Source organism: Lissotriton helveticus, chromosome 12 (assembly GCF_964261635.1).
Source record: "Lissotriton helveticus chromosome 12, aLisHel1.1, whole genome shotgun sequence".
NCBI lineage: Eukaryota > Metazoa > Chordata > Amphibia > Caudata > Salamandridae > Lissotriton > Lissotriton helveticus.
The window spans coordinates 366,596,440-366,740,618 of NC_136073.1; positions in this window are offsets into that span (position 1 = coordinate 366,596,440).

The window sequence follows — 144,179 nt, forward strand, 5'->3', positions numbered from 1 at the left end:
GAGCAACAACCCTGTTGTGGGCAACTGTGTTCTTCATGTGATCCAAGATGGGAATGAAGGCAGATTCTGTGCCTCTACCTGGACAGAATCCCGTTTGAAAGTCTGAAAGTATGGCATTATCTTCAATGAAATGTGATATTTGAGTGAATGCTGCTCTTTCTATGAGTTTACCCATGAAAGGTCCTTTGTAATGGGTCTTTAATTGTCAGGGTTCAGCGGGTCCAAGTTTGTTTTCTCCAGTAATGGGCGTATGTATGACTTTGTGAGTTCTTCTAGAAATATTCTCGTAGTTAAGGAATTGTTGAAGATTATTCTTACTTGTGTGGTATTAGAGGTTGTTAGATGAATTGTCTTGAAGGCTTGCGGTGGGCATAGTTCAGAAGGGCTGCCAGCAGGCCTGCTTGCTTTGACCAGGTCCATAAATTCATTGGGTGAAATATGTTGGAAGGAACAAAGAGGCGGGATTAGAGTATTCTTGGATTGTTGTTTTGGAAAATGGTTGATGCTTTGTCTTTGTATTTGTTTTAAATTTGAATTCAAAATGTCTGCTTTGGCCATGTAATGATTTGCCAGTTTGTCTGTGAAATCTTGAGTAACGGGATGAGCTCTTTCTAGGCAATTTGGGTTACGAAATTCATTGATAATTCTTTAGAATTATTTTTTTGCACATTTAGTATTTTGAATTCTGTCGGAATAGTACCTTTTCTTAGCTTTTTTGATAGCTGACTTGTATAATCTGTTGCATTTCTGTAGGCGAAGTTTCTCTTGATTGGTGTTTGTTTTCAGCCAGCCACGTTGTAGCTTTCTAATTTGTTGTTTTATCTCTTTTATCTCTGTATTTTTCCAAGGTGCCTGTTTTCTTTTGTCTGTTGTGTCGTTTTAGTGGTATTAGGATATGAACAGAAATTATTGTGTCTAGATCTGTACTGTTAGTTGTGTTTCTAATCGTTCCAAATGTAGTTTGTTTCAAGGTCGATAGGTGGATGCATGTAAGGTGGTTTTAGGTTTGTCGCTTTGTGTTGTTTTATGTTGGAAAGCAAGCAAATGGTGGTGTGACCTTGTGACTGGGGTCATTGTTTGAAAGGTAACTAGTTCTGTATTAGCAAAAATGACATCTAGGATTTGTCCAGCGATGTGTGTGGGAGTGTGGTCGATCTGATGCAGGTTCAGTGCTTCTAGGCCAGCGATGATTGTTTTGGGATTTGGCATATTGGGTTTGTCAAACCAAATGTTGAGGGCACCCAGAACGCATAGGTTGGAGTGTAGTGTTATCAGGTCTGAAACCATGTCTACATGTGTGTCTGGGAATGTTGCATTGCTGGTGGATGTCTTTAAAGGAGCAGGAAGATGGTGTAGGGTTGCATCTGGTGAAAAGGGCCTCAATCTTTTATGGAGACGTCATTAGCTTTAGTGTTATGTAATGTTTGTCTTAACACAACAGCTAGGCCACCTCCTCTTTTGCATAAACAATTTTGAGTGATAGTTTGGTAGCCTAGAGGAATGGCTTCCTGCAGGACTGGAACCATATTGTCTACCAACCATGACTTAGTTATAACTAGTATTTCAGGTTTTGTGTCAGTGAGAAGGTCGTAGATGTGATGTTTGTGTTTAGAAAGCGATCAAGCATTTATTAGTAGACAGTTTAGAGAATGCGCTTTGGTGATAGTGTGACTTTGTTTTGGAGGAGAGTGAGCAGTATTTTGTAGGCTTACAGCAGGTGTGTCCTTAGTGTTGGTATTAGCTATATGGGGTGGCAATGGTGTAACAGTTCTTTATTGTGTTCCTCATCCAGCAGGCTAGGAAGACATTTTGATGGGTCTGCAGGTGTAGGTGGTGGGCACGGTGGTTGAGAGTGAGTTGGTGCGCTGTGTTGTTTTTGTAGTGTAACTTTGTTGTGTGGTAGTCCCGAAGAAGTGAAGTTGTGAGGTGTGGCATGTTGCTTATTTTGTTTGCATCTGTTGAGCAGTAGCAGCCAGCTAAGCAGTTACAGGGATACCTCTGGAGCTTGTGTTCCTGTAGGTCATAACAGACAACTGACCATTGTAGTCACTCAGGTTAGCCTAGTGTGAAGGGAGCAGGCCCAATCTTCATTCTTAGAGAGTAGGTCAGGCCTCAAGTGGCAGGGCAGTCCTCTAAAGAACAAGGCAAGCAGCAGGGCCATCCTCTGGGTAACAAGGCAGGCATCAAGCAGCAGGGCCATCCTCTGAAGAACAAGGCAGGCCTCAACCAGCAAGGCAGTATTCTGTGGGAACAAGCCAGGGCTCAAACACCATGGCAATACTCTGGGGAACAAGGCAGTCCTTCTTCTATAATGTTCACAGGTTCTAGAATGTACTGAAGAGTGGCTCAGGAGCTCCAATATTTATACCTGGCACCATCCTTTGAAGTGGGGAAATGTCTAGTCCAACCCCACATCTGGTTCTGAAAAAGTTCCTTCCTTACCCTTTCTTCCCTTGCCTAAACTCCATGTGGTCTAAGGTGACAATAGGGTGGTGTCAAGTTCCTTTGTGAGTGTGCTGGAGCCAGCCCTTTTAAATCTATACCTTTTATATGCACACCTGTCTGCTAGTAATCTCTCATACTGTTCAATTTAATTTTAATGCAGTGGATACACTGTTCTAAATTTACATTTGTCTATTGATCTTGTTTTCTTTTTCATTCTTTTGGATTTCTAACCACCACATTACTTGCTAAGGCCAGACATCAGTTTTCAAATGCTTGTTCACTACTGCATGCACCTTATATTACATTAACAGATCAAGCATTGAGGCACAAGCATTGAGAACGCTTTCAGGCCACTGCACAATATTTTGGTATTTCTTCACACTTGTGCAAAACATTTGGAGGTCCCTGATGTAATCGGAGCAAATGCTAAAAGTAGGAAGGCACTAAAGAGGAAGAGAATCGAAGGAACAGTGAAGAAATAGTAGGAGAGAGGTTGAAGGTGATGTTAACATCTTTTAAAGAATGTGTGCAAAATAAATATGGTACAAGTGAAGGAAGTGTAAAGAAAGAATGAGGAAGAATGGGAATCAGGTGTCAAGGTGAATAGAAGAATGATTAATGTACCAGAGAATGTTGTAGAAGGTGTAGTTCAAAGGTGTAAACTAATCTTCAGAAGATCTGGTAATGTGTTAAGAAAAACTGAAGAAAGTGAAAATAATTCCTGGAGAATGTGAACAGTTTGTTTAATACATAAGAAAGCTGTATAGTAGAAAGTGAAGAAGGTATAGAAAATGTATTAAAATGTTGTAAGAAGGTTTTTAATAAAGGGGTGAAGAACGAATAAGGAAGACCTAGCCCGCTGAAGGAAGTATGCAGAACTATGAAGTACACAAAATGGAAATAAGGGAGAGCATGTGTGCAAATGATGAGCACCTCAGAAAGGAAAAAAGTTGAAATAAAGAGTGCAAGATGAATAAGCAAGAAAAAGAACTGAGGTTGAAAGGTAATGCATTACTGGAAGCCTGTATATCCATTACTATCAAGGTACAGAATCCAACTTTTTAGCACAGTCATGCATTTGTTTCCCCATGCAACATGTCCAAAGTAGGATCCCCTGTAGGAGGAAAGGGAACACACAGTTTGGGTCTTTGTAGTGCTTGTAGATGAGTTAACCCCCATTATGATGCCATTTGTGGTGCTCATCCGCAGCGCATCTTGCTACAAATAAAACATGCACGTCCAGCATCAAACATACCTAGATGATTTAAAAAAATTATTCTATGACATCTGTGGACCCAGGAAGCCAATCAGCATGGCAAAGGCAGCATGGGTGGTTGTCTGGACTTCACTCTGGCTTAGTTGAAAGCTTTGAAGGCAATAAACCCTGCAACTCTTGAGTGTCTTTCTGGAGTGGATATCTGATAGAGACCTTTGGCAGGGATTCCCTACATTAGAATAGTCCACAGGCATCAGATTGAATCCTGAGAATCTTGAGCAGTACCTTTGTGTGCTGGTAGGTGGTGCCGATCTGCCCACCGTCTGCCACGCCTGATGTCGTGCTTACATAGGCACCACCCAGCACGCTGACATCAGTTCTTTTCTTTCCACGCCATCAGCGCAGATCCAGAAGGCCTACATCAGTCATTTTTATACTGCTTTTCCCACTTTTTGTTGATATGTTTTGAGCAATCTTGCTCTCAATGTGCCTTAGGGACGTTTTCTAGGAAACCTACGGGTTTTAAGGTCTGTGGAGCCTATCACCGGCAAATGTCTCTAAGAGACCCTTACTTGGTTTGCTTAAAGTGCCTGGAGCTGGACCACAACTCCAAGGATTGCCCTGACTGCCGTGTGATGAACCCCAAAGTGGTCCGACAGGGTCCATTTAAGCTCTTAATTGCTTGGCACAGAATGACTTCGTTGTGCTCCAATTCACGGTTACGTAGAAGACCCCAGGCCCATTCTCGGAGTTGTTTCCATTGCTTGTCAATGAGGTCAAAATTTTCGTTGGCTAAGTCCCACAAGCAACTCAAAGTGTCCTTCAACTTCGCCACGCCTGTTCAAGTCATCAGACGAGCCGATGGAACGAGGCCAAAAATCTGGGCTCTGCTTTCACACAGAGCCCTGTCCCTCCCAGAATTTCCCATGGATGAAGCGTCCCCTGCCCAACTGAAAGAATTCTATGAGGCTATGCATCTCATTTTTGGGTGAGCCAACCCTTCTGGAGCCCCTTCAGGCCCTATACGTTTAGAAGCTGCTCTGACTGGATTCCTGCTGGTGTGTTCTCTGTTGGCACCAGTCGAACCCTTTGGATATGCTCCCTGATCAGGACCAACTCTGGTCACAAATCGATGACCTTCATTGGTCCAGTGATACCACTCCTGGTGCTGCCGACTTCCCTTGGAGGTGACAACTCCACTGCGATTTCCTACTCTGATGCAGAGCCAGACTAGTGTCACCAGACGTGGAGTTTGGTGCCTACCGAACCACAAACTTCTGTGTCGAAGACAATGCCTCAATTTTTTGACCGGCCCTATGAGGATCTGAGGATCTATATGGCTTTGCAGAATATAATTGGTATGAGGAACAGATTGATGCCAGTGATCTGAACTCCTCACCAGAGACTGGCCTGGTCTCTTCCTAGTGTGGCTATGGAGGAAGGGGCTTCTTTTGCCATGGTGGTGAGGAGGGCGACTGAGGTCTTAGACCTTACACTACTCTCAGTGGCAGTCAAGACCAATGTCTTGACAGAGGTGCTTCAACCTGGGTATCCTCAACATAACCTCTCCTCCCCTTCAGTGAAGCACTCACTGATATCCTGCTCGGGGCCTGGGCCAAGCACTGCTCAAGCACTCTTGTGCACAGGCACGTCACCTGCTGCAACTGCCCTGCTCCTGGGGATCTAGCGGACCTCACCCCTGAGAGCCTGGTTGTGCAGCCTCAATGCACAAGATTAACCCTGGTGTGGTTCTTACCACCCCACTGGATAAGGAATCGAAGAGGCTAGATAGCTTTGGTAAGATTTTCTCTTCCACCAGCTTTGCATTGCAGCCTGTGAACAATACATGCCTCTTAAGCTGATACACCCACGTAGTGTATGTAAGAAATTGGGTTGTTGGTTGACTGAGGTGTGAGGCCTGGTCAAGCAGCAACCACAGTCTTTGTCAGGGTGAAGCACAAGCCAACCCTAAAGTAACCTGCGCTCAACCCTCGTCAGGCTTAACTTAGACGAAATGTGTAAACTCTTTCTCCAACTCTTCAAGCAGCAATAAAGTGAAAAACACCAAATAAAAGGTTCCCAACCTACGTTAGAAACATAGAGTAATATTTAATAAATAAAACAAGACCAAAACGGCAAATGTCCAATTAGTCGATCTGAAGTTATGAATTTTGAAAGATTTTAGTGTAAAATGGCGCCAGAATGCGCCAACCACTGCTATCTGCTATTTCAGGCTGACCACGATAGAGCGAGGGTCGGCTACAGTCACCAGATTAAGCCAGCTGAATTTTACTGTCTCAAATCCGTGCCAAGAGTCCTGTACATGCTGTAGGGGCTGTAAGGACCAGGGAGAGTGGTCGATGCTGGAGCATGGAGAGGTGGCTGTTGGACCTTCTTACTGAATTGCAGTGCGAGCAACAAGGTCTTGGTGGGACCAGGCCTGTTAGTGAAGAGCCTTAAATATACAGCTCTCTGAGCTACTCCAAGGATCCAGAACCTGAGAGGCACCACTTGGGGGCCAGGAATTCACTTCAGTTGGTTCCAAGGGCTGGGGCAAGATGTTGGGGAGTCTTTTATGTCCCAGGGGTTTAGAGCAGGAGGCCAGCAGGCTAGGCCTTGCAGTCACTCTGGTGTCCCGGGTTCAAGGGGGAAGTTGCAGGTCCAGTTCTCTTCTCACCTAGGCACGAGGGCAGCAGGTAAGCACAGCAGAGCAGCAATTCCGTCAGAGCAGCGGTCCTTCTTCCTGCCACAGTATCCACAAGTCCGGAAGGGTACTATAGAGTTGTTGTCTGAGTCCGGTATTTATACCCAATTGTGCCTTTGAAGAGTGAAAAGCTTCTAGGGGCATGCCCTTGAAGTGTACAGGTGCCCTACTTTGGTGGTCATAGCTCCAACATACGACAGTGGGTATGCAGCCCTTTATGTAGCGACAGGACACAGCCTATTCAAGTGTAAATGGGGCTGGCCCCAGCTCCTCTCTCCCATCCTTCTCGTAATGGTCCCGTCATGCACATCTAAGCTCCCCATTGGGTGTGGCTGTCTAGGAAGAATACATAATGCTCAACTGTCATCTAAACCCACTTATATGACCCAGAGACAGTCTGTAGGCACCAAATGGCAAAGACAAGAAAATGCCAACTTTCATGGCATTTTCAAAATCGTTGTTTAAAATCCGACTACACCATAAGTTAGGATTTGAAATTACAATTTCAGAGACACCAAACTGAACTGGGTAGCTACAAAGTTATCCTATGGGAGAGGTATGCCTCTCAGTAGTGAAAAACAAATGTAATCGTTTTTCAGAACAAGGACATGTAAAACTTAAGCGGATATGTCCATTTATTTAAATACATGACATCCTGCCCTCTGGCTGTCCAGGTCCTACCCTAGGGGTGACATATATATTAGAAAGGGAGGTTTGGGCCTGGAAAAATGTTTATTTTGCCAGGTTGAAATGGCAGTTTAGAAAAACTGCACTTACAGGCTCAATTGCAGCCCTGAGAGGTGTTTAAAGTGCTACTTAAGTGAGTGGCACAATCAGTGCTGCAGGCTCACTAGTAGCATTTAATTTACAGGCCTTAGGCACAGGTAGTGCCACTTGACTAAAAACTTACAAGTAAATTAAATATGCCAGTTGTGTATAAGCCAATCTAACATGTTTTAAACAGAGAGCACAAGCACTTTAGCACTGGTCAGCAAAAACAGGAGGTCTGAAAGCGAAAAATTAGGATGTAAACTAAGCCACGGATACCTTGTCTAACAGTGTGGAACTTGACCAAGCAAGTGCTGCCCATGGTCTCAGAGGAGGCCAAAGCCATCCTGACCCAGGCTACTGCAGATGGCAAGGACGTTGAAAAAGTGCACAATATGCTGCAGACTGGACACAACTGATTAACTGGGTAGAGCAATTACTTCATTGGTGGGGCTCTGTCACCATGCCTGGCTGAGATCAACTGACTTCATGGGCAATGTCCAGGCATCCCTTATGGACATGCTCTTCAAAGACAATTGCCTGTCCAACTTATCGTTTGAACACTTCAAGGACAGTAGAGCCGCAGGAACTTTTTGTGGCCTCATGGCAGCCTCATTTTGCCTTTCGCACCCTCCAGGGCTATGGTAGGGGCTACCAGTCAAGTCCATTTCTACCCAGCCACCAAGGCCAACAGACTCCCCACTTGTTTCGTGGCTGTGGCTATGGCTCCCACAACCCTTGTTGGACCCATAGCCATAGATCTTGCCGGTCTACCACCCTCCTTGGTAGCTGCAGCCTCCAACCCTTTTTAACATGCCTTTGCAATATCACAAGCAATCAGTTGGCAGCCTGACCTGCTGAAAGTCTATAACTTCGGACAAATGAGTGCTCCAAATTGTGCAGCAGGGTTACGCTCTTTCATTCACAGAAGCCCAGCTGACCATGCCATCGTCCTCTGATCGGCTGACAAAGGATCACCTCTCCCTGTTGCACCAGGATGTACAGGCTGCTTTGGCCAAAGGGACCCTCTAGAGGGTACCAGCATCAGAAGTAGGTTGTGGTTGTTATTCCAGCTACTTTCTTGTGCCAAAGAAGGAGGGAGGCCACCGCGCAAATCTAGTTCTGCATCCTCCCGAAGAAAGAGAAATTCAAGATGCTCATGTTAGCTCAGGTCCTGTCTGTTCTTTATAAAGGAGACTGGATGGTAGTACTGAACTTGCAGGACGCATATTTCCATTTTGTTTTTAAACATATTTTATTGGGGTTCCAAGAAACACGTGCGATACATTTCGTTACACTGCTGTAAAAATATGGCTGTTGTAGTTCGGACTGGACTGTTCCCATGGGGCAACAGGGTCAGAGCTGATTTGCATAAAGCCATTATCTGACCCAGGGTGGTGTGGAGTGCAAAAAAACGATGGATTTGGGCCCAGATCTTTTGACTGGGGGAGTGTGTGACATTGATCCACATTCAGTCCATCACTTGTTGTTTTTTGCAATTGCCGCCCTAAGTGCGCTGGGGATGCCCAGACGTGGGTCCCAGGCACTCCACACCACTTGGAGTCAAGCTAGCCGGGCTGAAGAGAGGTGTTACCTCGAAACCGGTCCGGTCCTCGGATGCTTGATTCCGGTCTGGGAAAGATATGGCTGTTGTAGTTCGGACTGGACTGTTCCCATGGGGCAACAGGGTCAGAGCTGATTTGCATAAAGCCATTATCTGACCCAGGGTGGTGTGGAGTGCAAAAAAACGATGGATTTGGGCCCAGATCTTTTGACTGGGGGAGTGTGTGACATTGATCCACATTCAGTCCATCACTTGTTGTTTTTTGCAATTGCCGCCCTAAGTGCGCTGGGGATGCCCAGACGTGGGTCCCAGGCACTCCACACCACTTGGAGTCAAGCTAGCCGGGCTGAAGAGAGGTGTTACCTCGAAACCGGTCCGGTCCTCGGATGCTTGATTCCGGTCTGGGAAAGATATGGCTGTTGTAGTTCGGACTGGACTGTTCCCATGGGGCAACAGGGTCAGAGCTGATTTGCATAAAGCCATTATCTGACCCAGGGTGGTGTGGAGTGCAAAAAAACGATGGATTTGGGCCCAGATCTTTTGACTGGGGGAGTGTGTGACATTGATCCACATTCAGTCCATCACTTGTTGTTTTTTGCAATTGCCGCCCTAAGTGCGCTGGGGATGCCCAGACGTGGGTCCCAGGCACTCCACACCACTTGGAGTCAAGCTAGCCGGGCTGAAGAGAGGTGTTACCTCGAAACCGGTCCGGTCCTCGGATGCTTGATTCCGGTCTGGGAAAGATATGGCTGTTGTAGTTCGGACTGGACTGTTCCCATGGGGCAACAGGGTCAGAGCTGATTTGCATAAAGCCATTATCTGACCCAAGGTGGTGTGGAGTGCAAAAAAACGATGGATTTGGGCCCAGATCTTTTGACTGGGGGAGTGTGTGACATTGATCCACATTCAGTCCATCACTTGTTGTTTTTTGCAATTGCCGCCCTAAGTGCGCTGGGGATGCCCAGACGTGGGTCCCAGGCACTCCACACCACTTGGAGTCAAGCTAGCCGGGCTGAAGAGAGGTGTTACCTCGAAACCGGTCCGGTCCTCGGATGCTTGATTCCGGTCTGGGAAAGATATGGCTGTTGTAGTTCGGACTGGACTGTTCCCATGGGGCAACAGGGTCAGAGCTGATTTGCATAAAGCCATTATCTGACCCAGGGTGGTGTGGAGTGCAAAAAAACGATGGATTTGGGCCCAGATCTTTTGACTGGGGGAGTGTGTGACATTGATCCACATTCAGTCCATCACTTGTTGTTTTTTGCAATTGCCGCCCTAAGTGCGCTGGGGATGCCCAGACGTGGGTCCCAGGCACTCCACACTACTTGGAGTCAAGCTAGCCGGGCTGAAGAGAGGTGTTACCTCGAAACCGGTCCGGTCCTCGGATGCTTGATTCCGGTCTGGGAAAGATATGGCTGTTGTAGTTCGGACTGGACTGTTCCCATGGGGCAACAGGGTCAGAGCTGATTTGCATAAAGCCATTATCTGACCCAGGGTGGTGTGGAGTGCAAAAAAACGATGGATTTGGGCCCAGATCTTTTGACTGGGGGAGTGTGTGACATTGATCCACATTCAGTCCATCACTTGTTGTTTTTTGCAATTGCCGCCCTAAGTGCGCTGGGGATGCCCAGACGTGGGTCCCAGGCACTCCACACCACTTGGAGTCAAGCTAGCCGGGCTGAAGAGAGGTGTTACCTCGAAACCGGTCCGGTCCTCGGATGCTTGATTCCGGTCTGGGAAAGATATGGCTGTTGTAGTTCGGACTGGACTGTTCCCATGGGGCAACAGGGTCAGAGCTGATTTGCATAAAGCCATTATCTGACCCAGGGTGGTGTGGAGTGCAAAAAAACGATGGATTTGGGCCCAGATCTTTTGACTGGGGGAGTGTGTGACATTGATCCACATTCAGTCCATCACTTGTTGTTTTTTGCAATTGCCGCCCTAAGTGCGCTGGGGATGCCCAGACGTGGGTCCCAGGCACTCCACACCACTTGGAGTCAAGCTAGCCGGGCTGAAGAGAGGTGTTACCTCGAAACCGGTCCGGTCCTCGGATGCTTGATTCCGGTCTGGGAAAGATATGGCTGTTGTAGTTCGGACTGGACTGTTCCCATGGGGCAACAGGGTCAGAGCTGATTTGCATAAAGCCATTATCTGACCCAGGGTGGTGTGGAGTGCAAAAAAACGATGGATTTGGGCCCAGATCTTTTGACTGGGGGAGTGTGTGACATTGATCCACATTCAGTCCATCACTTGTTGTTTTTTGCAATTGCCGCCCTAAGTGCGCTGGGGATGCCCAGACGTGGGTCCCAGGCACTCCACACCACTTGGAGTCAAGCTAGCCGGGCTGAAGAGAGGTGTTACCTCGAAACCGGTCCGGTCCTCGGATGCTTGATTCCGGTCTGGGAAAGATATGGCTGTTGTAGTTCGGACTGGACTGTTCCCATGGGGCAACAGGGTCAGAGCTGATTTGCATAAAGCCATTATCTGACCCAGGGTGGTGTGGAGTGCAAAAAAACGATGGATTTGGGCCCAGATCTTTTGACTGGGGGAGTGTGTGACATTGATCCACATTCAGTCCATCACTTGTTGTTTTTTGCAATTGCCGCCCTAAGTGCGCTGGGGATGCCCAGACGTGGGTCCCAGGCACTCCACACCACTTGGAGTCAAGCTAGCCGGGCTGAAGAGAGGTGTTACCTCGCAACCGGTCCGGTCCTCGGATGCTTGATTCCGGTCTGGGAAAGATATGGCTGTTGTAGTTCGGACTGGACTGTTCCCATGGGGCAACAGGGTCAGAGCTGATTTGCATAAAGCCATTATCTGACCCAGGGTGGTGTGGAGTGCAAAAAAACGATGGATTTGGGCCCAGATCTTTTGACTGGGGGAGTGTGTGACATTGATCCACATTCAGTCCATCACTTGTTGTTTTTTGCAATTGCCGCCCTAAGTGCGCTGGGGATGCCCAGACGTGGGTCCCAGGCACTCCACACCACTTGGAGTCAAGCTAGCCGGGCTGAAGAGAGGTGTTACCTCGAAACCGGTCCGGTCCTCGGATGCTTGATTCCGGTCTGGGAAAGATATGGCTGTTGTAGTTCGGACTGGACTGTTCCCATGGGGCAACAGGGTCAGAGCTGATTTGCATAAAGCCATTATCTGACCAAGGGTGGTGTGGAGTGCAAAAAAACGATGGATTTGGGCCCAGATCTTTTGACTGGGGGAGTGTGTGACATTGATCCACATTCAGTCCATCACTTGTTGTTTTTTGCAATTGCCGCCCTAAGTGCGCTGGGGATGCCCAGACGTGGGTCCCAATTGCAAAAAACAACAAGTGATGGACTGAATGTGGATCAATGTCCACATTCAGTCCATCACTTGTTGTTTTTTGCAATTGCCGCCCTAAGTGCGCTGGGGATGCCCAGACGTGGGTCCCAGGCACTCCACACCACTTGGAGTCAAGCTAGCCGGGCTGAAGAGAGGTGTTACCTCGAAACCGGTCCGGTCCTCGGATGCTTGATTCCGGTCTGGGAAAGATATGGCTGTTGTAGTTCGGACTGGACTGTTCCCATGGGGCAACAGGGTCAGAGCTGATTTGCATAAAGCCATTATCTGACCCAGGGTGGTGTGGAGTGCAAAAAAACGATGGATTTGGGCCCAGATCTTTTGACTGGGGGAGTGTGTGACATTGATCCACATTCAGTCCATCACTTGTTGTTTTTTGCAATTGCCGCCCTAAGTGCGCTGGGGATGCCCAGACGTGGGTCCCAGGCACTCCACACCACTTGGAGTCAAGCTAGCCGGGCTGAAGAGAGGTGTTACCTCGAAACCGGTCCGGTCCTCGGATGCTTGATTCCGGTCTGGGAAAGATATGGCTGTTGTAGTTCGGACTGGACTGTTCCCATGGGGCAACAGGGTCAGAGCTGATTTGCATAAAGCCATTATCTGACCCAGGGTGGTGTGGAGTGCAAAAAAACGATGGATTTGGGCCCAGATCTTTTGACTGGGGGAGTGTGTGACATTGATCCACATTCAGTCCATCACTTGTTGTTTTTTGCAGACGTGGGTCCCAGGCACTCCACACCACTTGGAGTCAAGCTAGCCGGGCTGAAGAGAGGTGTTACCTCGAAACCGGTCCGGTCCTCGGATGCTTGATTCCGGTCTGGGAAAGATATGGCTGTTGTAGTTCGGACTGGACTGTTCCCATGGGGCAACAGGGTCAGAGCTGATTTGCATAAAGCCATTATCTGACCCAGGGTGGTGTGGAGTGCAAAAAAACGATGGATTTGGGCCCAGATCTTTTGACTGGGGGAGTGTGTGACATTGATCCACATTCAGTCCATCACTTGTTGTTTTTTGCAATTGCCGCCCTAAGTGCGCTGGGGATGCCCAGACGTGGGTCCCAGGCACTCCACACCACTTGGAGTCAAGCTAGCCGGGCTGAAGAGAGGTGTTACCTCGAAACCGGTCCGGTCCTCGGATGCTTGATTCCGGTCTGGGAAAGATATGGCTGTTGTAGTTCGGACTGGACTGTTCCCATGGGGCAACAGGGTCAGAGCTGATTTGCATAAAGCCATTATCTGACCCAGGGTGGTGTGGAGTGCAAAAAAACGATGGATTTGGGCCCAGATCTTTTGACTGTGGGAGTGTGTGACATTGATCCACATTCAGTCCATCACTTGTTGTTTTTTGCAATTGCCGCCCTAAGTGCGATGGGGATGCCCAGACGTGGGTCCCAGGCACTCCACACCACTTGGAGTCAAGCTAGCCGGGCTGAAGAGAGGTGTTACCTCGAAACCGGTCCGGTCCTCGGATGCTTGATTCCGGTCTGGGAAAGATATGGCTGTTGTAGTTCGGACTGGACTGTTCCCATGGGGCAACAGGGTCAGAGCTGATTTGCATAAAGCCATTATCTGACCCAGGGTGGTGTGGAGTGCAAAAAAACGATGGATTTGGGCCCAGATCTTTTGACTGGGGGAGTGTGTGACATTGATCCACATTCAGTCCATCACTTGTTGTTTTTTGCAATTGCCGCCCTAAGTGCGCTGGGGATGCACAGACGTGGGTCCCAGGCACTCCACACCACTTGGAGTCAAGCTAGCCGGGCTGAAGAGAGGTGTTACCTCGAAACCGGTCCGGTCCTCGGATGCTTGATTCCGGTCTGGGAAAGATATGGCTGTTGTAGTTCGGACTGGACTGTTCCCATGGGGCAACAGGGTCAGAGCTGATTTGCATAAAGCCATTATCTGACCCAGGGTGGTGTGGAGTGCAAAAAAACGATGGATTTGGGCCCAGATCTTTTGACTGGGTGAGTGTGTGACATTGATCCACATTCAGTCCATCACTTGTTGTTTTTTGCAATTGCCGCCCTAAGTGCGCTGGGGATGCCCAGACGTGGGTCCCAGGCACTCCACACCACTTGGAGTCAAGCTAGCCGGGCTGAAGAGAGGTGTTACCTCGAAACCGGTCCGGTCCTCGGATGCTTGATTCCGGTCTGGGAAAGATATGGCTGTTGTAGTTCGGACTGGACTGTTCCCATGGGGCAACAGGGTCAGAGCTGATTTGCATAAAGCCATTATCTGACCCAGGGTGGTGTGGAGTGCAAAAAAAACGATGGATTTGGGCCCAGATCTTTTGACTGGGGGAGTGTGTGACATTGATCCACATTCAGTCCATCACTTGTTGTTTTTTGCAATTGCCGCCCTAAGTGCGCTGGGGATGCCCAGACGTGGGTCCCAGGCACTCCACACCACTTGGAGTCAAGCTAGCCGGGCTGAAGAGAGGTGTTACCTCGAAACCGGTCTGGTCCTCGGATGCTTGATTCCGGTCTGGGAAAGATATGGCTGTTGTAGTTCGGACTGGACTGTTCCCATGGGGCAACAGGGTCAGAGCTGATTTGCATAAAGCCATTATCTGACCCAGGGTGGTGTGGAGTGCAAAAAAACGATGGATTTGGGCCCAGATCTTTTGACTGGGGGAGTGTGTGACATTGATCCACATTCAGTCCATCACTTGTTGTTTTTTGCAATTGCCGCCCTAAGTGCGCTGGGGATGCCCAGACGTGGGTCCCAGGCACTCCACACCACTTGGAGTCAAGCTAGCCGGGCTGAAGAGAGGTGTTACCTCGAAACCGGTCCGGTCCTCGGATGCTTGATTCCGGTCTGGGAAAGATATGGCTGTTGTAGTTCGGACTGGACTGTTCCCATGGGGCAACAGGGTCAGAGCTGATTTGCATAAAGCCATTATCTGACCCAGGGTGGTGTGGAGTGCAAAAAAACGATGGATTTGGGCCCAGATCTTTTGACTGGGGGAGTGTGTGACATTGATCCACATTCAGTCCATCATTTGTTGTTTTTTGCAATTGCCGCCCTAAGTGCGCTGGGGATGCCCAGACGTGGGTCCCAGGCACTCCACACCACTTGGAGTCAAGCTAGCCGGGCTGAAGAGAGGTGTTACCTCGAAACCGGTCCGGTCCTCGGATGCTTGATTCCGGTCTGGGAAAGATATGGCTGTTGTAGTTCGGACTGGACTGTTCCCATGGGGCAACAGGGTCAGAGCTGATTTGCATAAAGCCATTATCTGACCCAGGGTGGTGTGGAGTGCAAAAAAACGATGGATTTGGGCCCAGATCTTTTGACTGGGGGAGTGTGTGACATTGATCCACATTCAGTCCATTACTTGTTGTTTTTTGTAAAAAAATCAGTAGCAAATGTCAGTGTGCAGATCATCTTCATGCTTATTCTACTTTCGTAACTATTACATGTCTCTATAGTTAATACACATCCCCTTATTCACTCCAACTTCCAACTCCCTCTCTCCCCTCCCCCCTAGCAGATTCCAAAAGTCATTCCATATTTGTAGTAGTAGCAGATTGTACATAAATTTAAGCGTTACGGCCTATCTCCCCGCCTCCCCCCCCTTCCTCAACAGATCACTTCTCCGCCATCCTCCAGTGTAGGGATATCTTAAAGGTCCTTTTCTAAAGTCCTGTGTCTCCCCCTCACCCCCACTTGTGGCTCCGTTGTGCCTCGTGGGTCTCCCCCGTCTCAGGACGCATAGTTCCATATAACCATCCTGTGCTTCACAGTCGGCCATAAGCATTTTCAGTATGACGTGCTACTCTTTGACCTTACCAGCACCTGTCTGGTGTTCACAAAAGTGATGCCCATGGTTGCAGACCATCTGAAGGGGTCAGTGGTTTCAGTCTTTCCCTACCTTGATGACTGGCTGTTGAGGGCGGGCTTGCCCTAGGCAGTCTGCACCCACCTACGGACAACGGCAGACCTCTTAAATTCACTGGGGTTCACTATCAATGTTGAATTCACACCTGACTGCCTTTCAGACACTCCCTTTCATCAAAGTCATTCCAGACACAGTGCAATTCTGTGCCTATCCTCCAGAGAGGTGAGTCCAGGATATCCAGACTATGATACAGATGTTTCAACCTTTACCCTAGATTTAATGAGACTAACTATGAGGCTGATGGGTTTCTTGGCCTCCTACATCCTGATGGTAAAGCATGCTTGCTGGCATATGTGGGGTCTGCAGTGGGTTCTGAAGTCCCAATGGGCACTGCGTTAGGGGAATCTCTCTGACCTAGCCCAGGTATCGGAAGGAACTGCAAAAGACCAGCACTGGTAGCTAACGAACCTCAATTGTGTCAACAGCAGACCCTCTCACTTTCCCTCCCAGATGTCCCAGTAGTGAAAGATGCACTGCTTCTGAATTGCAGCAGCCATCTGGGAGAGTCAGAGATCAAAGGACTCTGGTCTCCGGCTGAGTCTCAGGTCCACATCAACTTGTTGGAGTTAAGAGGGATTCACATGGCATTGAAAGCCTTCCTTCCCTCCATCAAGGGAAGAATGGTTCATGTGTTCACGGACAGCACCTCCGGCATTTATTACTGCAACAAACAGTACTGGATGGTGTTGTGGACCCAGTGCCAGGAGGCTCTGTGTCTCTGTATATGGGTGAAACGTCAGGACATTTTTGTGGTCGTGTAATGCTTGGCAGGGTCTTTGAATGCCAGGGGGAATTAACTTAACCATCGATGCCTGATGGATCACGAATGGCGTCTACATACCGAGGTGGTGCAAGACTGGGGAGATCCTTGGTTAGATCTATTTGCCACAACCAAAAAGGTGCAATGTCAGCACTTCTGCGCATTGAAGTGTCCAAGGCAGCCCTCGCTGTGAAATGTGTTCTGCCTTGAGGGGCACAGGAATCCCATACACTTTCCTGCCAATACCACTCTTGCCCCAAGTTCTGAAGAAGATCAGGATGGATCAATACAAGTCATCCTTGTGGCTTCGGATTGGGCATGGTGAGTATGCTATCCTGAACTCTTGAGCATGAGCATTGGTCCTTCGATCAGGCTGTCGCACCAACAGGGCAGGGTTCTGCAACTGAACCTGTGCATGCTCCTCCTTCACGAATGGAGATTGAGTAGCAGCATTTGAGAGTCTTCAATCTCCCTCCTGAAGTGTGTGAGGTCATCTTGGCAGCAGGCGCCTCTTCACAAGGACGGTATATATTTTCCTTTTCAATAAGTGTGTGGCTTGGTGCACTGCAAAACATGTTGACCGCCTTTCTGCACCCTTGTCCAGAGTGTTGCTTTTTGTGTTGTCATTAGCACAGCAAGGCCTTGCTATGAGTATGGTCAAGGGGTATCTGTTGGACACCTCAGCTGTTTTACTGCTGCCAGATTAACCCTCCCTGTTCAAGTCATCTGTTGTACCTTTTTGAAAGGTCTTCCGCTCCTGTTTCCCTCAAACCTTTTGTTATGGCCCAATGGGACCTTCAAATTGGTTTTAACTTTTTTAATATGTTTACCCTTTGAACCCATGCATAGTTGCCACTTCAGATTTTTCATGATCAAGCCAATCTTCTTGGTGGCTATCACATCAGCTAGGAGAGCCAGCGAGCTGCAGGTGCTCTCTGTTAACCCTTCATATACCAACGTCTTCCCAGTCAAACTTGTTCTCTGCATCTGTGCCTTTTATTTGCTGTAAGGTGGTGATACCTTTCCACATCAGGCAAAGCACCATGCTGCCTACAATCTTGCTCTGCTTCACTCCTTTACAGAGGAGGAGAGGCTCCACCGCTTGGAACCAAAAGCAGTGCTGTTGTTCTACATTGATCACCCCAAAGAACAGCAGGTGGACGCTCAGCCCTTTCTTGGGTTTACCGGAGCAAAAAAGGGGAAGCAGGGCAGAAACAGATCATCTCCAGACGAATTGTACTCTGCATTTACCAAAAAGCAACCTCCTGAAGGTTTGCAGGCTCATACCACCAGAGCCAAAGCTGTGACCACTGCGCTAGCTTGCAGAGTCCTTGTCCTGCACATGTTTATCAAACTCTACTACCTTGACAATCAGGAACATCATGAAGAGCACTTTGACCGCTAAGTCCTCCAGGACTTTTTGGTCTGAACTAGTTAATGGACCCACCTCTGGGGAGGTATTGCTTTGGTATCCATTCTTAGGAAGGAGTCTACAGTCAAAGAGCCTCAATCAGATGAACAAGTTTCTTACATTCTCTAACGCCTTATCTCGTAGAGACTCTACTTAGCCTCAGATTCTTTACCGACCCTCCTACTCTCCCTGTTCTGGGAGCCAGTCTTGCTACCTAAAAGGTTCCTGTAGGCCCGTATATTCTACACACTGGTCAATCAATTTTCTGATGTTGCTCCGTGCTTCAGGCATGGCAGGAGTCATGTAAAGCAATTGAGGTTAGTGCACTTATCTGGCGCCTATGTAGTCACTGCGCACATCACATCCGGTGCGAACCACACTCGAGTCGATTGGTGTCACATACTGGTGTGCAATGGTACTGCTCAAGATTTTCCAGATCCAGTCTGACGCCTGGGAACATTCTAAGGTAAGGAATCTACGGCTAGATAGAATCTCTACCAGATAAGGCATTACCAAAGGTAAGTAACTTGTTTATTAGTTGTGGAATTTTTGATAATGGGCGCTCAGATGTGTAATGTAGATTCTAACCCTTATTGTGACCTTTACACTTCTCTAACAATGACCCTGGATTATTCATTGACACTTTTTGTCTTTTTCAGACAATTGAATAGCAAATGTTGAAGAAGAAATTCCTGAAGGTGAAAAAAGAAGCACTGGCGGGCAAGTGTGAAGCATGCAGTGCAGTTCCTAATTTGTTTAAAAAAAAGTGGTGGAACCCGAAGTTTTTCTTGGAAGCTTGCCACTGGCTCTTGTGAATGATATTGTGTCTGAATATCACTCCCGCCTAATTTTGATTGCACCTCATGCCTCTTTCATCCACGGCACCACACTTCCTGTCTCTTTTTTGCACTCTTGCGGTATCTTTTCCATCCCTGCATTTTGCCTTTGTACAGTTTTGTTTATCTTTCTCTTTCTTTCTCCGTTTGTGAGTGTGTGCCCTCTAAAATAACTGCAGTTGGTAGTGTAGGGTGGGTCCACTCCCCCCTCTGGGGCCGGTACATAAGTTGCACCATCGATCGCTACGCCCCTGCTTTGGACTTACCTCTTTGTCCTCCACTCTTATATTGCTATTAAGTCCCAAGACTACAATGTATGCAGCTCTCTTTTCCCCCATATGTCTGAGCAATTGAAATGTTAAATCTGTTTACTGCATCAAGCTGCTTTCTGCTTTACTGTAACGTACTCTAACATGGATCACATCCACGCTGTGGGAAATCTAAATAAAAAACAAAAAATAATATAATCAACACAGATGCAAATAGGCAAATAGGGCATTGACAATGTAACCAAAGCCATGGACAAGTGAGTGAATAGCGACCTAGCTATAAAAGTGTGAGTTGACAAACATACTTTATCTTGTGCATGATTTGTGTTGAAAGCAAATGAAAACGTGTGCAACCATTGGTTGGCTTTATTGAAGAGAAACATACAGTGCCACATGATTTGCCTTCACAAATACAGCACAAGCTTGAATCCATAGATGATCCAATCAACTCTGTAGAAAGATCAGTCTTGATTGACTCTGCACTGTTCTCATCCAATGAGGAAGATGCAGCTTCTTACTTGCTTGATCCTCCGGTTAGTCGTAATGCAAGAAGAGATGGCGTAGCACATCCCCAAAATAGAATTATTTAAAGCTTTCACTGCTAGGGTATCTATACATTCCAATGTATTTATGTATTTTATGGTATATTTCTACATCTCAAGGGCTTGATAGGTTTATGTAATGTTAATTGCTATAAATAATGTGGTTTGTTTTACTTTGATGCTGGATAGTGACCTGTTCAGCATCTATAGTTAGAAACATTGCCTTTGAATAAGACTGTAATATCTTAAGTAATGTCAGTAAAGCCTTTAGAAATAACAGTTAAAAACATTTTAAAATTATTGCATTTTTCTACGTAAAAAAATGAACTTGTGAATCATTGGATTTGTCAGTTTTAGTATAACCTTTTATTTGATAAAATGTGTTCTGCTTGCGTTTGAAACAATTTACTTACTGGTTTGGGGTTGGTCTATGTAATAAAAACAAACAAAACATGGATTAAACACAATGTATACACGTTCGGATTCCTTTTCTCAAAAGGGTATTTTTACCTCACTATTAAGAAAAAGTGGTTAGGGTTTTTAGGTTTAAATCTTTTTATTTGCATATCAACAACAAAGGTCTGCAATGCGATACGTGTACGTTCTCTAAATCAAGCCCAATTTACCATCAATGGTATGCTAATGTGAGAGAAAGTCAACCATATTACACAAGCAATCGACCAAAGGTAAAAGTAAACTTACTCTATCCCCCCAATCCCCCCCCCAAACCATACCTCGTCCACTGACCACATTGCAGTACTAAACAGGCCTACTCCTCCTCTGCCAACTGAGTTCCCTGGGATTCACCGGATTCTCCTCCAGGGAGAAGATGTGCACAAGATATTCATTTATAAAAAATCAACAAAGAATGGCTCCCGGGAAAATGCACTATTCATCATTGATAAACTCAGGGTCGGATTGGGATTGAAAATCAGCCCGGGCACACAAAAAATAATCGTCCCCCATTTGCATAATGTCTTCCCTCAATTCACTGCTTCAGCGTAATTGCATTTTAAAGAAGGAGGGGGGGGGGGGAGCTTAAAAAAATGCACGCATTAGTTTACATTAGTGAAACACCTGTAAACAAGTGAGGCCACTTCTGCTGAGGCCCCCTGCCCCGCTCAGTATATGCACACATTAATGGGCCGGCCAGCGAGACAAATGGAGTGATACCTCTGCCTGTTGCTAAACCGGGGCTGGGGGACCGGCGGTGTTGGTGGTGGGGGGAAGGGAACCCCGTTGCTTTTCGGCAGTCTGACCGCTTGCTTCCTTGGCAGTCCGACCACCTGATTATGAAGTGAGTGGGAACACTGCCTCCACACCGCTACCTTCTACGATATCAGAGCTCCCATGGCGGGAGAGGCAGAGGCGGCCCATGGAGGCGGTGCAGGCATTTTTCCTGCTTTGCGAATTATGACCTGCCTTTCTCTGACCTTCTTCTGGTGGGGACACCGCCCTGCCAGGACGGTAATGATGGCAAAAACTGCCTCTAGGGTGAATGTGCCCTCATGAAATGTAACTGGTGCTCACGGTTTCCCCTCCAATGCCTTCAGGTCAGTGCGTGCACTGTTTCTCATGCACAACGTAATGCAAGTAAGCAATGTGCCCGACTAGCTAGAGGCAGTGTACTATGACTGGCAATGGTTTCAGGCTCATTAACATAGCCGAACCATACAGCCGCCATGACTTTGCTGCCCACACACTGCTAGCCCTGCGGTAAAGTCATGGTATGGCAGCCGGGATGCCGCCGGCTTGGCGGCGTTTTCTGAACCGCCAAAGTCGTAATCGGTCCCTTAATCTCTAACAAAAAATACAAGTTCAAGGAATGGACAAGCAACTATTCATCCATGTGGTATTTTACCATTACAACACAGTCATTACATTCTGCTACTGTTACTACAATGTTATTATAATGTGAAGACTGTTGAAATGTTGTACTTTATAAAGCTAGTCGTTCAGTGCATTGGTAAGTATTGGTTGAGAATAAAGGTTTAGGAATCTTTTTTAGTGTTTAGGGATGGGTAGGGTTAAAGAAGTAGTAAGAGGGATTGGGGGTTTATCCCAAAAGGAATATATTTGGTATAGGCATAGGTAGTGCTAAAGGGGTAGTCTGAGGGATTGGGGGGGTATACCTGCAAAATCAAATAGATTTGTTTTAGGGATGGGCAAGGTTAAAGAGGTATAAGGGGGTTGGGACGGTTTACTCCCAAAAGAAATATTTGCTATAGAGCTGGGTAGGGTTAAACGTTTTTTAATTTGCTTTAAATATTATGCACTTTGAGTTTTAGGAGTGGGATGTCAGAGACCTAGGATGAGGAGAAATGTATTGTTCAGTAATTCTTTTGGAATGTAGATATTTATTCGATTTTTGGGTAGCTGAACATAGGGGTTTAGGAGAGAGAACTATCTTTATTTTCAGGTGCTGGTATTTTTTATTTTTTTATTTTAAATATTATGCATGTTGAGTTTTAGGAGTGGGTTGCCAAGGTTATATGGGCCAGATTGAATGTATTTAGTTATTGGGTATGTTATACTTTTTTAAACTTCAATTGATTAACCTGTGAAAATGAAGAAATATTTTGATTTCTATATATATTTAATACACATGCCAAACTCATAAAGTATATTCTTTATTATTTTTAACAGTTTTAAATCATTTTTGAAAAAATAAAGCAAATTTAACAAACAGGAGTACAAGTGACCATCATCTGTAAACACCCGCACAAATTAAACAGAGGCAATGTTTTCTGGAGACAATGATCAAATGTTGATAGTAAATCAATATGCATTGACAAGTTACCAGAGCTGAAAAAAGATCCATAAGCAGCTGTGGCAAAATTTTTCAAACCAACCTCTCTCCCTTCCTCACCTGTTTCTCTTTCTATCCATCTATTCTTTGTCCCTCTCACAAAAATATATATATATTTTTACATTATTTTTTAATTATCATTGCAAAGAGAAAAGCATAAACATTTCTTAGTTACAGCCATATTGTTAAATATATCTTTATACATGATTTGATACAGAGGAATCAATTGTATCACAATTTTCAATAAAGAAGCGTATATAATAGTTATGAATTGTGGCAGTCTTAACAGCGTTTTTAAAATAGTCACTCAAATGACTGCAATCGTCGTTTTTCATCTGTATTAAGTATCTATAACTTTCACTGATAAGTGATTTAGTCCTATCAGAGTAAAGACAATCTAAAGATCAGAGTGAGAAACTTTGTTGATCTTCATTTTCCGTACTAAATAGTCCTGAATTTGCATATATTTAAAATACATGCCATCATTCAGTTTATATAGAGATTTTAAAGAAGCAAAATCGAGTATTTCTTCGGGACCATAAAGATCACCTAAGGTGTTGACGCTAAAGTTGGACCATAAAGCCCGAGCTCTATCCGAGAAGATTCCAGGAAGTCCAGGATTACCCCAAATTTGTAATTTTGCATGATAGTTAGAAATCCTACCATAAATCTTAATCAGAGTCCAAATTTTTATAATATCCCTTGCTGTCTTGAACTTAACTCGCTTGTAGTAGTCCGGGTCGTGAGCTCTAGATAAGAATTGTTTGCAGTCAAGACCTAACAAAAATTCATGAAAAAATAACGAGTTTTCTTTTTTGAGCAAACTTTGAATACGACCAAAAAATGTTGCATAAAAGTACAATCTAAAATCAGGAAAGGTCAGGCCTCCTTTTGCAATTGGGAGTTTCAACAGCTGTATCGATCTGCGGGCTTTTTTGTACCCCCATAAGAAGCTACTGCATATCCCATCAAGCTTCTTAAAAAAAAGATTATTAAGACGTAAAGGGATTGATCTAAATAAATACAAAAATTTAGGGACAATTTTCATTTTGATTAAGTTAATCCGTCCTACAAGGCTAAGCAGTATTTTATGCCATTTTTTTAACAGGGTTGTTACTTCTTTTAATAATGTATTGTAATTAAGTGTGATTTTCTCATCTATATTTGCAGAAATGTTCACTCTCAAATATACAGCATTTATACACATACCTTGAACAAAGGCTGATGGTTTAAAATTAGTGATAATCTGTGTTTTACTTAAATTTAATTTGTAGCCAGAAATGTCCCCAAACTTTTTGGCTTCCTGAGTTATCGCTGGGATGGCTTTCACTACGTCAGTATTAAAAATCGCGATATCGTCCGCGTACGCAGTTATTTTTACAGTGCTCATACCATGTTGAAAAGGGGCGATGTCAGTTTGAGACAGAAGAGCATTTAAAAACGGTTCCAGAGAGAGCGCAAACAGCAAGGGTGACAAAGGGCACCCTTGCCGAGTACCCCTTTCTATTGGAAATCCTGAGGAGCTCATACCTGCATAGCTTATTTTAGCAGTCGGGTGATCATACAGTGATTGAATCCAGCCAAGGTATTTATCCTGAAAGCCAAAAGATTTGAGTACTGCCCATAAGTAGTCCCATCCCACTCGATCAAATGCTTTCTCAGCATCTAGCATGACCATTCCGAGTGGGATGGATTCAGTTATTGCCACATCAAAAGCAGTAATAGCCATGTTGACATGGGCGGTAGTATCTCTCCCCATAACGAAACCATGTTGTTGTATGTTAATCAGCTCCGGCATGAGGAGAGTTAATCGGGTAGCCAAGATTTTCGCGAAAACCTTAGCGTCCTCATTTATTAGCGAAATCGGCCTGTATGACCCGCATTCATCTGTTCAGGTTGATTATAAATCACCATGTTGTTGTCCCTAATAGCCTTAATAGAAGTTTTAGCCTGCTTATCAGCTACCTTGTAAGCTAAAACCTTCCCAATTCTGTCGCCACTTTCATACTGCGACAAATGATATTTATGAAGTTCAGTGGCGGCTGGCAAGTTTTGGAGGGAGGGGGGCGGACGTGACACACACACATGCTCACATACACATAACACTCACAACCAGGCGCGCACACACAAACACATTCATTCACAACACTCTCAGGGCTGGGCCTGTTCTAATTCCCAGAGATCATGATGTTAACCTCCACTCCACATTACTACTACAGTGCAGGCCCACGAGTGTGAAAAAGCGCCAGGGCATATTCACTACAAATGATAGTGCAAGCACAATGGGCACTCGACTCTCAACAGTGAGCTGCAAGAGGAGAAAAGATTCTCATGACCACTCTTACACTATCCCCGTCTCTGAAGACTTCTTCAGATGCTTGGTCACACCCAGGCTGTCCCTGAATCACAGTGCCTTAGGCTTAGCCCTCACCGCATCTGGTGGGCGAGCCGAGCCAGAGCCGAGCCAAGCCCGAGCCGAGCCGAAGGCCTGGATTGGCTCCTGCGAGCTAAGCAAAACACATGTTTGGCAAATAAATATAAAAAACTTACCTTGGCTTCCCGCGCTGACTCCCGACTCGAGTCCCGAGACTGCAGACTCCCGCCGTCCTGGATTTTGAATGCCGCCGCTGCGTCTGACGTGGTGTGGGCTCTCGTCACTGAAGGCTGCAGGCAGCCTCCCTCCCCTCCATGCCAGCCGGCGCTGATTGGTTCGGCCGGCTGCCCTAACCGCGTCATTTCTCCTAGTCTGCACCCTGCAGAACGGAGAGTGGGAGGTGGCTTGGGGGAGCCGGCTTGCCCACTGTTGCTAATACTGTCTGTTTGGACAGCCTCTCAGGCTTTCCAAACAGTCAGTATTAACAACAGTGGGCAAGCCACTCCCCCAAGCCACTCCCCCCTGTCCTGAGGCTCGAGTAACCAGGAAGTTCTGCTGACTGCTTTCTCGCTGTGCGAGAAGGGCAGGCAGAAACAAATGGTAGTTATAAATAAATAACTACCATTTGTTTCTGCCTTCTTCTCGCACGGCGAGAAAGCAAGGGGGGCGGCACCCAAACGCCCCCATGGAAGAATCGCCACTGATGAAGTTTCGCGCTGTGTGTCTCCCTTAATTTCTTTTTAGTAGCTGACTGAAAGTTCGCCAATTCCATTCTTAAATCAGCAAGATTAGAATCTCCTTGCGAAAGAGCCGCTGCTAGCCGGGTTTCGAGAGATAGCATATTAGAAGTTACAGATTTGATCTCTTTGTGAAATTCTGCGTTCTTTCTAAAAACATATTGTTGGGCAAAGCCCCTTATACTAGCTTTGCATGCATCCCAAACAGATATTATAGACGCAGTATTCAAATTGATTGCAATAAATTCAGTAATATGCCCCTTCAGTTCAGAGTTGAAAACAGAATCCGACAAAAGGGATCTAGGAAACGTAAATTGCTGAATTCCCTTTTTCCTAGTAGAGATGTTAAATTCTAACAAGATAGGGTTGTGATCTGATGTGACTCTTGGGCATAATTCTATCCTGCAATTATCCAAAATGTTATCTGTAGCCCAAACCATATCTATTCGAGAGCATAATTTGTGAGGCGCAGAATAATATGTGTACCCCGCTGTATTTGGATGTATTGTGCACCAAACATCTTTTAAATTATGCAACCGGCTTAGTTCCCATATGGCAGCCCTAACTTTGCGCATGCGCCAGAAAGCTCCACATCTAGTAGTATCTATATCATAATTCATGACACAATTAAAATCACCCATAATCAACAACTCTCCCTCCCAATCCAACAGTTCAATATTCAGTCGATCATACATGGTTGGTTCATCTATATTAGGACCGTAAACAACACAGAATACATATTTTCAGTGTTCAAATTGTACTTGAATAATTACCCATCTCCCTTTTGAATCCTGAGCAGTGCGTGTAATTTCGATAGTGAGCTGTTTCTGTTTCAATATAGCGACCCCCCTGATAGAGGCACCCAGAGTTGTGCAAATAATAAGCTCGTATCCTAGTTGTCCCAAAAGTTTTCTATCCTGATATCCTACATGAGTTTCCGAGAGCATAGTAAAATGAGGTTTATACATATTAAGCTCCTCCTGAACCAGTCTCCTTTTATTTTTATTGTTAAGACCAGCCACATTCCAGACTATACTTCTAAGAAAAAACATCTCTGGCAAACATATCAATCATCTTCCTCTGCATTATAAGAAACAAAAATGTGAATGTCATATTTAAGTTCAATTTGACAATTCTATCTCTTGCAATGAATTTTTCACCCCTTTTTACCCACCCACCCAGCAACCCATTCTCGACCCCCCCTCCCTTAGGTCCCTTTAAGGAGAACACCCCGCTATACCCTACTGCCGTTGAAGAGGCAGCTCTACTGAGTGGTAGCCGGGAGGTTCTATACAGCGGTCCCCCACCAAAAAATCCATTGACAAACCGTGAATAAAGAAAAAAAAGAGAAAAAAAAGGAAAAAAGAGAAAGAAGAAAAGGGACATAGTTGTTTATTTATTTGTTTAGTCCCGCTAGCTATATTATTTAATCAGCCCGTTTTAATTTCAATATGAGTATTTCAATATGAATAAACCTAGACCATCTTATTTCTTGCACTATGTCTGTGAATAATCTGGCGCAGTTTCCATCGCCTATCCATAGTGCTTTTGCTCAGATCAGAGCGGACAAAGAAAGTAACATTTTCTACTGTAACAGGAGTATTAGGTCTGGCTTTTAATGAGACAGCCTGTCTCAGTAGATAGTTACCAAAGTAGATCAGGAGGGGACGCGGGAACTTGCTTTCCTTATTCTTTTGGAAAAGAGGTAGTCTGTGCACTCTTTGCAATTGTGTGTCCCAGTCCCAATCCAAGAGATCAATACAAAAACGCAAAGGTGCACCACATATTTCCAAAATTACAAAACCAATAATCACAGACGTAGATTTTCTTAGTTGTGATTTTCTTTATTCCAATAGGGTGTACAATCAAAACACGGGTGTTCGCAGCCGACGCGTTTCGTCCTCAAGGGACTTCTTCAGGGCTGCCATAAAAACATATAAACATACAATTAAAATCTGAATTTAAAAAAGCTTTATCAACCAGATAGTCAGGCTTTATTACAGTTAATAACCTATAAGTTATATTATTGTAATTGACCACTATAGTTAGATTCTTTGCGGGCATATGCAACCAATTTTTGCGTTTTTAATGCAAGCTCTTTTGCATTTGGGATGGAGGACCAACAACATATAATATATTCATCATCCTATAGTTTTTTCAGTTGATTGATATCTTGAACCAATGTCCATAAAGGTGACTTTGGTAAAAGACAGGAATTTAGAGGAGAGTAGATCGATCTGAGGAGAGAATCAATGGGATAAGGTGAAGTGAGAGACAAGAATTTGAAGGAAAATAGATAAGTCTGAAGAAAGAGTGAATGGGATGAGATGAAAAAGGGAAGAGAGAGTCCCACATACCGAATTATTTTAGTATGAATGGTCGTCGTAATGGGTAGATAATTTCTTTGTAACTGAACGTCTCAAAGGATCTTTTGAGTAATGGTACTGGGATGCCTAGAAAAGCATACAACAGATTCTCAGAAACATTATATCAGGAAGAAAAAATATATAAGCGCATATGAGACCGTAATACCGCTGGGCTTGTCTGAGAAAAGATCAGGACAACTCCTTGTCTGAATTTTCTTTCAAAGAAACAACAACATCTGTGTTTAGGTTATATTGGGTAGCCACAGGTCCAAACAATGTATACATAACTAAGTCATGATGTCTTGACGCTGAGGCACTATATCTGTATATTAAGACATCCGTGAGGGAGATAAAGTTACCGTGCCACACCCACATATGTATTTAATAAATCTTGGGAATCCACATGTCTGAGAGGTATCTATATAACTCTAACCTGATGTCTTAGTGCCGAAGCTCCATGTTTTTATATATTGAGAGACATCCATAGGGAAGATTACAAACTTATTATAAAATAAGAGCCATGTCTAGAATGAAGTCACATATGTTCTCAAATCAATATATTTTAATTCAGACTTGTAACTCACCACAAAAATATTTATATGCGCAAACAGATAATAAGAAAGCGAGTCGTCTTCAAAGATTTGATGAGACGTCTTGTGTGTCTCGTGGTCTAAAATATAAATATGATAGACACATCTTCTATCACCCAAAAATAAATTTGGTTTATTTTCAATAAGAAATAAATGATCGCTTATTGCACATATCAAATTAAATAGATATGAATCACCAACATTAGACCTATAGACATATTGTGTGGCCTCTCTATCTTTCAGAGTCATCCCTTATGGAAGAATCGTTTTTTCTGTCCATCATCCTTCGCATGATAGTCTACATAAAAATTAAAAAGGTAAGGTTATGCACCCACCGTTAGCTGTCAATATATTATTAGACATTATTCATATTGGCCCATTACGACCATATTAATTTACCATTTTCTCAGGACTGTACACAAGACGTCTCATCAAATCTTTGAAGACGACTCGCTTTCTTATTATCTGTTTGCGCATATAAATATTTTTGTGGTGAGTTACAAGTCTGAATTAAAATATATTGATTTGAGAACATATGTGACTTCATTCTAGACATGGCTCTTATTTTATAATAGGTTTGTAATCTTCCCTATGGCTGTCTCTCAATATATAAAAACATGGAGCTTCGGCACTAAGACATCAGGTTAGAGTCATATAGATACCTCTCAGATTTATTAAATACATATGTGGGTGTGGCACGGTAACTTTATCTCCCTCACGGATGTCTTAATATACAGATATAGTGCCTCAGCGTCAAGACATCATAACTTAGTTATGTATACATTGTTTGGACCTGTGGCTACCCAACATAACCTAAACACAGATGTTGTTGTTTCTTTGAAAGAAAATTCAGACAAGGAGTTGTCCTGATCTTTTCTCAGACAAGCCCAACGGTATTACGGTCTCATATGCGCTTATATATTTTTTCTTCCTGATATAATGTTTCTGAGAATCTGTTCTATGCTTTTCTAGGCATCCCAGTACCATTACTCAAAAGATCCTTTGAGACGTTCAGTTACAAGGAAGAAATTATCTACCCATTACGACGACCATTCATACTAAAATAATTCGGTATGTGGGACTCTCTCTTCCCTTTTTCATGTCATCCCATTCACTCCTTCTTCAGACTTATCTATTTTCCTTCAAATTCTTGTCTCTCACTTCACCTTATCCCATTGATTCTCTCCTCAGATCGATCTACTCTCCTCTAAATTCCTATCTTTTACCAAAGTCACCTTTATGGACATTGGTTCAAGATATCAATCAACTGAAAAAACTATAGGATGATGAATATATTATATGTTGTTGGTCCTCCATCCCAAATGCAAAAGAGCTTGAATTAAAAACGCAAAAATTGGTTGCATATGCCCGCAAAGAATCTAACCATAGTGGTCAATTACAATAATATAACTTATAGGTTATTAACTGTAATAAAGCCTGACTATCTGGTTGATCAAGCTTTATTAAATTCAGATTTTAATTGTATGTTTATATGTTTTTATGGCAGCCCTGAAGAAGTCCCTTGAGGACGAAACACGTCGGCTGTGAACACCCGTGTTTTGATTGTACACCCTATTGGAATAAAGAAAATCACAACTAAGAAAATCTACGTCTGTGATTATTGGTTTTGTAATTTTGGAATTATGTGGTGCACCTTTGCGTTTTTGTATTGATTACTTGAGTTCTTGGATGAACCATCACTGTGACAGTGGGTGTTAACCAGTTTGCACACACCTCGCCCATACAAACTATCGGGGGCGACTACAAATTTGGGGGGGATTTGGGTTAGGTGCTACAATTAGGAAGTTTCCACTGTCTCTCTTTTCTTCCCAATCCGAGAGATCTAGAAAGGCTTTTTGGAATAGTTTGACGACTTAGGCTCTTGGGTCTGATCCTTCAGTGCCTTCAGGGACCCCAAAAAGTCAGAGATTCTGCCGTCTTGCGCGATTTTCCATATCCTCCAGTTTATTTTCCAGATCAGTCAAACGCTCCGTATGTTGTTTAGATAAAGATTCTGTTTGTACCGCTCCCTCCTCTACATCAGCAAACCTTTGCTTAAGTTCTTCAATTTCCTGGGAGACCCCCCTAATTTATTAGTCAGCTCTAGTAGAGAGCTCTGTAGTTTGTTATTATCCTCCCTTAATTGAAGGAAATGTTGCTGTCCTTCAAGCCGATGATCAGTGAGAGTCTTCAATATTAAATCCAGAGAAGTGGGGTGGTCTGTGTCCGGCATTTCCTCAGAGGCCGGCAGCCCGTCAGAACATATTGGGGCCATTGTTGGAGATGGGGTTACAGCATCTGAGATAGTAGATAGAGTATCTATAGTATCCGATCTATTGACAGCTGTAGTCCGGCTTAGAGTGTCAGCAGCCATTCTACCATGTGCCTGTGCCTGATCATTGCAAACCTGTTCAGTACCAGCCTGAGGAGAAATAAGGGTGGGAGATGGCAAATCTTCCGGTACATCTTCCGGCATGGGAGAGGGGCTCTCGGCTTCTCTTGCATTTGTGTCTTCCAAAGAGCTAGTACCCGGCAATCGTAGAGCCATATTCTTGACCCCACACTTTGCTCTAATCCATTTTCTTATAGGGCTTTCATCTTTAATAGATTTTACACCAAGTTTAGCTGGAAAAATGCCAAGATTAGATGAATTACAATTGCCTTTCTTAAGTCTGATTTTCATTTTTATTTTTCCTTTTTTTCGTCCAAAAGACTTACCGATGTCTGCCCCTACATCGGATCTAGGAGTCTCCTCCTCTTCGTCGGGGATTTCCTCATACTCCGCACTAAGACTCTCCTCTAGCTCTTCTATAATTAAGCCACCTGTCTCAGAAGCGTTGATTACTTCATTCACTTGTTCATCTCTGCCAGCGTCAGCCTGTACAAAGAGTTTGTCTAGTATGCTAATACCTGTAGTTGATTTACCCGTATATATGGTTGCATCATCCTCCCTTGCTACCCCGGGAGCCATGCCTGTTTCATCTTCTGTATCTGCCCCACCATTATCCCTGTTTTCGGCGGGGTTAATCTTCTCCTTGATACCTAGAGACGTCTCAGTATGATAAGTCGTTGTTTTGTTACTGTCAGAGATATTATTGGTTACTATTGTCCCTCCTATTAAGCCAATGTCTACAATGTCTGCACAGCCTGTCACAATTATGGTAGCGCTTTTTCCGGAATTTCCCTTAATGGGTGCGTTGTTACCGTTATTGCCACTCGAATTGCTGCTGCCATTCAAATCAGGGGTAACAAATAGCGGAGCACGGATGATTTGCTTACCCGCTGCAGCTGGTGTTTTGCCTGTGGTAGAGGGATCAATAATTTCAGCAGGCGTTGATTTTAAACGTATTGCTTCTCTATTCGTGTTTCTCCCCGTTCTAGCAGCTCTTGTGCTAACTTTCGGGGCCATCCTTTTCTCCTCCAGCGCGGGGACAGTATTGCAACCTCCCAATTGAGTAACTACGATGAAATTTCAAGAAGTACAGAAGCTAGGGCAGATACGTTTGCATTTAAAACAGATGAAGCAGACCAGATATATGCTCTAATTAGGGAGGAACTTTCGCAAGAATTTACAAATCGGTCTAAGGAACAGAATATAAGACAACTTATATATCTCACAAAAAGACAAATCAACCAGAAACTTCATGCCAGCACTCTAATTAGATATCACCGAAATCAACGCATACCAAGAGGCCTTCGGATTGCCCTAAAACCCTCTCTTTGTAAAAATTCCAAAAGTTTCCAAGACAAATGATTTGCGATTCTCAACAAATGTTCGTTGGATCTCATTCTCCTAATAATAGAAGAACTATCAGTCATACTTGAGGAACTGACTAAGGAGATCTCAGAAGTATCCACAGAATTAGCAAACATGATGACAGAAGATGAACTCAAAAAAACATTGGATGACATAAAAGAACAAATGGAGAAGCATACACGTGACATTAATGAGAGAAAGGTTCGCAAATTTAGGAGAGACACTTTCGATTATAAACTTGGGGAGGTGTATACATGGGCCGAGATATATGCCCAAAAAAGAAGGAACCGACCATATACATTGAATACGGAAAAATCATCATCCGGTAGTGATACTTCTCCTAAGACACAAAGACCACCACAAAGTCGGAGGATTCCAGATACGTCACAATTAGAGCAACCGACCGTAAGCACGGTAACTGAACCAAATTCTTTTTTAGATCAGGGCCAAGCCTAAAAAGGAGACCCAGGAAAGGACAAAACAAAAGAAAAGGAAAAGGACCATCCCAACACGAGAAGTACGGCAGGACAAGTCAAAGACAAGAAAGCGAAGAAAACGCCAGCTCAGAACAACTAGTTATAAACATCAGTGACTATGTATTGCGCGCACATGAAATTGCACTATTACAACGAGGAACATCATTCATACCAACTACGGATACAGACCCTTTGGAGCTAGAAGTCCGTTTTTTTAAACTGATGCGAAAATTACGGCTACGCCATTTCTTTGATAATGTACTCCCGAAGCAAGACACAAGGGAAACAGATCAACTACAAGGATTGAGACCACCCAGCTCCTTTCAGGCGCCGGTTAGTCACAAGACACAAGACATATTTGAAAAAATGGTTAAACAGGATTTAACCCGAATAAAATACAACATCCATACCAAAAAAAACATTACTCGGAAGAACTTGGATACCTTGAACAAACTGGCTTCACAAACGAACATCATCTGTACCAAAGCTGATAAGGGGGCGCAATAGTTATAATGAACACTACCATGTATGAAGAGAAAGTTATGGAACACATAATGGACATGAACACATATATGAAGCTGGAAGACAATCCCACCATGGAATACATGAAACTTCTAAAAAATATCGTAGAGAAAGTTTATGAGATGGGAACTATTAATGACAAAACTAAAAATTTTCTAACCAAAGCCAACCCAAAAAGTCCAGTTCTACATAAGAATCTAAAAAAAAACCTTTACGACCAATTGTTTCAACCTGTGGTAGCTTACACGAACCGGTTGGCCAATTATTGGATAAATATTTACAAACAACAGTTAAAAACATGAGAACGTACGTGAAGGACACCACTGACTTCCTACTCAAATTGGATGGAATAACCATTGACCCAGAAGAGAACTTGATATTATCTACCGCATATGTTCGCTCTCTGTATACTTCAATACCCCACTCTCTAGGTATAGAAGCAGTGGAAAAGGCTTTACTCAACACCGACATGGAAGTTCCATTCCAAACGTTCCTAATGGAACTAATGGTATTCATTCTATACCAGAGCTATTTTCGTTACAAAGACACTTGGTATCAGCAACTGGTAGTAACAGCGATGGGCAATTCGGCAGCACCGGTAAAGGCTAACATTTTCATGCAGGACTATGAGGAAACCCACATTTTCGCAAAAGCAGAATGGCAGAACAATTTAAAACTCCTAATAAGATATATAGATGATATATTCATTATATGGAGAAGCTCTAAAGAGGAACTACAATCGGCTCTCACAGTATTCAACAATGTAGACGACTGCATTCAATTAACATGGGATATTTCGGAAACAACTGTCACCTTTTTGGATGTAAAAGTATATGTAAATTGTACATAGGCAAGACTGAGAGACGTATTAAGATCAGACTCACGGAGCACAAATCAAACATACGTATGAAGAATACGAAATCCTCAATTACTGTCCATTTTATGAAAGAAAAACACAACATATCGCAACTTAAATTTACAATATTAGAAACTGTCGACAAAGTGGAAGGAAGAGATAACACTAAATACCTTCTACAAAGGGAGAATTATTGGATACAGAAATTGTCTTCACATAAACCGCACGGTCTCAATGACCGAATTGAACTATCATGTTATTTATGAAATTCTACGAATGTTCCTTAACCAAAAATGTAGCTATTGCGATGTGTTTAAACTTTGAGTTTTTATTAACATGATTATTGTTATCCTTATATGTAATATTATTTTCATCTTTTGATGATTTATTCTTGAATGTTTCTATATGAACAGTGTAACACAACACATGATACTCTGCTCGTAGCTCCATCACTAAGACACACGGGAATTCCATCTTTTGAGCATGGTGGGTTCTAGTCCCACCCAGAGCTTTTTTTATAATAGCCTTTTCTGAGCTTAGAGTCTCTCGAGTTATGAGAAACATTGACCATTAGACGAGCGGTTTCACACGCCAGAGAACATTATCTCTGGGCGCATGATAAAAAATAATTGTTTTGAAGGTAACTACGGCATCATAATAGTGGAATAGGGAACGTAGTCCCTTGTTTAGATTGATTAAGTCACGTGAACGGAATAGGTTGAATTTAATGGCGGACAACAGGAAATGTTTGGTAGACGCTATCGTCGTTTGGAAAGGCGGATTCACGCCGGAGTTTTAGAGAAGGTTTCACGACGCATACAGATAAGGTTAGTTTGGCAACATAAAGATTGGTGGCCGCAGAAGTATGAGTGATTTATCGTAGCATAAGAACACGGCGATAACAAATCGTTGTTTACGTTTTCTCTTTTAGCTTGTGTACCTTGAGACAGATGACAAAGTGGTAGGAACCGACATGTAAGTGAGGCGCGAGGCGCCAATCTTTATAATCCACGGGCAATAAGGTTTAATAGGTGGTGTTCGGTACACCCATACCACACATTTTTTTACTTATGTTTATATTTGTTTCTTTATCGTTTTAGTGTTATTCGCTGATGAAGGGCTGAGATAAATGCCCAAAATGCATTGGATTCGATTCTAACAATGTTGCATGTCGAAAATATAAAAATCAAGAGATACTGATGAAATGAAAAATAATTACTAAAAGTGTAAAGAATAAAAACACTGAAGAATTGAACTATCAAATGTGTGTTGGAACCCTCATTGTGAGCTGAGGGAAAATGGTGTGCCCACAGGGATGGGTCTAGTGGTTCACTAGAAACACGAGTATTCTTCAACCTCCCAATTGAGACAGAGCCTTCAGCGGTGTATCCCGTAGCGAGAGACTTGGCGGGGCCGTAAGCAGGGTGAGACACGCCCAACGGCCCGGCGATCCACAGGACGGTCGAATGCTCGTCACTCTCGATCCGAGCAGGAAGTGCCGGCTCCAGCTCCAGCCCCAAACAAGGCGCAGCATCTAGCGTTCTCTCGGTAAGCGTGGGAGTTTGAGTGATATTATAGCAGAGCGGGGACGGCAGAAGCGCCCTCTTAAATAATTACGTTGAACGTGACACAATCTCTTTCTGGTAGTCTCCTGATGGTGGGGCACTGGGAACCTCTGTGACTGCTACCGCTCTGATGCGGCGTCAATCCGCCATCTTGGTTCTCCCCCGATGTCTTGTGTCCGTCCCTCTGACAAAATATATACTTTTTATTTTTGCATTTTATTTTCATTTTTTAAACGGACAAAAAAATCTCAGAAACATTTATTTACTTTATCATCTGCCTTTTTCCCCAGGTTACCATTCTTTTCTAAGGATAGACTAGTCCTATTTATTTTTACCAGCACCTTTTTGATTTACATGTTACTGGGTTTGGTGTTTGTTTCTTCAGTGAATGGTGTGCCGTGGTCAAGAATGAAGGGATACTGCAGCACTGGTTTTTGTAGGAAACTTATTTATAACATTAATTACTTATTAGTTAAAGGCAATAATAGTAAGGTGTTACATATGTTAGTAATGTGTTTTCAGTGATTAGTAGTGCAGTATATAAGCATTGTTTTCCAGGTAGCCTGCTCCCCCAAACATGCCAAATAGCTGAACCGGAAATGGTAGAAGGAAATGGTAGAATTAGGATCTCTATTAGTTATCTTCCTGCTCAGAAGGAAAAGGTAATGCAGACAGTTTTTTAAATTTCAATTTGCAGCTGTCAGTCATGTAGTCTCTAGCCTGGGATGTTTTCTGTATATTTCACCAGATTGGCTGGATAAAATGGAAAAAGTGAATCCCTGAATTTGGATTTCAGGGTATATCTTTTTAATATAATTATATTTTTTCTTGTATTATTGTTTAAAAATTGGTAAAGGTTAAAAACTGTTTGGAAGTAAGCCATAGATTTGAGACTTGTTAGTTTTGTTTAATTTTCTAATGTATTATATCATTTTGGGTGGTGAATAGATGTAGTGTTGATTTAAATGTACCATACATCATCAAAATGTCAATATTTGCTAGGGTTACAGTTTTATGAGGAGTGTCACAAATTAGTATCCTTTATTGAGAGAAGTCCTTCTCATAGAGTAGAACTTGTTCATGGTTGAATGTTTGTGTTAGTTCCTAAGTATTTCCATGTCATGGAAAGTTTGAGGTTGGTGAGAAAGAACAGTTCTTGCCAGTCTTTTTTGTTGTTGCTAATAATCTTCTTTACATTTGGAATGGTAGTCATTTGTCCAGCAATGTGTATAGGAGTGTTCTTAGAGATATCATTTAACACTGTTGCAAAGGACTCATTGGAAGTGCTTGCAAATGTTTTATTTGTGGAACCTTTTCTCAAATGTCTCTTTTAATAATAGATGGAGAGTAGTTATGGTCTGTGGTTCTTGCAGTAACGTCCCACATGGTGACCTCTTTGCTCCTGCCTCAGGTAGATAAATAGTACACACATTTCTAAAAATCTTTTTGACTGCACATAATAAACAAAAAGGTACAGAAAAGAAGAAAAATGCTTTAGAATGTAAAATAGTTTGCATCTTTAATGTTGAAATGTTTTAACATTGTAAAGTTCCTTCAGCTTACCTTGCTTTGAAGATTTTTAGAACTGGTTCCTTTTTTCACATTTTCTTGTTTTCTGTTGATATCTGTTCGATTGCAATGACCATACGTCTGTTTTTAATTTAAAATAATTAATTCTAGTAATTGAGGTCTTTATTCAACTTTTACTTGGCTGTAAAAGAAGGTATGCTATACTTTACTCTATGAATGATACAAACGTGGGTTTCCATTAAGTCTGCTTTACTGTTTCTTATATAGACACTTTTAATTTTACTTATAAAAAAACAAACCTTATTTTTCAGCGTAAACGCCTTAGACTAGTTTTCTGAAAAGTCTGCAGAAAGTTATTCTACTTTGATGAGGTTATTTTCTTCACCAAACTCCTCCCTCTTGAGGAGAAATTCACTGGGAAGTAAAAAGTTTAGTGGATTGCTATGTAGAGAAATATTTATAGAATGTTAAAGGTTGCACTTAACTTAGGAATTAAGATAATGACACCGTCACCTTTTTTATAGATCATTTTTATTGTTTTTTTCAACAGCTTATAATGGTACAAGTGATACATCATCAATGTGTAGCATAGGGTACAGTGACCTCACACAGTCTGACAGTAGTAACAATTTGAAGGTCAGCCCATCAATAGTTACACATACTTGTATCACATGGCAATACAAATAATGAGATGCAATGAAATAAGCATATAAACAAACAAAAATTTAACAAAATGATCACATTCCCCCTTCTATTCTCTTATTCAGTACCATTGATCGCAGAACAGCATCCGCGTGCTGCAGTGTCAGGGCTGTCAAGAAGAGATTCCTCCACCCCATTAACAGTGTCCCTAGCCCATGTCAGAGCTCATATAGCTCGGTCACTGTGTTTGTGCGCCATCAGTACCAGGAGGTTCATCCTTTGCCATTTCTCCTGCAGTTAGGGAGTCATCAGTGGTCAAGCCACGGACCATGACCCCCCATGCAATTAAATAATCTGACAGTCTATTGTCATGTCTCACCTGTTTCATATGGGTTTCTTCCACCCCAGCCCATTCTGTTCGATCTCGCAGTCATACAGCCGACAGGTGTGGGGGGTCTAGGGCTCAGCCATCTAATGTGTATGCGTTGCTTAGCAAGTGCCATCTCAAGTACTACAAAGCATCTGTTACATTTACATTTATTCTGTTTCAGAACTAGTCCCAGTAGACAGTGTTTCAGTTCCCTCGGGATCGACCAGCCCATGGCCCTGTGTAACTGTTTCAAGACCGCCTCCCCGAAAGGTGTCATTTGAGGACAACCCCACAAGACGTGGAAAAAGTCAGCTGGCTTATGCACATCCATGGTTTCTGTCCGGGATTATAGTGTGAGAGCATAAAATTTGGTGCCAGTGGACAATTAGTTTAGCCCAAATCATTTGCAGCAGAGACCTCAACAATTCTGCTACTCTCCATTTCCAGGCCAATGAATCTTTGCAGTCGATTTAGAATAGAGCTGCAATCAAATGCATTTCAAATATAATCATTGACTTCCAGTACTTAAATGTTCAGTCAATGTTGAGAGGACTTAGAATCATTTTTAAAGCTTTATTCGGTTTAAGAGATTAGTTATTGTTTTTATCGTTTTCGTTCAGATTAATCAAAAACAGAAGTATCAAGAAAATATGATTGGAGACAGCATGAAAATAGACAGCATGTTCCATAAGCATAAATTCCCTGTCTTAATCTAAATGGACCTACCCTAACCTATTGAGAACCCATGAAAAGTCTCTTTGGAAAAGAGCAAGATCTGTTGGAGCATCTAATAAATCAAAAGAAACGAACTCCCCATAAAGAGAAGTCCTGAAAACTCAGCTGACTTCCCCAACAGTAACAACCGTCAAAAAATCAAAAGAAAATAATCACTGCAATAGCTGTGATCAACATAAGGAGAAAGACTCACCATATAAAAAGTTTAGGTCAAGGGAAATCGACCATAGCAGTAGCTCACTGCAATTCGGGCAAGAAAAAGCAATGCATGAAGCATCGGGGGTAGGACATCGTAAAAGCTTTAAGAGGCACATAGGCATAATAGGCATAATATTAATCAATTTCTCTTAAACTAAGATTACGTATATATGAAAACCTAATTCACGTTTTAATAATCCAGGAAGTTTGGTCAACCGCATCCAAAGGGAAATGCTCTCCTGATGGTCTGTCCTCTCTCCACCCGATTCCCACAGTAAAAATTAATGACCGTGAGCAGTTATCCAAATGTTTTGAAATATTATATACTAGATACATAAGGGAAGGTTCTCATGTGAACCCTCGCAGGCCTACTCTGTTAACTGCAGTCAGTGTCCCATTGTGTGGACAAAGGGCTAATCTAAAGCAATGAAACATCTATTGATAAATTCCTGAAGTAAGGTTAACATTATTAATACTTTATTCATTATAAAAAAATTAAGCGAAACACATTGTTTTAGTGTTTTAGAAGAAATGAAATCATATGTGGTGAGGAAGTAAAGAAATACATTTCTTTTAGAGCAGCATATTTTTAAATGATGTACGATTTTGCAGTCAGATGGTACCTTAAAAAGATCAACAAGTGCCAATGCCCTAGCCCCCTCCGCCCCCCGCTTTCCTGCCCCTCTTCTTTCTTCTTTCTCTCTCAACCAAGGGAATTTAGGGGCATACGCAACGCCGGCCACACTGATGTACAACCATCACCAAATGTAACGAGATACAACAAGGCCCTGTGATCATATGTATATGCCCCCGCAACACTACTGTACTGTATTGTATTATACCTGTAAAATCTTCTCTTTGCAATAAAAAAAAATTGAAATTAAAAAAAAAGGCATTTTAGTTAAAGGCAAACATAGGTAGATTAAAACATTTAAGGCCTAGTCGTAAAAGCACTTTAAGAACGGGAGCTTACTGTATTTAATAACTACACATTTTATTCTACACTTTTGAAGAAAGCACCTTTTCCTATGTTTCATGCCACATGTTTTGCTTTGCACACTCAAAGAAGTACATTTCCTAAGTGTAATCATTTTATGCAATCTTTCTATGGTAAGAATAAAACACATTTTCAAATGTCAAAGTACATTTTAGCAATGTTAATCAAGTTTTTAAAAGTACAGTTTTAAATTTTTTTGAAATAGCAAGCAGGGTTTTGGGAGAGAGGTACGAAATGTGAATTATGTTGAATTGGATTAGCTTAAATCTAGAATTTACTGATACTTCCCACACCCCTCCTTGTATTTTAGACCATTCCGCGGATGTGATGAGAAATTCACACATCTGACACCATGTATCCTCGATCTTTAAAAGGTGTTGCAGCCTGTCTGTGTGGAGGGCTCACTATATTTGAGTGATGAGTCTCTGACCCCTCATAATTTTGACAATAGATTGACAAGTGTTTGAGAAGGTTCCAGGGTCTCAGGGAATCCTGGCCAAATGTCTTGTTCTGAGGCAGAGATCTTGGTGTTTTGAAGGAATTGTCCTCGACCCAAATTAAACATGTCACTCATGTTGTGCAATGTAATGAAGCAATCCGCTGGGTATAATCATCCAGGGTGACACAGCGTCTCACCATCATTCTATGGCCATCAACCGTGCTATCTGTGCGAACGGCCAGATTTTCCGTATTCCCAGGTTTGGTGCATATGGCGCTCTGTGAAGTACCCCCACACTGCTCGCTGCCAGAGTCCGCATATCAGTCTGATATATGAGACATAGTCTTGAGGCGTCCAATTACCACACAACGATATGCTCCTAGGTCAGTGTCATCTTATGTACCCGGCAGTAGGGATGATTCCCAGTTTGGTTCATCATCAAACCAGTGAACCGAGTGTTGGAGGTGTGATGCCAAATAGTACATTTCAAGGTCTGACACCTCCATGCCACCATATCCCATTCTAGTTTAAATGTGGCTAAACTTAACCTTTGTCTATTGCCAGCCCAGGCAGGTCAAGCACGAGGCGATCTAGTTCCCGGAAAACACTGCTGGGGATCTCATACTTAGTGCCCTCCAGTACATATATACAGTGAGGGAGTACTTTCATTTTAATGAAAACTATATTGCTCATCAAGGAGAATTCTAAGGGATTCCAAAATTAAATGGATGGGCTTAGGTTGGCGAGTATGTGATCCATATTAAGTGTGTGGCACTGGTGTACTCTGTGAGCTATGTGCATACACAGATATTAAACGCCATCTGTCTTCCATGGGTGGTCCGCCACAGGGAGCCACTCAGGCTCCCCCCCCTCAGCTGTCCCACCAGCAACAACACATATTTTTAGCACTTCGCACGTAATCCTGAGAGCTCTCCAAACTCTCTCATCACAGTTAACATAATTGGGACCAAAATGTCTGGTTGGCGCAAATATATCATAGCGTCATCTGCATATAATGACATTACATGCATTGTTAGACCCACTTGGATCCCCCAGCCATGTAACACCTGTCGTAGTCTACACACCACCAGCTCCATTGCCAGAGCGAATAGCAGGGGGACAAGGGGCATCCCTGTTGGCAACACCACTGTAGGTGAATCCCCTCTGACACAATGCGTCACGTTGTGACCCTCACCATCAGCTCTGTCCACTGTAACTTGACCCAGCTGTGTATTTGGGGGCCACCCACGTTCTAGCGAGTACCCACCACATATAGCACCAGCAGACAGAATCAAATGCCTTTTCCATATCTAAAGTGGCTAGAGCATATTCATTCTGATCTAAACAGGGCGCGTGAAGCAAGTGTGACAATTGCCGCAGGTTGCAGTCGGTGTTTCTGCAAGGATAAACCCTGACAAATCAGGGTGGAATCAGTTTCGGAAGATACTGATATGGGTGCTCTATTTTTGGTCTATATTCAGAAGCTACAGGGGGTGATGGGGGTAGCGTCCTTTGGGTCCTTTCCAGGTTTGGGTATTAGGCACTCTGTCACTGATATTCATAGCTATGAGTCACTCGTGCTGTCACCTCACTTGTCCAGACAAGTGACAACAAAATGATGGACAGTGTCTTTTATATGTTTTTATAGGTTAAAGGTTTTTTCATAAGAAAATCTGTTAGGATTCAGATTTTTAATGCTGCAATTTCATGAAAGAAACCTATTTTAAAAACTGTGTTCAATTATTCTAGTCTGACCTCATGTGTGTTTCTGTTGGTGCCAAATGTGGTGGGGATATTGAATTGTAGTAGTATTACTATTATCATAAGTATTTTGACATTTAATGCACAACATATTTACTAAAAAGTCGTTATTAAACATTAAAACGCAGATTATTATGCAACAGACAAAAACAATCTGTTGTAAATACTTGTATAGTAGTGGTAGACTACATAGAGATATATTACAGTGAATTGTAAAGTTATGCGTAGTGAAAAAAAAAGCATTGCGCAGTAACCACATGGAATAAACCACATTGTAATGACTGACATTCGTCCACATCAATATAGGTTTTAACAGCGAACTATCAAAGGGAGTAACACCTGACAGAGGACCAGAATATGATGTTGGAAGGACCGCCACCGACAGGCCATCGGTGGCGGTCCGTCCAACATCAACAGCCACAGTTTGACTGCCGAATTATGATGCCGGTAGTCGGATCGCTGTATTCGGGGGTAAAGACCGGCACCTCCAACAGGATCGGAGATCCCGTCAGAGCGGTGGTTGGACTAGTAATCCCTGAATTACAGTGGTGCCTGCGCAGGCACCGCCGTCAGTATTATGATGTCCCTTTCAGACAGCCTTTCTATGGCAGCCTGACTGCCATTGAAAGGGTGTCAGAAAGGGACTTTGGGTCCCCTACCAGGGCCCCAGTCCCCCTGGGCCTCCACTATGAGGCATGGGGGGCACCTGTGGTGCCCCCTAAACATCTATGCTCCATGTGCCAGGTACCATGTGGTGCCTGGCACACAGTGCAGGGATGTTCATAAACATGTCTTTAGCCATTAGAGCGAAAAAGGGCCTCAGCACAAGTCTCAATTGCAAACGACATGTTTCCGACTGCCTACACAGCAATCGGAGCATAATGTGGCAGACGGGACTGCAGACTACCTGTTGGCAGGTCCTGATCCTACTACGATTTCGGTCGGATACTTGTCCGACTGGCATCGTAACGAGGGCCAGAGTGGTCAAACGGGGCAGTATTTTAGCACTAATAGTCTACAACCCATATCTTCGATGGAGTGAAGTCCACCTTGGAGGACATTCCAGAAATCAGCAACTTTAGGGTAACCATCCTCCTGTAGGCAGATGACTCTATACCAATTGCCAAAACTCACGGCACTTCAGATCTGAAAATAAAAAAATGGATGACCATGGCTTGGAGAACCAATGGCAATCACTAGGCACACTGCTTCTGTCTGGAAAACAGCAAATTGTGAAACGTGAATCCCTTTCTGTTATTTAGGAGTCACTGTGGTGGAAAAACAAGCCTGGGAAGCCCATGTACACCTTGCATGCACAAAGGCAGAGATGGCGGATAGAGGCATAACACCATTCATCTGCTCTATGAATTATCACCTGCATTCAAATTTGAACATGGTAATGCAGAGTTGGTTAGAAGCATTCCGGTAAACAGCAGTGCTCTCTGAAGAGTATGACCTGATTTTGAGTTTGGGGATGGATTACTCATTCACAATAAGACCAATATCCCGTCCACCTTATTTCAAGTGCATTGTGTCCTATGGCACTTGTAATACAGTCGATGGAACATCTGTTACATTGTAATAGAGTAACCCATTTGGCAAACTTTGTCTGAAATGCAGAAACATCAACTACAACACAATTCCATTTATGTTTAAGTTGTCAGATTATTAATGAACAGAATGCTAATCAACGAATAGTTTGGGCAGTGTGGGCCGGAATTCTATATTAATGTCTGCGCATGCTCCTTCTGACAGAGCACAGAGACAGACACTGTAGATGGACAGTGCATTGTGGTACAAGTATATTTGTTTATGTTGAGGAGAAGGGTGCAGCACAGGTGATCAGTTGACATTAAGACTAAGTTTAAAGAACTTGGGTCAGCATAGCTATGTCCGCACTTTAAAATTAAAAAGCAGGAGGGGCTAGGAAAAATGTTGAGGGGCAGGTGCAATCATAACACCTAAAGCTAATGCATTAGGGGCATCTGCCATTCATGCATCTCTGAGGGCGTCATAAGGTGTAGAGAGAGAGCTGATTGAGTAGAAACCCACTGCATAAACTTAGTGGGTCCTGAAATGAAATTTCAACAAATTGAGTGAATGCATTTGCTGGATGTGAACAAGCCAGTCAACAATTTAAAATATCGCCATTTTAAGCTATGCATTACAACTCAGAGAAGTTGCCACTTGGCATTCCAAACACCTTGCGACACAAAGTCTTCCTTGCCACCTACCAGTGCCCCAATCTCAAGGTGTTTATTTTGCAGCTGAAGCCAACAAGTAACTCAAGGCTGCGAATGCCACCTCATCCGGCCTTTTGTATACAGAATGATCTGAGCCGGACACCTGCAGGCAGTTCTGACTGGAGCAAAATGTAAAACAGCAAGAAAAGAGTATAGTGTGTCTGAAGTTTGAAACATACAGGCATGCAAACTGGATTTGGGTTGGCACACTGAGACATTTATAAAGCCAAAGGTTTTATCATTGAGAAAGCAGTAGAATAATCTAGTAAACAAAAGACGGATTTTGAGCATTTTATGAGGACAAAAGAATCCCTTCACCTAAACCTCTTTGAAACTTAAACTCTATAAATGTTTTGAAAGAAAGAGGCTATCTTCCTTGTCCTTTTCATCCCTTTATATAATTTTATTTCAAACTCTATGTTATGTTGAATAAGGAAATGCTTTTCATACATATATTCTATTGTGTATGGTGATTCCCTGTTATTATGATGGAACCCTCTTCGCTCTCCGCCTCTTTTCTTTCCATAGCTCACTCACTCGCTTTATTTCCAAATTCCCTCCCTAAACGACCATGTATTAAATGATTTCACTTAAAAATCCAGCTACAAGCAGTTGTGCACCATTTTATTGACTAACATTACATTATAGCTTCTTTGTTTCAAAGTAGAAGCTCTAAAAATCATCATGCTATAAAGATAGTAGAAAGTTTAAACCGTGTTTGCAGATGCTCAGGGCAAGACCTCCTCTTTCACTCCATCTTACGATGGTTATTGTCACCATTGTTTTGCTTTTCATACCATCAACATGTTTTGCTATTGGTCAAGAGAGGTCTGGACAAGCCAGGAGCTGGATGAAACCAATGCTATGGTAGAATATTAGTGCTTTAGTTCAGGGGGCGGGCAGTGTGCAGGGGCATGTTGTCCCACAGTGCAGGGATACACTGCAGGTGATGCTACTGCAGGTCCCAGTGTGTTGGAAAAAAACCTTTAAAATAAGTCCATAAGAGGTGCCTCCTGCAAGACCGTCATCTACTTTGTCCCGTAGAATATTTTGTTACGCAGTTTTTGTATAATGAGCATTTAACATTTCCATGGCCCCTTGTTTCTCACTCACTCAACTGAGTAGCTGTGCGCTCTATAAATATGTCAAAATAAATAAATACATTTCTCTCTATTCTAGTCTCTAAATTGCTTTCTGTTTTCTCCTGGGCATCGGCTTTCAAGATGTAGGGGTTCTGTGAAGTGCTCTGGTCTGGTAACCAAATCACTATGCATGTGATCAACAACTCTTGTGTTCCTCTGTTTCGATTGACTCTTGGTGCTGTGGTGTTTCTTGGAATGCAGACTGCTGCCAGTTATTTGTGGTTTATTCCAATGAAGGGGCTCTGTATGCTGTTAGGTCTGGTACCTTTCTGCCAAATCCTTCTCATTGTGATTAGTGGTTTGCATCTACAACTAGTGATGTGCTTTTCACTCTATCCCTGTTACACTATCTCTCAACTCTTTTCTCTGCATCACCACCACTGTGGTTTCTATCTTATGGTTGGTGCCCTCCCTGTGTAAGACGTCTGTGTTTCTAATCCCATTGTCAGTGTCTTCCATCTGTGAATCAGTTGTATTTTCTGTCCCTGTGTGTTTCCTGTACTGTTATTTATGGACCAGTATTTAACTCTACTCATCTTTTGTTGGTGTTTGATGATTTACTGTGTAGACTGTTGAATGTGGGTCTCACCAAGTCTATTGCTTTTCACTGTAAAAGTTTCCTATCACCAAAATGGCGAGTGCTGTGATGTGTGTAGTGTGCAGAACCAGATGTGTGTTTTAAAGGTTGACAAGGGTGGATATAAAGGTGGGTGACATATCAAGAGATTGGCCTATTGTAATTGTTCCCTGACGCGTTATTTGTGCTCCCCATTTTGAGCGTACAGTGCACAAGTGTAGCAATCTTCAATTGCCAGAGCAAGGATTCTTTCTATTTCAATCGTAGAGTATAATCATTAAATAACCCTGCCATGGGTCGATTGGACCTTTGTTAGTCACAAGGAGAGATGATAAGGAGCAATCATTTACATCAAACACCATGAACAGTGAAGTCCAGTTGGGGCTTCACAAGAATCAATAAAGAGATTTGGTGCGAGTTTAAAGGGTTTTATTAACTAATTAATTCATAATTTTTTAAATTTAGTAAGTATTACTTATTATTATGCCCATCATTTTTATAAATTCAAATAATACATTAGTAATATTTCAAGACAAGACAAAATACTACATTATTAAGAATTACAACTAAAATTGAGAAATGCAACAAGTATGTTCCATAAAGGAAAATCTAAGTTAAGGGGATTTTTAAGCATAAAAGGCAATTTTCTCCATAAGCCAAGGTAAGGTGTCAGTTTCAGAAACCAAAATGAAGGGCTCTGATGATGAAGCCTTAGCACTCAAGCAATAGAAATTAGCAAAACCTGGAAAGTATTCTCATCTGAAAGTCAGCAGGCATCCCTAAATTCTACTTCCTAAATTCTGCAGCAAGCTCTCCATACGTAGTCTCTGCATGAGAAAGGAAAGCTCTGTGAGAGATGGAGGCTTTCTAATCTAAGGATCACACACTAATATAATTCAATCAAACGTCAATAGAAAATAAATCATACATTCTTTGTTCTTACCAACCATTCAGTCTGCAGCCAACTCTGGGAGTAGGTAAACTCCCTAGTTTCTCACGTCTTCACAATGAGCTATGGAATCATGTCCTTGGTTTGTTATTTTGATCAAATCTTATGGTTTAAACAGTTCTTCTCATGAGTCATGTTTCCTGCCATCTCCTCTCCTGCTGTGAGAAGCCCACTATTAGTTGTCTAATACATAACAAATGCCTATTCACTAGCTAACAGAAGGCTACTAGAGAATTACAGTCTCTGCAGCGGAAACAGAAAGACATCTCGTGCAAACACTGGGAAAGGGCAGAAATGTGCTGTATTTAAGGCGATATAGCACATTCCTCTCTTTTCCCTTGCGCTGGCTCCATTTTGGCAGCCCTGCGCCAACGCAGGCACCCTTGCACCATAGTGCAAGGGTGCCTGTGTTGCATGCAATATTGTTTTTGTGCAGGAAGAGGCACCTTCCTGCACAAAATCAATCCTGGTAGGCATATTCCTCTTTCTATGCGTGTGGCAAAATGCAGCACACATAGAAAGAGGAAGAAACGAGGAGAAATAGAGAGATTTCTCCTCGTTACTCAACCCTTTGAAGGTGTACGTTTTTGGCACATCCCCAGGTTTAAAAGTTCTGGTGTATCTGGGGATGGTCTACAAACTGCTTGCTTTGTAGTTTTGTGTTAAATATTGCAGTTTTTGTCATTGAATATAGTTGGACATTGCTGATTTTTCTGGTAGCCTTAGTTCTCTATTTAGTTTATATGTTCTAGGGTTAGAGGCTTGGGGAACCATTAATTTTCAGTGTGCACCTTGTGGTAGGTGAGGTGGGAAATGTTACTGTCACTATGAAGATTGATTATTCCAAAAGGTAGTTTGGTTGCATGACCAACAGCTTGGATAGTAAACATCAAGATTTTAAGTCTCTAATTCTTAGTGGATGAACTGTTCAGAAATTTGAGGTATTTAGCTTGAACGTTAATCGTTTTTCCTTCTTTTGGGTGGAATTAAAGTGCTAAACAGAAATAAGTTTGGGTAAATTATCACTCTGTGCGCATTTCTGTTTTGAAATCTTTTATGCTATGAAACGGACTTAAACTTGTTAATGAGTAATCCAACAATGTTATGGAGGTAAAAGTGACAAGGGTTGAATCTGCAGGCCGATCTGCTTTTAAACAACCATTAAGAACTCTTAGCCTGACTGAATGAAGAAGTGAGAGAAAGATATTATCCAACTTTTAGCTCTTCAAAACACTCTTTTCTAAGCAGAGTATATCCCATAGATGATATTAGAGGTGTACAAACTCTATCCCCTCTGCGTCGTTCATTAAGTTCATGTTGAAATCAAAGGTTATGATCCACTGAGCTTCTGTGTAAATTATTTTAAAGTCACAGATACTTTCTTAAAGCTTTCCTCAGTAATTTGTGGAGCTATGTAAAGGTTTAGCAAGAGGAATGAGTTGCTTGCCTGTGCCGGCAACCAAGTTTGCATTAGGATCCCCATTATCAATGCCACATCTTTTTTCAGCTGCTGCAGGTACATCAAGGCCTACTTTGCAAAAAGTGTAAAGATTTCAACACCGTTATGATATATTTTTTCCTCGGAACAGCATACAAATCACAAAAGAAAAATAAATGAATTGTGGATTGCTCTGATAAATTGTCACATGGGCTAAGCAAAAATTGCCTATTTAAATAATTTTTCATCAATATAAGCAAATAAATAATGGCCGATATTTAAACGGAATCTAGGGCCAGATGTACGACCAGTTTTTGTTGCCGCAAATGGGAAAGCGCCCCGTTTGCGACCGCAAAAAAGGGTCCTGGCATGTATAAACGCTATTTTGGCAGAGACAGTTATGAATTGCATAGCGACGCAATTTGCGAGTTGCAAATTGTAAGGGTCGGACATCGGGCCCCATGTGAATAAAAATCTATGTTTCACATTCTGTACGATATTAAGATAAGGCAACACACCAAGGGTTATTATCAGAAGACCCTGTGCTGCCACAGACACTTTGCTTAATTCTCTAGCTTTGCTCTCTTCTGTTCTAACGTTAATAATCCTACAGTTCAGTTCCCTTTTACTTATACCCTTCATACATTATGTGTCCTCAAAACAGCTAGGCATCCCCATGTTCTCCCGTGATTTCTTTATAAAATTTAGCTATGTTATTTGGAGAGCATCCTCCAGGGCCATACAATCACAAATAATCTTATGTTCAAAGAGTCGGCCTCTTTTATCCACACCGCTCTCCACAATAGAAGAGAGGCTGCATTCATTCTATTCTCAATAAATGAAACACCTAATTCAGCATGATAAAAAATATTGTGCCTGCAAGTATCTTTTTCAGGGACCTATAATCTGCTTGCTGAATCACATCCACATTTGAATAGCCCCAAATGCCTGCCCCATAAGTTGCCCTAGCCAAACACTTGCTTTTATAAATATTAATACTCTCCTTAAGTGGCTTAGTGCTCAACCTGGAGGCATATCTAAACACATCTGAAATGGTTTTGTCAAAATACCACTTCTATTATCCAATGGGGATTTCCAATTAGTTTGAGAACTAAAAAGCAGACCTAGGTATGAAAACGTATCTGTAGATGAGATCTTGCTTCCATTGAGGAAATGGGCACCAGCCCTTGTCTTTCCCGAACCACTGATCATAGTAAACGATTTTCCACTGTTCGCTTTCAAGCCCAAATTATACATAAAATGAGTAAAAGAATCAAGGAACCACTGTAGGTCATTTCCAGTCTGTGGCATCAAGACTGTGTCAACTGCATAAAGCTGAATGGGGAGTTGTGGCACTGTTCAACAAAAATTCTTCTATGTTTTTAATATAAAGTGTAAACAAAAAAGGCGCTAAAATAAACCCTGCTTTACTCCTCTGCTAACTGCAAGAAATTCTGCATATTCTTCCTGTCTGCCATATCACACCCTGGCCTTGGTATCCACATACAGGTGTCAGAGAAAATTAATAAGTGGCTTATTCACAACAAATTCCCTAATAAGGTGGACACTGGAAAGGTTTTGTGGATTCTCTACTGTAACTTATTGGTTTGGGTTTGTCTATGTAATTAAAAACAAACAAAACCTGGATTAAACACAATGATTACATGTTCGGATTCCTTTTCTCAAAAGGGTATTTATGTAACATCACAATTAAAAAAGTGGTTAGGGTTTTTAAAGATGTGCACAAGATACTCAATTATAAAAATCCACAAAGAATGGATCCAGGAACAATCTTTCCACTTTTAAGCGGAGATAAACGTGCTACATATATAATGCTCCAAGACTAACAAACCAATTTTAGCCCCTTTGTAAGGTATTTTGCTTGGTTAAAAGAATAAGGACTTCAGTGGTAAGGGAACCGTCGTTGCTTTTCGGCAGCCTGACCGCCTGCTTCCTTGGAAGTCCGACTGGCTTATTATGAAGTGAGTGGTAACACTGCCTCCACACCACCGTCTCTGCCGATATCAAAGCTCTGGCGGCGGGAAAGGCAGAGGCGACCCATTGAGGCGGTGCAGGCATTTTTCATGCCTTGCGAATTATGACCTGCCTTTCTGCTGAACTTTTACTGGTGGGAACACACCATGTTAGAGTCGGAGGGAAGGCAGGTAATGAGGGGGAAAACTGCCCCCAAGGTGAATGTGAATGTCATGAAATGTAACTAGTGCTCATGTTTTCACCTCCAATGCCTTCTGGTTAGATGTGTGCACTGTTTCTCATGCACAACATAATGCAAGTAAGCAGAGTGTCCGACTAACTAGTGGCAGTGTACCATGACCGGCAATGGCTTCAGGTTCATTAACAGAGCTGAAGCATACTGCCGCCATGACTTTTCCACCCACACACCGCCAGCCCTGCGGTAAAGTCATGGTACAGCGGACGGGATGCCACTGGCTTGGCGGTGTTTTCTGAACCGCCACAGGGATGGACTGGCAGTAAAACCGCCAAAGTCGTAATTGGCCCCTTAGTCTCTAACAAGAAATAGAAGCTCAAGGAATGGACAAGCAACTCCTGGAAACTATTAATTCACGTGGTATTTTACCATTACATGGTACTGTTACTACAATGTTACTACAATGTGAACACTGCTGAAATGGTTTACTTTATAAAGCTAGTCATAACAGTGCATTAGGAAGTATTGGTTAAGAATAAAGGTTTAGGAATGTTTTCTAGGGTTTAGGGATGGGTAGGGTTAAAGAGGTAGAGGGATTGGGGAGTTACTCCAAAAGGAATATATGCTGTATATGGATAGGTGGGGTTAAAGGGGTAGTTCGAGGGATTGGTGTGTATACCCGCAAAAACAAAATGATTTGGTGGAGGGATCGACAGGGTTAAAGAGGAATAAGGGGGTTTGGATGGTTTACCCCCAAAATATGTATCTGATATAGGGATGGGTAGGGTTAAAAAAAATTTAATTTGTTTACAATATTATGCACTTTGATTTTTAGGAGTGGGATGCCAGAGTCCAAGGTGAGGAGAAATGTATCCAGTAATTAATTTAGGATGTAGATATCTATTAGTGTTTTGGGCAGCTGTACGTGGGGGTTCAGGAGTGAGAATTATCTTTATTTTCAGCTGCTGGTAATTTTAATTTTTTTATTTCCTTTTAAATATTCTGCATGTTGATTTTTAGGAGTAGGTTGTCAAGGTTTTATGGGTGCAGGGTGGCTGTATTTAATTTTTGGGTATTTATGTTATAGTTTTTAAACATTCATTGATTACACTATAAAATGTAGAAACATTTTCTATTATTGATAGAATGTTTTTCTTTATTTAATATACATACCAAACTCATAAGGTATATTATATATTAGTTTTAACAGTTTTCATTTTTTTTAAAACATAGTTTTTGAAAAAAGAAATCACATTTAAAATATAGGAGTACCAGTGCCCATCATCTGTATACACCCGCACAAATTAAACAGAGGCAGTGTTTTCTGGAGACAACACTCAGGATAATGATCACATCTGGATAGAAAATCAATATGCATTGACAAGTTGCCAAGGCTGAAAAAAGATCCATAACCAGCTCTGGCAAAAATGTTCAAACCAGCCTCCCTCCCTTCCTCTCCTCTTTCTCTCTCCCTTCCTATCCATCTATTCTCTGTCCCTCTCACAAAAGATATACTTTGTATGTTTGCATTTTATTTTAATTTTTAATCAGACAAAAAATCTGATGGAAACATGCATTTACATTATCTTCTGCCTTTTTCCACATGTTACAATTTTTTTCTAAGAATAGACTAGTCCTTAATATTTTTACCAGCACCATTTTGATTTACATGTCACTGGTTTCGGTGTTTGTTTCCTCAGTTGATGGAGTGTCGCGGTCAAGAATGGAGGGATACTGCTGCACTGGTTATTTAGGAACCTTATTAATAACATTAATTAATTAATAAATAGTTAAAGGCAAGACAAGAGAGAACGGAAGAATAATAAGGTGTTATCCATGTTAGTAATGTGGTTTCAGTGATTAGTAGCTCAGTATATTTGCATTGTTTTCCAGGTAGCCTGTTCTCCCAAACATGCCAGATATTTGAACCTTCGAAAGGAGTCTCTCATTCATTTGAAAGATTGTGCCTTATGCATTTCTTGGAAACTTTGCTCCATTTTAAAAGTAAATGGTAGAATTTGGGTCTCTAGTAGTCATCTTCCTGCTGAGGAGGAAAAGGTAATATAGAAAGTGTTTTAATTTCTAATTGCAGCGGTCAGTCATGTAACCTCCAGCCAGGGAAGTTTTCTGTATATTTCACCAGGTTGACTGGGTAAAATGGAGAAAATAAATCCCTAGATTTGTATTTCAGGGTATATATTTTTAATATAATTCTTTGTCAATTATTATTTTTCTATTTCTTCTTTTGCTGTTTTTTCTTTTATTATTGTTTAAAAATTGTTAAAGGTGAGGGACTGTTTTGAAGTAATTCATAGATTTGAGACATGTTAGTATTGTAAAATGTTTAATGTATTATATCATTTTTGGTGGTGAATAGATGAAGTGTTGATTTGAATGTACTATACATCATCAAAATGGCAGTATTTGCTTGGGTTACAGCATTATGAGGAGTTCCAAAAATTAGTTCCCTTTATTGAAGGAAGTTCTTTTCATAGAGTAGAACTTGTTCATGATTGAACATTTGTGTTAGTTCCTCAGGAATTTCTATGTCATGGAAGGTTTGAGGTTGGTGAGGAAGAGCAGTACTCACCTTTTTATGTTGCTAATAATCTTCCTTAAATTTGGAGTGGTAGGCATTTGTCTAGAAATATGTATAGGTGTGTTCTTAGAGACATAATTTAACACTGTTGCAGAGGACTCATTGGACGTGCTTGCAAGTGTTTTATTTGTGGAACCTTTTATTCAACCTCTACTTTAATAGCAGATGAAGAGTATGTATGCTCTGAGGTTCTTTCAGTAAAGTTCTGTGTGGGAACCGCTTTCTTGCTGCAGCGCCAGTGAAGTAGTACACACACCTCTAAAAATCACTGGGTTGAATTTGTCTGCCCTTACAATAAAGGAAAACCAAAGGTGGTGATGGACGGAGCGTTGACAATACAAACACTCACCCCCAGTGAACTGATCTGGGTTTAATCCATCACCGTTCTTTAGCTCACTCCGCCCCCCCACTTCAGACATGGCCATATGCAAATCAGTCTGACCCTGTGCCTCATGGGAACAGTCCAGCCCGAACTGCCAAGCCATGTCTTCCCTGGAACGGAATCAAGCTTCCCAGGACCGGTTTCTGGCATTACAGCCGTCTTCAGCCGGGCTTGCTTGACTCCAGGGGCAAAGTGAGCAAGGGACTCACGTCTGAGCATACCCTGCCAATTTAGGGCGAACAAAGAAAAACCAAAGGTGGTGATGGACGGAGCGTTGACAATACAAACACTCACCCCCAGTCAACTGATCTGGGTTTAATCCATCACCGTTCTTTAGCTCACTCCGCCACCCCAGTTCAGACATGGCCATATGCAAATCAGTCTGACCCTGTGCCTCATGGGAACAGTCCAGCCTGAACTGCCAAGCCATGTCTTCCCTGGACCGGAATCAAGCTTCCCAGGACCGGTTTCTGGCATTATAGCCATCTTCAGCCGGGCTTGCTTGACTCCAGTGGCAAAATGAGCAAGGGACTCACGTCTGAGCATACCCTGCCAACTTAGGGCGAACAAAGAAAAACCAAAGGTGGTGAAACCGGTCTTTGGAAGCTTGTTTCGGGTCCAGGGGCTGGGGCTGGACTGTTCCCATGAGGCACAGGGTCAGACTGATTTGCATATAGCTATGTCTGAACTGGGGTGGCAGAGTGGGCTAAAGAACGGTGATGGATCAAACCCAGATCTTTTGACTGGGTGTGAGTGTTTGATTGGTTCGGATGCTCCGTCCATCACCACCCGCTTTTGTACCGCTTACAATAAAGGTATAGTTGGTGTTTTAAAAGTTGTTTCCCTCTTTTTGACTGTACACAAGAAGCCTGGGTCATATTTTCTATTTTTACTGCCCTTAAAATAAATGCAAAAGTACAGAAAAGAAAACAAATGCTTTAGAGTTTAAACTACATCGCAGGATTATTGCCTATATGGATTTAACCGAGGACTACTGAGGATCGGTTTTGAAAATGTTGGATGTTCATTTTTGAAATGCATTGAAATGTTTATCGTTGCGACTTGAGCGTAAGATTATTGAATCTGTTTAGCCTTGAGAAAGCCCTGGCTCTACCTGCCAAATAGGGCGAAACACGTGTCGGCTGTCTTTTCTCTTCTCAATCAAAACTTATAATCAAATCAAGAGTGAAATGGATTAATTAAGTGGTGAATGAACACAAAATGGAATAACGGTTTTTGTCAGCAAAACATTCAGACAATAAGGATTGCTGATTAACTATCTGTTTGACAGACACAAGCTCTCATATATATTACACCACAGTTGGTGTTTTAAAAGTTGTTTCCCTTTTTTTGACTGTACAGAAGAGGCCTGGGTCATATTTTCTATTTTTACTGCCCTTAAAATAAATGCAAAAGTACAGAAAAGAAAACAAAAAGCAGTAGTATGACCAACACAAAACCTCTAGAGGGAGAGGCGGTCAGCAACCACAATCTGCAGTAGGGAAGACTCCTACAAAACAAGAATCACCTCTGGATATTTGCAAGTTGTTTTTCTTCAAAGAAGTCTTTCCTAGTCACGAGGTAAGGTGACTCCTCCTTTCGGTGATAGTGTGCATGGGCATCCGTCATTGGGTTCAGATGTATATTGCTGTGCTCCGGTTCGAAGCCGTTCTTCGGGTTCCATTGACGCGCAATCCTCTCTACCTGGACAGTACTGTTTCCGTGCACGTTCCCACTTCTCTGCGTGTTGTTTTGACATCTGAATCAACGTATCTGAAAGCTTCGTGGATAGCCCTCGATTCCTCATCGCGCTCAGCTAGCTCTCTATCAATGGATCGGACTCAGTTTAAAATATGTCCTAGGTGCCACGCGAATTATCCGCGCACCGATTCCCACGATGTGTGCAACTTGTGCTTGTCTCCCGAGCACAAAGAAGAAAATTGTGATGCTTGTAGATCGTTTAGATCAAAAAAGACTCTGCGAGCGTCTGGCTCGACGGCGAGAGATGCAGCGTCACTTGAGATGATGTTCCAGACACTTCATGAATAGGATAAAGTAGTTTAATTCCCTTTGATGCACTTTTTTTAGTGCATGTTGTCTGGAATCATACCTATTTGGTGCCTAGTATATGTTATGCCTAGAGTGTGATGATGGTGGCCATGTTCTGTCCTGTAGGAGCTTAGATTGAGTATTTCAGTTGCAAGCTAGCAACTTTGGTGTTTCTCAAAGATACAGCAACTCCACTTTAATGCTGTAGAACATCTCTTTACACCCCAAAGGAAATGACCACTCAACTACACCATGTTTAGTGTTGGGAATAGAAGCTTATCATTGTCCCAGAGTGCTCCACTTTCAGTAAGTTTGCACCAGACACATTCTTTAACTGGGACACTAACATCAGTGATGAGATGTCAATCTTTGGACTTGAAAGACATCACATCTATTGATAAATTGGGGACTCCTGTCCTTAAAGGTTGCCAGGCCCATTTGATTTGCAGCCACATTAAGGTAAGGAGGCACTGTATATTTGGTCTTGAAGTTCTAATCTTTAACTGGGCACACTCCCCCCTGTGTAGCTGAGGGGGGTTTGTACTTACTCTATATAATGTTGTTTGGGAGCATGTATTTTAGCACGCAATTGTGTGGTGGTTCCTTGCTCTTCATTTGGGCACTGTTATGAGTTGGAGGTGCTACATCTTAGCTCTATCACGTACAGAGTTGAGATGTATGTGACGAAGATGCTGAATGCAGTATCATAGGCTTTTTTTACCACAGTCATAAAATCTGAATGTGCAGAGTTACGCTTCCAGCGGTGGTGATAGACCATACCTAAATCAAAATTGTGCTTGTTTGAAGACTATTGGAGATTATAACCTGCAGCGAGTTCTTCATTTTTTCGAAGTGGTGTTGAATTTTCAGGCTAATATAAGGGTGATATTATGTCTTTATCAACATCGGAAAGTTTTATTATATTCTGACTTGATAAACCCATATTGTGTCCCTGACAATATAGGGTAGTTTTATTAAATTTGGAGTTGACCTATTGATTATGGTTTCCCTTATAGGCTAAATTGAGCAAATGCCCTATTCTACTGTTTCCCCACCTTATCATGGTGAGGCACTGTCTTGAATGATATACACAGAGGGAATCATACCTGGGACTCTTGCTTTGCCCAGTAGAAAGTAACTATCCTGGCCCTATTAAGAAAGTAACTACACATCGCTTTCTATTATAACATGTTCAAATTATCTTAGTAGGACTTAATGGTTATATTCCATTATCTTTTTCTTGGTACAGTGTACAGCAGATAGGAGTATCCGCTCTTTTTGCTCAAATGGTGGGTATTTCTTGATGATATATAAGCAATGACTCTCCCCTTATTTGTATCTTGGGCATCGTTTGATTTTGTTTCTCTCTGTTGGCTTCTTTATTCTGGATATTTACTTCAGTCTACACACTATTGTTGTAATTAAATTGTAAAGCGCTCTGATATCCTTCGGGATCAAGTTCGCGCTATATAAAACTTTATAAATAAATAAATAAAATCTTAAACGTTTGAATGTTTTTACTATGTAAACTTCCTTGAGCTCACCTTGCTTTCAACCATTTTAGAACTGGGTCCTTTTTTCTAGATGTTCTTTTTTTCTGTTGATGTCTGTTTGATAGCAATTAGCATACTTTCTTTTTTAATTTAAAATTATTAGTTTTAGTGATTGAGGTATTTATTCAACTTTTACTTGGCTGTACAAGAAGGTATGCTATACTTTACTCTGTAAATTATACAAATGTGGGTCCCCTTTAAGTCTGGTTTTCAATTTCTTATATTGACACTTTTCATTTTACTTAAAAACAATTACACTTATTTTTCAGCTTAAGCTTCTTAGATTCGTTTTCAGAAAAGTGTGCAGACAGTTATTGTAGTTTGATGTGAAATCAGGTTGTTATTTTCTTCCCCGAACTCCTTCCTCTTGAGGAGAAATTCACTGGGAAAAAAAGCATTTTTTTCCAGTGGATCATTATGTAGAGAAATATTTTTAAAAAATGTAAAGGTTGTGCTGAACTAGGAATAAAGATAGGTGACACTGTGTAGTATAGGGTGTACAGTGACCTCTCATAGTCCGACAATATTACCAATTTGAAGGGCAGCCAATCTATAGTTACACATATTTGCATTACATGCCGATAAATAAAACAAGATACAATTAGGCAAGCATGTATACGAACAAGATTTAAACAAAATAATCCCCACACTCTGATTATAGCACAGCATCTGCGTGCTGCAGTGTCAGGGCTGTAAAGAAGAGATTCCTCATCCCATCAACAGTGTACTTAGCCCCTGTCGGAGCTCATATAGTTTGGTCACCGTGTTTGTGCGCCATAAGTACCAGGAGGTTCACCCTCTGCTATTTCTCCTGCAGTTAAGGAGTCATCAGTGGTCAAGTTACAGACCATGGGCCCCCCATGCACTTAAATCATCTGCCAGTCTATCGTCGCATCTCACCTGTTTCAAATGGGTTTCTTCTGCCCTGGCCCATTCTATTAGATCTCTCAATCGTTCAGCCAGTGAGGGAGATCTAGGACTCCTCCATCTAAAGGGTATGTGTCGCCTAGCCAGTGTCAGCCCAAGTACCACAAAGTGTCTGCTAAGTTTCAATTTTTTCTGTGTGGGAACTAGTGCCAGTAGACAGTGTTTCAGTTCCCTTGGGATCGTTCAGCCCGCTGCCCTGTCTAAGTGTTGCAAGACCTCCTCCCGGAAAGGTGTAATTTGAGGACAACCCCACAAGATGTGGATAAATTCAGATGGCTTATGTCGCAGTGTGCACATCCATAGTCTCACTCTGGTAAGATAGTGTTAGAGCCTAAAATTTGGGGTTCGATGGACAATTCAACCCACATCACTTACAACAGAGACCTCACATTTCTGGGAGTCTCCATCTCTAGTCAAATGAATCTTTGCCATTGGTTTAGAATGGATCTACAATCAAATGCATTTCAAATGTAATGATCGATTTACAGTGCTTTAATGTTCAGTCAATGATGAGAGGTTTTAGAATGGTATAAAAAGCTTTATTATCTTTAATTGATTAGTTATTATTTTTATCATTTTGATTCACAATACTTAAATTACAGAACTATCAAGAAAATGTGATTAGAGACAGCATGAAAGTAGACAACTTGTTCCATAAGCATATAATCGCTGTCTTAAACTAAAATACTTAACCTATTGAGAACCCAGAAAGAGTCTCTTTCGAAAAAAGCAAGATCTGTTGGAGCATCTAATAAACCAAAAGAAACAAACTCCCCATAAAGAGCAGTCCTGGAAACTCAGCTGACTTCCCCAACAATTACAGTAACAACCATGAAAAAATTCAAAAGAAATAATCACAGCAGTAGTTATGATCAGCAGAAGGAGAAAGTCTCCCAGTTTTAAAGGGTCAGGGCAAGGGAAATTGCTTTTAGCAGTAGCGTACAGCAATTTGGGCAAGCAAAAGCAATGCATGAAACATCAGGAATAGGAAAGCATAAAAGCATTAAAAGGCACGATGACATAATAATAATAATAACATTTCTCTCTAACTAGGAATATGTGTATATGAAAACCTAAATCATGTTGCAATAATCCGGCAAGTTAGGTCAACCTCATCCAATGGGAAATGCTCTTCCGATAGGGTGTCATCTCTCCTCCCGATTCCCATGGTAAACATTCATGCCAGTGCACAGTTATCTAAAAGTTGTTTCTAAATGTTATACAATAGAAGGGAAGGTTCTCATGTGAAACCTCACAGGCCTACTCTGTTAACTGCAGTCAGTGTCTCATTGTGTGGACAAAGGGGTAGTCTAAAGCAACAAAACAGTTCTATGGATAAAGTTCTGCAGTAAGCTTAACAAACTAATACTTTAATCATTATGGAAAAATATAGCAAAACACATTGTTTTAGAAGAAATTAAATCATATGAGATGAGGAAGTAAAGAAATCCATTTCTTTTATAGCAGCACATTATTAAATAATGTATGATTTTGCCATCAGATGCTAGCATTGGGTCAACATTTTCTAAAAGGCATTTTAGTTAAAAGCAAACAAAGGTTGAATAGAAAATTTAAGGGCAAGTCATGAAAGCACATTAAAAATCAGAGCTTACTGTATTTAATAACTACACATTTTATGCTACATGTTTAAAGAAACCAATTTTTCGTATGTTTAATGCCAAATGTTTTGCTATGCACACTCAAAGAAACACATTTCCTATGTTTAATCTTTCTATGGTAAGCTTAAAACCCATTTTCAAATGTCAAAGTACATTTTAGCAATGTTAATCAAGGTTTATAAAGTACAAACGTTTTTAACTTTTATAGAAGCATTCAGGGTTTTGGGGGAGAGGTACTAAATGGGAACTATGTTGTATTGGATTAGCTTAAATCTATAATATACTGATACTTCCCACACCCCTTTGTGTCTTTTAAACCATTCCGCAGATATGATGGGAAATTCACACATCTGCCGCCATGTATCCTTGATCTTTGAAGGGTGTTGTAGCCTGTCTGTGTGGAGGGCTCAGAATATTTGAGTGATGAGTCTCCAACCCCCTGTCATTGTCAGCTGAGTGACAGGCATTTGAGAAGGTCCCGGGGCCTCAGGGAATCCTTGGCAAATTCCTTGTGCGGTGGCAGTGATCTTGGCGTATTGAAGGAACTGTCCTCAACCAAAATTAAAAGTGTCAATTGTGCAATGCAATGTAATGAAGCGACCCTCCAGGTATAAGTCATCCAGGGTGACACAGCCCATGTCTCGCCATCAGTCCATGGCCATCGACCGCGCTATATTTGCGAGTGGCCGGAATGCTCATATTTTTAGGGTTGGTGCATAAGGGGCTCTGTGAAGTACTCCTTGCACTGCTGGTTGTCAGAGTTTGCGCACTAGTTTGATCACATGAAGCATAGTCTTGGGCATCTAATTACCATACAACAATAAGGCTCCTACATCAGCGTCACCATATGTACCCGACAGTAGGGATAATTCCCAGTTTGGTTCATCATCAAATCAATGAACTGTGTGTTGGAGGTGTAATGCCAGATAGTCTCATCTAAAGGTCTGTTACCTCCAGCCAACATGTCCCATTCTAGTTTAAGCGTGGCTAAATTTATCCTACGTCTTTCCCCGCCCAGAGAAGGTTGAGCATGTGGCGATCTAGCTCCTAGAAAACACTGTGGGGGTTCTCATACATAGTGCCCTCTAGTACATCTAGACAGTTAGGGAGTACTGCCATTTTAATCAGAGCTATATTCCCCATCCCTGAACATTTTAAGGGATTCCCAAATTAAATGGATGGGGGAGGGTGGCGAGTATGAAACCCATGTTAAGTGTGTGGCTCTGGTGTACTCCGTGCGCTATGTGCATACACAGATATCGCACTTCATCTGCCTTCCATTGGAGTTCTGCTGCAGGGAGCCACTCAGGTTTCATCCACCTGAGCTGTCCCACCCGGAACACTGCAGACTTTGAGTGATTCACACGTAATCCAAAGAGCTCTCCGAACTCATTCATCACATTGAACATAAATAGTGCCAAAATGTCCGGTTGGCACAGATATATCATAGCGTCATCCGCATATGATGACACCACATTTGTTGTCAGACCCAATGGGATCACCTAGCCATGTAACACCTGTCGTAGTCTACACACCACCGGCTCCATTTCCAGGGGAAATATCAGGGGGGACAAGGGGCATCTGTGTCGAGTACCCTACTGTAGGTGAATTCCCTCCGAGACAATGCGTCCCATTTGGAACCTAATCATCCGTTCTGTGCACAGTAACTTGACACAAGCTGTGTATTTGGGGCCCACTCCCATTCTAGCGAGTACCCACCACATATAGTACCAGCAGACCGAATCAAATGCCTTTTCCGTATCTAAAATGACTAGAGCATATTGATTCTGATCTAAACAGGGCGCATGAAGCACGTGTGGCAATTGTTGCAGGATGCAATTTGGTGTTTCTGTGGTGGAGAATGCCTGACTGATCAGGGTGGATCTGCTTCAGAAGTTACTGGTATAGGCTCTTCACCAGAATCTGGCAGAGTTTTTTTTTTGGTGTATATTCAGAAGCGACTGCGAGCGACAGAAGGTAGCGTCCATTGGGCCCTTCCCAGGTTTAGGTATTAAGCACTCTGTCACTTGGTATTCATAGATTCGAGCCACTCATACTGTCACCTCACGTGTCTAGACGAGTGACAACAAAATGATGGACAGTGGCTTTTATATGATTTTATAAGTTTACTTTTTTTCATAAGAAAATCTGTTTTGGAATCCGATCTTTTTAATGCTGCAAATTTCATAACAGAAACCTATTTTAAAAACTGTGTTGAATTATTTTGGTCTGACTTTCTAGTGTGTGTTTCTGTCAGCGCCATATTAGTTGGGGATGTTTTATTGATATTGAAATGTATTATTTTTATTATTATAAGTATTTTCCCATTTACATCACAAAATATTTATTTAAAACGGGTTATTAAACATTACAACGCAGTCTATGTGACAGACAAAAACAATCTGCCGTGAAGACTTGTATTGTATTGGTAGACTACATAGAATTACATTACAGCAAATTGTAAAGATATGTGTAGTAATAAAAAAAGCATTTAAAGTAGCACCTGGAATAAACCACTTTGTTACAACAGACATTCGTCCACATTCATATAGGCTTTTCCAGCTTACTATCAAAGGGGGTAACACCCGACAGAGTGATTAAACTGGGCAGCATTATAGCACTAATAGTCTACAACCTATAACATCTTCAATGGAGTGAAGTCCACCTTGGAGGACATTCCAGAAATCAGCAACTTTAGGGTAACCATCCTCCTGTAGACAGATGACTCCATACCAGTTGCCAAAACTCACAGCACTTTAGATCTGAAAATTTAAAAACGGAAGACCATGGCTTGGGGATCCAAAGGCAACAATCGCTAGGCACACTGCTTCTGTCTGGAAGACAGCAACTTGTCTAACATGCAGCCCTTTCTGTTATTTTTCAGTCACTGTGGTGGAAAAACAATCCTGGGATGCCCATATAGACCTGACATTCACAAAGACAGAGATCATGGATGGAACCATGACACACTTCATCTGCTCTATGAATTGTCACCTGCATTCAAATGTGAACATCTAAATGCAGAGCAAGGTTAGAAGGTTTCTGGTAAACAGCAGTGCTCTCTGAAGAATAAATAATCCATATTTGTAAAGCACGAACATTTCACCCCTTTAGGTGTCAAGATGCTGGGGGCAATCGGGGAGATTAAGTAAGCTATTGCCCAGAGTCACATGATGCTGAGCTTAGCTGTTGATGGCACCAGGGTTCGAACCGTGAGCCCCGCGCTCCGGAGTCAACAGCTTTGGCCGCTGCGCCACACCTCTCCCTCAGAATATGGCCTGATTTAGTGTTCGGCAGATAGAATTCTCATTCACAAATTTGATGGATAACCCCTCCACCTTATTGCAAGTGCATTGTGTCCTATGGCACTTGTAATAAGGTCGATGGAACATCTTTTACATTGTAAGGGAGTAACCCATTTGCCAAACTCTGTCTGAAATGCAGAGACATCAACTAAGACAGAATTCCATTTATGTTTGAGGTGTCAGTTTATTAATGAAAAGAATGCTATACAACGAATAGTGGGGGAGTGCGGGCTGTAATTCTTTATTAATCTCCTACGTATGCTGCTTCTGATAGAGCACGGAGACGGACACTATATATAGACAATGTATTGCTGCACAAGTATATTTGTCCATGATGGACAAGAGGAAAAGAGTGCAGCACAGGAGATCAGTTGACATTAAGGCTAAGTTTAAAGAACTTAGGTCAACATAGCTGATCGAGTAGAAACCCGCTGCACAGGACTTAGTGGATCTTGCAATGAAATAGCAACAGATTGAGTAAATGCATTAGCTGGAGGTGGACAACCCGGTGCACAATTTAAACATATCACCATTTTAAACTATGCATTACAACACAGAGAGGTTGCCACTTGGCATCACAAACACTGTGTGAGCACAAAGTGTTCCTTAAAACCCACCAGTGCTACATTCTCAAGGGTTTATTATATAGCTGAAGCCAACAAGTAAGGCTGCAAATGCCACCTCATCCGGCCTTTTGTATACAGAATGATCTGAGCCGGGTACCTGCAGGCAGTTCTGACTGGAGCAAAATGTAAAACAGCAAGAAAAGAGTATAGTGTGTCTGAAGTTTGAAACATACACGCATATAAACTGGATTTGGGTTGGCACACTGAGACATTAATAAAGCCAGAGGTTTTTATAATCGAGAAAGCGGGAGAATAATGGAGTAAAAAAGACAGATTTAATTAGATTCTTTAAATCGTCGCCATAAAAATATAGTAACCTAATCCACGCTGGTAGTAGAATTTCATGAGGATTTATTCAGGTTGGTTACAGCATAGTAGTACAGTAGATATTAGCCCCCACCAGGAGCACCCAGCTAGGCGCTCAGCCCTTCTCCAGTAGATGCTTTGGAGTCCAAGGATAAATAATGTAGAATATCCTTAACCAAAATATGGGATCTGAACCCAATCACATGCATTTAAAGAAACTTTTCAAAGCTGATTTGTTCAGACTTGCCATCATTTGAACACTGCACTCACGAATGAGTCGCAGGTGAAGAAAAATTGCAGGAATGTGCCGTATTTAAGTCAATACAATGCAGTCCCCTCTTTTTCATTGCACTTGCGCCCTTGTGGCAGCCTAGCGCCAATGCTGGCACCCACACTTCACCCACGGGCAGTTGGAAAAAGATCTCTGCCAAAGAGCCCCTCTTTGAGGTGTTGCCCGTTGGGTATTGCACCGCCCACCCAATGAGGAGCATTGCCCATGATGAAGCATGACACCTGCAAGGGAGTGTGAGGCCACTATATCCAACAAAATGGATACCCACTGGATGGTTACCATTTAACCACCCGTTAATATCCACGTCCTTTGACCTACACCTGTACCCTAGGAACAGCCCAGTCCTCTCTTTGCTTAATACGTTACCGAGGGCATATACTGTGGTTTGGACCTTCCACTTTTTCCAAGTGGTAACTCTGCCCTCTTGATCTATCTAGATCTCCTCTCCCTCCTTTTTGCATACAATTAAAATCTTTCATGCCATGAAACAGATTCAAACTGTAGGCTGATCTGCTTTTAAACAACGATAAGAACTCTTAGCCTGACTGAATGAAGTAGTGAGAGAAAACAATCGCCCAACTTTTCACTCTTCAAAACCCTCTTTTCTAAGCAGGGTATATCCCATAGATTATATTGGAGGTTTACAAGCTCCTTCCCCTCTGTGTCATTCTTTAAGTTTGTGTTGAAATCACAAGTTACCAACCACTAAGCATCTGGGTAAATTATTTTGAAGTCACAGATGATTTCTTCAAGCTTTTTAGGGCAATTTTGTAACTGTTTAACAACAGGAATGAGTTGCTTGCCTGTGCAGGCAACCAAGTTTGCATTAGGATCCCCATAATCCATGGCACGTCTTTTTTCAACTGCTATAGTTGCATCAATGCTGGCCTACTTTGCAAAAAAATGTAAAAAGTTTAACAACGTTATGATACAATTTTTCCTCGGAACAGCATGAAAATTACAAAAGAAAAATAAATGAGGTGTGTATTGCTACGATAAAATTGTCCCATGGGCTAAGCAATAATTGCTTATGTAAATACATTTTACCAATATAAGCACATAAATAATGTACGGTATTCAGACGGAGTCTAGTAAATGAAAATCAATATTGCACATTCTGTACCTATTAACATAAGGCTGTACACCAAAGGGCTATTATCAGAAGGCCATGTGCGCCACAGACACTTTGCTTATTCTCTAGGTTTCCTCTCTTCAGTTCTAATCCTATAATTAAGTTGCCTCTTACTTATTCCCCTAATAGATTGCGTCCTCAAAGCAGCTAGGCATCCCTATGTTCTCACGTGATTTGTTTATAAAATGTAGCCATGGTATTTGCAGAGCATCCTCTGGGGCCATACAATCACAAATAATCTTCCTGTTCAGAGAGTCAGCCTCTTTTATCCACACCGCTCTCCACAATAGAAGAGAGCCTGCATTCATGTTATTCCAAATAAATGGAACACTCAATTCAGGATGATAAATATAGTTAGCACAGCTATCATGGTCTGCAAGTATCCTTTTCAGGCACCTATTATATGCTTGCTGAATCACATCCGCATTTGAATATCCCCAAATGCCTGCCCGATAATTGCCCTAGCCACATACTTGCTTGTATAATTAAAAATTATTTTCTAAAGTGACTTAGTGCCCAACCTGGAGGCAAATCTAAACACATCTGAAATGGCTTTGTCAAAATACCACTTCTATGATCCAACAGGGATTTCCAATTAAAAAGCTACCTAGATATGAAAACGTATCTGTAGATGAGATATTGCTGCCATTGAGTAAATAGGCACTAGCCCTTTTCTTTCTCAATCAACTGATCATAGTAAACGATTTTCCACTGTTTACTTTCAGGCCCACATTATCCATAAAATGAGTAAAAGAATCAATGACACATTGTAGAGCATTTCAGGTCTTTTGCCATCAAGACTGTATCATCTGAATAAAGCAGAATGGGGAGTTGTTGTTGTATGTCCCATGCACTTTTCACCGATGATCCTTCAATATTTTGAATATAACGTGTAAACAAAAAAGGCGCTAAAATACACCCGAGTTGTACTACTCCGCTAACGGCAAGAAATTCTGCACATTCTTCCTGTCTGCCATATCACACCCTGGCCTTGGTATCCACATACACTTGTCAGTGAAAATGTAAAAGTGGCTCAACCATATCCATAGAGTACTCCCATAAAGTGGATCGGTTTACAGAATCAAAAGCTGCTGACAAATCCATAAAGGCCATATAAAAATGCCCTTATTTAACTGCAATATATTTACTCACAGGAAGGTGCAAGTTCAAGCACTGATCCACAGTGCCTAGTTCTTTAAGAAAATCACACTGGACATTGCAGATGATCCTATTTTCCTCTGCCCACCCTTCTAGCCCAGCCAAAACCATCCTTCCCCTATCATGAGAGTTGACTAAAACAAGGAGCTAGGCCTTTAGCAATTTGGGCCAGACTTTTCCCCATTTTTAAAAATTGAACAATTATAGACTGAGACCAGGGGCCGTATTACACATTGGCATTGTTTGCACCCGGCGCACCTTTGAAAAGGTGCGCCGGGCGCAAACAATGCCAATGCACCCTATTATGAAATATGCGCTGCCCCCAGGGCAGCCGCGAACTCGTGCTGCTCTGGAGGCAGCGCATTCATGTGAAAACACGGAGCAGCTGCTCCGTGTTTTAACAGTGCAGGCCGCACCCGTTTGCACTTTCAAAGGGGATTAGAGATCCCCTTGCAGGCGGGTGCAGTCAGGGACTGCACCCAGTGCAAGGAGATGTCTGGGGGTCCGTGCGACCCTCTCTACCCCCTGCAGAGGGCTGCTTTCATGAGGGGCACTGACAGTGCACCACCTTTTTAATGGCACACTGTCAGTGCGCCTCCTGAGGGCTTCTTTGACTCTGTGCTAGCGTCTGTAAAATGGCGCAGTCCAGTCAAAGGAATTCCCTCATTTGCATAGGGCACACCCCTATGCAAAGGAAGGAACATCCTCTGAAGGTAGCGCTGGTGCATTAAGTGCGTCAATGCTATAAGTATTATAAAAGGGGACGAACAAGCGTCTGCGCCCCCTTCTATAATACCAAGGTGCCCCAGGGGAGCGCAAAGCGGGCGCAAATGCCCGTTGCACCCCCGGGCACCTTCTGTAATGCGGCCCCTGTGGATAATGGACCTAGTAAGACCTCATAACTGCTCTTAACACATTTGTGACCTACAGAGCCCAAATATCTATACTTTCTATAAAGAGTACTAAGGAAACACCATCCAGACCTAGGTCCTTCCTTTTCCTCTTCCTCCCCCTTATGGTGAAACTCATTTCCCTCTTCTTCCATTGACAGAACTGAGTAAAAGTGTTTAACCCATTCTTCAGCCGGAATTGCACTGTCCCTGGCAGGACATGCCATCTCACTGAAATAAGGGGTGTTCATCATTTTCCAAAATGCAGATCAATATAACGGGGTGCCTGTTTCTTCCCAGGTGCTATCCCTATTTTGTGCTTTTCCTTATAGCCAGAGCAAGTTTATATTCACTCCCACATCTTTTAACCATCTCCCTTTCCCTTGGAAAGCTCCCCAATGCACTTTTTAGGGCTTTTTAATTGATATTTACCTGATTGTCTTATCAGCACAATTTTTATATAAATTACTAAAGCTCCAAAAGTTGTCATAACTGCCTCCTAATCAGGCGTGTCATCCAGACAAATAGCTACTGAGTTGCCATGATTCCCAATCAGGTCAGTAAACAGCCCTATCTGCATCCATACCCTCCCAATCTAAAGCGATCCCATTTCTCCTCCCTACCGCTATCCCCTGACCGAGCTGATCGAGCTTGACCCCTATGTGAATCTGGTTCAAAGTCACAGACAGTTGCTTGTGATCACTTGCACCTGATATAAGTATTTCAAAATTATCAAAGTGATGTGTAAGAGTTTCAGTTACCAAGATAAAATCAATAGTACTACTATGACCATTTCCTATAAAAGTCTGTGGCACAAAATATGGTAAGGGATAAACGTCATTTACAAAAAGTCAATTTTCCTTCATAAAGAACATGCTCAGAGCTTCCCCATAAGCACTATGAAAAAAACATTTTCAAACCCTCTTCTTCATTGCTGATCATGCCACAAATCTCCTTAGCATGAAGGGTGTTGAAATCTCCAAGCTAAACTATATAAAAAATCATTACCAGCGGAGGAAAGGAAAATAATATTATAATAATTATCACGCAGACCCCCCCCCCCTGTTAAAATCACGCCTAAGCAATTAATAGTATGGAAAAACGATTACATTCTGACAGACCTTTCCAGAAAGGGTTACAGAAGTTAGAATCACTTACCCACCCCCCTCTTAACTCTACCATGAGTTGAGTTAATGGCAGGAGTGCAAGGGGTACCGGGTCATCAAAATAAAGAGCGAACCTCCCAGTTTACCTGCAAACATACAAAAGAATTTATTATAAAATTAACCCAGTCTACATTGTCTATTTGAGTCCTTATCAAAATTATGTTTATTTGGCTTTTACACATTAAAAAGGGGAAAAGAAACAAACACTTTGAAACTCTCTGTGGATACATAGTAAACCGGACATCACATTCAGTAGTCTTATGGAATACTAATAGAACACTAGAGCTCCAGTGCAAGCAGGATGAAGTGTCGTCAGAGTGCACAAGTTGATATGGCTGCATTTACAATGTTGTTGGAGGGGGAGTCGTTCTGTCCGCGTGGAGTGTTAGATAGGAGCTGAGAGGGGCTCCATAAGTCTTTGGGACAAGATTTCACCAGCATCAGGACCCATTAGTCGTCCAATCATTCTTGCAAGTATGCCACATCTCCAGGACAACGTGTCCTAGTGATTATAGATAGGCGGAGACAGATGTAAAAAAAGAAAAAATTCTTTCTTTTTTAAGAAACCCCTCACTCACCAACCTGGTTGGTGACATGCTTCATCATCGGGGTCCACCTGAGTGACGAGTGCCACTTCGACGCCTGCGACTGCAGCGGAGCTGGTTTTCTTGTGAATTTTTTGTGATAGTGTGCTGTAAGTGTGAGGATTAAAAAGTGTCTATCATGTACTCCCTACAAATTTATTCTAGAGTCATGTGACACGGTTAAAAACAGGTTAGATACTGCCACTGGCGTGGTTTGACCAGAAAGTATCAGTGATAATGTGTTTCAAACTTTTTTTTTTAATTCCTAAGGTTTTCATCAGGACCAAGTGAGTTGATACGAGAGGTCTGCGCACGCTAAGGCGCACCCTTCCCTGAATCAACAGATAGCCGGACGTGTACTTACAGTTCGGTGCCCTTACAGCCTTCTGTGTAAGAAAAAAACTGTAAGTATAGAACAGAATGAAATCTGAAATCTGAAAAAAAATCTGTGTTACCCTAGATGGGGTAGAATGCATGTAGGTGCTTGCGGGTGAGGTAAGCGATGTGGACAATATTATATTGGATAAGTTTAAACATTGCATTGATGGAGACCTTCCGCACTCCCCTGTAAATCCTGGACCGCGCTCCAGTTGTGATGGAGTACTCACTAACCCATTGCCATATCTCTTCAGGCTGAAGGGGAGTTGTTGGTTTATCTGACTGTAGGGCCTAGTATATGTGTGCAATAAGTCTCCGACCTTCCACCAGTGACAGCAATGCAACCAGCACTTGCGTAGGTGCAGGGGAGTCGGGGATATCTCTCCTGACGTGGTGGCTATTTTGGCATATTGAAGGAACTGTCCTCTCCCCAGTCCAAACATCTCCATTACCCCCTGTAGGGTAATAAAATTGCCTGCTGGGTATAAATCTTCTAGGGTAACGCATCCCCCTTCTTGCCATCAGCCTATGGCCATTGTCTTTGCTATTTGTGTGAAAGGGTTGGATTGTCCATATCTCCAGCTCTGGTGTGTAGGGCGCTCTATGAAGCGCCCCACACACTGCTTGCTCCCAAAACCTGCACAATAATCGGCTCAAATGTGGCAGTGTCCCAGGTATGCTGTTGCCACTCAACAGCAGGGTACCCAGGTCAGTGCCTCCATATGTGCCAGCCAGCAGAGACTTCTCCCAGCTGGGTTCTTCATTGAACCAATGGATTGTGTGCTGCGATTGTGACGCAAGGTAGTGCATTTTGAGATCCGACGTCTCCCTCTCTCCTTTGTCCTATTGCAGTTTAAGCGTGGCGAGCCCTACTCTTTCCCCCAGCCAACAACAGTTCCACCAAGAGACGGTCCAGCCCCCGAAACCCCAAAACCGGTCCCAGGATGCTTGTTTCTGGTCCAGGGAGGACCTGGCCTGGCAGTTCGGGCTAGACTATTCCCAGGAGCAACAGGTTCAAGACTGATTTGCATATGGCTGGGTCCAAGCTGGGGTGTCTTAGTGAGCAGAAGAACAATGATGAATTAAACCCAGATCTGTGACTTGGGGTGAGTTTCTGAAAAGCTTCAGCACTCCGTCCATCATCTTATTGTGTTTCCTTTGTTCGCCCTAATTAGCCAGGGTGTGCCCAGATGTGGGTCCCTTGCTCACTTTGCCACTGGATTCAAGATAGTCTGGCTGATAAGGGGTGAAACCCCGAAACTGGTCCCAGGATGCTTGTCTCCGGTCCAGAGAGGACCTGGCCAGGCATTTTGGGATGGACTGTTCCCATGAGGAACAGGGTCAAGACTGATTTGCATTCGGCTGGGTCCAAGCTGGGGTGGCTTAGTGAGCAGAAGAAGGATGATTGATTAAACCCAGATCTGTGACTAGGGGCGACGCATCGACCCTGCAATCAGCGTGTGCGTGGGGAGAGCGGGGGATGCAGCGGGACTACCTGTCCCAGGAGCCAGAAAGCGGACCGGCAGCCCCATCCCCTGGACACCGGGGACACTTTAAATACTTCTCGCGCCTCCTGCTTCGCGGGAGACGCATTGACCCTGCAATCAGCGTGTGCGTGGGGAGAGCGGCGGACGCAGCGGGACTACCTGTCCCAGGAGCCAGAGAGCGGACCGGCAGCCCAATCCCCTGGACACCGGAGAGGATATAATCAACACCTCATTTCCGGCCCGCGGGACGCGCGCGGGCGAAGCCCGGGCAAAGGGAGGGCCCTCTAAGTCCCTCCAAGGCCTGAGGAGGACGGGACGGGCCACCTCCCTTGAAATCTTGATAAGAGAAGGTACTGTGATCTACTCTACACTACTCCGTGACTTTCCATGGATACACTCTCTGCCAGTTAAAGATTTTATGTTTGATCAAATTGTATCATACCTGTCACGCAAAGGGGGCTTACAATAAATGTATTCCACAGTGGGGCCCTGGGATGGAAAAGTTAATCCCGAGTAGGATGAGACTGCCCACTCTAACTGAAGTTGTCACTGACGAATCTCGCCAGACCCCGGATACTACTCAACCCCTCCAATCTCTCCCATTAAACCTGGATAGCTCGCAAATCTTGTCTTACTGGGAGGAACTCAACGTTTTGTGTGGCACGAATTTCCTTCCAGTAGTAACCCCTTCCCCTGCAAAATGCCCCAGTATCGACACCCCTGTTGACAGATTGCCTGAACCATCGCTATCATCTAAGGGGTTTAACATCCAAGCAACTGCATCGTCCCGGAGACCAAGTGTGGAAAAGAAGCATGTCGGGGTTAATGACTATGGAAATCACCCTAATGTACAAAATCTATGTGTTGGTCCCTTATTGCCCGAAATTAACTCTGTCCTATTTAAGGGGGACACTAAAAGATTGGATGACCTAGCATCATCGCCCCAGTTGCCATTACTGCTTCAGTTTGAGCGAATGATAAGAATTACAATAGCTCCCTTGGTAGAAAAAATTAATATCCTGGGGGATAGGCTGACAAGCATAGAGAGAATCCTTAAAGTTAATTCTTCACCCGTTATAAAAACGGTAACATCCACTTGTTCCAACTCACTCACCGTACCCGAAGTCCCTATGCCAATTAATACCAGGAAAATTGTTTCCGCTGTAAGTCAAACCTCAAACTTAAAACCACCAACTGTTATCAAAATTGCCCCCAAATCTGCGTCAACTAATTACCCTGCTGCCAGAGCAGAGCGAAATAGCGTAGCGTGTATACATTTACCTCCGGAAGCAGCCCCCTTCGTGCTTGTTCTCTCAGGAATACCTGCACCTACTTATGGGAAACCCGAAAGACATCAGGACCTATTAAATAAGGTCATATTTTGGCTAAACAAAAACAGACCCTTGTTACCCAATCAAGATGGTGGAATCCTGAGCGTTAGAAGGGTGGGCTGGTTAGGGTCACTACCTAAAGATATCCCTGGGGACTTAATTTTAGTTAAATTTAGAAATCGGAACATTGTCCCCCATCTACGTTCCTCTCAGCCCCAAGAAGGAGATGGCCCTATTTCCGTATGGGACTTGCACGATTTTTATCCAAGTACCTCACATATCCCCCTACCAAGATCAAAGGCAGTATACAAATATCTGATGGGAAGGGGACCTTGTGCTTTCACTGGTAGAAGCTCTTCTGCCCCCAATAGATTTGATTTATAGTATAAAAACTGTAATTTCTGAAGACCCCAGTAAAGAGGGAACAGCCCACGTACTAACTCAGATGATAAACGTTAATTCTATGTACAGTGTGTTAAAATTAAGGAAATGTTTTAATAGGCTGGGCCTGTAGATATATTACTGTATACTGTATATATGTTCCCCTGTTCTTATTCTAAAATTGTTCTTTTATTTGTATGCTTTTATGATTTTTTAATCCAAAATCGAATAAAGATAAGTGACTGACTGACTGACTGACTAGGGGCGAGGATCTAAAAAATGTTTCAGCACTCTGCCCATCATCTTATTGTGTTTGCTTTGTTCACCCTAAGTGGCGGAGTATGCCCAGACGTGGGTCCCTTGCTCACTTTGCCACTCGATTCAAGCTAGCCTGGCTCATGAGGGGTGATCCTCCAAACGGGTCCCAGGATGCTTGTTTACGGTCCAGGGAGGACCTGGTCATGCAGTTTAGGCTGGACGGTTCCCATGAGAAACAGGGTCAAGGCTGATTTGCATATGGCTGGGTCCAAGATGGGTTGGCTTAGTGAGCAGAAGAACGATGATGGATTAAACTCAGATGTAAGACTTGGGGTGAGTGTCTGAAACGTTTTGTGTTTACTATTATTTTGATTAGGGCTTCCTTCCCCATCAAGGAGAGTTTCAAGTTATTTAAAAATGGAATGGATGGAAGGAGATTTGCGATCACATGCTGCAGGTTTATGTCATGGCATTGCTGCACCCTGTGATATTTGCACATGCCGTTTTCCAGGGGAGACCCTTCTCTGGGAGCATAGCGACCTCCATCCCTTTCAGTTGTCCTATGGGAAATAGTGCAAACTCCCTTCAACACATTCAGGAGGATTGGAGCCGAAGTGGCCAGCTGATCCAAGTAGATCATGGTGTCATTAACATGTAACAACACTATGTGGATTGTTCACCCACCTGTATTTCCCAGCCATGCAACATCTGACACAGGCTGTCACCGGCTCCATCACCAAGGCGAACAGCAGGGGGGATTAGTGGCACCTCTGTTGGGTACCCCTTTTTAGCTGGAATGCCTCTTCCATGAGGTTTCCTTTCGCACATGCGCCACAGGTCTTGTTTACAACAACTTTATCGAGGCGATGAATCTGGGACCTATCCCCACTACGTCCAGTACATGCCATATATGTGTCCAGCTGATATAATGAAATGCCTTTCTCGATGTCAAGGCAGGCAAAGGTTTACTGGTCCCGATCCAAGCAGGGAACATGGACCATGTGAGACAGAAGTCACAAGTTATAAAGTGTGTTTCTGTGAGGGATAAAGCCCGACTGGTCTGAATGGACCATTTTCAGGAGTTAGCGATACAAGCGCATTGCAAGATATGCCCAATAATTTTTTAACAAAGATAGGGGTTGGTAAGAGGCCGTATCTAGCAGGTCCTTCCCTGTTTGGGCATCAATCCAACTAGTGCCTCTGTCATTGATTTAGGGAGTCCTCCTTCCATGGCCTCCTGATACACTAGCATCAGTTTATCCACCATAGTCTCTGGAAACAACCTGTAGACTTCGGTGACCAATCCATCTCCTCCTGGGGCCTTAGCTGTCTTGAGGGAGTGTATAGCCAGCAGTACCTCTTGTTTGGTTAAGTGACCCTCAAGGTCTGCTAGTTCATTTCCTCCAACTGTGTCATCGGCAGCGACTCCAGGCAGGCCATTACCAAATGGTCCAGGTCATCACAGGGTGACATGTAGATCCTTTGGAGATGCTCTGCCAGTGTCTTATTAATGGCCTATTGTGCATGCACCTCCCTTCCCAAACGATCCACAATAGCCAGTATGGGTTCAGTGAGTTGCTCCTGTTTGAACATCCTGCCCAATAAGTGACCAGCCCTGTCCCTCACCATGTGCAGATGGTGTATGTAAGAGAATCTCACATACTTCTCTATCCTATCCCACAAGTAGTTGACCTTCTTTTTTAGCCTCGCTCCAAACCAGGTGCACTGATTGCTCCTGCAGAAGTGCCCTCCCCAGATTTGTTAGCTGTTAGAAATGGGATTTCTGGTTATCTAGGATATACACCTAAGCTAATCATAACCCACCACTAGAGTGAGGGCAAGTAAGTTAAACAGCAAAGATAACCTGTGCTCACCCTCTGGTAGCTTTTACACAGAGCAGTCAGGCTTATTATCATCAGAGGCAAAGTGTCAAAAGTTTGTGAACACACTCCCACCAGTAACACAATGAATACACCACAAAAGAGACACTCCACACTGGATTATAAAAATATATATAGTGTGTATTGTACATACAATACAGACTAAAATGACATGGATCATGAAATACTGTGCATACTACGCAAATCCTGAGTCAGTACTTGTTATCCGGATAATGAAAGAACCAAAATGACATACGTTATAACACCAGGGCATAAAATCCAACAGATCGTAAAATAAATACGCATGAATCATAGATAATATGCATATTATGCAAATGCTGAAGTAGTACTGGTTATCCTGACAGTGCAAAAATAAAAATGACATACATTAGAACATCAGGGCATGAAATGTAGCAGTTAGGTTAGACGCTTGATGCATAAATCACAAATTATCACCATAAGTACATCAGTTATCATAAGCCCACATAGTACAGGAACCCCTGCGCTTCTATTAGTGGGGTTACAGTAATGTTTGTGAACCTTGACATACAACGCAGATCGCAGCAGCGCCTGCATGCCTACTACCATTGATAATGACATTTTCCCAAGTTACTAGATCAACCAAAAGTGGACCTTCCTCAAGGATCTGCCCCGTACAATTGAATCCCAGGAGAAAAGATGCCCACGAAGCATGTAGATACAACCCCATTACCCGAGCTGTTAACTGCAGTGGCTGCTGGCATGGTTCGCAGGTGGCGATGTGGGTTCAGGGGCGCGGGGAGGGAATCAGTATGTCAGGGCAGCCGTCGGCGAGCGTGCTGTGCAGCTTCTGCCACAAGAACAGCCTTTCTTCTTCTTTAAAAAGAGACGGACCACCTGCATTGGAGTTCCGATATGGGACTTTAGCAGGAAAATCGTCGGGCCTGAGTCAGCAACCTCTGCCCTTCTGGGTGCGGGCCCTCAGCAGTATTGACTTCCCAGGCCTCCCTGATATTACCCAGGCAACAAGGCCACCAACATCAGAGAGCGGAGACTCAATCTCAGGCCCACTGTCCACGGGAATGCGGCTGACCAGAGGTCGGGAGCCAACGGCAGTCGTCGGTGCTGTGACTCTTCTGTGCACGACAAACGGGTACTTATGAGCTGTGAAGGGTGCTGCTTGTGGCCAGATATAGTCCGAGGACGTTGGTAGGCAGGGGGCACTTTTTGTGGCCCATGTAGCTGCAGCACACACAGCAGCGAACACTGGACTTTGTCTAGAACCAGCAGAAAAGGGACTTAGGCCGGGCGCCCATAATCCCAATTTGGTCAGGACCAAACGCTGACCATGAGCTGCTCTGGGGAACTTGCTCAGAGATGCCTGCCTCTCCCTCATTGGTGCTGATTTCAAGGGGCAAGGAGCTCAGTCTCAAGAAAAAGAAGAAAAAAAAAAAAATAGAGCAAACAAATCATGTCCCCACAACAATTATAATATTATTAGATTGTTTTATTTGTTTTGTCTAAACTTCATGTATGTATATTTTTCCTCAGCCACTTTGTATGTACACAGCATATTGTTCTTATGGTTGTTTGTGTAATGTGTTGAGCGCCATCAGTATTTTACTGTTTCTATTTATATTACCTTATTGATACATTTTCTAATAATGTTGTAATTGTTGTGGGGACATGATTTGTTTGTTCTATTTTCTCTTTTTTCTTCATTTCCTAATTCTTTCTAATTTTACTTATTTCTGTGCCTTATTCTTTTGGCATTCTCTATGTCTATATCTCACATTATAGTTGAGATTTAACTTATACCCTTGTTAGGATTCTAGTTTTCACTTGGCCCCGGGTTCAGGTCTTAGGGCTGCCTCTGTTTGTCGTAACCACTTTATGAAAGGGGCATTTCGAAAATAGCAATGTAAAATCCATCTACATCAGTAAGCAGGATTTATCACTACCATTCTAAACATACCATCGATGGCAATGCTACTCCTTTCAGATCAGTAATTACCACTTAAATACATATCAGGAAATTCCCTAAGCTATCCTATAATAGGAGCAGGTCTCACAGTAGTGAGAAACAAAATAGGCTGTGTATCACTACCAGGAAATGCCACACAATAAAAGCAGGTCTTATCTTTTACTTACACAACACCTTGCCCATAGGGCTACCAAGGGCCTTCCTTAGGGGTGACCTACATGTAGTAAAGGGGAGTTTAAGGCTTGGCACGTAGTTTTAAATGCCAAGTAATGTGGCAGTAAACTGCACATGCAGGCTCTGCAGTGGCAGGTCTGAGACAGTTTTGAAAGGCTACGTCTGTGGGTGGCACAAACAGTGCTGCAGGCCCATTAGTAACATTTGATTTGCAGGCCCGGGGTATATGGGATACTGCTTTACAAGGGACATATAAGTAAATTAAATATGCCAAACAGGTGTAAACCAATCATACCATGTTTTTGGAGGAGAGCACATGCACGTTAGCACTGTTTAGCAGTGGTAAAGTGCCCAGAGTCCTAAAGCCAACACAAAATAGTCAGAAAACTAGGAGGAAGAAGGCAAAATGTTTCGCCATAACCCTGCAAAAATGGCCAGGTCCAACACTAGTTTTTCCTCCTGCTGTATAGGGTCTCTCTCCAGTGTTTGACAGATGCCTGTGGTAGTTGCCAAACCCACTCCCCTGAGCACCACTTTCATTGCATTCCACTCTCTCGGTCTATGTTGCTTACTCTCCCAATTATGAGTGAAGTAATCTGTCAGGGATCCTGCGATAGTTTCCTTATAGACTGGGTCAGTGAGGGCTTCCCCTTTCATTTGCCACAACAGGACTTGGGGTATATGTCTGGTCAGAGAACAGGTCAGAAGCAGAGGCGAGTGGTTCGAGTATACCTAGACAAATAGCTCATGTCGGTCACTCTTGGTGTTGCATCCGCAAAGTAATCCAATCTACTGTGTGTCTGCTGCTGTTGTGTAACAGGAATATCTACTCGCCTGTGGATGCTGGGCTCTCCAAGTGTCTATCAATCCCACTGCCGTTATTGTCTTCTTAAGGGCTTCGGTTATATTGGGCTTAGTACCCTGACATGGGGAAGGGGGAGGCTTGTCCATGTCTCCATCAAGAATGCAGTTGCAATCACCAGCCACAATCATCTACGTGGGCATAAATCCCTATGCTGCTGGTAGTAGCCCTATAAAAGGCTCCGTTGTCTACATTGGGTGCATAAAAATTCACCAGGCAGAGTTTGTGGGCGTCAAGGGTTTCATGCTGGATGACCTATCTTCCTTCCGTATCCGTACATACCTGCAGTTTTTGGAATGGGACTCCAGGGCCACTCATAAGGGTTCCTCGTGCAACGCCAAAATAAGAGGTGGTATATACGTGCCCTCTACACTTCTGTTGCAGTGTGGCTATACAATCATAAATACGCTTCCTGGAGGAATATGATCGACATCCGATAGTGTTTTAGGTAAGTGTGTATTCTATAGCGCTTCTCAAGCCTGATCAGTCCTCTGACATTCCACATGAGGAATTTATACTTGCCCCCTGAACCCCTGCATGACCCCGGACACTAAGCTTCGGGGCCCTCTAACTTGGCTCTTTTATCCCTAGTAGCATATCACAAGTTCCACGAGCATAGAGAGCACTTTACCTTAATATATCAACAATATCAAGAACAGTCAACATTCTTCTAAACACTCTCAGCAGACCCCCACCTCAAGGCAGAATATGCAGAACTCCTTCCAGCTCAACTAATGGCCAGAAGCTAACCGGTCACTTCCCCGCATCCTCCATCCTCCTATTCTTCAACTGGAACAGTTAATGGGTGTAATACATTCAGAGGAGCTGTGTCCCTCCTGAGCAGTGAGACCAAATCAGGTACTCAATGGACTGCAAAAGGACGGGCCCTCTACCATATCCCACCATACAGCAGTAAATTGATATACCCATCATACATTTTATATCAAGCTGCATCAATTTTGGCATTCAAGAGCCCCCCGCCAACCCCCAGGGAACATAGGAGGCAGCAAAAGTTAAAAAAAACAGTGCTGTGTGTCGTTTTCCAACATTACAGTTTGTGATCAGGCCACCATCCTTCTCTAGTCCACACCAAGTCACTGCAACCTCTCAGGCATTTTGGGTCACACCATGGGCATATCAGTGCATTAGATTGCTCTCCATAGATTCCTCCAGCAAGTGGGCAGGCCCCCTCGCCTGAGCCACCCAGCACTGTGCCTGGCCTCCTCCTATTGCCTGAGGAACCTAGCTAGCATCCGTGCTGTCACTCAGCGTGTCAGGTACCTGTCTGATCTGTGAAAACGCACTATGTTCCAACATAAAGAAGCTGGACAGCCGTGAAGGCTTGAGGTTTTTCGTGATCCAGTTTCTCCAGGGAGAGTGCTGCCTAGGGGCCCTCTGTGCGTTCCGGGAAGGCCACCAGGCGTATATTATTTCACTGCGATCACCCCTCAGTGTCCTCTGTATGTGTGGGACTGTGTTTCAGTCCCTATACTGTGACTCCCATTGACTTAACTGTCTGGGTGTCCACATCATCGTCAACCACCATGGTATGGTCCACTACCTTCCGTAGGTCCAGTCACAGGTGGTTTATCTCAATAGCCATTTAGTACATTTTCCCTTCCAGTGCAACTTGGGAGCCCTAAATGGTCGCCAGGAGCTCTGTAGTAGTGGGTGCTTGGTAATACGTTCCTGAATGAGCTCTGTAGTAATGGATGCTTGGTAATACGTTCCTGCATGTTGTTTCCAATCGTGGGCTGTGTGAAGTGCCTCTGGCCTTGAGACAGTGTATTGATCTATTTTATTTGCTTCCACCATTGTTGCCCCCTTGTATTTCCCCATATCAGCTTCCATTTGGGGTCTCTAGCACCAGCAGGTGTACTTGTCCCGCGCAATTAAGACAGCTGTCGTATCCTCTCCCAAGGTAGGAACGCCAGGCTCAGAGGAACTAGAGCAGTGCCCCCTCTCGGGGTGCACGCAATGAAGTGCACACTACATGTTGTTCAAGGGGCCTCTTTTGCTGACAATCAGACTCTCTACCCCTCCGGGCTCCAGTAGTGGTATCAGGGCTTTCTCGTGTCTCAGGCAATCCAGGGCCCATGCTCATCACCTCTAATCACAGCCCTGCTTTGCCCTACCAGGCAGCCGTCAAGGACCCACTCAATAGGCATCTGCACCCGTGCTCACCATAGCAGTAGCAGCCCCCCGCATCACATCACTCAATAGGGCAGTATATTGTGGCAATGTTCTGTCTGGGGCTCGCTGCCCCTTGTCCGTTATCTAAATCTCCTTTTCTTCCTACTCTCTTGCATGTGCGTTGTATTCCCCTCACTTGACAGCTGGAAGTTGAGTGCCATTCTCAGGGTAGATGCAAGTTCCCAACATGTCCAAATCTGGCATGACCTCCCACCCAGTTTTTGGCCTTAAACAAGATGCTATTTCCTCAAAACATGTATTCAGGATACCTTGTGGATGATCCTCACCTCCTGAGTGTATACCACATGATATGGATTGCTTAACTAGATCTTGACAAGCGTTCATAGAGGCCTCTAAAGTATTAATTTGCTTAAAAACCACCTCAAATGGGTCTTTATTAAAATGCTCCAGGGATTTGAGTATACTTCCCATGATCTCTTGCAACTTAAAAACTATAACATCCACTCCTTTTGAATGAGAACACTCAATTCATGAATATCCTTCCGTGACCCCCCCCCCCCTCAAGTGTGGTGCTGCAGATGCAGATTTATCTTTCACTCGACTATTCCATTAAACCCATTTTAGTTTCTTGGCTGTGGGTAAACCAGCAGGGTCCATAGGGGAAGCCAATGTAATGCACAGTGGGTTGTTATTCACACATGGGTTATTCCCAACTGCAATCGGCGCAGATGGAGTTTGCTCCACAAAGCTTTCCCCAAGCGTAATGGAACTCTCTTTAATGGTAGCTACATCCAATTCTTCTCGTTGAGTACTCACTAACCTCTCCTCGACGTGACATATCTCTTCATTGATCACCCCTATCGCATTAGTGAGGAAAGTAACAATACTCTTTGCCATCAGCTTCGCCTTACAGGTGACACTAGGATGATTGCGCTACCCATTATGATAGGATTCTTGTTGCTTGCAAACTGGGAGAAGGACAGTAGGAACATCGCAGTCAGAGAAGGTTTGTGTTGCTAAATTAGTACTGGCTCCAGTGCTTGGGTCAAGTTTGTTGGTTGGGAGGAGGGGAGTAAAAGAAAAGCAGGAGTATTGTGACGTAGTTGGTCGATGTTGGTATTTATATCTATCATGCATGCATATGCCCGTTTTCCTGAGTAATGCCGCCCGACCTCCGGGTTGTGGGCTAAATGGCCGTGTACTAATAACTCAGATGGCATATGCCCAGAGCGCGCTGTTGGTGGCGGTGGCAACCGGCATATGAGTGTACTATAACAACCTACAATAAAAATATATTAAAAAAAAAAAATCAGCTTCGCCTTACCCAAATGTGACAAGGTTGACTTCCTTTTCCCCATGGCCATAGACTTTCTCACAAGGGAAAGTTAAAAAGCAAAAGGAAAACAAAAGAGAGAAAAAATGAAAAAATTAAAGAGAGGTGGACGAGCCCAGCCTTGTCTGGGCAAGGATGGGCTTACTCTTTGCTCTGTCTTTGGCTGGGCACAGCCTGGGCGCATCCCGCGCAGCGGGTCTGTGTCTCTCAGTAAATGTGCAATAGCTCCTCCTCCAGGGGCACTCTGGGTGATGAAGTCCCCAGAGTCCAGCCAAACACCAGCAGCCTCCACTGTAGCAAATTATTTCAACCTTTGTTAGATTTGCTACAGATAGAAGAAGCCAGTTCCATTCGACTTCATGTCTCATTATATCATTGAATATGCCGAATGTTACACTTTAGGGATGGAATCACTTCAATTGCCCAAGGATTATGTACAAGCGTTATATGTTGAGCCTGTTGTTGACAGCTTGTTCTTTTTGGCCCCTTATCAGTTTGTTTCTTTGGCTGTAAAGTTCCTGTAATTGAGGCCCCATGACTCTGTTTTTCTCATCTACTCTCTGTGTATTCGTTGCTCTGTGGCCCCTAAAAGACTTTACGTCCTGCTCTAGAGCATCTAACTCCCAGATGCATCAAGAACCCATTTTGCTAATCCTTAATAGTGAAAAATAACAATTCGCTATTAAGGAATAGCAAAATGCAATGCATGAAGAAATCACTAAAAAAATGGCCATTTCTTAAAATTCCTTAATTGTGACTCGCAAATTGCGAGTCGCAATTGAGGAATACCTCCCCATAGGAATGAATGGGAAGACATTCTCAATTTGCGAATCGCAATTAGCGAGTCGCTAATTGAGAATGCGATTTCAAGGGTGCAGGGGTGTCCAAAGGACACCCAGTTGCACCCCTGAAGTTAATCTGTGCACATATGTTTTGCCCACACACATACCCTTAGAGCATGTGTGTGAGCAACATAAAACTTTGAAAAATGCACTTTAGTGCATTTTTCAAAGTTTTTGCAAATTACCATGAAGTTCAACTTCATGGTAATTTGCGATCCCTATTAGCTAAATCGCTATTTTTTAAACTTTAATGCATTGCATTTAAAGAATCTCAATTTGAGATTCCTTAAATGCAAGTAATCGCAATTTTGCGATTTCTTAATTAGTGATTTTTGCATTTGGGATGATGCATCCCTAATGCAAAAATACCGGTCGCAAAGGGGTAGATTCTGAGAATCTGCCCCTTTGCGAGCAAATTTTACCTTGATGCATCTATGCCTTAGTCCTTTGGAAGGGATTTAAATGTTATTAATCACTGGGGAATATTCAGCGAGCTTAATAAGGGAAAAGGTTTAGTTCTAATTTGGTGTTGTTTCAGCCACATACCAGGGGCGGCTCTAGGCTCATGGCGGCCATGGGCAGAGAGCGTAGGTAGGGGGCCCCGGAAGAGGGGGTCCGGGCGGGGCGGAGCGCGGAGGCCAGTGAAGAGGGTGGGGTTCAGGGTGTTTGGAAGTGGAACAGAGCTGGAGGCCGCCAAATCCCTGCCAGGGGCCACCACGTAAATATGTATCCATCCTCAGAGGATTATTATATTAAGGATATATATTGGCGTGGTGGCCCCTATTTCTATTCAGGGGGTTTTGTAGAGCGCTTGGTGACGCACAGCGGCGTGTCCCCGCGCTAATGAGCTAATGTCTACCAGACTGATAAATGCAGAAAATTACTGTGAAAATAGAGCAGTCTTCAGCTTGGCTCTGAAGAGTGTTTCTGAGGGTTCTAGTCGCAGTGCCATTGGTAGCTTATTCCATCTGGATGCTGCAAGGAGCCTAAAAGATCTTCCACCCATCCGGGCTCTGGACACCTTGGGAATTGACAGGAGTCCTGAACCGGAAGATCTCAGAGAGCGAGATGGCTCATAGGGTGTCAGCAATCCTTTCAAAGGGAGCGGAGCTCTCCCGTTGATGATCCGGTGGCACGTGCACAGGGCTTTGAAACCCCTGGGGTTTGGTGGCCCTGTGCAGGTGCACAGCTTGCACATGCCTAAGGCCGCCCCTGCACATACTGTGATAGGGGTGTGTACCAGGTCTACTTGCACTTCTAGCATATCTAATCGACAATTTAAGGCTTTTTTCTTAACATCAAGTGTACACAGTGGGGAGTTCCATGCCGAGGATTTATCTTTCGAGGCTGGGTCTCCCAAACTCTATGGACTGCTAACCTTCTAATGCAGTGGCGGCTGCCTCGGAACGTGGGTGGTGAGGCGGGGGTCGGCCAAACCGTCATGTGCACTTAGAGGAGTGCAACAACTCCTCCTATGCTCTGGCGTCACAGAGCTCAGGCCGGCACTGTCTCTTCTATAGAAACATAAAATGCTAATAACATCCTGTTATTATATTTGTATTTGTGTCTTTTATGGCCGTTTGGCCGAAATAAAGAAATAATAATAATATATTTGTATTTTATTTTTTTGCACTGTTAAAAGAGCATTGGGGCTACGTTCCTCCGCCTTAGTGGAGGTGCCGCCACTGTTCTTACGGGGGCAATCAATAGAAGCATGTGCAGAACTGCTACAGCCTGTTGCTTTCTCAGTACTAACACACATCTCTGTGAAAAGACTCTGACCCAAAACTACCAATAACGGAATCGTCTGCCAGTTGATCTCTTTATTTGCAGAAGGCGCTAGATTGCTTAGGCTCGAAATGGACTGGCTGGGCTTGTTTTATTGAAGCTCTATTTTCACACAGCGGGTGAATGATCCCTTTCCTCAAATAGGATGTAAACAGAACTCAAATAGAATATAAAACTCTCTATTTACTTCTCCACTTTGGCTCAAAACGGTCCCTATTTTGGACTCCCAGTTGCTGTGATTTCGTTTTTTTACTCTGTTGGGGATTGATGTTCTCTACAAGTACTTTACAGCACTGCAGAGGCTCAAGGCGTGTTTGCTTTGCATCCTGTGTGTTTTTTTTATGCATCTCAATGCGCCCGGATCATATGTTTTTGAGACGCTTTATCTTTTATAATATATTTGGTCAAAGGGGCAACTTCAGTTCTCAGCCGCCCAGACCTCATTAATAGTTCAAAAAGTAAAAAAAAAATGTATTGACGAGAATGAGTCCAACCGACGTATGATAGGCAAGAATTGTAGGTGTTTCAGTGAGCTGCTCCACAGCCCGGCTTTGCAGTGTTTTACCTTTGGTGAGTTAAATTCTATTTTAGTACCAAGGTTTTATTAACTATTAACGACCGTCAGAGCCTGTAATGAGCTGTTGTAAAGTGCGGCAATTTGTATTTGAACATCACAATTAGTGTTTCCTCATTTGCAAGAATGTTGTGGCTGTGGGTTGAGGCAATTATCTTTTAAGATTGGATCCTTGGCTTTCGAAAATATGTAAATCACCCTTTTCACATGAAGAGGACTATTTTCACTCAATTACAGTTTCCCTCAATAGAGGAGGAAGGACAGCTTGAAGTAGATTGCAAAAGGTGTGTAGATTATACTCCTTCTGCCAAATTAACTGCTGTCGAGAGTGATATAGCCCAAGGCGCATCACCTCGATCACACCAGACATCAGCTCCAGTATAGCCACAGGCAATAGCAGGCCTCCAGAAGTGCTGGCCCAGCTGAATACTGTGCACACATACATATACTCCTCCAATAGAAGTTTGCATTGTGATTATATATCAGTTGGCAATGAAAGTGCATCTAACGCCTTATGGCAATATATAATACAAACACTCATACTACCGGTAAGAAAACAGGCTTTTTTGTAGATGCCCCACTTTTTGCCCCATTTGGAATACCAGATGCCTGTTTTCGACTCTGACAGAGCACTGGAGCCTGCTAACCAGGCCCTAGTGCCAGTGCTCTTTCCCCAAAACTGAAATGTGTGAATTGGTAAGGACTTTACCCCCTTTATAAGTCCCTAGTGTCTGGCTCCAGTGGACCCAAGGGCATGATTTCTTTTGAGTCTTGTTAATTACTTATCATCCATGTTGGTACTCTGAAATGCTTAACACACGTTCCTCCAATAAAGCCTGACTGCTCTTTGCCTAAACTGATATGTGTGAATTGATAATCCCAATTGGAAAGGACTTTACTAGTGTATAGTCCCATTGGCCCCAGGGAATGGGTGATAAAGGGTTCCCAGGCCTTGCAGCACTGATTATGCCAACCTGAGTAACTCAAATACACTACTGACAGTAGTCCTGCCATTGTACACTGCAGGAGCAGTGCAAACTGCTCGAACTCGACTTTGCCCACAGCATGTGTAGCACAGTCAATGCACTGTCTTTGATATATGCCAATCACCCTTAAGGAAGGCCTCCTAAAGCCCAGGAGGCAGGGTGCATTACATTAAATGTTTGGACATGTAAGCACAAGCTTATATGACCCTATAATGCCCTTTACCAATAAAGGCCTATAACTGATTGACGGTCTATAGGATAACGTGGGCTGGCACATGGGCAAACCCAAGGTTGGCAGCTCCATTATGGTATTGCATAGATATATCATGTTTTCTATCAAATAACTTGCCTTCTCACCCTTGACATTAATCTCTTGTCAGGAGCAATGTGGAAAGCACCCAGGTGACTCCCTTAGTGTTTGACCACCTGGTTGCCACAGCTTCTCTGTGCTCTGGCTGACAGGCTGCACTTGCTGCCATCAACACAGTATTTTGACCTCTTGCCAGGCAGTGTGAACACTCCTAGGAGTCCCAAACAAAGGCCTGGGCAGTAAGGAGGTCACACGTCCTTCCTCCCAGTCAGGCTAGGGCAGTGAACAGGTAAACAGGCCTAACCCTGCCACAGGCACATTTGAACCTGGGCAGGTGGTAAAATTAGGTAATCAGAAGGTATACCCTCCCAGAAGACTAGTCACAGCTCTAGGGTGAGCTGCCTGGTCTGTACACCCAAGGAATACTTTTGTCATTTTTAAAAGATGGTAGAAATAGTGTGTTCTGGGTAGAAAAGGTGGCCTACACTCCCAGATGTGGTCATCACAGGGGTGGACTAGCTACAGGGACTAGCAGCCTATTGGCTACTTGCTCACACACCCCTAACTCTCATAAATCTAGGATTTAAGGGACACCCCTGACACCAGAACCTCGGTTCTGAACATCTTGCATTGAAGAAGATAAAAGAAGAGAGCTGTGTCTACGACAACAGGACTTGCACCAAAGCAAAAGACAGATACTCTGTCTCTGTGGCAATGCTGCTAGAACTGCCTGATCGAGACTTGTCCTAGTCTATCCCTTGGCCCCCCACCCGGAAAGAAGGAGACCTGTGGAAGCCTGAAGCACCCTCAGGCTCCCCTTGACTAGAGGCACCAGTCCCTTACAAACTGCAGGTAAAACAGTGCTCAGGGTCCGAAGAATCGCTGGCCATCGGACCCCCCAAGGGATCGCTCAAATCCAGATGGTCTAGTGGATTAATGAAACTGCAGTCCTTCCTTCCACAAAGTTACAGGCAGCTACAGTGTTCCCCAGGACCGCCAGACATTTAAGTAACTTTCTGCTCCACTGCTCCACAGCTGCCATGGTTTGTTGGTCACTACTCCAGCAACCGACCCCTGCATTCGACACAGCATCAAAGGGAACTCCATCCGACGTTCATCCGACATCAGCAATGGCCCCATTATTTTTTTGCATCTTTTCCTCCACAGCACTTTTTCAGCAGTAAAAGTAGCTCTCCCGTGGCTTCTGTACGGCACCAAGGACAGTCGGGATAACTCTGCACCTGGGCTCCATGGGCCAGGTAAAATTGAACTGATTTTGTGGCTGGTCCTGGGACCTGTATCACCTTTAACCTGCAAGGGTTCCACGCAACTCGACCTGCAAGTGACCGATTGTCACTAGTGCTATTTCATTCATTTTGGTGTCTAAATTAAGATACAAATCTGCTTTATTGTTATACATTGGTGTCAGATTTCTTTCGAGTCCTGTCAATTACGTATCACCCATGTTGGTACTCTGGAATGATAAACACGTTTTCCTCTAGTAAAGCCTGAATGCTCTTTGCCACACTACCAGGACTGAGTTAAGGATTTATCAGTGTGAATCCAACCTTCTTACACTGCTCCCTGATAATACAAGTGACACCAGACTACCCAAGATGATGATGAAAACTAGTTATGTACCACAAGAAGTTTGTTGAAATATATTAGTAATCTTGCATTTTCAAATAGAAACCATTTTTTCTAAAATGCCCTCATCAACACTCTGGTGGCATGCTTAGTCATTGGGCAGCTACAACACCTCCTGTACCATCAGTGTGTACAAGGTGAAGCTAAGAAGATTTTTTTAGGGATCAGACAAACAGTTAAAATTGCCTAGGATAGATACCTAGCTCAGTTGAAGTCTCTGTTCCACAAGAAATTGAGAACCTGGCTCTTCCGTCACCCCCAGAGAGGGCCAAAGTAGTAAGGTGCCATCAAGTGTGGATGTCCGCGTTTGTTGGCGGGCAGCTTGGGAGGGTTGCTGGGATCCATTTTGTCCTAGCGCGGGAATACTCCGGTTGGAGTAACCATTGGTCTTTATAAGCTTCCTAATAATAATAATTTAATTTATTCTGGGACACCATTCTGGCAGGATTAAAAAAAGATCAAGATGGTTATTGGGTCATTATTACCATAGCATCTCGATATCATCAAAATGTTTTGGCCATACTTCTTTTGCCCATATAGGTCACCGGACTTTGTCAGGCCTAGAGATCCTTATACAATTAGTCAATTTTCACATCACGCCTCAATTACGAACTTCCCTGATCCGGACCCTCTGGAGGAGGCAACAGATGCCTTTCTGCAGGATTGAAGCCTGCTTCGGGGGTATGCGTTTCCCCATTTGCCATGATACCCAGGCTCACTGAGCTGGTACGGAGACAGAAAGCGGAGGTCATTTTGGTGACACCACGCTGGAAATCTCAAGTCTGGTGGAAATTTCAGGACTGGTATCCAGTTCTTCTGGAACTTTCTATGGATTTTCCAATCCAACTTCCCCAGACGCCTTGTCTTCTGACGAACGCGGAAGGCAACTTGCACCCTCTGATTCAAGAGGGCAACCTTCATTTGATGGGTTGAAGGATTACAGGGGACGTTGGGAAGTCCCATGCCTTTTGGAGACAGCTTCATCTCTTATCAGGAAGGCATGGGCAGAGTCTACCATCAAGCGATAAAGATCTTCTTAGAGGAAGTGGATTCGCTGGTGCTTGCGACAGGGTTTTGATCATGTGGGGACCGATTTGTAATCAATATCGTCAACTTCCTGTCGGAGTTAGTCGACAAAGGTTTGGCCTATCGCTCGATCAATGCGAGTCGGTCGGCGATTTCAGCAGGTCACATGCCTGTTCAGGATGTCCCGGTAGGGGAACACCCCCTGGAATCCCAGCTGTTGAGAGGCGTACGCCTCACTTTCCCACAGTTACCGAAGTATTCCGTTTTGTGGGATTTGAATTCAGTATTGCGGTTGTTGCAGTTTTGGCAGAATAACTCTTATCTTTCTCGTAAGGAGTTAACAGGTAAGCTAACAATGCTCCTTTGTCTTATTTTGTGTAAACAGGTCTCGGATGTCCGTGCCTTGGATATTACGGCGCGCGTGTTCACACCAGAAGGGGTGTCATTCACTGTGGGTCATCGCACAAAGTCTAATACTGGGGTGGTTCACTACCCGGCTTTTCCGGGTCATCCTAAGTTGTGCGTGGTCCGCTTTCTTACTGCTTATGAAATGATGATGGAGGAAAACACACCCCCAGGAGTTCCTCAGCTTCTCATTTCACTCGAGAAACCTTTCAAAGCGGTGACGCCTGCCACAATTGCCTGCTGGGTGAGATGGGTGCTCCAGGAAGCTGGCATTGATACAATGACCTTTGGATCCCATTAAACGAGAGGGGCCATGACCTCCAAGGCTTTTGCCCTTGGTGGGAGATTACAGGACATTCTTACAGCAGCAGATTGGTCCTGAGATTCCACCTTTAGGGCCTTTCATTTTAAACCCATCTTGGGCATGGCTTCTCTGGTGGTCGATCCGCTTTGTTCTAGCATAATCTGAGCCTCCGGCCCTGACATAGAATATAAAATGTCCTTGCTATCGCAAAGGAAAGTTTAAATTCTATTAAGGACACCGAGGCGAGGATAATCCCACCCATTGGACTCAAGTCCCATCCCTCCCAGACAAATGCACTCTGCGTATTGGATAATTATTCCAGTTTGGGAGGTTTTTTTCAGATAATGTTTAGAGTCTGACTTGATGCTTTCAGTGATTGATGGACCTAATACTTTATTGTTCATACAGGGATAGTAGATGCTTTCCCTTTTTCTGATACTACCTTCTTTTCTTTGCAGGATCTGACCAGAAACAGGACTATTGATGGAAATGCGGGATCTGGTGTTTCGCCCGAAGAAAGAGGAAGTGATGCCCTCTGATATGCCTCATATGGGACTATCTCTATGGCTGCTTATGTTCATCGCACTGACTCATGGGATTTGTAGTCTTTGGCTGTTGTTTGTTATTGAGGCTGCTGAGCAATAAAATTTGAGAGAGTAAAGCATAATCCTCGTCTCCTCATCCTTAATAGAATTTAAACTTTCCTTCGCGATAGCTAAGAAATGTTATATTCTTATTATAGTTGGGGCAAAATGATAGTCTACTGAAACAGATATGACAGGTGCTGGCACAGCACACATCCTAAACTCAAGTATTTCAAAGTGTGTTCATATGTGTTAATAAAAATGAATGCTCTGTAAAATATAATATTTGTTTAGGATCACACAATTTAGACAAGCAGGGAAGCCAGTATTGGTTCCAAGTAATCTAGTTTTATATTTGAAATTCAGCTACCAGGAGAGTTTTATTTCTCGCTCTTTCTCTCACTCTTTATCCCACCTCCCTCCCTCCCTATCCCCAAGGTGAGGAAATTAATTAACATCTTCCTTGGCTTGGATCTATTTGGATTTAGTCTAAAAGGATCTCTACCCTTTGCATTACCTTGAGTTCTTAATTTGCTTCCCTATTTTAATCAATCTAGCCACAAAGGTTGTTAGGCCTTCCCCCTCTGTTCCCTCAGGTACATTCAGGGCCCGCAGATTATTCCATCTCTGGTTGGTTTCCAAAAGTTCAAATCTTTCCTGATGATCTTCCTCTTTTATTTTTAAAGAGCAGGTATCCTCTTTGTTGTCTTCTATCCTTATTTTTAAGTATTTGACCGAGTCTTCCAGGATAGCCGTTCTATTAGTGAGATCATCCATCTTTTTTTCTAGGCTTTCACAGGCCATCCGGATTTCTTTTTGGTGATCTCGGAGGTCTCAAACCTACTCCAAATTTCTGATGGGAGAGCCTGGATCAAAGCCCCTACTGATTGTCCCTCATCTACCCTCATGGGTATCCTGGAGACATTTGTATCCGTGGTCTGCTGTGTAATAAGTGAAGCATTAGGTGTAAGGGATATTGTGCTCCCCTTTATGGACTTTCCGGAATCAGGCGCAGTTTGCTGTTGTCCTTGTAAGTCTTCACCCATTTCCCCTGGCTCATCTACTGCTAGCACTTCAAATCTATTAAGGTTTGCTACATTTGCCAAACAAGATGTCATTTTTCCTACCAAAAGTGGTGATCAAAGATCAGACTGTGATTCATATAGCACCCTGCAGGAGCCCCCTTCTCCAGCTGTACCTTCGTTTTCACCAGTATTAAGGTTTTTGGGAGTACTTTGAAAAAGTTCGGAGGGAGGGGGTAATCTCAACCTTGTGGTCTATCTTGTTTTGTTTTTTGCATCCTACTCTTTCAAAATTGCCCTTTTTAGCAGAGACAAAATTCCATAAATTGATCGGGATCTTGGTGTCTACCCTACCCTTTCCAACACCTCCCTCTGGTCCTCCCTCATTTACTAATTGCTGGTCAAAGAGGAGATCCCCTTTTCCAGCACTCCTCAAAGAATATCTTGAGTGGCTTTTCCCTTCTACTCGCCAAGCAATTAAGGCTGGTTAACAGGGCAAAGCAGCATCTCCAGATAGCCTTCCACATGAAGTATATAAAGCTTTATCTGGATCTCTGTTACAAATTCTGACAAAGTCATTTAATAGGATCTTTGAAAAAGGGATATCTAATTTTGAAACCGGGTAAATGTGCAAAGAATTGCAAATCATGTACACGTATTTCACTGTTAAATTGTGACTATAAAATATTTGCTAGGACCTTAGCTGACAGGCTTAATGATACTATGGGGGACCTTATCCACGAGGATCCGAAAGGCTTCATAAGAGTAAGAACATTGCATGAGTTGACATATGCCCTCATTGGTTCTATAGATCTTGCTACTGTATATAAGACCCCTTTGGCAGTAATAACTTTTGATACTACAAAACGTGTCCGATCTAGTAAACTGGGTATTTTTGCAAGTCATTATGAAATCCTATAACGTAGGAGATAGATTTTGCAGGACACTTTCTTTAATTTACCACTCCCCGTGTGCTAAAGTGTTAGTAAATGGGAATTTGACCACCTCTTTTAAGCTAACTAGAGGGACAAGACATTGCTGCCCCTTGTCCCCGCTACTGTTTGATTTATACATTGAACCATCGGCAAGAAAAATGTGAAAAGAATCGGGTATAACTCCCTTCAGGTGCAATGGCTGGGGAAAAAAGTAGCCTTGTACGCCGACAATCTTATGATCTATACTTCAGATCTCCAGGCTACACTCCCATTAATTGATAGTTGACGTCAGATTTTGGCAAGGTAGCAGGTTAAGATGTTAATAGGAATAAGACTGAAATAATGGCCAGGCATATCAAGGGAGGAAATGAGCAGGTTAAAAAAGAGATGAGGTATTTAGGGGTTAAAATAACTCAAGATATCGTGAGACTCCCAGAGGAGAATTTTATAAAGATTAAGAAAGAGGCATGTAATATGATTCAGAAAAGGGGGTGGTGATGAACAGAGTGCCTGAATTAAGCAGACCACTCTTACCCAGTCCAAAGATCAGGGCTTGATCCATCACCGTTTTTTAGCTCACTGCACCATCCCAGCTCAGAACTTGGCTATATGCAAATTAGTCTGTTCCTGTCCCAGTGCATGATGGGAACTGGGCAAACCAAACTACCAAGCCAATTCTTGTACTGGGAAGGACACAAGCTTCCAGGGACCGGTTTCTGCCACTTCAGGCGTGGTCGGCCCGGCTTGCTTGAATCCTGATGGTGCAATGAGCAAGGGACTCACATCTGAGTATACCCTTCCACGCTTATGGTGGACAAAATGATTCAGAAAAGGGGGTGGTGATGAACAGAGTGCCTGAATTAAGCAGACCACTCTTACCCAGTCCAAAGATCAGGGCTTGATCCATCACCGTTTTTTAGCTCACTGCACCATCCCAGCTCAGAACTTGGCTATATGCAAATTAGTCTGTTCCTGTCCCAGTGCATGATGGGAACAGGGCAAACCAAACTCCCAAGCCAATTCTTGTACTGGGAAGGACACAAGCTTCCGGGGACCGGTTTCTGCCATTTCAGGCGTCGTCGGCCCGGCTTGCTTGAATCCTGATGGTGCAATGAGCAAGGGACTCACATCTGAGTATACCCTTCCACGCTTATGGTGGACAAAATGATTCAGAAAAGGGGGTGGTAATGAACAGAGTGCCTGAATTAGGCAGACCACTCTTACCCAGTCCAAAGATCAGGGCTTGATCCATCACCGTTTTTTAGCTCACTGCACCATCCCAGCTCAGAACTTGTCTATATGCAAATTAGTCTGTTCCTGTCCCAGTGCATGATGGGAACAGGGCACACCAAACTACCAAGCCAATTCTTGTACTGGGAAGGACACAAGCTTCTGGGGACCGGTTTCTGCCATTTCAGGCGTCGTCGGCCCGGCTTGCTTGAATCCTGATGGTGCAATGAGCAAGGGACTCACATCTGAGTATACCCTTCCACGCTTATGGTGGACAAAATGATTCAGAAAAGGGGGTGGTGATGAACAGAGTGCCTGAATTAAGCAGACCACTCTTACCCAGTCCAAAGATCAGGGCTTGATCCATCACCGTTTTTTAGCTCACTGCACCATCCCAGCTCAGAACTTGGCTATATGCAAATTAGTCTGTTCCTGTCCCAGTGCATGATGGGAACAGGGCAGACCAAACTACCAAGCCAATTCTTGTACTGGGAAGGACACAAGCTTCCGGGGACCGGTTTCTGCCATTTCAGGCGTCGTCGGCCCGGCTTGCTTGAATCCTGATGGTGCAATGAGCAAGGGACTCACATCTGAGTATACCCTTCCACGCTTATGGTGGACAAAATGATTCAGAAAAGGGGGTGGTGATGAACAGAGTGCCTGAATTAAGCAGACCACTCTTACCCAGTCCAAAGATCAGGGCTTGATCCATCACCGTTTTTTAGCTCACTGCACCATCCCAGCTCAGAACTTGGCTATATGCAAATTAGTCTGTTACTGTCCCAGTGCATGATGGGAACAGGGCAAACCAAACTACCAAGCCAATTCTTGTACTGGGAAGGACACAAGCTTCCGGGGACCGGTTTCTGCCATTTCAGGCGTCGTCGGCCCGGCTTGCTTGAATCCTGATGGTGCAATGAACAAGGGACTCACATCTGAGTATACCCTTCAACGCTTATGGTGGACAAAATGATTCAGAAAAGGGGGTGGTGATGAACAGAGTGCCTGAATTAAGCAGCCCACTCTTACCCAGTCCAAAGATCAGGGCTTGATCCATCACCGTTTTTTAGCTCACTGCACCATCCCAGCTCAGAACTTGGCTATATGCAAATTAGTCTGTTCCTGTCCCAGTGCATGATGGGAACAGGGCAAACCAAACTACCAAGCCAATTCTTGTACTGGGAAGGACACAAGCTTCCGGGGACCGGTTTCTGCCATTTCAGGCGTCGTCGGCCCGGCTTGCTTGAATCCTGATGGTGCAATGAGCAAGGGATTGGTCTCACTTACCTTAACTATTTTTGGTTAGAGAAAATCTGGTCACAATGTTTATTCTCCCAAAGTTTACCTTTTTACTTAATACAATACCACTACTTTTTAAGATCGAGTGGTTGGACAAACTACAAGGATAGACAAACAGCTTAATTGGGATCACAAAGTGTCACACATAGCATGGAAGAAACTAAGGAGAAAAAAAGAGATAGGCGGTCTAGCCCTTCCAGATTTGTGATACTATGCTTGGAGAATGAGAAAATGTTACTGGATAGCCCGGTCAATTCAGAAACAGGCAGAATGTGGCAGAATGTTCAGAGCTATGCTGAAAGACATTGGGGGGTGGGGGTAACTCTAGTTTCATGCATAAATTTGCAGATCCTATGCATGTTAAGAAGGTGACACTAAAAGTATTGCAATGTATGGCGGAAATATGGTACGGCATCAAGAAAACTATAAAACCTGCTTATCTCAGCCATCTTGCCCCTATTTGGGTGTCCCCGGTGTCCCCCGGAATGGTCAAAGGATAAATTGGCACTTCCACTTAAAGAGGCTGGCATTCAGAGATAGGGGCATCTAGTCAATGAAGGAAAACTGATAACTTGAGATGTGTGCCATGAGTTAACCTATAATAGAGTTTCAAAATCAAAATACCTTCAAATACAAAGCTGGTTCCAGTCTCTTAGCACGAAGATAGGTGGACTGAATGAACTGGAAGAAAAACTGACTCTGAGGTGTACCAAAAGCTAAAGAAATCTTGATGTGGTATTGTCTGATGATTGACCTAGCTGTGGAGACTTTCACATTGCTGCCAGAGCTGTGGAAAAAAACTTACCAGAGCCCCAGCTGGAAAGATTACGGCAAATATCACTGAGTCTACCTGACAGTATGGTTAAACCTGCCAATTTAAGAAGGAATCATGTTTTTTCACTCTAAAGGCCATATTGGACTTCACTCAGGCTGTCGAAAGTTTGGAAAAGGTGGAATGGTACCCCATGCTAAATGTGGGCTAAGTAAAGCAGATAATGTGCACATGTTTGCAAAATGCCCAGGAGTGCGAATATTTTGGGAAGATGTGAGTAAGGCTTTGTCCGACATTATTAATATACAAATTCAGATAAGCCTATCTCTTGCCTGTTTTGGGATATGGGATATGCCAATAAAAGTCAATAGAGATCAGACAAAGTTATTGTTCCATACTATTGGCACGTAGGGAGTTCTGTAAAAAATGGGTAAGCGATCACCAACCTTTGTTCACTGATTGGCTACAGTCCATAAAATTTACTGTAAGCTTGGATGCTGTAGATCTGGGGTAAAAGAGATATCAATTCTGGCTACCTTTGGTACGATGGTTGGAAGTAGAGGTCCAGGCGATAGAACGCATGCCCTATGATTATGCCCATATGCCTTTTGATGCACTTCATTACCGGGTTATCGATTACCATGGTAGAAAAGAAGAGTGGAGGAGTTTTGTTGTGGGCTAGATCCCTCCCCTTCCCACATAAAGTCAGGAATCACACTTAATATTTGTGGAAGGTGATCCTAAGGCGAATGAAGAGAGAATGCATTTATTTGGCGGAGAGTGTCACACCCCAAGCGCCCCCTCTGAAGCTATGCCTCCAGTGCTTATGTTTTTGAGATATGCAATGGTGGTAAGTTCTGATGAATGGGACGAATATTTGACCCTAGCTATAATTGTGATCATTCACTCTAAATGAGACTTTTATGAAGGAAAACAAATATGCCTCAAAGCCTTTCTTAGAGATATGTGATACCTGAAGAAGCAAGAGTGAACTATTTCATCCCTTCAATTTGCTTTTTAGGGCAGTACCTATCTTGATCATTCTCCCTTTTGCAATGCATAGATGCAACTTCAAAAATATATTTTTTATATTTATGACTTGTGATTTGAAGTATCACCAGGTTTTTGAGGGGGGCTTTAAGGTGCCATTATGTCAGTCTTTTGGCTTTCTGTCTTTGAAGGTTTGTTTGGGGATATTATGCATATGAACACTGTGATGAACATTTTTTTCCTGAATGTGGACCAATTAACCTCCTGCTCTTCTACGATGGATTGTAAGGTATAATTACTTCCCATCCAGGAGGACCAGGGTCCCTATCTCAAACATCCCATTTCTCTCAATGAGATCAAGAATGGAGACATTTGTGTGCACAGAGTCGCAAGTGATTGGGAGGTCATAATTGTGTAGGAAGGATCACACTAGAGAAAAAGCAGATTACTTTTGTTCTCTAGGTGTAATGTGGAGTCCCCTAGACAAATGTTGCGACTTGAGGTGATCAAGCGGTCGTGAGGAATTTATGAGTAATCTCTAAAAGTTATCTTGTTTCCAGGAGTAAGATGTGTGGTATCGATTGTGATATGAGTTGGGCCTATAATTTCTATCAAACATTGGAAAGTTAAGCATTAGTACAATTTTCATGCTTGTGTTTTATGGAGCGTCTATGGATGAGTGCCATTGCTTGCTCAACTTCCTATATTCTATAAAGACATAAAATCGAATGTTCTGATGGAACTGGTAGGTTCATTACTGGCTGAAAGGTTTCACTAATCTAGGTATCTGTCAAAGTAAAGTGGTCCATATTAGTTGAAGTTATTAATGTGCACCCTACAGGCTATGTTTTACTGCTGATTTGCAGTTGTGCTTGAGGTATTTAAAAGATCATAGTGTTACTCCTTTTGATTGTTTTAACTTCATTCTGGTTATCACAGTAAATTAATCTGCTATGCCCATTTATGACTGGTTTTCATATCCTGTCAACTTGGAAGTTAATAAACTTGACCCAAGTCCTCATTACTTACTTGCCCAGAGGTGAAGTAGATCTGCAGGTGTGAAATTGTTGGTTAATTCATAGTCTAGACTTTATTTTTGGGTGATGGAGAGGTCAGTGAGGTAAGACCTACTTTGTCTATTTAAAATATTCTCGCTGTACCAGATTGTAGTACATGTTCATGAGAACACTTTGAGCTGACGTCCTCTGGGTTGGGTGGGCTGAGAACAGGTGTAAGGGAGGCCTGCCGGACAAGAACTGAAATAAGACCTTGTGTGCCCTTTATGTGAGAAGGGAAAGAGGAATGCGTGTTGGCATTTTTTATTTTTTTTGGTAGAGTTTTATGTAGCGTGAACTAGACCCGAACCGAATCAGGTATCAGAGCGCTTTACATAGCACCAGTTATGTTACATGAGGACACACTTTCATTTTTAGGCACGGGGAGATTAAGTGATTTGCCCAGAATCACTGGAGGTTTTTGGCGTCGTTACCGAGACTCGAACCCAGATCCGCAGGTCCGAGGTCGAGTGCCTTAGCCGTTAGGCCAACTCCTCTCCCCATTTATAATTACATTTTATAGACCAGGGTTAAGAAATATGGTTGGGACTCCCAGTATGTCCAATTATCTGTGGTGGAGTAAGAGAAAGAGGTGAGATGGAAGGTTGTAGGAACATAGCAGATGTATGATAAGTGAATGAGTGGGAGCAAGAGGACATTGAGGAGAAAGAACCTCATGAGTAGACTCAGAAAATGAGGGAAGGAAATGATTGGTGAGGAGTGGGTGGTAAATAGGGATGAGGAGAGAACCTTCCATAAGGCAAATTGAAGGACTGCATTTGAGAGGTGAGGAAATAGAATTACAAGCTGGTCAGTTCAACCTTGCAAACAGATCTCTTTATCACCAAACATACTTGTGCAGTGTAGTGATGAGGGTAAGTGACTCCAATAATATCTTATAGATATGATTCTAAGTAAAGGATACACCTTTCAGAGACTTATTAGCACATCTCTTTCCCAATACTCTGAAAGCAGTGTTTCACCTTCACCCTCGGGTCATAGATTGTGTCTTGCTATGAGTTTATTATGCCCTCAATTGCTGCCAAAAGACCTTATGTGATGTTGAGGGAGCCCTAGGGTAAAACAGTGCTTTTAGGGGTGTGCAGTCAAGATTTAATTGCAGTGAGGATGGCAAACAAGGTTATCACCACATTTGATTGATGACTGGTTTATTTGCTTACATTGGCAACCAGGACAATTCATTTGTGGGTGGAGAAAGGAAAGCAATCGGCATGTGCACCGGGTCATTCGTCTGACTACTTCTGTACCAACCTACACCGCCACCCATAGGTAGTCCTGTCCGCAGCGCATGTCTTCCAACATTACACCAGAGGTCAATGGATTGCTGCTGTAGGTTTCACCATCAGGGACGTCAGAATTCAACCTTTTCTATGAAATAACAGAATGACCTGTAATGCAGAAGAATGAAAAGGAACTAATATATGTACTCCTATGTTACCTGCTGCGTCAGTCTTTTCAGGGCATGTCTAGGCATTAAACATATAAGTCAGTAATAGAATGCTGCTCTTGTAACATATATGTGAAAGTGAAAGCATAGAGATGCATGAATTTGCCATACCAAGATGGCACCAAAAGTTCCACACCACGACTTATGGTGTGGACATTTTTGCAACAACAATGAAAGAGTAGTTATTTACACTTTTTAAGCACAAAACCATATCAATAAACAGAAGTAACATTGATCAGGGGAAACAAACCCCAGTATAGACTCTTATGACAATTCAATCACAAAGCGTGGCCCAAATCATTCACTCTCATAATGCATGCTCTTATAGGGGGAACAATAAAGTTAGTGAGACATGTTGTAACTTTCTTTAGGAAGAACATTTTGCTCTAGTAAGCCACAATGTATTTATAGTTACAATGGTCCTAACTGCTGATACCATAAGTTCACAGTCTTCTCTTAAAAGCCCTCAGAGTAGGGACAGGAGCAGCATACATAAGGAAACAGGCTGCCATATGGACTCCTTGGACCATTGGTAACAAAAGGTAGTCCACTGTTGTTGCATGAAGGGAGAGTTGTCTTGCATTGGTATCATTTATGTTTGGGAGACACATTGTAACTTTTTCTTGAAAGTACAATCCACCATTTTTGTTATGTGTTCAGATAAGTAGGGGCACGAAAACCTACTGCTACAATGTGTACTTTAAGCAAAGTTGAATGCTCAACAGGCCAATATAAGTAACTCTCTTATAGACTCTCTTATGCGGAGAAGTGTGACTCAATGGTTAGAGCGGCAGACCCTGATGCAGAGGTCTAGCCCGGGACCAGGGTTCAATTCCCCGCCTCGGCGGGTCTTGGGCTCAAAATTCCACGGACCTGATAATTCTCGCCTCGGTGCCTATTCCAATCATGGAGTCTCACTCTGCAACTCTGGGCAATAGCTTGCTTAATCTCCACAACGGCCCCCACAACGCTAAGGATGCCTGGCCTCCACCTTGGGGGTGCCCAGGAGTGGACACCTCACAGGGAAAGCCAGGAAGGGTTCCACAGCGGTATTCGTACAAGCGCCTTGAGACCCTTGCGGGTGAGTAGTGCGCTATACAAGTATCAATTTATTATTATGCTCTCTGCTGAGCTAGAGCCAACCCGAGGGTATACGTTGCACTTTAGAAATTTCCTAACATAACAATATGTCGTCTCTACCAAATCAAATTGAATGAATCCTGAAGCACACCCTTTTATTTTGAATTACTCAGTCTCAAACTTAATTCTCTTTTTGTAGTTTAGCGTGCAAAACTACGATGCGCTCCGTCCCAAAGAAAGCGCCTGGCATAATTCATAAGTCCTGTGTGTGGAATTATGGCAGTGTGGGTTTGGTTTTTTAGTGATTAGAGGGATTTAGTGCCAGGGGTCAATTTAAGAAATAAGGTGACGCACAGATAACACGTGACAAAGTGTTTAAACACAGGTGGGTGGACAAGGTTAAAAACAATTACGTTGGGTGCGGCACGTTTAGAAGGTTTAGTGGAAGGCGACGGGGAGGTCATGTTGGCCGAAATTCAGGATGTTTGGAGCCGGTATGCACTAGGGATTTAGAGTTTTTTTAAGGGAGCAGACACTTGGGGTAGAGCTTTGAGAGGAGATTCGTTGGGTAGCAGGGGTCACAGTAGCTTGATTTCACCTTTTATTTTTGAAAGGGGCTTAAGCACGACGCTAACAAGGAGGGCACATCTAGCTATGTGCTTTGTGAACTAGGGCAGTTTCAGCAGGGAGCGTTAAAATTGCAGGATGGGGAAGTGAACATCGTGTTTAAGAGTTACACACAATTTAGTTTTATTTTTGAAGGTCACAAAGGGGTGTTTGGGTTAAATGGCTTTTGTAAAGTTAATGTGGGTAAGAATTGCTTAGTGTACACGTTCATTGAAACATGTTTTTTAATACCATAGATACCCCCGAAGAAGGTTGTTTGGGACTGAAATGCATTGGGTAGATTCAAATGTTTGGGAACTATGAAGTTTCAAGCAATTGCCTGTGGATAAGCCTGGATGGGCATCCTCAGAGTATTCAAGATGCATAAAGTATAGAAGCTTTATGTCTCTGACGTGATGGTGAAAAATTAAGTACATTTTGAAACTTTGGAATAGATTTGGACAAATTCGGTAAAACTATGGAGTACGTGTAAAAATTTTCAACATATGTGCATACCGCTGTGCATCTCCTTTCGTGACACGTATATCCCGTGCCACACACAGGGCTTCTGCAGGCCGACCGACACGTCCCCGCAGGGGACACAGATAAGAGGGCGGCCACCGTAGTGCCACAGGAAGGCACACGGGGCAGCCCAGTTCTTTCGGACCCAGGGGGGTCCCGCGCGTCACTTCCTTCCTGTGGGGGGCGGGGGAGAGTATATAATCCTACCCCGCCCACCGAGCGGCCTCTTTGTCCGCTGTCCCCTCACCCTGACGCCGTTTTGCGCTCTCTGGTCTCTCTGCCCAGAGGCCTGGTCTGGCGTCCGTGAGCTGTTATTTTTCCGGTCCCTGGGTGGTGTCTTCGTCGGTGAGTCTTCCCCGTTCGGGGACTGGTTTTGAACTTATCGCTGTTTTTGGGTGAGGGGACGGTGGGGATGCAGAGGCCATTGCGCAGGTCTGCCTTGCACCCCGTGAGTTTCTCCAGTGCGCGGCCTGTGTTAATGGTCGAGGGCAAGTCTGGTCGCCCGTGTAGATCCGCTTTGGTGTTATTTTGTTTGAGAGCACTTGTTCTCGGTGCCTCGGCTGGTGTCTAATGCATCGGGTGTTGGCGCTATATAGGCCGTGTCTGGAGTGCAATCATGGAAGCTCGGCCCTTTCCCATCCCTTTGGGGCATCGGACCTCGGACTTGTGTACTAGGGTTTGAGTCTCAGTCTTGGCACTTTCTTAGCATCCCACGTGTCTGGGAAACTGCTCTGGTTGCGGTAAGGTGAATTAATTTTGCTATGCGTGGTTTCAAGGGATTAGGAAGCGGCGGGCCCTCTTTACGAGGTTAGTGTGACCTGTTCTTCGGGGCAAGTGGTCGGGCTTCCCGTCTGGTGTCCCGTCTGGTGTCTGCTGGTAGCGGGGTATTAAAGGTGACTCGCACCACCCGTCGGGGCATCGGGCCGATGCGGTCACAGGTTAGTCTCGTGGGCAGGCATTGGCAGGATGGGGGTTGGTGGCATTGAGCAAGCGAAGGTATTTAGACGGGTGAGGGCAGAGTCGCCGCGTGGGACTCCGTCTCCCGGCTGGGAACCCCGCATTGGCGTTTAGAGCTGTGGATAGACTGCAGGGCCCGGCTGTACTGATGGCAGTGCCGGGGGGGCAGTTCTGGCGTGTGTTTGTGGCGAGCGTTTGTGCGGTGGTCGGATCAGGGGCCCGACTTCCGCCGCGACGTAAGTGAAGGAGGATAGAGGTTCCTCATCTGCGTCTGATGCAGCTCTATTTCAGGAGGTTGTTGGTTCGACCGTACCCAGTTGCTGGTTTTGCGGGAGGTTTTGGGATCTTGGTCGACCCCCCCCCTCTGTTTATATACAGCAGGCAGGGAGGGATTCAGGACGCCTTCCTCCTTTTTGGTCTGTTACCGTATTTTCTGGGCCAGTTATGCACCTTTTGCATGCCAGTCGCCCCGGTCTGATCGTTCGGTCAGGTCGCTAGATCAGGCATTCCGTTACTGGGATTTGCGCTTATTAGTCTGGCAGCCTGTGAATATCAGTATACTGTGGTATAGGCTTTTCGTGGGTGTGCGCTAGCTGCTCTGGAGCGGTAGATGTATTATTGCTTGCTATGCGTGTTTACTTTCTACCGTGACGGTTATTTTCATCACGGTAATTGCCTGTAATTGCCTTTAACATTGCAGAGTTCAATTCCAGTGTGCCCTGATACCTACACTTTCTTCCATGTGCAAGTTATGCAGCCGACTGTATTTACAGCTGTGCTCATATGTAAGAGGCTTGTATGTTATCCCAAGGGATGTTCAATGATGGGTTATCGTTTCGCATTTGTCCATCTGAATAGTTCCTCCTTTATATTAGGCCAGCCTTGGCTCCTCCTTGGGGACCTTTTGAGATCCGTTGCAGATTATACATTTCTCATTTGGTCGGTAAGCAATTTGTAGCACATCTGAGAGTTTGTACGTTGCGCGAGTTTCTCCAACCTGGTACGGGTTGTTTGTCCAGTATGGGGCAGGGCTTTGAGCGTCCACTTATGCTATTTAGGATTCTTTTGCCCGGCTCAGGTGCGATAGCTTCGGTCCAACTCGCGCCTTCCCAGCTGGGTGACACCGGTGTGCCCCTTTCTGGGTGGCCTATCACGTGGGCAGTTGGGTGTCACGGTCCTTCACGTGTGTAATAGCGGCTGTTGGCGGCCATTTCCTGGGTCATCAGGTTTTTCAGGGTCCGGCACACGTAGAAGATAATGGTGGCCGTGTGCGGCCATTTTCTAGTCAGGGAGGGTCTCCTTCTCCACATCTGTTTTACTTATAGCGGGTTCAGTATTTGGGTTGGTAGTTTGTGAGCGCTGCCGCTGCATTATAGGCAGTGTGTCCCTGACCAGGTTGTGCGTTTTGGTCCCTTTTGTGGGGCTATTTTCACGGTACACGGTTTGTGGACTTTCTTTGTTTTTCGCAGCTGGTCTCGGGAGGGGGAGAGCGGGCCTCTTGGACTGCGGCACCGCGCGCCAAGAGTTTCGGGTCGTGCCCGTGCCCTCGTATTCATTTGGGATGCAATTTGGGGCACGAGTTAGCTTCCCCAACGAGCGGTAGACGAAGATTGGGAAGTCCCGGTTTTTGGCCTGGGTTCAGGCGCGAAAAATCGTCGGCCATTTTCGACCTTCCCCACCCCCTGGCCATTTTGTTATGGGTCAGTGGTCCACCCCTTCTACCGGGATGGTGGGCTCCCGCTTTATCCGGTCTTTTGGTGCGATCGCTGACTATTTATTCATTTCATGTATTCAGGCGTTTTCTATATAGCGTGGACTTTACCCGAAGGTGTCTGTTCACTAACATTTTCTGTTCCGTTTGTTAAGCGCACTAAGTACAAAAGCAGACGATAAGTTACATGAGGTAAAGTGACAATTGTGAGCTATACAATTTACAGGATTCTCGATCCATCATCAGGTCCAGTTTCAGCGGGGGGTGCTCCTGGGTGCGCGAATCTCGGCAGCCCGGCTACCCTCCGGTCGGGCATGCGAGATAGGTGGACGACTACTGGGAGGCCCTTGGGCACGGGTGCCCAACGTGGGAGAGTGCTGTTACGCGGTTTTTTACCCCCGCCGGGGAGGGAGTTTCGCTGCCGTGGGCTCCTTGTGGCCGGCCGGCCAATTGGCAGCGACGGGTCGGAGAGGCCATAGGCGCGGCCTTGGATATCCTTTATCTTTTCCTGGGCGTTGCCTGTCAGTGCATGGTAGATTTTCTGGCAACTTAGTTAGCAGGCAGGGACTCTGTGTTCCCTTGGGGGTATGGTAATTCTGGGCACGCGGGAGTATAGTGGTTCAATCACTCCCCCACCCCCGCCAAGCTTTCCAGGGCTGGAACACGGCGTCACTCGCAATGCGTCTCAGGGTGTGTGAGAGGCTGGCGGCCGCTCCATGTTCCGTGCAGGTTCCTCGGTACTCGGGAACTCCACTGATCTGTTCCTGCTCCCAAGGGGAGGGAGCGTAGGGCAAAACATTTTTTAGGGGGCTTGGCACCTGCACGGCCCCCTCGTTGGCCGCATCGAGTGATTCAATAGCCTCTGGCACGGGACGGGAGCTTTTCTGGCGCAGTGCCGGGAGTTGGACCGGGCCGGTGTAAACAGCCACAGGAGTCTTTTCTGACGCGCCGCATCCCGCTGTAATTGACAAGAATGCCACAATAGTGTCGATCTGCTTTTAGCGCGCATCTTTCTCGCAGATGTCAGTGCGCTTATCTTTAGGAACAGACCTGAAGCCGGGTCTGGTGGTGCAGCGGACTAATGCATCCACTTCGGGGGTCGGTGCCCGACCTCAGGGTCTCAAGCTCTACCCCGGTGGGTCTACCCTGTCTTTCATCCATCTGTAGTCGATAGTTTAGTACCTTTGAGCTGGTACAAGATACAGCACTTATTCAGCGCCAAGCGACTTTCGGGTGATATGTGAGCTTTTAAATAGTACATGCTAGCTATGCAACAATTGCTGTTCACATAATTTACATGAGAGCACTTTAAGTGGTCACATTTCTAAAGCAGACGATTCGTTACGTGTGCAAAGTGTTAAGTGTGTCCAAGCAATAAGGGAGTTTGCAATTGGTGCTTTACAGGAGAAAATGTGACATGTATACAAGTTACAATAGTAGGGGTATATTACAGCAAGAATTGGTGGTAGCTCAAACACTAGAACACGATAGTGATATCGGACAGCACGATCAAGGGAAGAACACACTGGGGGGCCAGTGATTGGGTTTCTGGTCAGCACGTCCTGGATTTAGTGTAGCTGTTTTTGAATTGCAGGACAATGGGAACAAGTACACAGTATTGGTGTTTAGTGCCTCTGACATGCACTAAAGGTTAAACTCAGGTATACAATTGGCTTGTGATCTCATGCACATGTGACTGGCAGGCTATGTTTAAGTATCCACTGACAGGGCTCGCAGGAGGGCATTCTTTAACAAGTGCAGCTGGTTATGTTAGTGGCTTTGTTCGATTGCTGGCAAGGAAGTGTTATTCAGGCTTTATATCACTCATAGTGCACGGTTTGATAGACATGTCACACATAGCAGTGACACCTTGGTGGCTTTCGTTTGGGGCGGGTAATATTGGTGGGCCTGCACGAAAGCTATCAGTTGGGGCTTGTTCTCATGCACTATGTAGCATTGAATATACTGTCAGATGGGCTTGTTGTATGGGAACCCTACAAGGGTAATGTACCCTGTGAAGTTCAGGACGTCTCCTTTATCAGCACTTTAGTCCTTGTTTGCTACAGGTTTGGCATACTGTAGGGGAGAGGCCTGCACCTCTTTCCTCTGCTTTTGTCCCAGCATTGGAATTTCTTGTTTGCGTTTCAATAATGTCAAGTTTTTGCCCCCGGGTAGCAGTTTGTCATTGCACTGGCCCAGTTGCTCAGGGAAGCATCTCTCGAGGGCAGGGGGAGAGGTCCTCGCGCTACAGTATTGTGGGGCATTTCTGCGTGACCGGTTCTGGAGGTCAGTACATGTAGACAGTTGGCCTTTCCCCCAAGCAGATGTGACTAGCGGGCTTTGTTTTGCATCCAGCGACCTGACTGGTGTCAACATTTTGGCTTTGCTCTATTCAGCTAGTGTCGAACCGCAATTTAGGGCTGTTTCGTTTTACTCCTGGCCCCTTTATGATGCTGTAGTACTTCTTTCCTGTGATAACTTTCCACCTGTGTCACACAAGGGTGAAGGGCCTTTACATTTTCCCTGCTTGGGTTACGGGATACTCTGGCGTCACCTGGTAACTTTTTACCCCTCTTAGTGTGAGTCTGTCTGGACTTCTGTAAGCACGGCACAGGTTAGTGTGTTTGTGGCCAAGTAGGCGCCTGATGGGCTGATTCTACTTGAAGGGTCCAGAGGTGGCAGAAAATATTTAACAGTCAATTTGCTACACTTAGGGTTGACACGCTTGGAGGGCCCTGAGCGTAGTCCACGGGGAGGCTGTTACATGACTATTTCTTGGTGGTATTTTCATGTACCAAAGTAGGGTTTCCTTTTTGCAGTCACAGGCCAGGAAGTATAGGTGAGGAAGTAAGAGTTCCCCTAGCTGCACTACATGTAGTCACAGTTGTATAGGTGCTTGTTATAAGCTTCATAGGGTCCAACGTGGGACAGGCAAAGGGGGACGATTTGTACTAGTGACAACCACGAGGAGATTCTCCACTCAGGTTAAAGGGATGTGGCCTAAGCTAAACTCGACACGGCCTTATACGCATGTTGGAGAAGCTTGCGGCCACGAAGTGAGTTGTCCAACCACTGCTTTGGGCACCAGGCACCATAAGGTGGCACTTCGTATTGTGTTGGATTTTGTATTTTGAAGTACGTGTAGGGCCCAGAGGGGCAGGCTGTATCAGGATGTATTCGAACTGCAGGAGAACAATCTATGTCAATGTTTGTGCACGGAACTAAAGGAAATGTCACCCATAGCAGTTTAACACGTGTAGCCCTGTTAAAGGGTGGCTAGTTCGTGGTCGGCTATGCATGGAAGCTTTAGGGTGACTTCTTTATTTTGTGCAACTAAGCAGCCTTGACTATGTCAACAGATGGGCTGATGGAAGGGCAGGCATGCACCACGAGATGTCACTTCTAGATCATCCTAGACAGTCTAAAGTCCTGCCCTGTTGGCGATGTAAGAAAGCTATTACTGTGGCTTAATTATCTCATGCACTATGAAGCATAGACGACACAATGAGTTGGGCTTGTGGCATGGTAGCGCTCCTTTTCTAAGTATGGATAGGGAGGTGTTGTCTTATTGGCCTATCACCAAGCACTTCTCAGCAACTTTGCATGTGTAAGTTGGGTAGCCCAGGTAGGCAATCGCTTTGGCGGTCTTTTGGGTAGGGTCCGCATGGGACACGAATTCCCTCAGTCTTGTCCCTCATCGGGGTTGACTCGCAGTGGAGGGACCTCGACTAGGTGCTTGGATAGGCTTTTCACCCAGACAAATTCAATTTAGTTGTTTTCAGGTAAGATAGGCTGGATTCCTTTGGCAGTGTTCACTGACCAGGTAGGAAGATGAGGAAGTTTAGTTCCCTCAGTGCCACAGGATGCACATACAGTTGTATAGGCTGCTTGTTTAGCTTCCTAGGGTACAACGCAGGCCAGGCACAGGGACGCCTTACACAAGTGTCTAACATGAGGAGATCCCTACACAGTGTTATAAGGGAGGTTGCCTGTGCGAATCTCTCAATTGGCCTCATCCGCTTGATGGAGAAGCTTGCGACCAGCGGTGGGCTGCCCAACTAAGGTATTTGTGATGGGGGCAGGCATGGACAAGGAGTTTTGCCTCGAGATCTGCCAAGTCAGTCAATTTTACTCGATGGCTTTCCCACTGCAGAAGTTGGGTCAGGTTGCATTCTGGTTAGTACCCCCTCCTACCGGGCTGGTACCTGGGACACCCGTGCTCAGGTCACTCTTCCCATGGCACGACAGTCTCACTAGGTGGGAACGGCCAGTTACAGGCCTTAACAGGACAGGACCAGCCACTCTCCTTTTCTGGTCACCTTCAAGTGATGTAGGTCACACACTTTGACTGGGGGTGCAAGGCCCTATGCCATTAACATAAGCTGCTGGGGGGCATCGGGCTGGCAAATGTCCTCGTGGGACGGAGTTGGGCATTAGGGGCCTAGTGCAGGACGCAGTTTTTGCAGGGACACATAGGGGTCCCAGCGGATCCCCCAAAGGGATCTCAGCGAAGCAGGTGACACTATTCATGATAGCCCGACACCGTCCTGGTGGAGGCATCTAGGCTCACACGGGTGGTTAGCAGGGACCGGGTTTCTGGGTCCGGGCATATGGCCAGCAGGCAGGGTAGACTGCACTAGTTGGCCCTTCGTGGAGGTTTTCAGTACTCTTTCCCTCCACCTTGTTGTGACACCAGGCTGTGTCGCCGTGGAGCCTGGGAGAAGTATTGTTAATTTGTCTGGGCTCTGGGGCTAGCAGGCACTTTAGAGGAAGAACACAAGGGGAATTGCCCACACGGTAGTGACAGATGAGCTCTGTGGTCTGATTTCTTATCCCGAGCTCCAGTGGCATGATGCCCTGTATGGAACAGTAAGGCAGCTGGCTCGCACGAGGTGTGCTGCGCCATGCGTAAATATCTTGGGCAGAGATTTGGCCTTTTACATGTGGGCTATAAGCCCAAGCCAAACTCCTTGGTGTTGCTGGACTTTTGGGTCAGCAGTCCACGTGGGTAGGGACCTGTTTTCTTAATAGGGAAGAGACCCTAGTAAGAGCAAGTTAGGAACAGCTAGGAGGATTGCCGGCCTTGGTGGGGGGCCCTGGCTGCGACGGTCGCCACACCCAGGTCTGTGGAGGAGTTACAGGGCGATCCAGAGGCGGAAAGGTACCCGGGAGTACCCTCTTCAGGAGCACAAAGGATGCTGAGGCCTAATATCCCCAGGAAGTCTGTGCGGTGGACCCTGGGGGTACGACGGCGCCCCGCTATCCTACGGGCGGTTGGAAACCTGTACAACCGGGGGTCGCTTGAACGCTCCGCCCCTCGTAGGGGGGGGGGGCGTGAGCAAGAGGGTGGACCAATGGTTCACCGGAATTGGGAGGGGCTATCTCCTCCCATAACCGCTAAGCGACGATTGGCTAAGGCCACGTTGCAAATTGGCCCATCAGGTGGTAGGTCGCGAGGGGCGGCTTGCCTTTTGGATCGCCTGTAAGATAACCCACCTTGTTGGCATTGTGTATATGCTAATAAACCTGCAGCTACTTTTCTCCAACAAAAAAGTTGTCTTGTCTGCTTATTTCTGCGAAATGTATGTTACTGCGAGCGGGCTGGTGAGTGGCGCCGATATTGGCACTATGCAGGCCGACCGACACGTCCCCGCAGGGGACACAGATAAGAGGGCGGCCACCGTAGTGCCACAGGAAGGCACACGGGGCAGCCCAGCTCTTTCGGACCCAGGGGGGTCCCGCGTGTCACTTCCTTCCTGTGGGGGGCGGGGGAGAGTATATAATCCTCCCCCGCCCACCGAGCGGCCTCTTTGTCCGCTGTCCCCTCACCCTGACGCCGTTTCCTTCCCTGCCGCATACCCGGCGCTTTCAGGGTTGGGGGGGGGATGTTTCTAATCTTTTCTCATTTGTGTTGCAGGAGGAGTTACAGGGCGATCCAGAGGCGGAAAGGTACCCGGGAGTACCCTCTTCAGGAGCACAAAGGATGCTGAGGCCTAATATCCCCAGGAAGTCTGTGCGGTGGACCCTGGGGGTACGACGGCGCCCCGCTATCCTACGGGCGGTTGGAAACCTGTACAACCGGGGGTCGCTTGAACGCTACGCCCCTCGTAGGGGGGGGCGTGAGCAAGAGGGTGGACCAATGGTTCACCGGAATTGGGAGGGGCTATCTCCTCCCATAACCGCTAAGCGACGATTGGCTAAGGCCACGTTGCAAATTGGCCCATCAGGTGGTAGGTCGCGAGGGGAGGCTTGCCTTTTGGATCGCCTGTAAGATAACCCACCTTGTTGGCATTGTGTATATACTAATAAACCTGCAGCTACTTTTCTCCAACAAAAAAGTTGTCTTGTCTGCTTATTTCTGCGAAATGTATGTTACTGCGAGCGGGCTGGTGAGTGGCGCCGATATTGGCACTATGTCTCTACCAACTCCACATTCTTTTGCTTTAGCAAAAACAAGTGCCGGGAGGCAAGAATTTATTTCCACAAAATCAAATTCCTCCACACACAGGACATTTTCTCCATACCTGTGAGGGTTTATTTTCTTTTTTCCTGCCTGGGACTGCCATGCAAGGTTGACTTGTGCCAGAAAAATCATTGGGGATGGATGTCCTGCCTTTAGCAGGGTGGAGCATCTACCACCATGACATGGTGCCCCTGTGGAAGTCGGGCTGCCAGGTCAAGGGTTTTTGACGGCAGAGCCAGCTAAAGTTCAGGGTAGGAAAACTAGAGATTCCCCAACTATAAAAGGGACAGGAGGGCCACAGTTTGGAGCAGCAAGAGCCCTGTGAATTCATGGCACAGGCCCCAAGCTAACATTACCTCAAATGCCCCCTGGCATTTCCTATCACCAATATACTGATGACACTCAGTTATATGTAAAGGTGTCCATATATATTGAACATATATCACAACTCCTAGACAAATCTCTTGCTTGGATGTCACTACAGTTCTTTAAACTACTCAACTGCGAGAAAACTGAATTTCTCATGGTATCCTCTACCTACTCTAAATTCCATTTCAGTTCATTGGATTCACCTCTCTGTGTTTTTGTCATCTCTCCCACCTTTTAGGTTACCACCGTGTCCCAGTTTTTTTATGACAACTTGTAAATCTACATATATATCTGTGGCAATGAATGATCAGTATTAACTCAGATTATTGAAATGTGGCAAATATTCAATTTCTGAAACTAACTTCAAGACACTAGTCTAACCTCTTAAAATGTGCAGACGTAATTATGGAAATGACTTCCTTCCAGGCAGAGGGAAGGTCCAATTAGCTCTTTTCATGCGTGCTCTCAATTTATTGACTCACTAAGATCCCGATTTCGACTATTGGGCAATATGGGTACCACACCTGGTAAATACCATTGCCAGAGGTGTGTGATACTTGTTGAGTGAGGTGAATACTAATTTTTCTGTTTTTTCAAGTGGGACTGGGTATTATTTGCCTTTTCCTTCTGTTACCCCCTGATAAAAATTAATCAGGTTCTTCTTGCTTCAGAAACGTGTGGGGTGTAATATTTAACATACTACTCAGGTTTCTGTATTTATGCAAAGCCCTTTTTGTGCATTGATTATAGTTTACTCCACAACTCAGAATCAGGGCTGTTGTCTCTGGGATGCACTGATTTGACTGCATCCCCCAAGTCCTAGTCTCTCTGAGCTCGCTTCCCTTTGATGGCAGATTTCTGTTCAGAATTGACATCATCATACAGTTCTTCACTCTAGCAGCCCCTACTATTTTCTTTAGAAATCAACCATTTTCGGTAGAGGGGAAAGGAAGGTCAGTGATCGTACCAGAGCACTATGCTCCATCAAAAATACAGATTTGATAGATGCCAATCATTTATTATTTCACAATTGACAACAGTGCTACAAATGCAGTAGTCTTCTGCAACTCATATTGTTTTTTATTCCTAGGAGACATGTATTGTGAGGTAATTGCTGGTTGTGTTTGTGCTTATTAATCCCATATTTCATTAAAGCAGGTTCCCAGAATTCTTTTATTCAATCATGGCTTTCACCCATTTGAAAAAAGCTTCTATGGACCCACATGATCCATCTGGTAATGGGTAGATGAAAGAGTGCCCTTTTACACAAGCGTCATAAAGAAAGTTGTCAACCATCAATTGTCTAAGCATCTTGAGAAAATCTGGTGCTGTCAAATACGTGATTTAAGACACTGACCAAGCTATATCTTCATTATCACAGACAGGACGACTCGCGTCTTAGCCAGGTGGCCAGGATTTAAGACGCTCCTGGAAAGAATCTGATGATATCTCCTGGCTGACAGTGTACAGGACTGTGTGAAAAATGTATCATCAACGTAATGGTGATGGGTGTAGTGTGGTACATTCGTATCATTTGGTGCTCAGTGCTCACACATGTTTTAAATATGATTGATTATAATGCCATGCTATGTCAAATCTGAGATATACGCGTATCAAGAGAGAGAGAGAGGACTAGAAAGCTAGTCCGAGTCCCCGTGGTTTATATGTATTATCAAAAGAGACTAGCTTAAATATGACCAATATTGTTAGGACTCTGATTAGATTTGTCATGGGCACCTTGTTGGTGAGTTCATGAAGCCCTCACCCACCAACCTGGTTGGTGGCATGCTTCATCATCGGACCCACCCAGTGACACCTAATGTGTCCCGGGTGTGCTGCGACGCCTGATTACTCTATATAAACAAAGATGCCCCCTTACTCAATGATTTAATGGTTGGAGACTAAATAAACAATACCGTTAAATCTAGTCCAGTATATTTATTTATACCTTTTTTTTAGAGAAAATCTTTTTTTTTTTTTTTAATTTTAAATGACAAAGAAAGAATGCACAATCAAAAAAAATTACTAAACCATTAACAAGACACACATCAAAATAATACACGAAAAAAAAAAATCAAATGTTACATCCAACAACAAAGAAAACACATTGCAGTGTCACAGTTTTGCAATATATTCAATTATTTCATGATCAAACAAAATATATTTCTATGAAGAGAGCCAATTCAGTTATAAGAGCATAGAAGCATGTGGCAATTATCTTATAAAGCACACTAAATGTCGTAGTTAGCTCTTGCTGGATTTGCCGACGCGTTTCAAGTTCGGGCCAAAAGTGTCCAAACTATCATCAGGGCTCTGTTACTTCTGTATGTTTCTAAGAAGTTGACCTTTGGATGGTTCCTATTCATGGACTCAGTCCTTATTTGAGGTCTCAACAGGGGACACCTTCATACAAAAATAATCTTAATTACGACGATCAAGCACTGTAAGGGGCGGAGGAGCGGAGGAATATCTTTTCTTGGCTGCAATCCTGTTGCGTGCACCACTGTAGGAAAACGTCATCTTTTTTCAAGGTTTCCCGTGTACCTGCAATTTCTTCGGACAGGGTACCGCCTCACGCCCCCAAACCACGGCCCCAGCCGGGGCTGTGGAGAATCGGAAACGCCTTTCTTTAACTCCTCGCGTATTCCTAATATTAATCCGTAGCTTTCTTTAATAGCGGTCTGCTTCTGCTGTGCACGGACAGTACTTCTCGTTCAGTTGCTGTTCGTTTGCGACGCCTGATTACAGCGGAGCTGGTATTTTACTGAGAGTGCAGTGTGAGGTGTAAAATGAAGTGTGAGTTAAAACGGCTTGGCGAGGGTCCCAGTACCCGAGGGTAAATTAAATTTTAATAACTGGGCCCCCGTCAGCGGTTAAAATAAGGCTTGGGGATGTTTCAGGGAGGCGAGTTACTACCTCCTACATCCATCAGTTGGTCGACATGTTTCAGCCAGTGCCTTAAACTAAATCTGGCTTTCCTCAGGACCTTTTTAAAATAGAGTGTAGTGCAGGTTAAAAAGGAGTGTAATCCAGGCTATGTGTTACACTCACTAAGGTGTTTCTCTAAGTGTGAGAGGGGGGGTTCCCTTCTCATATATGCGCTTAGATTTTGCAGCCAATGCTTCCAGGAGTGAAGCGGTAAGGGGTTGACCAGCTTTTCTGGTCAGAGCCTGCCTTGTACCTGTTGCACCGTCCTCGAACTCACCAACGAGGTGCCCATGACAAATCTAATCAGAGTCCTAACAATATTGGTCATATTTAAGCTAGTCTCTTTTGATAACACAAATCTGAGATATACCCATTAACTAAATCAATACAGGTTTAGAGGACTGAGTTTGGCTAGACCAATGCAGGCAGGTGTGGTCACCCTTCCATTCACAAAGGTTCTGTTCCTTGTCTGTATAGGACTATTATTTGATTAATCTTAGGCATGGGGGGGAACTCTTTGCCCTGGTGGATGCCTCAGATCCACTTGAACCTTTCACAGCTGGTAGGGACATGCTAGAGCAAACTGGGGTACAGCATTGCATGGCCTCCTCAGGTGGTGTTATATATTAATCATGTGGTAGGGAGTGGGCAATACAAATGATACAATATTCACTCCTTACACATTAAGGCAAACAGACAGGCACGCTCATCAGCTCCTCCAACCGAAGAGTTCGGGGGGTGCGGGGGCATGTGTAACATCTACATTTCCACAGCGAAGGAAGGGCCTGATGTGGGACGCCTACACTCTTGGGAAACCTTGAAAGGGGGCTATGCGTCAGTTTAATGCTGGTGAATGTTTCCCTCTGATGCTTTAGAGGAACTTTATAGGTATTTTGATACTATTCAATCTATTTAGATCTATATGTAAAATCACTGCTTGCATTAAATGCAGCGAAACTGAGGTTTTTTTCCTTTCTGTATCCGTCAATTTAATAAGTTGGGGCCACATTACAACCGGCCAGCTCGTGTTGTTGTATGTATTTCTAAATTTGATCATGGACTGAAGATTCTCTTTATCCTCACTGAATAAGACTATGTTTCATTTTCGATACATGCCCTCAAGTATCAATTCTTGCATGGCAAAGGGACGATTCACTGGACAGAGTCTGATCCCAGTGTGTCCCCCACTAGCTTTCTAAAACCTGCAGCTACAAAGCAGTTTTGCAGCCCGCTCCATCTCAGGCTCCCAGCTAGGACTGCCAGATAACTCCATGTCACAGAGATCATCTTTCCAGTCCTTTTTCAGATCATTCTTAAAAGGTGGATCATTTGAACATAAGAGAAGAACACAACTTGCAGAATGTACTGATTTGGTAAATGAAAACCCTGGAGTGACTACATGGTGTCCTCCTGACAGGGGGAGATCTGGAATCCCAGTAATTAACACTGCACGTGTGGGTTGGGTGGAGTCTGGAGCAGTGCGGCACTTGCACTTTAAGCCTACAGTGATTTTATCTGCTGAATTTTCTGGTCAGTTATAATCGGTCAGATGAATCTGGTGCATCTTTAAAATAATCCGTGGGAGCACTGGGACAGTTATAATTGGGCAGAGACGTCTCCCTTCTGGGGATAAAATGTCCAACTTTTCATTAGACCCTAAGTGTCAGTATGTAAGATGGAAGATATAGCATCTTAGTCCAATAATACAATGGACTTGTCTTTTAAGTCACAGAATACAGTGCATTTAGTCTTGAAATGTTGTTAACTAAAATGAACAAACAACATATTTAAAATGGAGAAATAAAGAATAGTGATTTAACCTTGTAAGCCTCAGATAAAGAGAAAATATTGTGTCTTGGTTTTTTGGCCTTCAAAAATCTTTGCATCCACCACACTTCAGACTGAAGAGACCACAATTCTCATGGGTATTTCCATACAGCTAATATGTAAGTTGATACATTTGTATTTACATTTGTGATGCGTACACATTTGTTTATTAAATTGTCTGTCAGAAAATCTTTTGCTTACTGTAATTTTCATCTTTGTTTATGCTTGTCAAAATATCACTACCTTCATGTTACAAAACGTCCTTAGTTACAGTCCGAGAACAGAAAAGTAGGTATGTTAAAATAACTCACAATTGTTTGTGGGAAGCAGCATCACGTTTGATAGTCTCACTTTGTATGCAGAATACATGTTCCAACAAAGAAAATACAAAGATCTAATATTCTGTATGAACTTCTGTGAGGTTACCTAGGAAGCTGCAGCACCTCTTGCAGCCCTCATTCCCATGGTTGCCAGGTAATTACAGCTGGCCTCTGTAGGCATAGCTTTCATTACCTATTGATTGTTTTTTAAGTCTCGCTTGCAAGACATTTATTAGCTTACAGGGGGCTTAGGGCTTAGGTTTTAGTTTACTGCATTGTTACTATCATTGTCTGAGTCTTCTTTGGTCAGCACCAGGGCTGAAAACTGAAAGCTGCCCTGGCAAATTTTGCCAGATCAGCCTCCATCCGGTGTGTAGCGAGCACTGCGAGCGAGCCCACCCACTACTAGAGGAGTTTGGGGGGTTCTCCCTCCAAGAAACTTTTGGAAAAAGACTGACCAAATGGTGAATTTACAGCACATTTTTCATTACATATTCAATTGTATCAACTTTCCAAGCACAGTAAATAGTAGATGATGACCTTAAAGAGCACCAGGTTACCCACCCAGTCATATGTGTACCCATAGACATTCTTACAGAGAGCACCAAAAATAGACACGAGTAGTGAATCAGAGAGAACAAAGTAAAAGTGAGACCCATATGGTGTGTAGTGAGCAAGCGCAGTGAGCAACCACTACTAGGGGGAGTTTGGGGGGTTCTCCCCCCCCAAGAAACTTTTTGAGACGGAAAGGCCAAAACAAAGCATTTTACAACACATTTTTCATTACATATTAGATTGTATTAACTTTTAAAGCATAGTAAATGATTACCTTCTGGAGCACCAGGATACACAGTCATAAATCGCAGACATTCCTAGCAAGGATGCCCTGGGTCCTGGTGCAAACAAGGAAAATAATCCCCTTGACTGATAAATGCAGCAATAATCAGAGTTCAGAGGGCCCCTCAGGGCTGTGTGCCCGGTGCCACTGCACTAATCTAAGCCACACCCCTGTCTTGTATCAAGCTTGGTGATATAGTTTTGTGGGGTCACAAAATCCATATATTCATTACATTTCATCAGAGTATTTTTAACCTTTGCTCCAAGATGACCCTAAGGCTAGGACATTAATGAGCCCCTTCTATGCTTAGGTACATTGAAACTTGGACACCATTATAAAACTACGTTGCATTCCAAACATTGGGAAAGACTAACATCGGGCGTCACAACATCGGGAGTAGTGGCTTGCAATATAGTAACATACAACTGTTCAGAGCTGACCTAAAAAAAAGCAAAGACCTCTGAGAGGGTACACATGACCATTAACTTTGCTACAGCCATCTTAGCTGCACTGCTGGGTGTATCACTTGCTTTGCGTAGATTTACTTAGCCACAGTAAGGTTTGTATAGGCCATGTTTGACATTTACGTGGTTTTGTGCAAATCAATGAATGAGTCTCATAGCATTCACGGACTTAACATAGCGAGTAATTTCCAAATCTTTATGTGCTATTCCAATGTACTGACTGTTTTTGGCCTCTTGTCTGACTGTAAAACTCTGTTTTCATTATTCTAAAATGATGACACTGACCTTTGTAACCAACAGAGTGGAATAGTGAAAATGTGGTACAGTGCTGGTGCAAGAATATAAGAGTACATAAACAGGTTTGCTTTGTAATAATGCTTTGATCTCACAAACTCTCAAAACCTGTCCATCATTTAATCTGTGAGTGTGTGCACGGTAACTCCTCCTGTACATAGGTAAGTAAGAACAGCATTATTTCCTTCTGTGTATTTGCCATCCACACACTCGTTGATTCAGATTTAATGAGAGAGGTGAGCATAACTCACAACTCGCGCCTTAAGCTCTCCAACTCTACTCATATTTCAAGTTAAGCAGTATACATGGAGACAATGCAATGTGGTGCTGTGCAGCACAAAACAGGCCACACATATATTGTGCTCTTTCTACGGCTCACGACGGTGCACAACTCAAGCCACCACCTCGCTCCGCCCTGATCACAAATCCACCACTGCGCAGAACCGGGACCTATAACATTTGCTTTAAATCCTGGCCCGGTTACGAAACCCGCCCAGTGCCATTATGATTGCAAATGACTGGACGGACACTAGTAGACTCACCTGTGGGTGGCAGAACGGGGGGATAGAAATAATTAAATGATGGCCGTACGGAACCTCTCTGTTTCAGTCGTCTCTCTGGCCACTGGGATGCCTCCTCGCCTCACCAGTCACACGCACTTTTTATTGCACGAGCCCCAAAGCGCATGATCACCAGACACCAGCCCCACCCTAAGGGTGAACTGAAGAGTAAGACCGTGCAGACATGGGGGTGAAGACATGTGGGCGCTGCGCACCTCTGCTCCTGATTATTAAATGATTGAATACACCTGGCTGCTGCACCTGGTCACAGACACGGACGGTGCAGCACCAGAGTCCAATTCAGTTGTTCTTTTTCAGATCGGAGCGGAGACCCGGATGTGGAGGTCAGATAGACGGTCAGACTACTGACTCTGACTCACGGACCGAAAATCGGCCCAGCAACAAAGCAGGCCCCCTGTGAAAAACCGTCCCCCACTCCATCCAGCCTACCGGGGGATTGCCCGGTGTCCGGAATTACCAGTCCGGCCCTGGTCAGCATGCGTCTGTTTCACTTCCTCTTTGTGTGTTTATTCCTGCCCTGGAGTTTGGCCCAAGTGCGGCTTCCTTTGTCACACCATGTGTCCTTCCACTGCTCGTTCCGTTTCCGAGGCACTTTTTCAAAACTTTTGTTTGCTTGCCCCTTTGTTGTTTTGCTTGTCCCATAGTTATTTTACTTGACCTGTCATTGCTGTTTTGCTTGCCCTGCCATCACAGTTTTGCTTGCCTTGTCATCATTTTGCTTGCCCTGTTATCATTTTGTTTGCCTTGGCCCTACCCACCACCTCCCTGTCGTTGCTTGCCTCATCCTGGCATAGGCGAGACCTATTGTCTTTGCCAATGCTTTTTCCTTACATTTCTTGGAGTTGGAGAGCACACCTAGTGAAGCTTGGGCACGAGGCACTGGAGTAACTTAGTTGCTTAATAATCATGGTAAACTTGAGATGAGGACACTTAAACAATTACTATAGGATTATAGAGTGCAAGAAGTTGAAGGGCAAAATATAAGAGCTCGTTTAGAAGTGGGCAGTCCCAGCCGGTGAAAATCTATCTTCGTATAAATAATGTTGATAAATGATGTTTGTGCTCAATTGTTGGGAACATTATTCCCCATAATGTCCGTTTTGCTCTGATAAGTTAGAAGCTGGTGGTTTCTGCTGCCCCAAAACACAGTAGTCAACAGTGTATGTGGTCTTCCTGTCATGACTGCAAGGGCAGAATTGGGGGAAAAATATGTACACACGATTTTACACTCTTAGTAAGAGACCTGATTCTGGCTGAAACTCCTTGACTTGAATGATCGTACCTGTACAGAGGGCACCTTGCAATACATGGGCAATCGTAGGCCCTCACACACGCTGGCAGCAATGATACACCCGGACACTGGATGTGGATATCGCCAAGTGACCATGAGCTATCACCTGGCACTTATTTATGCCCTCTGGCTGCGTGCTCGTTACATAGTTTGGAAGAAGCCAGGTGGCAGTCTACATCCCTTCCAATCTTTGCTGATGTGAAAATAAATTAAGATAACAATCCAAAATAACAGGAATGATCAAACGACTATGGCATTGATGCGCCACAGGCAAAATCTTGAGTCTTTGGTTAGGTGGCAGGTTGGGCTGGAGTTCATACTTCTGGCTGCGACCATTTGAGCATTGGCTTGTGGGTTGTTCTTAGCTGTTCGCTTGCATTGCCAGCAGCTGTCTGAAAGTTGCTGTGGATTCACCACCTCCTTGCAAGGTTCTTGCTGGTGTAGTGTTGCCGCCCGTGCTGAGATCAGCCTCCTTGGCGCACGTGTCATCGCTCACCTGGTCATTACTTTTAGACTGTTCAGGCCCTGCTGATCTGAATTTATTTAACCAGGAGACACTGCTGATTCTTCTCTTCTAACAGTTATCATAGTTCCTTGCACTCTGGTGACTGTCCACACCTCCCTTTCAAGCGAGGTGCAAAATTTCTACACTGGATGGTGGTCTTTCATTGTTACTTTGTCACCTACACTGATGTCGGTGTCCACCGCTCTGCGATCTTTGCTAGCTCTTTCATTCGTGGCTCGATGCTTCTCTTGGGTAGCTTGTTTGTCGATGACTGTGGGTGCCAGCTTGGCGCTGCTGGAATGGTGTCTTCTCTCCCTTAATAAGTCACTCGGGGTGCACTCAGTTGTGCTATGGTGTGTTTGAAAGTATGCCCTTAGAAAATGGTGTAGACAGCACTCGGCATCCTCGCGATCTACTTTTCTGTTGGCCTTAGGCCATTGGGGAATTAGCGTCTGTTGTTTGATATTACGATTGTGCAGGTATTCTTGAAACTTCTGTCCTTGGAAAGGCAGGCCATTGTCAGTTTTGATCTCATTAGGTACGCCTAGTAGTGCAAATATTTTTCTAAAATGCTGGTCTGACATTTCTGAAAGCTGTGGACCTCACCAATTCCACTGCAGGGTATTTGGTGTGGCTGTTGATGAGGACAGCAGTGAGCCTGATAAGTGAACCGTACGCAGTGTATGGTTAAAATCTCGAATCCTCCATACGTGATGAAATCGCTGTGTCGGTAATCACAAGATAATCAAAAATGTACTCCAGTGTATATGGAAATTATTACGAACTGGTATTCGTGTCATATTACGTCTTATGATGAACCATTCAGATTTGATAACTTTGAATGGTTCATCACATGACGTTATATGACATGAATACCAGTTCGTAATGAATTCCATATACACTGGAGTACATTATTGATTATCTTGTGATTACCGACACAGCGATTTCATCGCATATGGAGGATTCGAGATTTTAACCTTACACTGCGTAAGGTTCACTTATCAGGTTCTCAGTTTAGCACCTCATGGTCAGGAGGTGAAGATCTCGAATACCCAAACCTCAACACCCAGCATTACCTGACGATTACCCTGATTAACAAGGAGTGCAGTGGTTCTCTCTTTCATTTTGACAGCAGTGAGCCGCCCATCTGGAAACCTTCCGGAGTCCATACAGACAGATGCCTTTCGCAATGAAGGCGGAGAAACGAGGCAAATCTCCGCACACTCAGGGGCATAACGGAAGTTGTCCGCCCGCCTCCCGCCCGCAGTATTAAATCACATTAAAAAGCCTAAAATAAGATTTAAATAAAACTTACCTTATCGTGGGCGCATCCTTGTCCATCGCACCTTCTTCTTGGAACTGCACATGCGCGGGAGCCTGTGCATGTGCATTCCTGGCAAGGAATGCGCATGCGCAGGTTCCCGCGCATGCGCAGTGTTCTGTGCATGCATTATGCAGCTATAGAGGAGTCTGGCTTTGGTTCACCCCTCAGCCGTCACCTACCCAGCCGGACATCGGACATTGTCTTTTTTGAAAACCGCTGTTTTGATGTTTTAACTTCATTACGTAAAGCGCTCTTTTACCCCCGGGTCTACCCAGCGCTAGCGTTCTGTGGAGTCCGAGAACCATTGGCCATTGCCCAGTGGAGCTGTCTTATGCAGCTATAGAGGAGTCTGGCTTTGGTTCTCCCCTCAGCCGTCACCTACCCAGCGGGACATTGTTTTTAACTGTTCTCCACGATCTTGTCTGTCTGTTTTTTTTGTTGCTCTGACTGCTTTGTCTCCCCTGAAATTCTTTACTCCCTTCTGGTCTACCTGACTATCAGCATTCCTTCCCCTGTTTAGCGTTCCCCTTTTCCTTCCATTCCTTATATAACGTTTTTGTCTTGGATATACTGCACGCTAATAACCTTTTGTTATTGTGCAATCTTATGTTCTTCTCTTATGCCTATACTTGTAACTGTAACCAACATAATTTCTTATAACTGTAACTGATGTAATTTTTGTAACTGTAACTGATGTTATTTTTGTAACCTGTAACTCACTGATCCTTATGTAAAGCGCTCTGATATCTCCGGGTCTAGCTAGCGCTATATAAAACTTTTATCAAATCAAAATCAAAGTTCATTGTTGTTGCTTCTTGAATTTCATCCACAGAAAGTGCATGTGGACAAGCATCCTCAACAATTAATCTCAAAAAACCCTCTGTGCCTTCATACACCTTTGAATGCTGAGTAACATCAGACGTAAGGTGTTGCTGGGAGAGGTAATCTGCAGGGTTGTTCACCCTGGGTCGATACACCACCTCAAATGAGTACAGTTGAATTTGGACTGCCCATCGCTCGATCTGTGGTGGCTCATTCCTGGGAGTGCCGGCAAACAAGGGGACTAGCGGCTTGTGGTTGGACACTAGGACAAATGTCTGGTTGCAGAGGTAGAGGTGTAAGTACAAACATGCCCCCCCCTGATTGCTAGTGCTTCACGCTCGATTATTGCATAGCGGACTTCAATGATGGTGAGTGCTCAACTGGCAGAAGCAATTGGGACCCATGACCCGTCTCATTTTTCTTGGAGCAGGACAGCACCTAGGCTTACAGGACTTGCATATACCACCAGTTCAGTCTTACGTTTGGGGCTGAAATATGTCATTGTGGCATCATGCAGGAGTGCCTCCTTCACATCCCTGAATGCATGTGCTGCTTTGTTGTTTCAGTCGCATGGGCAATTATGTTTCGGTAGGGCGCACAGTGGTTCCGACAAAGTGGGCAAAATTGGGATGAAGCCCCCGCAGCAGTGGCTACTACTAGAAGCATACTTCAGAAGCATTCTGAGGGACATCTGCTCACTTAATGGCCTCAACTTTCTCTGGGTCAACTTGTCGGCCTTCATTTGAAAAGTGGTAGCTGAAGAATTCCACTGTGTTGGTGTAAAAGGAACACGTTTGACGATGCAGGGACAGGCCACTGTCTGCCATTTGTTTGAGGGCAGCTATCAATGTTGGATGATGTTTCTCCAAGGTGGTTGACAAAATGAGGACGTTATCACTCACATTATTCACTCCCACCAGTCCTGACAGAGTTTCAAGAATGGCATCCTGGAAGACCTTGACGGCCGAAGAAATCCCAAATTGGGGCGACGATAATGGCAAAGACCTATGTGGGTTAACAATGTTGTGATGTACGTGCACTCCTCATCCATTAGGAGCTTGTGATATCTGGCGTTCAAGTCAAACTTATTCAACCAACGTGCCCCGTTCAGGTCATCCACAATGTAATTGACTATTGGGGTGACATCCAGGTCCACTTAAAGTAATATAGCCCCAGGTTGCTGCAGTTTAGGGGCTATTTCAAGGTGTGACACCCAGGGAGTTGGTTCAGTCACTTTTTCGATGCCACCTAACCACTTTAGCTGTTCCGCTTCTTTTTCAATGAGCAGGCATAGGCGAAAAGGTACTCTTCGGTGTCTTAGGGCAACTGCCTTATTGTTTTGTTTATGTGTCATTTGAGCTTCACCCCTTTCTGGCACCCGAGCCTCTAAACAGTTCCCAGAAGTCAGCTGTTATGTTTCATACAGGTGCCCCGATATAAGCCCAGGTAGTAACCAGATCTTTCACCTATATTTCCCCTGCCATTACATTACTGACCTTTTACCTAGTTACGGTACTGCTTATATGACATGGAGCTTTTTCCAAAAACCAGCCTCATTCATTATGCATAAGGATTCTTGGAATCTCAGCAGGACTACCAACTCCAGCATAATAAATATGTACAAGGGTCCTTCCTTCAGTCATCCTAGTCCGACATGACACAGCACGGTAGATCACCTGAGGGTACCACTTTGGATATGTAAAAATCATACCTTTGCTGAGGCAGGGCGAGGGGAAAAAAGACTTCCATGCTGACACACTGATGCAAGACGCTGAGGTTCCTGCAGGAGGCACTTCAGCTTGCAGTGCTCTGATATCCCATGCAGGATGTCCATCTTAAGACCAAGATGGGGGTCCCACAGTCCCTCACTTAAGGTAATGGGGGTGGCTTTATCCTAGAGGGGTTCTTGGCTCTACACCTATATCGATGCTAGGTACACTTAGGTACATCTAATAGGGTCGCATCATAGGAGTACGCATTATTACTGTCATATGTTTCTACACCTGCCTGTATTAATTGTTTTAGCACTATGGTAGGAGTCTACCATCCTTTTACTCTGTTGGTGCTTATAATCATTTATATCTGTTTCTGTCTTATGGTTGTTTCAGCACACCTATTTTACACAAGAATGGCGCTGGTTCAATAAATGCTGACTGAAAACATCCCCACCGTTTATTCTCTGTATCTCTCTGAGACAAAGTGAGCACAAGTGACTGAGCGAAAAGTACTGTACTGTTTCCACGATCCCTGATGGGACAAAGTTGTCATGTTCTATGGTTGCCAAGAACTATTCTCTCCTTGGTAAGAGGAGTCAATGGTGACACTGTGAGCTAGCTGATATACAGGCTGGAACTACATGACACAGCCAGGATGGTGTTAACATTGGACTGGTGTATATGTCGGGCAAAGAATACCAGGCCCTCTGCTGTGTGGCATCTTACAGGGTCCCAGTATTTCTTTAGGCCACGTGGAACTTGGATTGTGTCATCGTGCCTCCGTTCTCGACCACCACTTCGCACTGGTGTAACGAAAAGTGAGGGGGCCACCCTGCACGGTACTTAGAGGGGCCCCCTCCGGGCTCAATCAAGAGCTCTCCTGCCAGAGTGCAGTGCCAAGGGGGCCCCTTGGAGCTAGAGGCCCCCCGCACCGGGGCGGGATGCAGAGGCCTGTGTTACGCCCCTGCCACTTCGATGACTGCCCCTGTAAATATAGATCATGGCTGTGGTGGGCATTACTTGAGGTTGTGGGAGTAGTTTGCAGAATTGTAATGTTTCATAACGTTTATGGACGCACTGGTGTAGATGAGGGATGTGATCTGAACACCATCTTTTCCCACTTGGCATGTAGGCGGGGGTCTTTTGTGATGATTTTCTCTGCCAGTAAATGACAGTGAACACCTCCTCATCATAGTCATCTTCAGGGTGGTGAAGCAATGCAGGGCATTGTTTACCTTAGCTTACATTGCCATCATCAAAGGACAATTGCTGTAACATTAGCCGCGGTAGGTGGAACTTGTCACTCGGCCACTCCTGCAGCACACATTAGCGAAGTGGTTTTTGTGGCCAGACTTCAGGAAGGGCTTTCCTTGAGCTGGGCATATGTTTGGTGTGCAGTGTGTCATGCCACAATTCCTGCAGGTCTTCAAATCTAGTCTGGGGGCACTGCCCTCATGTGGCTTAGCAATGCATCGCTTGATAGTTCCCACATGTTCTTCTTTGACCCTTATGACTTTTGGGGTCTCCGGTAGGCCAGCTCCACATATGAGGGCTGCCCCCATGCCTTCAGCAGGGCTGTCCACTAGCTCGTGCAACCGCCAGGATGAGTATGTCATCCAGAGAGATGCAAGTTGATGCAGGATTAACTTTTGTAGGTTAGAAAACTGGCATCCCTGGATAATTTGGGCCCTGATTTTGTCTGGTCGATCAATGGTCATGCAGGTGCTGGCCAACTTGCTTAGGCATGCATAAAATGCATCCACAGAATCGTCTTCATTCTGGCGAGCCTGCTGCAACTGGAATCTCTCATATTCTGGATTTAATTGCAGGCCAAATTGCCTGTTCAGGGCAGCCACAGTGGCGGCAAATCATCGTCCCCAGCATAAGGAGATTTTCAAAGAAGTCATATAGTTCTGCACCTCCCATGTGAAGCATCATGGAACGTTTAACTGTGCCCTATGTTTCGGGTGTAGCACAATAGAAATGTTTAAGGGCGTTCTATCCACTGCCGCCACCCCGGGGTGGTGGACACCGAATAAACCAACTGGCTGAATGGTGGTACCACAGCAACTCACGAGTAAGCACCATGCTGAAGGTTGGGGGCCACTGCATTGCTTTGCAGGGAGGACATGCTGTTTTCTCAAACGTGTCACACAGTACTTGGCTTCAGCTCACAACGATGGGGGACTTTCTACTGTGCCTGATTATCTTCTGCTCTCTTTGTGAAGTCAAATATCTAACAAACAAACCAGCTGGGTAGGAACTAAGATTACCTAATGCATATACTCATCAACATTCTATGTGGTCACCATTAAATGTAAGACATTTCAAATTCAAATTATCAATTGTTGATTAATTGTATAGACTTCTGTCAGACAAAAAATTATTATAAAAAACTATAAAAAGAGGGAGTAAATACACATGTATATAACACAACAGAATTTTTATTATGACACAATAAATCAACCGAAAAAATTGAACAAGAACCACAATTCATAAAACCTTCTTGTATCAATTTATAATTAAAAATTACAGATAGCCAAATAAAAAAGACTTTCAAATGTGAATAACTAAGGTTCCTTCTAAATCCTAAAGTATAAAGAAAACCTATATTCACAAGAAACATAAAACGTGGCCAGAAAACTAATTTCTGTTCGACGCGCGTTTCGGCGTTTCCACAAACGCCTTCTTCAGGAGCCACAAGGTTATACTGTAATAATCTTTAAAGGAAAAGAAGAGAGAAAAATATTTACATTTACCTTCTGTCCATTCTAAAAACATCTCATTATCATTATACAAAAAAACATATGTACACTTTCCCTCATAATTCAAACATTGTTACATAAATTTCTATTTACATCATAAGCATCTATCTTGAGCCGTGAACCACAGTTCTCATTTAATCAACATATTCCTATCTTACACCAGCTGTCTTATTCATCTTACATCACATAATTATTTACAAAGGAGAAAAATTTCTCAGTTCATGATGGGTTTCTAGAGCAGTTAAGTCACAGATTTAGAATATGGCAATAGAGGGGTACCTCACTAGTGTTAGGAGATACAACCTAGTAAAGACCAAAGTCATTTTAATGTTTAAAGAAACACAGGGCTATCCCTTACTGAGGTATCATTTATTATGCAATGCAGGTGATAAGTTGTATTTAGGGGTCTACTTACTTTAAAAGGGGAAGGAAAAGGACTTCCCAAGTTCAGAATATTTCATGTACCAATAAGGCACTCCACTTCTGTTTAGGCAAGAGATGTCAATTTATGTCTGTAATTTTCAAAAAGGAGAGAGGGAGGGGGGCCATGTTACAGCCTCTATTGTATTCTCATAATTGCAAGTACATGTATCTTCTGCTCTCACCTTGTTGCAACTTCCTCAGTGCCGCCTGCGTGATCACCCTTTAGGATAGAATGTCTGTAATGGTACTGGCTTTATGTTAGGCCTCAATCACTTTATGTGCAGTGTTTCTACTCCTCTATTATCTTTTGTTTCACAATTGTATCATATGCTCCTTAATGTGCATCATTTTAAGTACTTCTCCCTGTCTGCCTACACAAAATGACACATGCTGTTGTGTAGTTCCTATATATCCTTTACAGGATCTGAGGGTTCACATAACTAAGGGTGGGCGGCCAGCTACGCTCCGTGCATGGAGTGCGCGTAGTGCCGTCTCCTACGCATTTTGCGTAGCGGGCGTAGCCAGGCGGCACTACGCGCGCTCCGCAGACGGAGCGTAGCCGGCCGCCACCCGCCTCCCTCCCGCCCTCTCTAAATATGCAAATAAAAGGATTTAAAGGTTTTAAAAACACTTACCTGTCCGCCGCGTCCCCGGGGCTCCCTCTCCCGTCCCTGAAATCGCGCCGCCGCCATTTCGGATACTAATGCGCATGCGCGGGCGGCCGCGCATGCGCATTTCTCATGAGAAATGCGCATGCGTGGCCGCCCGCGCATGCGCATTAGTATCCAAAATGGCGGCGGCGCGATTCCAGGGACGGGAGAGGGAGCCCCGGGGACGCGGCGGACAGGTAAGTGTTTTTAAAACCTTTAAATCCTTTTATTTGCATATTTAGGGAGGGCGGGAGGGAGGCGGGCGGCGCGTAGTGGGGCTACGCGGAGTGCGCGGGTGGGCGTAGTTTTGCGCCCACTTCGCGTAGCTCCGCGGAGCCCCACTACGCACACTACGCCCAGGGTTACACATAACATGAACTGTGGGTTTACTGGCAGATTGGTTCCCGGCACCCCCACCGGATATGTTAGCCTGTTTGCATAAGCTAGCTCACAGTGACACTAGAATCTCCTCTTATCCGGGAGAGAATAGTTTCTGGCAACCTCAGAACATAACAACACTGATCCCCCAAGATCGTGAAAACAATATACTTCTTTTCGCTCAGTCACTAGTGCTCACTTAGTCGGTCTCAGAGATACACCGAATAAACTGCCTGGGCGTTTCAATAAGGATTTATTGAACAGTTGTTGTTCTAGTGTAAAATAAATGTGCTGTAAGAACCATTAGACAGTAGCAGAGATATATGATTAGCAGTACTACAAAAGTAAATGGATGGTACAGTTCTACCATTTTGCAGTAATCATGAATATGTACATAAAATACATGACAAGAAAGTGCATACTCCTACGATGCCTCCCTAACTAGATGTACCTAGCATCTATGGTACAGAGCAGGAATATCGACGGGGAAATATCGTGGGACAAAAATATCGCTGCAGAAATATTGTTTGGAAGAAATATCGAAAAATATAGATGACAAGTATATCGACTGACAGGTAAGTAATATAGATTACAAAAATATTGTTGTAATAAATATCGTTTACAAAAATATAGTTTCCTAAAATATGGATTTTTTAATAATGTTATGTATTTTAGTGTTTTTAATAAGAATTGTTTGTCATTTTATTATATGGTTTAGAATTTGTCTACTTATTAATTTATTTTAAGCTTAATTTTGGGTTATTAGTTCCGCAGCGGGTTGTGGGTTTATAGGGGAATAGGGTGGGGAGTAATTTAATTATGTAAAATTAATGTATTAATTAATGTGTTCATGTATTAATTAATTATAGTTTAATAATTAGTTGTTAATAAATTTCAATTAGTTAATTAATAATTAAGTATGTTAATTGTTTAATTTATTTTAGGTGTGTGTTGTGGTGTTTATATATGTAAATGGTGTGAAGGGTGGTAAGTAATTCATTTTTTATTGATTAATTATTAAATAGTTTAAAATTAATTTCTATTTATTATTTATTAATGATTACTTGTAATTGCGTAATTAGTTTTAGGTGTGTGTTGTGGTGTATATATGTGTAAATGGTGTGAAAGCTGGTAAGTAATTCATTGTTTAATTCAATAATTAAAAAATTAATTTTAAATAATTAATTAGTAATTATTAATTGTAATTGCGTAATTAATTTTAGGTGTGTGTTGTGGTGTATATATGTGCAAATGGTGTGAAAGCTAGTAAGTAATTAATTGTTTAATTAATAAATAATAAAAAAAATTTTTTTATTAATTAGTGATTATTAATTGTAATTGTGTAATTCATTTTAGGTGTGTGTTGTGGTGTTTATATGTGTAAATGGTGTGAAAGCTGGTAAGTAATTAATTGGTTAATTAATAAATAATAAAACATGTATTTTCATTAATTAATTAGTAAATATTAAATGTAATTGTGTAATTAATTGTAGGTATTTGTTGTGGATTTTATAGTGCTAAATAATTATTTTTGTATCTTTGTTAATAATAATATATTTATTTTTATATATTAATAATGTTAAAATTAGAAATTAAATTTATTGAAAATGTTGATATTTTTATTTTTTATTATTTTGGGATCCTGCGCTTTCTCTACTGTTGCACTCACTGGAGTGGGAATAGTAATTTTTACCCCTACGCTATCCAGCGCTTTCCCTACTGTTGCACTTACTGGAGTGGGAATAGTAATTTTTACCCCTCCGCTAGCCTGCGCTTTCCCTACTGTTGCACTCATTGGAGTGGCAATAGTAATTTTTACCCCTACGCTATCCAGCGCTTTCCCTACTGTTGCACTCTCTGGAGTGGGAATAGTAAATTTTACCCCTACGCTATCCAGTGCTTTCCCTACTGTTGCACTCTCTAGAGTGGGAATAGTAAATTTTACCCCTACGCTATCCAGCGCTTTCCCTACTGTTGCACTCTCTGGAGTGGGAATAGTAAATTTTACCCCTAAGCTATCCAGCTCTTTCCCTACTGTTGCACTCACTGGAATGGGAATAGTAAATTGTACCCCTACGCTATCCAGCGCTTTTCCTACTGTTGCACTGTGTAATTAATTTTAGGTGTGTGTTGTGGTGTTTATATGTGTAAATGGTGTGAAAGCTGGTAAGTAATTAATTGGTTAATTAATAAATAATAAAAAATTAATTTTCATTAATTAATTAGTAAATATTAAATGTAATTGTGTAATTAATTTGAGGTATTTGTTGTGGATTTTATAGTGCTAAATTATTATTTTTTTATCTTTGTTAATAATAATATATTTATATTTATATATTAATTATGTTAAAATTTGAAATTAAATGTATTAAAAATGTTGATATTTTTATTTTTTATTATTTTGGGATCCTGCGCTTTCCCTACTGTTGCACTCACTGGAGTGGGAATAGTAATTTTTACCCCTACGCTATCCAGCGCTTTCCCTACTGTTGCACTCACTGGAGTGGGAATAGTAATTTTTACCCCTCCGCTAGCCTGCGCTTCCCTACTGTTGCACTCATTGGAGTGTGAATAGTAATTTTTACCCCTACGCTTTCCAGCGCTTTCCCTACTTTTGCACTCTCTGGAGTGGGAATAGTAATTTTTACCACTACTCTATCCAGCGCTTTCCCTACTGTTGCACTCTCTGGAGTGGGAATAGTAAATTTTACCCCTACGCTATCCAGCGCTTTCCCTACTGTTGCACTCTCTGGAGTGGGAATAGTAAATCTTACCCCTACGCTATCCAGCGCTTTCCCTACTGTTGCACTCACTGGAGTGGGAATAGTAAATTGTACCCCTACGCTATCCAGCGTTTTTCCTACTGTTGCACTCACTGGAGTGGGAATAGTAAATCTTACCCCTACGCTATCCAGCGCTTTCCCTACTGTTGCACTCACTGGAGTGGGAATAGTAAATTGTACCCCTATGCTATCCAACACTTTCCCTACTGTTGTACTCACTGGAGTGGGAATAGTAATTTTTACCCCTACGCTATCCAGCGTTTTCCCTACTGTTGCGCTCACTGGAGTGGGAATAGTAATTTTTACCCTCCCGCTATCTAATGTTTTAACTATTAATGTTTTTATTTTGTTATTAAATGTATGTATTATTTTGTTTTAATAGTTTGTGTTAATTAAATATAGAATATATTAAATATTTTTATTTATATTTAATTATTTATATATGTTTGTATTTTATTTTTATATAATTAATAAAGTGTATTAATTAAATAAAGATAGTTAATAAAATGTATTTAAGTAAATATATGTATATGTACACTTTTTTGTGTTTATATAAATTACATTTAATTTATTGGTTATAATTAGTTAAAATATATATTCAAATTATTTTAATTTGTTAATACTACTTTTACTATTTAAATAATTTAATTTAAGTTATGTTATTTTTTTAAAGTCGATATTGTTTACATCTATATTTTTTACATTGATATTTTTGAGCCGATATTACTGTACTTACCTTTTTAAGTATAGGGAGGTGATTTTTTTGTTATCGATATTTTTACATCGATATTTCTTTCATCGTTATTTTTGTTATCGATATTTTTACATCGATATTTCTTTCATCGATATTTTTGATATCGATATTTTAACATGGATCCGCATCTATGTAAGTTTTATGCCAAGAATCCCTCCAGGATCTAGTCAACCCCATTACCTGAGAAAGGAGAGAATATGGGACCTCGTCCTGGTATGAGTTGGGCACCCCGCGAGGGATGTTAGACCACTGTGAGCTGGAGTGTCTGCATGCAGGAATCTCAGCGTCTCTGTCAGTGTGACAGCCAGGAAGTCACAGTTTCCTCTGTCTGTCAAAGCAAAACATGATGTATATGTACCCACAGGTCTCCCCAGGGGTCCTACCTTGCTGTGTTGCTGTGTCAGCCTAAAGGATGACGTTGGGCTTGAAATTTATACATAGATATTATAAAGGAGATGTTCTTCCTGCTGTCAGTCCTGCTGTGCTTCCAAGAAGCCTCATGCATAATGTATGAGTTTCGAACTAGGGAAAAAACTGTGTTCTGAATGCAGTGTTGTGTCTAGGTAAAAGGTCGGTCCCTATGAACCGTTATGTATGTAATGTAGGGAAGGATATATGTGAAAGGTTGTAGTGTTACCTGCGCCAATATAGGGTATATATATATGGAATATAACAATGTGAACACTGGATGTGGGTATCGCCAAGTGACCACGAGCAATTACCCACCATTTATTTATAACATCGGCCGCACCTGGCACTCTGGCTGCATGCTTGTTATATCATTTGGTAGAGACCAGGTGGCACTCTAAAGTACCCATGTCACAGATGTCCCTTGCCCATTAGGAAATTGTAATAATTTTTTCATAGGTCTCCATAATCTAAACTGACTGACTCCACTGGAGCCCTGCCAACAGGACTAAGAAAATAACTATTAGAAAATGTTCTTCCTTCCCTAAATGCCCGTCCTGTTCTAAAAAGTTACTCATACTTCAAACTAGTGCTCTTCCTTCTCCTCTGCTTAACTCAGTACTTGTCTTTTCTCACCTCTGCCAATATTTCTGTGAAAGCACAGCCTTCGGCTTCGCAGCCCCCTCTCCTTGCTTTTACCTCAGGTTGGTAAATACCCAATTCTGCAGCTTTAACTGGTTACTCCACTTGACTGGAATAATGAGGCTGGTGACTTACGCCTCAATCTGAACTTGTGCTGAACCAAGTGGTGCTGGAACAATTTTCAGAATGGAGGTGCTGCCCATTGACATGAACTCACTAAGGCTAGCCAATAGTCTGAGTGCTAGTTAAAGAGCAATTGTACCAAGTAAGCCAAAGTCTAGCCGCTAGAGAGCTTGGGAGAATAGTGATTTCCAGTGGTGCATTCTGGAGTGCATTTTCACATTAAACATGGTGATGTATAGTGCTGTGATTTATTGAACAGATTCTTCCGCAAAATGACTTCTTTGTGCAACTAAATGACGAGAAATAACGACTGAATACCAACTTAGGTTTGATTGCGGAAGAGCAAGATCCTAAACATGAATTAGTGATGGTGTATGCACATGAAATGACACTCTTCTGTGATCCTTACATTTCCAAGCTGCTATTCTTTGCCTCTTTGGGTTAGTGTGACCTATATCAAAACGTTCCTTAATAATTTGGAACAATCTGAAATCTGATTGTCTCTGTCCTCGTCTCTCTCTCTCACTACACTCTCTGTGTCTCTCCTCCTATCTCTCTCTCTAACCTCTCCACCCTCTTCGCTCACTTTCTAGTAATGCCATTGGAAATGGGAAAAAGAAATTACATAATGCTATATATGGTGATTGTAGGTGCTGGCTCTGTATATACTGTAGCCAAGTTAGGTCTAGTGTGCACAGAGAACAGTGAATCCAAAAGGTATAGCGGAGGCTAAATTAGATAATCTCTAGCAGCTCTATTTGGGGTAGTGTAGTTGAGCAGGTAGGCTTATCAGGAGGGTGTGTTAGTTAAGCATTTCAATTTCAAGAACTTTATTCGGTGAGTAAAAAAATTCTATACAATTCCATACAATTTAAAAGCAATTCAAGCAACATAATTCATAGAACAATAAAATCCTTTAAGATGTCACCACATAACAATCATAGACCCATGAGGGAATCTTACACAATGCTTTACCGTAGGTGAATAGCTTTTAAAATATAGAGGGCAATACTAAAACACACACATTGATCGTTTAGTGGAAGCAGAAATGTCAGTGCATCATTATAGTTTCTAGTAATATGCATAATAAAAAGGGGTTTCAAATATTGACATCACAGCTCCTAATACAATTTACAGAATAAAATTAAGTTCTGTGTGCTTTGCTTACTCATTCCATCACAGGGACGAGGAGTTTTGTCAGTGGAATAGGCATTCACCATCAGAAATGCAACAAATTGATGCACCATACCATTTCTGAATCTAGTTAGGACATACCGGTGGTGGCTGTTTTCAACACACATCAAATACTCCTGACACCCCTCCCTTTCCTCCAAGGACACATACATAGCAACCATTGTTTTCTTTGACTCTACACAAAGTCTAGCTTCAGACCTATGCAGATAGAAAGTAGTTTTAATGTGATTCTTAGTTAATGCTAATACTTGAGCTGACTCCTCCCCCACTGTCAAATGAAAGACAGACTTAAACATGGAAACTATATAGGCCAGCCATGGAATACGAAAGGCATAATCCAGTTTTAAACAATTGAATATAATCAGTTTGGTAAAATTAGTTTCTTCTTTCATCCAGATGGAGAGCCAGAGCAACAACAATGGTTACATTAAAAGAGAATCCTCCAGATAAAACAGTCCCACCTCTTTATGCACAATTAGGGATAGGACGGAGGCAGGCAAACAAAGCAGCCATTTAAAAAAAAGGGCTTTCTTCAACTTGGAGAGATTTGCTAGTAGTGTACCCCCGCAGTCCAGCCCCATGTGGAGTAGCAGATAGCACTTTAGCCTTGTCATTCTCGATAATTTCTTTATCGGGGCTCTGACCCACTTTAGATGAAAAATAAAATAAAACCTCAAAATTCCTGCTCATTTGAAGTTTAGCATTTGCAATCTGGTGCGCCCATGTGACATTACTTGTAAACTGGACCTCCAGATAGCAAAGTGTATGCCCTCTGTTGATTAAGAAGTCTTCAATATAGAAGGACCTGCATTTATTTGGTTGTTTCCTGCATATCATTGTAAAAATCTATTTTTAGATGCAATATACTCCCAGAAGGCTGCCATCAATTTCTGCAAATCATTATGGGTCCTAGATATTAATATGGCAAAATCGCCGTATAACAAAACGAGAATAGGGCACCCTGTAATGAGGGGTATATCTGCCTGAAACGCCAGCAAGGCTTCATCCACTCAATTAATAAAAAGGGAAAACAATAGAGGGGCTAATAAGCATCCCTGTCTAATACCCTTTCCTACACTAAAATCAGGTGCGCATTCGCCCCGTAGTCCATACGGACTTTGCTCAATTGATTCATAGAGGTGAGCCTAGAAGCAAATATTCACCATGGGTGCACTTAGGCTAGTAAGGGTTGACCATAACATAGAATGATTAACTAGATACAACGCATGGCTAAGATCTACAAAGCAGAGGTACAGAGACCCCAGCTTAGCCCTGGTATATTTCCCTATTACAGGTCTAGATTGACCCATTGTTCCCAAGCCCCTACTGAACCCATAGTGGGCAGTGGAAAGAATAGAATTTTCCTGGGCCCATTCCTTCAGCCTCTGAAACAAAACCCTGCTAATCAATTTTACAGAAGAGTCCAGGAGGGAAATGGGATGGTAGCATTTAGGATCTGATTTGTCACTTTTTAAAAAAAAATTTGGATAATTATTGACACAGATTAGGACTGGGAAATTATACTTTTGGCAGCTGCATTGAAAACCCTAGTTAACCTCTTCGGCGCTCATTATGAGCCCAGCTCGTCATGAGTCACAGTGGAGCTGTGCTCATGACAAGCTGGGCTCGTCATAACGGCTGTGCTCCGCCCACGCGCGATTGATTCCCCGCCTGTGCGGGCGAATTAATCAGTGGGCGGAGTTGTGACAAGCCCAGCTCGTCATGAGCACAGCTCCACTGTTACTCATGACGTGCTGGGCTCGTCACGAGCACCACGGTGCAGCGCCTCCCCCCCACCCCGCGCACCATGGGGGAATTACCCCTGCAGCAAAGGGGTTAAAATAGGGCCCCATAGTTCTTTGGATGCCTTAAGCATTTATTTTATCCACTCAATGAAGAACAGATGGCACACACTTAGAGGCTGAATTCAGACCAATTAGGTAAGTATAAAAAAGGTAAACCTCTGATTTATTTGTAGAACCAAGCAGAACTTGGCCTAGGTAGGTAAAATACACTCTCAAATGCAAGGCTGAACACAGAAATGCAATTGTGGTTGAAATTGGAATTATTACAGGTTTGTATTTGCTTTCAAAACAGTTGAAAGCACTTGGGATTACATTTGGATTATTTTTTAGTTACATCAACTACTCAGGGTGATATGCCTAGATATCACACTGGGGGTCCTACAGTACAAAGGTAAGTAAAGACACTTTACTTTTCAAAGTACAGTTACTTTCGTTCAATTAAAAAAGCAGGTCAACTACATTTTCAGAGGAAAAACAACAACATGGGTTCCCATTGATAAAAATAATGTTATTGTTTTGCAGGTAAGTAAATGACTTACAATGTTCGGTGTCTGGGGTTGGAACCAAGGTTACCCAAGGTTCAAGTTGGCACTCAAAGTGCACCACCAGAGTGCAGAGTGCCAATGTTAGCCTATGGGGCTATAGGGCAACTTGGTTGGGAGCTGCTTAAGAGCAGGCCACTTGTCTTGGGAGCCAAGCTCCTAGCGTTAAGGTCAGGGCAAAGGGGGGCCCAGGACAGCACCAAGTCCACATCACCAGCAGTGCAGGGGCGGCTGGGTGCAGGGTACTTAGGAGGTGTCGGGAGCCCAATGCTATCCTATGGAGGTTGCCGTTTTGGATTTTGGCTGCGGGCTCGGTCCAGAAAGTCTTCCCGGAGGAACCAACAGCAGGGCAGGTAAGTTGGAGGGCTCAGGGATGTAGGTGCACCTCAAGTCCTCTTCCCCAGGGCGACCGGATGCAGGGGTGCCTTTTGAGGTCAGATTTCACCTTAGGGGGCCACTCACAGTTGGGGGGTCTCTGTGCAAAGACTTCAGGTGATGTTGGGGAGTCCTGGGTGGGTCATTCCCTATTAGACTCAGACTCTGGAGCCCTAGGATACCTCGCTGGGACCGGTGGGCTACTTGGACTCGGGCCTTATGCGACGGGTGAAGTGGTTGTTCCGAGTGTTGTTTGTTCGTCCTCGGCAGGCTCAGAGTCTTCCTTTGGAGTTTCATTTGAACAGAGCAGCTGTTCACAGGAGATACGGTCTTTCTTGAAGGCAGTCAGTCTTCCCAGGAGTTCTGGAGGTTGCTGGCTGCAGGAAAAGTTGACTTTTGGTGCAGGATCTCTGGAAACTGCAGATGGACCAGTAGGGCTTGGGCCAAGTCAGTTTTTCTCTACTTTCTCCTCTGCTGTGCAACTTCTTCCATCCTTCTTCTTCGAAGGTTGCAAGAATCTGAGGAGGCAAGGTTCAGGGTCGCCTCTAAATAATACATTTAAAGGTGTTACTGGGGTTGGCAGAATGGGACCAATAGGTCCCTTCCTTTGGGTGAGAACACCCACAATTATTCTTCCCTCCAGTGGGAGGGGGGCATGAGCCTCTCTCTGATTGGCTGGGTCCCTTCATCTTCAAGATGGAGGGGACTGAGATGAGTGCTTCACCTTGCCTACCCCACCTGAGGGGGTGGGGTTGGCGAAGGTGGGCACACCTCCTTTCCTCACTTGGTTTTCCCGACAATTCTCCCGCCCAAAGGTGGGGCACAACCGGTGGGAGCCAGTTGCTGGGAGCAGCAAAAGTCAGGGACAGCTTCCAAAGGAGGCATGCCTTTGAAGCTTCCCCTTCATGGAACCAGCCCATCCTTTGGGAAGATGCGTGACACCTCTGCCCAGAATGTGTCTTGCTTCTGGACCTAGGGAGCGGAGGCTTTCTACTCAGGGGTCCAGAAAGCTGTCTGGCAGTGGCAAATGGTGGGTAGCCATCCAGGGACCACACTAGGGCTGGTTGTTTTTCAGGGGGAATCTCTACGATGTGAGCTGAGTGCACTTTACATTAAATCCCACTCTGGCATCACTGTGGGTTTAATGTGCTGAGATGTTTGCTACCAAACTTCCCAGATTTAAGTAAAGCCATTATGGAGCTGTGGTGTTCATGATGACCAACTCCCAGACCATATACTCTTTATGGCTGTACTGCATTTACAATGCCTAAGAATGGACTTAGACATTGTAGGGGTGCAGTGCTCATGCAACTGTACCCTCATCTGGGGGGTGACTTACCTAGGCACAGGCAGTGGGTTGCAGGCATGGCACACAGGGATGCATGCCATGTCGACACTTCACTTTTCTCTGTACAAAAACACGTAGCCTGCAATGGCAGTTTATGGGTGTTAAGGTGCTGCAGCCCTTAGAGGCCTTCCCTGATCACAGTGTCCTTAGTATCAATGGTGCCTTTTACATGGGGCTTACCTGTGGCCGCCAGAGATGTACCAATTGTGGGTACAAAGATACCGTTTTTGGGAAAGAACACAGGCCTTGGGAACCTAATTGGTAGGGACCCAGGGCACATCAAGTCAAAGTGCATCAAGTGTCAGGCAAAAAGTGGGAGGTTACTACAACACAAAGAACTTTCCTACAGTGATGTACTGCATCTCAGTCATGGCAATCCAGTCCTTCTACAGTCAGCACACAAAATTGCTAAAAACCCGGCAATCCACAGAACTAATAGTGATCTCAAACAACAAAATTGAATGTTTTTTGGGTCTATTGTTGAACATCAACTCGACAACTCTTGTGGGAATGTACTGTGGCACTGCTTGTGATATTCTATATATACTTGTGTGTCTGTGGGTTCACTTTTGGGAAGTAGCTCCTGTAGCTCTGTATTCCAATATGGATAAGAGAAAGGGAGTTGTGGGCAGCCTAGACGCATTTCTAGTTAGAGCAGAGTCACTACTGACGCATGAAATAGAAATAACTGAGCGGCGTCTTTCCCTAGACCCTTCTATTCTCCAGAGATGATTATCACTGGGCAATCCGGGAGACTTTGAACATACATGCCTGCCCACAATTCCTACAAATGGGTTGCTTAACTCTCCTACGCCAGCCTTGAACTCTCCTCCACCTGCTGCGCTGGAAGTACCCTGTAGAGCTACTAGGACAGGGACTCTAAACAACCCAGATGCGAGGAAGGGGGCAGAACCATCAGTGAAACGGAAACAGGGGGTCGGGCACAAAAGCCAAAGAAGGGGACCTCATGTGATAAATCGTGCTAATAATGTAAGAGTTAACCTACTGAGAAGTAATTCTGTTGGTACCCAAACTGATGTGGTTTTATTACCTTCTGTATCCTCTGTGCCTAGGAACATTAATAATGTGGGTGTTATGACTGAAACCACAGCCACCGTGAATTACTCCGCTTTAGGTCTAGCGTTAGCTATATTCCACGATATGGTCGAAAAGAATTTGGCCCTTTTATGGGGAAAATTGGATCAAGTGGATATTGCCGTAAAAAATCTAAGTAGTGAAATATTAGGCAACCAGTTGAATGAAACAGAAAGTAAAGATCTCAGCGTAACGGTGGATAGGACTCTACTTGTAGTTCCAGATGGAAAAACCAAAGAAAACCAAATGTTAAATTCCACTCACATTGGTACGGAAGGCAGAATGCAAAATGTACTCACAGGCCTGAAATGTGTGGGTACACAAAATAATATTGAACGTTTAGCTCTAGGAACTATACCAAGTACCTCAAGTGCTGCAAATAATGATACAAGAGTTGATCTAACTAGCAACCGTTTGAGCCTAATGTAGATGTGTTGAGCCTCATGCCCTTATGTCTTAATCTTGGCTGGTGTTCCTGCCCTTATGGAGGAGCAGAGAGAGTCGTGGGTTGATTTGCGTAACAAAGTTACAGACTGGTTAATAAAACCCAAAAGGTTCCACCCTTCGAACGGAAAAGAGATTTTAATGGTTCGTAGAGTGGGATGGGTGGGACAATCAGTAGTAATAAACTTGGACTTTGTGAGTTCAGTAGATGAAGTTGATTACAAGTAAACTACACAGCAAAGACAGCAAACAGGACCCGAGTACAGCTGACAGCAAACTGCCCTGTATTTATTCAAATCCTAGAATGTACAGGCTGTGCACTTAGGCAACCATAACTAACATTTATTCTGAAGTTGCCAGATAAAAAATACAGTATTTAACATGCCATACATTTAAAGAGGTAACACTAAATAATGGATAAGTGAGAATATAACATATCCCTTTTTCTCAATAGCTAAAAAAATAATAAAATAAAATAAGAATGAATGTAATAACAAGACTTTCATGAATACAATAGATATCTCTTATACAAAACCAAGGATAACCTTCAAGAATCACAACTGATACCTTTTGGGAATCATTATCATTCTGGTGCTCCTTCTCAGAGAAGCATGAGAATCATCAACAACCTTTTGAGATGGAACAAGATCAACATTCTTAGAACAAGGAGCACCAATGGAGGATGTACTTTTAACTTTAACAATTTTTCCTACATTCCACCAGTTACCACCCTCAACTTGGACTGCATTTTTCCCAACACGGGTAACAAGGATACGTGGTCCAAACTTGCTCTCACCCTTGTTAACGTGGATAGAAGATTTAACACAAACCAAATCCCCCACATGCACTGCTACCAACTTAGCAGACTTATTCTCATCAAACCAGGATTTTGTCTAGTTTGGGAGACTTTAACATTTTCCCTAAGGCCATTAACATTGTAAACAGATTTAATCCACTTGTTCATCCAACCCGCCTTGAAACTAGTGTTAGCCTTTCTTCCTCTTAATAATTCAAAAGGTGAAATTTTAGTTGTAGAATGGGGAGTGGTCCTATAGAACCACTGCACGCTATTGATAGCATTGTGAATGTCAGAGTTAGAAGATTTCGCCCACCTGATACAATCCCCTACAACTTTATTCATGCGTTCTACCAGACCATTTGATTATGGGTGATATAACGAACTACGTACATGTTTTATGTTAGAAGACTTTAAAAACTATTCCAATTCTGTGCTGATAAATTGAGTACCATTGTCAGTCACAAGTGTTTCCGGAAAGCCTTCCCGCATAGACACTTCCTTTAAAAATGAAACAACACTTGAAGAAGAAGTATCCTTAGTAAATTTTAATTCAGGCCATTTTGAAGTGTAATCAATTAAGACAAAAATAAAACAACAACCTCCTTGTAAAATTTCTAAAGGACCAATGATGTCCAATCCTAATTTAGACCAAGGAACAAGAGGACATTCAATTGGATGAAGGGGAGGCGTCACAACTTTCAAACCTTTATCAACACTCCTACAAATAAAGCATGTGTCAACCACATCACAAATGTTACTGTCCATAGAAGGCCACAAAAAACAATCACGGACTCTGTGTTTAGTGAGTGTCAAACCCAAATGTCCCTCATGGGCCTTAGCAATGATGTTCTTTCTTAAACTCTGTGGAGGAATGAGTTTTTCGGCACAAACTAAAACACCACCTTCAATTGAATTTCAGATTCCACTTTCCAAAAAAGGTTGCAAATAATGCAGCAAAACACGCTCTCTTGGCCAACCACACCTCACATATTCACACACCTGTTGAAGTACTTCATCCTGAGAAAGAGCATCAAGCCAACACTCTTCTGTACCACGACTGTGCTTGGATAAATCAATTGCAGCAGTGAAACAATCATCAGAATCATTTTCACTGTCATCCTCCGTCTGAGATTCCTTCCTATTCACACTAGAGGAAAATCTAGATAAAAAATCTGCTCTAATGATTCTTCCACCAGATACATGAACAATATCAAACTGATATTGCTGATATTGCATCAGACGGGAGACCATACTGACAATCCTCAGTGAACAGCATTTGCTTGTGCCTGCACCAAGAATATTAACAAGTGGTTTATTATCTGTTTTTAACAAAAAATGTCTTCCCCAGACATAAGAACAGAATTTTTCAATAGCCCAAAGACAGGACAATAACTCTTTTTCAATTACTGAATAATGAAGTTCCCCATCTCTGAGAACTCTTGATGCGAAAGCATTGGTATTCTCGTCACTTGGAGAATTTTAAGTCACAACGCACCCAAAACCTACATGACTCGCGTTAACAGTGATACATGAGATTCATAAGGTTTAAGAGCATCACTGTCGGCAAGTTGCATCTTAACAGTACTTAAAGTTGCAGCACATTGATCAGACCAACAAAAGGAAACTCCTTTCCTAAGTAATGAACTAGTCGGGCGTACAATTGAGGCATAATTCGGGCTAAACTTTGAATAATATTCTAGTTATCCTAGTAAAGACTTAACACCTGTTTTGTCAACTGGAATGGGAGCATGAATAATGGCATCTAACAGACCCAGTCTAGGCCTGATTCCCTCTCCTGAAATGTGATGCCCTAATTTCATCGCTAAGAAATTTACACTTCTCATGTTTCACAACCACTCCATGATCTTTGAAAATCTCAAACGCTTTCTTCAAAAGAAAATTATGTGATGCGATGTCTTTGGTATGAATAAGTACATCATCTTGGAAGACAAGAACTACATTAATTTCCCCTAACATGCTTTGCATGACACGTTGGAAAACAGATGCAGCTGAAGCAAGTCCGAACAGCATCCGTTTATACTGGAATGTTCCTAATGGAGAAATAAAAGCTGTGAGATGGTGGGACTCTTATTCTAGTTCAATCTGGTGGTAAGCATTGGCCAGATCCAATTTTGAAAAATATTGAGAACCTTTGACACATGAAAAAAGATCACTAATCTTAGGGAGGGGATGTGAATCTATCCAAATTTCTTTATTAAGAGATCTGAGGTCCACACAAATGCGCAGCTTCCAACATTTCTTGCGTGCCACTACAACGGGAGAGAGCCACAAAGAGGACTCTGTTGGTTCAATAATCCCTTGTTCACATAACCGTTTTAGTTCAGCCTCAAGATCCTTTTGAACGCTAAAAGGTACCCCCCTTAATTTGTGCATTACAGGTGATAACCCTTCCTTCACAATGATTCTATGTTTGAACCCACGAATGGTGCATAGTTCACAAAAAAATACTGTAGGAAATTGATCTTCCCATTTTACAATCTTTTCTCCTTCAGAAATTACAGCACTTGTTCAGCACGTCCCGGCTTTAAGATCATACCAAACAAGCCTTGGTGGTACCATCCTAATAGGTTCAAACCCTTGACGGCAACGTCAATCTTACTACTATTTTTTGTCTTTAAATATAAGATTGTCCTCAAAATATCCCATTAGGTCTATTTTCCAACCTTCATAGGATACTGGTGAACGGTCAGGGGGTAAAAGGACTCTGTCACCCCAAGTTTCTAAAAACAATTCTTTGGTTAACATGGTAATTCTTGCTCCAGAATCTACTAGTAGATTTAGAGGTTTTCCACCAACAAGAATCTGAACAATAGGATCAATACATTCAATAGGGTCTTCAAAATACGAAACATGATCTGCATTGTCAGTTACTACAGAAACAATTTCAGAATCAGATTCACAATCTGATTCTTGGACACAAGCAACAGATCTTTTTTGATCATTTAATTTTTTCTTAAAGCATACATTAGCAAAATTTTTTACAGTAACTGCAAATGACATTTGCACTGGGACACCTTGCACCTTGTTTCTCCTCTAACTCTTTTAAAGTTACTTGAGAAGTCTCAATGCTTTTAGCAATCTTTATAGTTTCATCTAAGTCGATTGGTCGTTGAATGTTTCAAATTGACAGTCAGATGTTAATTTGCGTAGAGCATAAATATATGTGTCAACGTCTTCTCCATCCTTTTGCTGTCTCTTGAAAAATTTGTGTCGCAAAACCATTAAACTAGGTTGCTTGTGAAATCTTATTTTAAATTTTGTAATAGTATCTTGGTAGACATCAATATCTTCACCAGGAGGATGAACAACCTCAGGAAGATGTTTGTAAATAGACCTTCCTTCAAAGCCAAGAGAATGAAGGAGTAGAAATTTCTTGCGTTCATTGCTGAACCTAGATGCACTAATGGTACCGAGATATGTTTGAAAGGCATCAAACCAAACCTCCCACCTAACAGGAGAATCCCCAGCAGACTCAAGGAATGAAGGAGGAGGATTTGCTGATTGCATAATAGCAAAAAAAAATGAAACTCCAAGAAGGCAAATAAAGGTAAATAAAATACAGTAGCAAACTGAGATAATGCTATACAGCAAAAGAGCTAGTGTTATTAGATAAAAATGTTGAAGTGAAAGACAAATAATTGGCATATTCCTGCATAATAGACAAGTTAAATGTAAAATGTCTTAAAACAGGAATAAAAAAAGAACTTTGATGAATTGAGTGTGCGAATCACAGTCGTGATCCACTGGGTAATAAACATGGTGCACAGACATAATATCGACTCCAAAATATCGTCTGGACAGAATATCGAGTTTTAAATATCGTTTGGAGAAAATATCGACTAGACAGAATATCGACAGCCAAAATATCGTTTTTAAGGTAAGTGAAGTAATATCGACTGTAAATAATATAGACAGTGAAAATATCCAAGTATATAATCTAGATAGTAAAAAATATAGTTTTTTAAATAATATTTAATTATTTATAGTGTGTTTATG